This window comes from Enoplosus armatus, chromosome 15 (genome assembly GCF_043641665.1).
Source record: "Enoplosus armatus isolate fEnoArm2 chromosome 15, fEnoArm2.hap1, whole genome shotgun sequence".
Taxonomy (NCBI): Eukaryota; Metazoa; Chordata; class Actinopteri; order Centrarchiformes; family Enoplosidae; genus Enoplosus; species Enoplosus armatus.
The window spans coordinates 10910563-11051953 of NC_092194.1; the positions used below are offsets into that span (position 1 = coordinate 10910563).

Here is a 141391-nt window from a genome sequence, read left to right on the forward strand (position 1 = left end):
TGAGAAAGGGCCGGTAAGTAAGCTAATTTACATGTATTAATTAAGGCTCATAATGAGCCCAGCATGACGGGGCATTTGAATGCATTCCTCTGGTATTGTGCAAACTCTGCGGAGCTCCGTAGGTTTGCAGTCTCACCCATTCAGATGGGCTACAGGTTGTAGATGTGGGGGCACGAGCAGATAAAGGATTTAAAACACACACAAAACCAGGTCAGTATACACATGCAAGTTTCACTTCCCCCACTGACACACACACACACACACGAAGGTGCTAATGAGAAATAAACAGGCTGTTAGTTTTAGTCAGACTTAATTCAATAAAAACATGCAAATGATCACAACAGCAAACTGTAGAAACAATGCATTTATATAATTACAAAATTGTAAAACTGTACAATTGCAATAAGTGAAGTAAAAAAACCACTGAAGTGAATCATTTTTCATTGAAAATAAAAGTTTCACCCACAAGGTGCACGTAAGCTATAATGCACAATCATGTAAGAACAATTACATTTCATTCGATCATATAAATATTTACGAACTAAGCACTATAAACTAAGTTTACAAAAGTATGTAAAAACAGACTGCTCTGGAATGGTTTTAATCATCTTTGCTCATTGTTGATGTGTAAATGCTTACATGGTCGTTGCCATCTCATACCACAGCGCAGCTAAGCCAGGGAACCATGAAAAAACAGCCGCAACCTCAGCGCATTAACATCAAAGTGTATTTGTATAAGAGCTTGTTTTCTTTACTCGTCCTCAGGCTTCAAATGCTGAGCTGCAACGGCTGTTCTTATTACCTCTTTGGCTTAAAAATCCTACTATGGGGACCCGGCCTCACAGCAAAAGCCAACACACATGGCAAATAAAGACTAGGTAGAAAAAAAACATGTCGAGGGCACACGGCTCCCCCCTCCTTAATTGTACCTGAAGGGAAATCCCTTTAAATAGTAGTTGGCAGAGGCAGTGAGCTGGCAGGCAGATCAAACAGTCACTGAGCAGAAGCCCTATAAATACATCACATTCACTTGCCTCACTTCAAACGCCTCCTCCTCAGCCCAGCCTCTACGCTCCCTCCTGCAAATCCACAGAGCCGAGCTGCGTTCAACATGTTTCACGAGCAGGACGCAGTTCTCATCTTAAGCACAACATTTTACTTTGCTTCCCGTCGCAGACTGCGCGTTATCCCTCATCCCGACAACGGATTGTTCTGTTCCCTGCGTCACACGGTGGAAGTTTCAGGAGCTTTGGTTTTCTTCACATACACCTCTGACGTCCCATCAGGCACCAGATGACTGAAGCTGCTCCTGAAAGAGGCCAGGAGGCGACCTGCAAAGCATAAAAAACAGATAGAAAAAAGAATTACAGCCCCGTGGTTGTATGCCTCCGCCAACCAGCCAAGTTGCAAGTTGCAGTTTACATCCATGTATGTCTTGGAAGGAATTGAATAAAAAGGTATAGTGTATTTTTTGGCTAAATGGAAGTCATCACTATATTGATACATATGTATAATTCCAGTGAATATACTTGACTGTGTAAAGATGGATTCTTATAGAGTAAAGCTATACAAAATGTGGGTGAAAACTAACTCACACAATACGTTGTTTGCAGTCACGTGATTTTGATGACGCTCGAAATTCAGAATGAGGCAGGAAGTGAAAGGCAGAATGGACGAGATGGAGGAAAGCCCGTACTGTGCTAGTTATTGTTTACTCATTGCGTCATCCCAGTCAACATGTGTGGGAAATCTGGAATTGCCCAAATCATTCTTAAATTATGGCTAAAAACCTAGTTCACGGTGAAGTTGACCTTTGACCTTTTGGGTATAAAATGTCATCACTTCATCATTGTATCCAATTAAACGTCTGTGTGAAATTTTTTTATGTAATTACTGCATCTATTCTTGAGTTATGGCCAAAAATTTGTTTTGCAACGTCACAGTGACCTTTGACCTTTGACAACCAAATTCTAATCCTCGAGTCCGAGTGGACGTTTGTGCCAAATATGAAGAAATTTGCTCAAGGTGTTCCTGAGATATCGCGAAAATGGGACAGACGGACGGAGAGCCATCTTAAACACATCAGTAACATCAATCAAGTAACATGTTTTGACTCGATATCCTTAATAACTGCATACATGTCAACATTCAAAAGCTTCATGAAAAGATTAAAGGCTGCAGTATGTTTACTTAGCAGTCTCAGTCATGGGACAGACATGATGTACTGGGTAATTATAGATGCTTATTATAGAGATATTTTCAGTAATTGTGCATAAGGCGGATTTAATTTATGTAATGAGTTTGCAGACTTAAGTGAGCTGGAAAAACATATATAAAGAACAGCAATGTGATAAAAAAAAAACATTTTAACACACTTCCAGACAGAGGAAAAGAAAGGAGGAGTGTCTTTACTAACCCGTCCACGTCTTCTGTCCGGTCAAAGTGAAGCTGCTGCACTGAGAATGAGAGTTACAGATGAACGCTGCCTCTCTGGCGCTGTGGACCGACAGCACGCAGCCCTGCTGGCTGTAGGAGGGCCAGCAGCGGTACTCCACGTTCCCGGAGGTCCCCATGCCTCGCATCACGGTGTAATCTAACCACAGAAGAAGAGATGCCACTTCAGTACATGAGGCTACTGAAAGATTTTGAAGCGCTCTCTGAGGGTTGGATGAAAGTTTAACAATCCCTGCGGGGAAACTGATACTATGCAGCATCGAATAAAGAGAACAGATAAGAACATGAAGAGGAGCGACAAAGAACAAACAGGTTGAAGGTGAAGATACAGCGTCTTCATGCATCTACAGAGCTCTTACTGACTCAATTCCTGATCTGGTTATGATTGACAGGTTTAAAAAGTAAAGCATTTGCTGGGCAGTAGTAGCAACACAAGGATCCAGTTGGTGTGAACATGTGAAAGGTGATCAATGATAAAGTAGTAATTTACATACTTGTGAGTCCAGTGAGAATGTATAGTAAGTATGTAAGTATATATAATAAAATATGCCCTGAAATGTACCTAACATTTTTCTATATCTGATGCATGTACATGTTCACAAGATAAACTTTAAAAAGATAAACACTTTACAAGAACCTTTAGATTTATCTTTTAAGTTTTGCTGCCAGTTTCTTTTTGCGACTAACAATTATTTCATCTATTAATCTGCCAATTATTTTCTTCATCGTTTGTGTTACTAACAGTCCAAAACCAAAAGATATTTAATTTTACTTTCACAAGCGCACAAGAAAAGCAGAAAACTGGAAAAACAAACAAAACGTTTTTGTAATTTTTCAAGCAAAAGTGACTTAAACATTTAATAGATTATCAAAGGAGTTGATTATTTTTCCGGTGCTCTACTAATCAATGAATCGGCACACACACACTTTTTTTTTCTTTGTTAAACATGTTAATGCCAACTCAGAACCTTCTACGTCCATTACGTTCTTTGTAAAAAAGAAAATAATCTCCATTTTGACAAACTGCTGCTCCGCACTGAAAAATCACTTCACTTCAGCGCCTTCCTGCCCAACATTTGCGTTACATTCATCATTATAACTCTTTCAGTCAGACGTCTTGTGGGTCTGGCCTTAAATCATCTGCTACACATTAGCAGGAGCCATGAGAAAGAAGCATGCACACATATGCCTGCACACACACACACACACACACACCAGAACAGGACAAAAGCCTCGTCTGTGAGTCCGTACAGAGGAGGCACACTGTTACAAATTGTTAACCTTCCTAAATGGCAGAAGCCGGTGTGTGTGTGGGGGTATTGTTAAGAGGAAAAAGACACGAGGATCTGCCTTCTGGCCCTGAGAAAAGGGAACAAGGAGAAGGAGTGTTTCGAGGATCCTTCTCAGGGGAGAGAAAAAATGAGGCCTGTTGGGGAGCTAAAGCCTCAGCTGTTGAGGAGACAGAGACATATGAATATAGGCTCTTTGTCTTTAACATGAAGGACGGGAAATCAGTCTTCCTTTCATATCATACAAGGAATATCAGACATATTTATGACAGCACTCACGATCTAAATGAATTCACTCTTTGCCTTTTAACACGCAACTAAATTCATATGTGCAGAAACAGCCGTTTTGAGTAACTTCGTCTTTCCATATTCTGGCCTCCTCCATCAAATCACAGATGATCTCAGCTGTGGAAAAGTTACATCCACATTACCAATGAATCTCCATCTGTCAGCAATTTCAAATTAAGACTCGGGACCTGATGATGTCTTTCTCACACACACACACACACACTCAGGTTATTACACTGTGTTTGTCTTTGAGCCATTTGGCTTCAAGCTTAATTGTGTCTTTGGCTGCAATTCTCTTTTTTTCTCTTTTGAGAGGAGGCATATTAATGAGTCCATGTGTTTTTTAAAACACAATTGCACAAGCTTTGATTTTTTGTTTATCCATTACTGGTTGTTAAATCATTTAAAGCAACAGTTTGACACTTTGGGAAATGTGCTTATTTGCTTTCTTGGTGAAAGTTAGATGAGAAGATCGATACCACCTCATTATATTAATATGATGCTAACGCTAGCAGCTGGTTAGCTTAGCTTCACACAAAGACTGGAAACAGGTAGCCTGGCTCTGTCTAACAGTTAAAAAGTCCACCCGTACACCTCTAAAGCTCTCCGATAAACACATTAAATTTTGTTTGTTTAATCTGTTCAAAATGTGAAGTGTAAAAACGTCACTTTGCAGTTTTACAGGGGGTTATATGCTGCATTATATCGTGGCTAGTAGCATAACTTCCTAAAGACTTGTTGTCAACCAGCAGATACTTCATTAGTTCGTTTAAATATATAAGGTGATAATTATGTCTTTAGAGGTGCTGGCAGGCAGATTTTTTAACCTTTGGACAGCACCAAGCTAGCTGTTCCCCCCTGTTTCCGTCTGTATGATAAAATTAAGCTAACCAGCTGCTAGCTGTAGCTGCACGTAACGGACAGACCGTGTTAATGTGTGAGTGGTAATCTTCTCATCTGACTCTCCGCAAGAACGTGAATGCATGAACATATTTCCCAATATGTCAAACCATAAGCTAAGCCAAACCAAGTCAAACTAAACTAAAAATGTTGCCAGGTTTGTCTTCTACCTAAAAATGGCGCCTACAATATGGCGAAAAAATATACACACATTTTCGGCCTTATCACACACACTTAGCAGCAACAGCAGGCTTGACTCATGGCACCTCCTTGTTAAGCTAAAACATTCCCCCCTGGTGTCAGCCTCAGCGCCCAGGCCTCCTCACCCTGAATCTGTGATTAAATTCACAAAGCGCTGCTATATAAACAGTCCAGCATCTGGGGGGACGGAAAATCTCACCACAGGAACGCAGCCAGTCATTCTGTTATTAATATTTCATAGAGCTGAGAGGAGCGGCGGGAAGGGTGGGGGGCAGCAGTGGAGGGAGCGAGGGCGAGTTGAAGAGAAGAAAAGTGAAGGACTTTCAGTGCTTATACTGAAAGAATACAAAAGTGGGGTGAAACGTTTGCATAAAAACCTCTATATGACTATTCTGAAATGGAAAAGCATGTAAGGTAGCGTTTTTTTAATATAAAGAATTCAAAAGTTAGAAAACAAGCTTGCAAGAAAATCCCTACATGACTCCCCTGAAAGACAAAAGAGCTAAACAGAAAATTTCTTATGTAAAGAATAACTCAGTAATCCCAGCACTGTTTTTTTAAATGAACGCTGCTGTGCTTTCTGAGCCAGAGACATGCAGGATTAATCCCACTTTGTTGGTCTTGTCCTCTCATTCCAGCTGCCTAATAAACCTGTCAAAACAGCCTGAATGGGAGAAACACCCCCCTCCTCCCCTCAACACACACACACACACACACACACACATTTTTTTAAAGATACAAAATGAAAACAGAAGTGTAGACTCTCTGGAGTTTTCTCTAAAAGGGGGATCAAAAAAGCCAGGCATTCTCTCCGAGTAAAAAGGGTCTACAAGAGGGCCCACTGTACTGCACACTGCACGAGCTCTTACCTCTGATTATTGATGGAGGCAGGTTGTCCAGGTGCAGGCCAGACTTATAGAGGAGGAGGATGTGTTCAAAGGCCTCCAGCGTTTGATTGATGTCAGCCTTCAGCTCCCCTGGACACACACACACACACACACACACACACACACACACACACACACACACACACACACACACACACACACACACACACACACACACACACACACACACACACACACACACACACACACACACACACAAGGCATTAAATCTGGTAAAAGATCTAACTGACTACAGGCATAAAGTCACACTCATCCAATATGGATGCTTTGCTTTTTCCTCACTGTGCTCTCCTGTCTAATCCCAGTCGTGTGATCTCAACAGATAACAAATTGTTTTCATTACCATGTTACATGTCATGAAGCATCTTGTCAAGCTCATTAAAAGAAGCACTTAGACCGAGGCATGTCATCACACGACTGCAGTGATGGAGCGATTTGCTTTTTCATCTTCAATAGTTAACGTCGTGTCATGTCAAGACGTCTCTCGTCCTCACCTGTGGAGTTCATGATGTGGTCTACCAGGTGTGTGAGGCCGGGCGGGGCCTGGTGAGGCAGCAGGTAGGTGAAAAAATACCTGGGGCCGGGCAGAGACAACTCATTCAGACAGACAGAAAGACAGACAAGCCCCGTCACATAGTTCCCACAGAACATGACTTGTCTCACAGTGGTGTTAAAACAAACACAGTCCATAAAGCTGTCAGAAATCTGAAGGCAGAAACAGAAAAGACTTTTTTTTCCACTGAAACTACCAATTTATTCATCACACCTCCTCCATCAAACCGCAGATTTCCAGCTGTATTTCTTTACCATCAACAACATTTTAGGTGTCAGCCGAGTCTATATTTAAGCAATCATCCATGTAGCTGCCGCTCCATCCATCCATCACACATCTATCACGCAATAAAACTGTCGCTTTTCTTACCTATAGGCGTTATAGATGTTCCTCTTCTCGCTCAGGCCCTCACACACTCCCCGGGCCGAGCACGACAGACTGAAGTTTCTGTGTGGAAACTGGAGGGTGCAGTCTGCGTCTGTCTGGCAGGCGGTCTCGTCTGCGCTGGCGTCATCCAGGTCTGTGAGCTTCAGCTTGCCGGACACGGTGACGAACTGCCGGGGCTGGAAGTCCAGCAGAGCCACGGAGCCCAGAGGAGACTGGGAGAGGAAGTGGAGGAGCCGGACCAGGTCCAGGCACACCTGGGAGGAGATCAGACATGCCAAAACCAGATTAGCTGGATTAATGACAATTTGTTTAAGTGCACAGAAATGCAGTCAAAGAGTAACATGATGTCCTTGTAATCAACAACAATTCTGATTATTGATTTATTTGATTTACAAAGTATGCCAAATATTCACTGCTTCCAGCTCTCCAGTGAGAGGATTTGCACATTTTTTGCTGTTTTATATGATTTCAAACTTAACATTTTGAGTTTTGTAATGTTGGTTAAAGATGTCATCTTGGGATCCGGAAGCTTCCAATTGGACATTTCAATCAGGGCTGCAACCAACGATCATTTAATCTGACGACTATTTTCATAGTCACAATTTCCTAAAGCACAAGTTGACATATTCAGACAGCCTGTTTTGTCCGAGTACTGTCATAGAAGACAAACCAAACTAGCAAAACTTTTAATTGGAAAACCTGGAATCAGTGATGTTTTTTCTGCATTTTTGCTTAAAAAATTACATAAATGATTAAATGATCATCAAAATTGGCGCTGATTTTCTGTTGACTGAACAACTGATTAATCGATGAATCATTTCAGCTCAAGATTAAATGACTGATTATATAATAATAATAATTGATTTATGCAAAAAAAGAAAAAGTCAGATTAGTCAATAATGAAAATAGTCGTTAGTTGCAGCCCTACTTGTAGCTACAAAGTTGGGTTTAGTTTTTGTGTTTTAACAGAAGTCAAATTAAAATTTGCTCCTTCCAACATCTGCCACTTCTCGACAAATAGAAATCTTATAAAAAATGTTGGAATAACCCAAAAAATTCTTGGTGGTCAAAGTAAGAAGTGACTGAAAAGGTGACACGCTGGACGATGTAATTAAGTTTCATTATATAGCTAAAAATGGTCAAATATAAAAACCTGCAGTCTCGCAAAAACAGTGTTATTTGCTTTTTAAGACGCTTTCACCAACCACATTTGCAAGCCATTTCCTGAGACTGTTTTTATAGTACTCTTTAAATCCTACAATAAAACACAAAGAAGAAAATAAGTAGGCTACTAACGGCAAAATAAAGGCATTAGCCACGCACTGACAGAGCATGAAATGATCCTGTCACACTACAAACATAGCTGCAGTGTTAGGTAATGCTCCGAGTCTCCTGGACGTCACTTGGTGGGATCGAAGCACTGTAATAACAGGGCTGGGTGAAACCGAACACCCCCTGGATTACTGTAGCCTGCGCAGATGCAACGTAGCTGAAAGGGGCTCGAGCAGCTCGAGGGGGGTATTATGAACGGCTATTTGGGTGATGCAGTGAAATGAGGCCCCACAGTTGAGATGATACTCGCAGGCTGTCATGTTACTTTTGCTAATCCAAAAAACAAAGCATGCATGCTCTGACTTTTTTTCTCTCCTGCTCTTCCACTCATTCTTTCTTTCTCTTTCAAACACATCCATGCGTGAAGACACACACACACACACACACACACACACACATACTTGGATCCCTGGAGTGTAAATTCAGCCTCTGTTGACTCCCACTGTGAGCATACCTGTGATGGGGGTTGACCAAAGCTCTGTGTGTGTGTGTGTGTGTGTGTGTGTGTGTGTGCGTGTGTGTGTGTGTGTGTGTGAGGGATGAGATGACATTCCTAGCCTGCAGTGGATTAACTCCAGGACCCATCTCCATTCCTACCACGGCCTGATCAAATACACTAAGGGACAGATGTCAGACCTCCAGGAGTTTCAAATGTCCGCCTCCCTCATCTTTCACCCTTCATCCCTCGATGTGTGTGTGCGAGAGACTTCCAGCCTCATAGTGTGTGGCGTAGTATAAGGAATAAATGATAGCGTGCTTACCCTGAATCTGTCCTCCCAGGGACTCTGGAGCAGTTGGATCATCTGGAGAGGATTCCCCTGCTCCAGAATGACTGTGACTCTTCCCCCCTCTCCTCCTCTTCCTCCTGCACAGTGACCTTTGAGCTGTAGAGTGGAGAACACACAAATAAATAAATCATGCTACGGTTTGTTTTTGCATTTCTGAGAGAAACCAACAGTGTCTAAACGTGGTACATTGAGAGGACATGATGTTCTGGCGGCCTCGCTCTCTGCAGCTTGTGACAGTAAGATCACATTAACCTCCAGGGGAACGTTGCTCTGTACGCTCTCTGACAAATTAACTGATTGAGCTGCTGGACACACCGCTGTCACACGCCTGCTATATGTGAGAGACAAACCCATCCGCTTAGTTCAAACTAGTTCTAAATTGGGCTGTAATGGTTTGAGTGAATAACCCCAGTGGAGGGGTCGGATGCAACCAGGGATAGTGGAGAGGACAGAGGCACATTGTCTGCTCTTGCAAAACTGGACTGAAAGGTCAGAAGAGGGTCAGTGAATTTAATTTAATTACATGGGAAGGTCCTGCAGAGCCAAGGAGGCCTTTCATCCAGCTCACTGTGAGCAAGACAAAGGAAAATGTGAGCAGTGGTACATGGATTATGGAAAATCTTAATATTCCAGCAGGGTTTGAGCAGTAGCTTCTAATGCCCTACTTTCCAACAACTTTGCAATAAATATATTGCATTTGGACATTTTTTAGTGTAACCTATAAAAAGTTTTAAGAGTCTTTAAATGCTTGACACAAGGCAAGACAGAGGCAGCACTTTACCTTTATGACGTTTGGATGCTGCAGCCTCTGCAACAGGACTATTTCTTTCTTCAGTTTATAAGAAACGAGCTCACGGCAGCCTTGAGGGTCTTTGAAGTCCTCCACGCACTTCCCCATGTCTATTCCCTGCTCATTGACGAGTTTTAACGCCACGGGCTGACCTCCGGCTAGATTCACTTTGACAACCAGTTTGGTGTATCCAGACCCGAGGATCTCCACCGCCTGCATGTCCACCAGAGAATCGCAATCCATTTCATCCATGTGCGCTTTCCTGGAGCCCTGTGAGATCTCATTCCACAGGGTGTAATCCAAAATCGAGTCTAACTCTTGATGCGGTTGGAAAGACTGTCGACTCTCCCCGGATAGTCCGTTTTCATCATCATCATCATCATCATCATCAGGTAAAAGCAGCGGAATAATTTCTTTGCGCCTCTCGTTCAGTTGGTAGATCAACGCCCCGCGGAGCGACGCAAACTCCCCCTCATCACCACCAACAGTTGCGTTGGAAAAGTGAGATATTCTGGCTCCAAACTGCTGCACGCTGCTAATCAAGAGTGACACCAGAATAGAGAGAACCACGAAAGCCAGGAGGGCAGCCGCGCGTAAAGAGTTGCCCATCCCGGGCATTTTCCTCTCGTGGCACGGCTCCTGCTGCTGGAAAGACGCACGGCCGCAGGCTCGGACGACCGCTCGCTCCAAGTGAAAGGAGCTCCTCGCTTCTGGCTTTTTTTTCCTGCAGGAGAAGTGATCAGCTCCTTGTTTCCAACCTCCCCGGGAACTCCCTCTAGAGGTGTGTCCTGTCCGCTCGTAACTTTACACCCGCCGAACAACTTCGCAGGAGAGCTCGACCTCATGTTGTCACTCAGTCCGCATGTCAAAGCGCGTCCCGCAGCTGATTTTGCAGCAGCAATCAGAGGCTGCGCCTGAAGTATATGAAGAAATGCAGCCGCCGGTTAATAAACTGCACGTTTTATTTCACACAGACACGCAAAAACGGAAAAAAACTAAAAGTGTTACAATTTTAACTTAAATTTTGATTTTTCATCCAAAATATAAACTAATGATTGTGTTATAATGTAAAAAACACAACACACAAGCTGTGTGTTCATATGTTTTCTACATTAATACAGAGGGAGGTATAGGACTGCTGTCACCTTCACAATCTGTCCAACAGGTGGCAGCAAAACACCTCTTTGTCTTCGTTCATAAACAATCACTTATAGAATTTGGTTTATTGCTGTTCAGGAACATTATAGTAAAATATCAGAGAGACACACGAGTCTGCTCTTTGTTTCTTTTCTGGTGTATTCCCTGTTGTGTCTTTATGCATCCAACTGTTTTTGTTTCACAGCTCTCGAGGCAGCACTGAAGCTGTAATGAAGTGTTTCCCTTCGCATCGCCACTCACTACGCAGAGATCTGCCACAGGAAATTACCATGGCTGTCACCTCCTGCACCAGCCAGAAGCCAAACCCCCCTCTCTCCTCAGCCTCTCATTATGTGTGTGTCTGGTATCCAGTACGTGCTTTGGATACGTGTGTGTTTTTCTTCTACTGTGTGTGTGTGTGTGTGTGTGTGTGTGTGTGTGTGTGGCAGGTTGAGCAACTAACACAGTGTAAGTTAATCAGTGTCTGAAGTCAACATGGCATTAACCATGTCAGCTGCAACACAGGCTGTTCAGAGAACTCCATGCCAGCCACCAACACAGCAGGCCTTTGTTCCATCTGAGGACAATACTGCACAAACACACTCCCAACTTGAGCGTCGTTAAGCTAAGCTCAAAGGTACACTTACTAGCTTTTGGAGCTTTCACCCGCATTCTTTGAACATAGAGGATAAAACACTGAAATCCCTCTCCAACACAGACTGACTGTGAGTCTGTCTGTCAGGGGAGACACTTAACCAGCTGAAGCACTAATAGATATAAATTAAGCTACATTACTGAGATGAAATAATCTTCCTCCTCATTTAAAGCCACGAAATAGGACTTTGATCTCTCCTACAAAACTTTCTCACACCCTCCTTTTGCTGATCTTCACCTTTCTTCTAATAAATCATTTCCTTTCCTTTTCTTTTTACCCCATGGTGGCCCCTCAGACACAAGGGCCCAGCACCGTGATTCATATTTATAACCAGAGCCAGACCAGCGGCCGCCTCATTAGCAGCGAGTCACACAGGTCTGCTGTGTCACAGTTTCTTCTTTCTCTTGAGCCGCTCGGCTTTGGCTGGCTCTCACTTCTCTTAATAAGTAGCACAAAGTCATGTTCTGTTTTCTTTTCTTCCTTTCATCTTCTCTTCTCTCCCCCTCTTTTCTCTTCATTATATAAAAGCTAGATCAATTTTATAAAGACACCAAAACTTAATTTACCCCAGTTTTTTCTTGGGAAACAGTGACCACTACAAATCAGTATCAGACTGATTCAAGAGATACTTTGTGCATAGTTCACTAAGTAATGACTGTAGGCTTAAAACACAAGGTAAGATAATAATAACATGATGAATTACTACTATGCAGCACTACTCTCTAATAAGGCACCCTTTATTGTAATTGATGCATTATTAATGATTAATTGCTAATTTACTAATTATGCTTTATAGATCCGCTATAAGCTTTTGTAAGAACAACATTTGACTTTTTGAAATATCCCCTTTCCATTTGGTAATAATGCAGTAATAATGTTAGTCCATTAATTTATTAATCTGTTAAGAAATGCTAATAGTTTTCTCACTTTCTAATAAGCCATCTAGTCTGCTGCTTTGAGGAGTCATTAATTTAATCCATCAGGTCTGCAGTTGTACATGTTGTTAACAAATGTCCAGCCACTCCAAGGGATTTTTCACAACCTGGCAACCTAAACGTTGTTCCTATTGATGGCTTATAACTGATCTATAAAGCATTAGTAAATGCTTTATTAATCATTAACAAAGCCTCTATTTACAACTGACAAACTCTTTATAAAATGGTGTCTTATAGAAAAACACAATATGTAAATAGTTAGAATTAGCAGCAAATACTACTTTTTTATTACTATAATGCAACGACAACGTAAAGGGACCAGACTACTTTAAGGCCATCATTTTGATACGTAGGTGTTCTACTTAAATACAAACTTAAATAAAAACATTTTGTTCAATTGAATGATTACAACACTGATGATCTCACTCTCCTCCTTACTGATTGGTGTAGATTTAAATAAAGGAAAGCGAGGATAATAGCGTTTACCTGACTTCCCATCATCACAGGAGTAACACGCAGCCATCACAGTATTCAGTGGCTTGGTGATCAGCAGCTGGACGTCCCAATTAAGTGATTGTTTTAATTGAACACAGCATCGATGTCTGTGCACCTTCATAACGTGCATTGAACAGCAGATGTAGCTCCTGTCCGAGCCAATTAAGCAGGCACCGATGCACACAACCCGTCACTTTGTGCTCCAGCACCGCGGCCGGTTGGACAGCGACCAGGCAGCGTCCTCAGCATCACCGCGGCTCCGCCAATCAGAGCGCAGCTCGGGGGCAGATTAACCCAAACAGCCCCGGTGCTGCTGTGTAGTAGCAGCCTCGGAAACAAGCCCGTACCTCTGATCCTCGTGGACTCAGTCTGGGCAGATGGAGGCTGTTTGGTCAACTCAATTCAAAAACAACAGGACATTCATAATTGCCTTTTTTCAGATTGAGCGTTAAAGCCGAGTCAGGAGGGAGATGGAGGCTTGCTCGATAATAGGAGAAAGCACGGATGCGATAGTGATGGATGATTCTCCTACAGATGAAAGGGAAATTCAGCAGGCTTGCCAGAGGTGGGTTGTTTTTTTTTCTTGTCTGTGGATTTCTCTGGTGTAACTTGATTACTGTAGAACGATAAATGAGGTTTAGACGTGAATGTGCTTTTACCCTCCTGTGGCAGATGTGAGTATTGTTCAATCCAGCTGTGTATATGCTGTAGCCCATAGGATTATGTACAGGATATGCTCTCTGCTGTTGTTATTATAATTGTTATTTCAACATTATTACAGCATTAATTCCAGATTATGTTGCATTGTTTGTACAGCTGGTGAAACCAAGAGATGGTCATGTGCTGTGGTCAACTTACTTTTAAGGATTTATGTTGGGTAATCACAGTTTAAGGTCAAATATCATTACTTATTCCATGAAATCACACTGTATATCAGTATTTTAGCAAGATGATACACAAGAACAAGTGCCCTCTTTAATTCAGCATCATACAAACAAGCTTCTCTGCTCTGATTCTTTGCCTATGATAGATATACTGTATGTAGTAACACAAATCAGCACACTCTCTCACACCGTTTCACTCTAGTTGACTTGAGAACTGAACGATCTGCTCAGTGGCATCAACCTCCTGCTTTAACCGCCTCTCTGGGTCACTGGTGTCACCCTGTCACTCCGTCTGCTGCATGTAAAATGACCAAGGGGCTTCAAACATGAAAGTCGGGCTGGGAACAGCTGAGGCCTGTCACCCTTTAGATTAGCAACAAGCCACATTTTTGTCTTTCCAAGAAGGATCCTCTCTTGGTTTCTTTACACCTTGAAGGCAGACCCTGAAGCCGTTTTCCTTTTAATGATACCCCTCAGAAACCAGCTCTCTTTTAAGGAAGGTTAACAGTTTGCCTCCTGCATACCGCATGAGCTTTTGTCCTGTTTTTGTGCGTGTGTGTGCGTGTGTGATTGGCGGTTAAGGAGATGTTTGAGGACATGACACTGACTGGCATCCAGAGAGTTGATGAAAGAGATGTGCTGTAGAAAGGGAGAGAGGCAGAGACTTGAAAGCAGACGGAGGAGAGAGTAGTAAGAGCTGACAGTCTTTAGCCTGATAGATACTTTGTGATTCTCCTCGTCTTTTGAGGGCCTTAAAGCTGTCCTTAAACACTGTTCTCACAGCTTAGATTAGTGCTCACAGGATTAATTCCAACAGTCAAACTTAGATTTGACCACAGAAAGAAAGAAATAACATTATTCAAATGAACTTAAATCACACACTAAAGGAGGAGGTTATAAAATGTGACACACTGTTATAGATTAAACTAGCCTACAGTAAAATTGTTCAAATGAGCTCCACCTCGACCAACTAGTAAAATGCCACTTACACAATAATGCATCAGTAATCAGTAATATTAATATAATGTATAATGTGTAACATCCATGGGGGCCATTTTGTCTGCATTGATAGTTTTTACATTTGATACTTTAAGTACATTTTATTGATAATGCTGATTTACTGACTTTACTTAAGTAACATTTTCAGAGTATTTTTGCAGTCTGGTAGTGCTACTTTCATGTAAGTAAAGGATCTGAATATGTTATCCACCACTGCATACATTCAGTTGTTATTAGGTACACCTAACCAGAGTCTAATACAATAGACATACATTTACCTTTATGGAAGGCTACAATTAAACTGTTGATTTTGAATTACTTTCTGGTTATTTTGGATGCTGTAGTTTGTGCTGCTGTTGATTTCTAATGCTTTATACTGCGAGGTGTTTCTAATATTTTGTCTACCCTCATTGATATTTCATGCCTAATAAACTGGCAACTGACTGCATGTAAAATGAAACGAGAGCAACTTTTGTTTTACCTCACACACTCACGGTCATTCTGACATCAGTGCACAAGCAGCTCGGTGACACCTTCCTGGATTTATTTTTGTATTCATCCACTGAAATATTGATGAGCTCCACAAATTGCTCTCCTTGTGTGTGTGTGTGTGTGTGTGTGTGTGAAAAACCATCAAAGGGGGAGTAACAGCCTTAAATACTCTTCATCCTCAATCCCGTAGTGAGGAGGCTACCAGACAAAGGTTACACAGTACAGACTATTAATTCAGCATATTATTTAACCTGCATGGAGCTCAGGATGGATGGAGTTTATCAAACTACAGTAATAGAAAAAAGTGTTAAATTACTTGACAGCGTTGATTTCCAAGATATGTTTTATGAGCGTGTTTACTCACTCACTCCAGCTCCTAAATAGGCTAAACTAGATGACAAACATTTGCTGTGTTTCTAAGAGCTGCTTAGTACACTGCAGGCTATTTATTATTTAGATCATATTACAGTTTTTATTGTAATACAAAGACAAAATACTGAGGTTCAGTTCCCTCCATTAATCAGCCCCATAATCCCTCTGCTACTGTATACCAGACTGCTCATCATCTGTGCGCCTTATTATAGGATGCAAATAAAACTGTGTGAGGTCATTTAGGCTCTGTTGACTTACTCCGTCGCCATGGTGACAGGACAGGAAGTGTGGTTGCATCCAGTCTACTGTGGAAAAACAAACATGTGGTAGACTACACAGACCTCATGGCCCCTTTACTGAGATACAACTAGAGCATTGCTCAGTAGTTCAGTTTGGTTTATTTATTTATACTAGCTTGAACATCGTGAGGCTTAAATGATAAATGAACTCACCTGACTGAAAAGCAAGATCAGATTTAACCCCGCTATATACAGTCTCCCCCTTTAGGTTTAAAGTTGGAAAAAATTATCTTTTTCTGTTTCGCATTGGACTACAAGATTTAGAGTCTATAGCCACGCTAGCAGCTCTGTGAGGCTTTAAGTACAGCAGTGGTTTGAGCTAAATGCTAAAACCAGCATGCTAACATTCTCACAGTGACAATGCTAACGTGCTGATGTTTATCAGTTATAATGTTTAACATGTTCACAATCTTAGTGTAGTGTGTTAGCATGCTAACATTTGCTAATTAGCACTAAACACAAATCACAGCTGAGGCTATTGGTAATGTCAATAGTTTTGCAGGTGTTTAAACCAAAGTATTAGAAATTTAAATTGTGACCTGGTGACGATACAAGGTCAGAGGGTCACCACAATCATTGCACTTCATCCTGAGGGGGGCATGAATGTCTGTACCAAATTTTATAGCAATCCACCCAATAGTTGTTGAGATAATTCACTCAAATGCCAACCTTATGGTGGTGCTAGTGGAAAAGTCAGGGAATCACAAAAGTCATTCAGGATTCATCCACTGGGAACCATGAATATCTGTACAAAATTTCATGTAAATGTATCCAGTAGTTATATTTGAATCAGGACCAAAGTGGTGGACCAACCAACATTGCCATCCCTGGAGACATGCTGCCAGTGTGGCTAAAAATAGATCATTTTCTAACCAGGTTTCATAAAGTGAGCTTATACTGAAGGAATGAAAAAGGAATACTTTACAAATGTAGATGGGAGAATCAAATCATTACAAGCGCCACTCCAGGATTCTCCTGACTGCTGCCGTTACCCATCACTCAGTCTCGTTATCTACCCTAGACAGCCACCTACCTCTCTCTCTCTTAATGGGGTCTGTGACATGATGTGAAAACTCTCACCACCCTCCCCCCTTTCTTTTTTAATTGGGCCTCTTTACTTCCAGTAGCCACAGTGTGTTACCCAGAAATCCATTCCTTACCTCATTAGTTCTGCTGGCCCGCTCAATTCTCCGTTGAATATGATGAAGCTGAGCAAAGAATGCAGTCAAGAAACTGAGATGTCAGTCAATGTGTGGCAGGGGAGATAGATTGTTATGCCAAAGTTTTATAAACATTACCTTCTGCATTTTCACTGTTTCACTCAACTTTTGCACCCTCAATTTAAAAGAGCTTTGTTGCTACTTTCTCTCTTGCCTATCTGTCAATCATTTTTCCTCCCCTGGAACAACATTTTTCTTCTCTTCTTTACTGTTTTTTCTTTTCACACCCTCTCACCCATCTATCTCTCCTCCTGTCTGTTTTTTCCTCTCCTCAGTGAGATCCCGGCGGTATCTCTGTGCCCTCCTGATAGCGACTGTGCCGCCGAGGCCCAGTTGACAGTCATCCAGTCTGAAGGGGAGCTATGTGACAGCTGCAGCAGCCTTGGCAGACCCTCTTCCTCCTGCCAGCTTTATCACCAAGTATGTCTGAGCACTGACTGCACTGTGTGCTGTTTAGTATAGATATATTAAAACCGAAGCAGAACGTCTAAAAAAAGAAATAGATCCAGGATTTGGGAGCCAGTGTCAAAATAGTCATTGTGTCTCTCAAAAGACTTGAAGGATACCAGAATCCTCTATGCCCGTGTTTGTATTTTCCATCCTCTTTTTCTTCCCTAGGTCCCCCAGGGTCCTCAAGCCGGGACCTACGATTCGCCAAAGCCCCGAAAATGTCCCCACTGCACCCATTATGGGCCAATCAAACCAAACACCTGCCACGACTGTCATTCAAACATGGCAGGTCCTCATCCTGAAGGAGGTGTAGTGGTGAAAGTGGCACACAGTTGTAGTTCTGCCAATCAGACGTCTCGTCATGGCGCGGTGAGGTGTCATTGGCTGCATGGGTCGAATGAAAGTGGGACACAGAAACAGCGACATGTGGTGACAGTAAGGTGTGTTTTAAAGGAATAGTTTCACATTTTGGGTTTCTGGCGGAGAGTTAGATGAGAAGATTGATGCCACTCATGTTTGTCCATTCAATATAAAGCTGGAGTCAGCTGCTGGGTTAGCTTAGCTTAGCATAAAGACTGGAAACAGGGGGAAACAGCTAGCCTGGCAGGTAACAAAATACACCTACTAGCATCTCTAAAGCTCACTAATTGACACGTTATATCTTGTTTGTTGAATCTGTACAAAAAACGAAATGTAAATGACGATTTGTTGTTTTATGTTGAACTATTTCTTTAGTGTAGTATCCTTGTTATATTTGTGTGTTGAGTCATTATTATAATCATATTTTCAATAATTTACAGGGATGGAGGACTCTACTGCATCCTTAGGAAGTAAGTACTGACACTAATTTTCACTTTAAAACCCAGTGGGATTTCATGTTGCACTCATTATCATATAAATAATATTTTTTTACTCAGTGTCAGTGACAGCTTCTTCTTCTGTGGTTTTCTATTTGGCAGTTATTCCCAGGTGATGGTGGACTACCCGTTAGCAGTGTTGGTGGGTTGTGCTGTGCTGCTACTGGGATGCTCGCTGGCTGGACTCTTCATTGGTCCACTGCCAGACTTCTCTGACCCGCTGCTGGTGAGTCTCAAAAAACACACACACACACACACACACACACACCCACACACACTATCCTGAGGTCTCCCTCTGTGCAACACACTCTGTTTACTGTCACCCTTCTGTCAAGTCTACAATACAAACCTCCCTCACCACCTCCGGCTGAGTGTTAATTACTGTTTCCCTAAAGACTCATGATGTCAGCCGTATCCATTTACTTCAATCTCATCTCAGATTCAATGAACCGCAGTGAATTAGAGCACACTCGCTGTCATCTTAATTAAATACATCTTCTCCCTTTTGAGATGAATGCTTTCAGGATAAACACTGATAAAGACATTATTCTGAAAACGTAACATGTGACTCACAACAATGATGTGGGCTACACAAGAGTTTATGCTTTTTAAGTGTTGGGCTCTTTCTAACATCGAACACTCATCTACCAAACAAGCTAATTCAGGATGTTTTTTTATGGGTAGTTCAGACAACATTATAGAGTGCTTGTGATGATAATTCATTCAGTAAGCTGCTGCAGTGCATTGGGCACCAGCATCCACACTGTGTCTTTAGCTTTGATGTCTGTTTGTGTGTGTGTGTGTGTGTGTGTGTATGTGTGTGTGTGTGTGTGTGTGCTCTTTCTTCAGGGCTTTGAGCCACGGGGAACATACATCGGAGTTCGCCAGTCCAGCTTGTCTGAGCTTCAGGAGAACACTGGCCCGGGGAAAACTCTGTCTCCTTTACCACAGCAGCTCAGTAAAAGGTCGGCAGAGACTTTCAGTAGAGTGCAGTCTCGCTGTGCAGAGAGCCTGCACCACTGACTGATGCACACAGATGCTTTACAAATAGATATAAATGGCACATATATACAGAAATGGTGGTCATGTAATACACATATGTATAGGGGTGTGTGGCTGTAAAGTGTTGTTGTTTGAACTAATGCCTTTAACTTTAATCATTTGACAGTAGAAAACACATTCAAAAAATAGAAATAGAAAATAAAAGCATATTAAATATAATATATATATTATAAATATATGAATAATGACATAAGAATATGTGATTAAAAGTGTCGATAACATAATAGAATAAATGATTAAAGTTGCTTTTTTATATTAACAATTAATTAAATGACTGTTTAATGTGAAAGGTCCTGCTCGTAGTGCCCACAGAATATGATCACCTGACTCTGTAGTTCCTCTCAGCTCTACAGAGCATCTTAGCATATTTCAGCTCATTGTTTTTGCTTTTATGGCCCGCAATGTAACTATTTTGGGTCATTCTCACCTTTCCCATCAACCAGCTTCCAGTTACAGCTCACACAGACAAAGTTAGTGGGTAGCTGACACAGTTGAGTATTTAGCAGCTAAAAAGCACAATACTTTTCTCAGGAGTTGGTGGAAAACAAAACAGAGATAGAAGGAGAGTGAATGTTGCACTTACATTCACTAGGTAGCCTGTGCGTGTCTGCTGGATGTGTAAATAAGCAACTGTTTGCTAACATGTTTGATATGTCAAGCTAATAATCTGTCAGTGTTGTGTTTACAGCTTGTTGCACTGCCCCCATGTGGCCAAAAAAAGAATGAACGCTGGTTTAAACTGATTGAATTGTGGGACTTCTCAATGTTATACTTGTTTGGAGCAAAATGTACAGTATGTGTTTAATGAGACTGAAAATGTGCACGTGTGTGCTACTATCTGTGCTAGTTTTGGGGGTGGTGCCAGCGGAGATGGCAGCGGCGGCCAGGATCCCTCCAGGCTTCGCATCAAGAGGATGCTGGCGAGAGACTCTTCTCCAGACACCTTCCTCTGTGATGCTCCAGGTGGGTCAGTCCTGATCAGCTCGTCCCTGTCAATAAAATTCATTGAAGATGACTAGATCTTTAAAATGTCTGCAACACTGATTATAGTAACAGAGTAGTAATACAAATACCAATCGCATCAAAATATCCCCATTATAGATTTGTATTGCACATTTATGAAAGTTAAGAGGGATATGTAACACTGCTGGCTCCAGCGTACTCAGCAGAGCAGACGATGAAATGGAAATATTATTAAAACAATGTAAATGTAAATGTGTGCCTATTCAGCAGTTGAGCAGCTTCCATATATGTAAATATTGTGAGCTCAAGGCAAAGCCCTCCAGCCTGTTGAGGGACAATCAGCACTCCCAGCAAACTTAATGACAACAGTACAACATAAAAACACACAGCGAGAGCTTATTGGTTAAATGCAAATTTAAAAAAAGTAGTCAGATAGTAAGAAGATGTGAATAATAGCTTCTAGTGTGGCTTCAAAGAGAACAGTTTGCTGAGTGCTTTTCCTTGAGAAGGTTATCCCAGATTTCCTTCTTTAATCTCTACTTTGAAATAATGTGCTGGTAGATCAAAGACTATACTTCTGTTTGCCTTATAAATACACAGAAAGCACCCTCAACGGGTTTATTACTAATTCAAAGCCTCAAGGTTTTCATTTTATGAAGCCTAATTTTTATTCAACACAGACAGCAGAAACACACAAGGAATTCGTTGTTAGCCTGGTTTTACCTTTATGAATTTATACCCCAGTTTAACCATTCTGAACATGTCTAACCATCCCAACAAAGTGATGATTCACTGCTGGTCATCTTCTTCCTGTATGCTGAATCCATCTGTCTCTCTCCATGCAGGCGAGCGTTTGGCTCAGTTGGTGTTTCGCTCAGAAAACTCAGCCAGTCTCTGGAGTCTGAAGGCCATCCACGCCATGTGTGAGATGGAGCAATCCAGGGTTCGCTCTCAAGTACTCAGCCCTCCATCTCACCTTTGCTCTCCTGCCTTTTGCTTCTTTCTTCATCTCTTTAGTCATCATCTTCTGTCTTCTCTTTCTCTTTAATGCCCTGACCATATCCCACATTTCATTGCCCTGCTGAAATTAAAAACACTACTTTATGTGCATGACCTCATCTGAAATTCATTCTTTTTTTTTTCTGAATTTGTTTCAAAACTGGGCATGTGTTCAAAAAATCTTTCCCTCGCCTGATGCAGATTCGTTCCCAGGCTCAGTTCCAGGACCTGTGCCAGCAGCATGTGAGGGGGGAGGCTGAAGCAACGTCCAGAAGCGGCTGTTGTCCGAGCTGGTCTCTGGGGAATTACTTGGCTGTCCTCACTAATGCCTCCTGCTGCCTCAGCCTCACCTCGCACCAGGTAGTGTAGCTCTCATTGTAAAAATTACCCTACAAACAAATTACTACATAAGTCGCAATTATAAACACAAGGTTTTTGTAAAAAGTGCATTGCAATTCCAATTTGGTGTTTGTAGATATGTCGTTGTAATTCTTGTTAATAACTGAATAAATGTAGACTAGGTGAAGTAGAATATTGAGATTTTTGTAGTGCAGCTACAGCTTAATGTTCACAAAAGCACAAAGGCCAGCCCCCCTGTGAAGTCGCTGGGACTTTTCACTCTCTTTTTTACGAAATTTAAAGCAATAGTTTGTATAGCCACAAAAACTTGAGCACAAAAATCAACATTGCATTAGTTAAAAGAATAGTTTAAGAAATACACTTTGATTTCTTGCCAAGAATTAGATGAGAAGATTGATACCACTCTCATATTTGTATGGCAAATATGAAGCTACAGCCAACAGATGGTTAGCTTATCTTAGCATAAAGACTGTACAGCTAGCCTGTGCCCTGTCCAAAGGTAACAAAATCTCCCTACCAGCACTGTGTTATATCTCATTTGTTTAATCTGTAGAAAAATTTAGTGTTTTACAGGCGGTTATGTCCCGGACTATTTCATGGCTGGGAGCAGTGACTTACTGGACTCGCCCCAACCAATAGTCAGGCATATAACCCCTTGTAAAATGGCAAATTGTCATACAGATATGGGAGTGGTATCAATCTTCTCATCTAACTTTCTGCCAGAAAGTAAGTAAGCGTATTTCCCAAAATTTCAAACTTTTCCTTTAAGTTGAAGTTGATGATGCAGGTGAAGGAAAAGTGGGTACGAAACTAGGTGATGTCATTTACAACTGAAGGTTTATTTAGTTCTTCCATTTTCTCTTTCCCCCCAGGTGTCTGAGTCTCTGAACCTTCTCCGGAAATGTGCTCCGTACTATCACGAAGGACATCTAGTGGAAACCTGCATCGAGAGACCCAAACATGGCAGCTGTTCCTCGGTCCCGTCCCGCTGTAAACAATCCCGCGTGGTGTTCCAAATCCTACACTTCCTGGTTGATAAAGACTTCCTTGGCCCACAGACTGTTGAATACCAGATCCCTACACTGAAGTACAGCCTTCTGTTCTTGCCCGTCGACAAAGGAAGACACATGATGGAGATCTACATGAACAGTCTTGAAGGAAGGGATCTGACGTACAACAATACGACTATCACTGGCATGGACTTTGGCATCAAGCAGACGCTGTTCAAGTATTACCTGGCAAGAGATTCAGTCTACCCTGTCCTAGCTGTTGTGTCTCTTCTTTTCACTATGGCTCTTTATCTACACTCTGTCTTCATAGTAGCATTATCTGTAGTAGCAATCACAGGCTCCCTCCTGACCTCCTATTTCTTCTACAAAGTCGCATTTCGCCTGACATTCTTTCCCCTGGTCAACTTCTCAGCAGCTCTTATTCTCTTGGGAAGCTGCTCCAATCAGGTTTTCATCTTCGCCGATTTCTGGAATCTGCAGCTATCCCAAAATCCCTTGGCCTCCCTGGAGAAGAGAGTAAACAGAGCTTTGCAGGAAGTCGGCTATTTGATTTTAGCGTCAGGGTTGACCTCCAGCGCAGCATTTTTCTCTGGTTACCTCAGCAGCATCACAGCAATCAGATGTTTCTCTGTTTATCTAGGAACTGCCTCATTTATCAGCTCAATCTTGGCGTTAGTGTGGCTGCCGTGCTCTTTCATCCTGCGTGAGCGCTACACAGAAACGTCCTCTGCATCTGTAGCAGTGCAGGGATGGAAACCATGCTGCTCCAAAAACACCGGCGGCTTCTGGGACACAAGCTCACGTAAGAGATGCCTTTTCACTCTTGGGCAGAAGCTGAGAGAATTAAAAAGAGGCCTCACTGACACTTCCAACTTATTATTCATGAAAATCCTGCCATGTGGAGTTGTAAAGTTTAGGTACATCTGGGTGTGCTGGTTTGCAGTGCTTGCTGCTGGGGGCATGTACATGTCCTGCATTGACCCAGGCATGAAGCTGCCTACCTTAGACAGCAGGGTCACCCAGCTTTTCCGCTCCAGTCACCCGTTTGAAAGATACGACGCAGAGTATCGCCACATGTTCATGTTTGAGAGACAGAGGAATGGAGAGGATAAACCTGTTACATTAATGCTTGTTTGGGGTGTCAAAGCAACTGATAACGGGGATCACTTTAACCCCAAGAGCAATGGCTCTTTGGTTCTTGACCCAGACTTTAACATGAGCCGGCCAGATGCTCAGGTTTGGTTGAGGGACTTGTGTGGACGGGTTCAGAACCAAAGCTTTTATTCCCCTCCGTCACCTGAGGATAAAGATGTTATGACAGACAATATCTGTCTTGTGGAGCAGCTAATACACTGGGTATCTGTCAGACGGTGCTCAGAGAGTGATGATTCCCTCCATTTTTGCTGTAATGACATCCCTTTCCCCTACCCTCCCAGCGTTTTTGAGAACTGCCTCAGTATGATGCTGGCGGAGAGGTATGCCGAGGGCCATCTGGCCCACAGCGGAGGCCTGTACTTCCAGCCAGATGGCAGGGTTGCTGCCCTCGTGCTGGCATTCAAAACCACATACCTCTACAGCTTCAACTTCAGCAGAACCAGTCTTTTCTACAGAGAAATCCTGACTTGGTTTAACAAAGAAATATCAGGAGCACCACAAGGGTTGGAGAATGGCTGGTTCATCAGTCATCTGTCTCTTTTTGACCTACAACAGGCTTTAAGCTCTGAGACTCTGGTAGTAGCTGGCTTCTCAGTAGCTCTCACATTTGCTTTGCTTCTCTTGACCACCTGGAACCTTCCACTGAGCATATATGGGACTGCAGCTGTAGGAGGCAGTGTGTTTGTCACTGTTGGCCTCCTCGTTCTTCTTGAATGGCAGCTGAGTGGCATCGAGGCTCTGTTTATATCATCAGCAGCAGGGCTGTCTGTTGACTTTATTGCTAACTACTGCATATCCTACAGCTTGGCTCCTCATTCGGACAAAATCGGGAAAGTAGCGCACTCCACTAAAAGGATGGGATGTCCTGTAGCAATAGTTTCTGGTGCATTTTTCTCCATGGGGATCATCATGTTGCCTGCCACGGCCTTGCTGTTCAGAAAACTGGGGATTTTCCTGTTTTTGGTGAAATGTGTAGCATGTGGATTCGCAACCTTCTTTTTCCAGTCCCTATGCTGCTTTTTTGGACCCCAGAAAAACTGTGGGAAGATCACGCTGCCGTGTTTTTCAGATCACACTGATGGCGCACTATCCTCGTGCTCAGCAGCAGACCCCGGTTCCTCGGCTGCAAACGGGGCCTTTGGCAGATCAAGAGGGAGAAGGAGTTATGAGAAGGAGGCAGGTGGCTATCTCTACCCTAACCACCAACGTCAGCAGAGACCGAAACAGACTGGAGGAGGAGGAGACGGGGGCAGAGGGCCGGAGCAGTATGAGCTGCAGCCATTGGCCTATCGACTGAGCGACAGTTTTGAAAACAGCACCTGCACCAGTAAGCTGTCCAACCGGCCCTCTGTGCTCTCCGATGAGATTGAGTACTGTGGGAAAGATGTGGGCAGGGACAGCATGGACAGGGAGAGTGAGGAGATGTGCAGTCGTCAACATAAGATCTGCCAAGCACCTCCAGCCCTCCAGACTTCCTCTCCTTACAAAGAAAACACCTTGCGGCCTGTAGGCCTGGCACAAGAAGACGCAGCTAAGGACAAGCTGCTGTGTAAAACATGCAGAGATCAGTCTGGTGGGGTGAAGCACTGGAGCAATACATCTTTCTCCTCATCTTCCAGCATAGAGGAGACCATCATCAGCCACACCCTGGAGACCATTGACCAGCCGTCCCTCTGCAAAGACGAGCAAACCACAGAGGAGAGCCCCCATCACCATCATCACTTCAATAAAGGACACCTCTCTTCCCAGTCTCAGAGCTCCTGTGAGGGCCTGGAGGACTCTAACGAAACATGTCTGAGTGACATCGAACCAGGGCCCTCCAACATGCAGCCAAACGAAGGAGAAGAAGAAGTTCACTTACAGCCAGGACACCTAAACGGCAAGAGAGATACACTTCGCCTCTCACTGAAAGAAACAGTTTATGAGACTTGTAATAAGGGCCGCACCAGTCAGAGTGAAGAAGTTGTCATCTTACCCAACAGTAAGCCAGACCTGCCAGACGTCTGGATAAAGAGAGATGGACAACGGGAGGATACATGTTGAATGAAGTTGGGTTGGGTTGATCTTTGCAAACACTGTGCATTAACTCCTCTGAAATTATAAAAAAAGGACTGAACGTACATGAGCATATAGAAACTACAAAAAGAGCATACACTGTTACTTTTGTATAATACTCAAAGGAAATACAAGCCAACTGCAAATGTAACATGTGACAGCATGTTTGTCTAATGTTGCTGCTAAGGTGTGTTACAGTGTATGTTACAAACCAATAAGGTCAGAGCATGAGTGTTTCTTTCAGCCAGAGGTCAAATCAAAGCATGACTTATTCAACCCGGCATTTTCACACAGAAGAAAATGAAAAAATAAGCTTTCTTTTCAGCCACAACTTTTGCACCAATGTCACACTTGAAGAAACTGAAGTTTGTTATCAACACAAAAAATCATCAAGTGCTGCAGAATTTACTTTGTGCCTGGAACTTTTTAAAACATCTGCACAGACTGGGTTAAAACAAATACAGCGCCTTTCTCCATGCTGGAATTAATTGACCTTAATGAGCCATATTCATTCATGGACTTCTGAATATTAAAAAGAGAAATGTGGAGATATTCAGAGAAAGAGCTGCATTGAGTAGCAAACAACTGTCACTTAACTACAATCAGTTGGTTCCGCACTTTGTGGCGATATCATGTACAGTATGTCCTTTGTGATCATGGCATAGAAAACCAGAAACTTAGTTAGTAATGTGTCATTTGTAGTGTCATGGCTTGTTTGCATTTAGTGTTTCACTGTCAAATTAAAATCATGCTGTTTATTCCAGTGTCAGTGCCAAAAAAATGTAATGTTTACTTACTGTACTAAAAGACAAAAAGGGTTTGTAATGCAGATATAACACTATATGTGGGTTTATACACCGTTAATTAAGGTCTTTGAAAAGAAAGGAGGAAGCTCTAATTTCTATTTCTAAAGCATTAGTTGTACCATCACATGCCACTGCCTCAACAGCTAACTATCTGTATATAGACCTTGCTGCAGCACTGTTAACAGAAACTTCTAAAAGGTACTGGAAGCCTTTATTTACACCCCATCCCACAGCTGAGATTTCACGACCCATGATTTTATCTTTAACATTCAAAAAATTCAAAAACAGTATTTATGTCATGAACAGCATGTGCCAAATGTCTTTCAACAGGTTTCATATGCTGAAACAACTGAAACTGTGTGTTTTATGCAAAGGATGTGTCCTTAAAAAAAAAGTAAAATAAGAGATGTGTCTATGGTCCTTAATATGATATTAAGTATAAAAGTAAGTGATGGTGGTTCAGACCTCTAATGTGCCTCTGAGCAGTGTTATTTTCAAGCTTTCTCTTTGTAAGAAGTGTTTGCTTTTGACATCTTGACTGTATAATCACAATCGTCAATGAGCCTCCACTTTACATCACTCAGCAGAATAACCTGCCTTAGAGACGAATGAAATTCATCACAGGCTTTCTATGAACAGGAGACATCAAAAGGTCACCACCACTATTATTTACAGGTGTCAATGTTGTTAATTTTTCACAAAACTGAAATAAAACATTTATTTTCCTGAAGCCTGGCTTTCAATTTATTTCAAATCTTGGTGTGAGCACCAGACAGAATACAGGTTTAAAGGGTGAAATTAAATTAAAATTACATTCTTGACATTAAAACCGTCCTCAAAGTAAAACGAGAATGAATACAATTGTATTTAAGCATACGCTAAAAGAAGTGCTGAGGCATTTTATACCACCTTCAGAGAAGTTACTGAAGAATTATCAATAGATATGCATCACAGCAAAATCAAAACTGCCTCAGAGCCAAACCTCTTACAGATTTTCTTCTTTTAACTGTCGTGAAAAACATACATGAAGGAAGCAACTTAAAAGTCATCAGCAGTGTTCATCAGGTCAGCTCTAATCATCTTCGACCCAGTCCTCTTTGGCCCAATCAGGTAAACGTGTTGAATATTCAAAATCGGGTCCCTTGTAACGTAAAGCGTGGAGGTACATGATGAGCTCCTTCTCTGTAGGATCTGGTCGTACTAGCTTACACTCGCTGCACAGGTGGTCTGTGGTCCCTGGAGGAGCTTTGTGAGTCGAGTCAGTTGCTTCAGTTTGATTTCCATTTGTTGGTCGAGATTTGAGAGGGGTATCGTTAGTGTTTAAGTCTGTGCAGCCCTGACTCGCCTCATTCACTGTCTCACTGCTTGAGCTACAACTTGTCAGCAACTGTGTTTCAATCCGTGTCTGATGGCTTTCTCCACTTTTGTTGGCTTCAGAGGTGCCGTCTAATTCATCAACTTTCTCAGATGTCTTGTTTTTCTCTGCCTCTTGTTCAGTAATAATCCCATCATCCGGAATATCCAACAGGTGAAGACTTTGCTGAGAGCGATGTTCCTCTACCAGAGCCTTCAGCAGCTCCTCATTGCTCTTTCCCAACAGCCCCCCCTTCCCCCTGTGAGGACCCCAGGCGGAGGACCCATAGATGGGATCATTGAGGATGGGGAAGCCCAGGTACTGGAGGTGGACCCTGATCTGGTGTGTGCGGCCAGTCAGGGGTAAACAGCGGACCACACTGGTTTTTCCATTAAAGGTAAGCCTCTGGAAGACAGTGCGGCACTCCTTTCCCTTCGGATCAACTCTGCAGAGGCCAATTTTAAAGGAAACGACCAGGATGGGCTCCTCGCAGACCAGCTCACCCTCTGGAAACTCCCCCTCAACTCGGCACACATACTCCTTTTCCAGCTGTTGGAAAGCACAAATGTAAAGGACATGTTTGAGAATGATATATGACAAATACACTTGTGCTGCGTTATGGAAAATGCAAGCTAAAGAATAACACCAGATAAATCTTAGTTACAGCTTAAATCCAGCACATCCTGAACGTACCTGTCTGTCTCTCACCAGCTGGTCCAGTTTCTTTGAGGTCTCCAGCGTCCTGGCAAACAGCAGCACTCCGGAGGTGAGCCGGTCCAATCTGTGGACAGTGTGGAGCTCAGAGATGCCCCGCTCTTTCCCCAGGATGAAAATCACAGTGTTGTGACGGAAACGGCCGCACGGGTGGACCGGGATGGAGGCAGGCTTGTCGACCACAAGCACCTCACCATCATCCACCAGAACCTCCAGAGGTCTGCCGACTACGGGGGGCTCATGGCGGTGCACCGTGTTCTTCATGTGGTCATTATTCTGTGGATAGTCAGGGAAGAGTAAAACTTAGATAATAAATAGTGTTTCGACTAACATGTTTTGCATGTAGTATTAGGATTTGGTGCCTCTTTAATGAGAGGACTGGTTGTTAAACTTCTGGCTCAAAGTCAAACAAGAAAAGCTAGAGACACATTTACAGTAAGGCTAGACAAATCCGAATTTGAATTTGCTCTTGAAGCCATGTTTGCATAATGATCAAAATCCCACATATGTACAGGTGACACTGACCCTGAGCACCACAGACAGGTCCTCCACAGGTGTCTCGTTCAGCCGGATGCGACCCTCTTTGGAAGCCCTCTGGTAATACTCAATGGACTCCGCTCTGAACTCACTCTTGAACACCTCCAGAAGGCTCTTCCCGATCCACCGGCCTTTGCAGTACGTTTTGAAGTCAAAGTAGTACGGATACACTTTGCGCAGGCCACCTTCAAAGTAGTAGGAGGTCTCGTCGAAATGCTCCTGGTTGAAGCTGACCCCCGGGTTCCTCTTCTGCGGAGGGGGGATGTATCTCTCGCCCGGGCGGAGCTTCTTCCCTCCCGCACCTCTCCGTCTTTTCCCTCGGCCACCTGTCTCGAGTTGGTCCGGCTCGTCACTTTTCCGTTTTCCACTTTCTGTTGCCTCTTTCGTTGTGGTTTTCTCCTCTGGCACCGGGTTGTTTTCCTCCGCCGGCGCTGCAGCGGCGGCAGCTGCCTGCTCCATCGTCGAGCTGCTCTGGTGATACCGTGTAGAAAGAAAATTACTTTTCAGATTAAAAATAATTTCAACGTCATAAAACGAACTAACGTAACGTTGTACTTTATTAATTACACAACTATTAATTTGACCCGAAAAGAAGGACAGCAAACTACATCCTCTCAAACCTCTGACTGACACACTCACGTGCATTGCTATCAAGCTAGAGGTCCTTCTTCCTAAAGGCGCACAGTGATGACGTTAATGTGTAGTCCAACCAGTCCGGTATGTAGTTCAAACTACTTAAATCTGGCTGTTTCTTCTTTTTTTCCCTTTGTCCTGAAGTGCAAATCACCTCCTCACCGGAGCATTACCGCCACCAACTGTTCATAATGTGTAATTAGTTAGATTTGATGACGCTACATTCAGTGGATGACGGCATTTTGTACTAGGTATTAGAAGACATGCCTTAATGATGTTCCCAGAGTAATAACCTAATATGAGGCTGAAGTCATTAGGCTAATTTGTTCCAGGTTTTGAATAGTTTGTCTTTTATGTGAGAAATTAGGGTTTATGTTGTGTCGGTGGAATTCTCTGGAATAAAATGTCGATCAACAATTATTCAATTTAAGAAAATTATGTGCGATATGTCTTCAAAAGGAAGGCTATTTGTTTTGTATTTATTGTGAGAAGGGGCCAAGTAATATAAGATTTTTCTAAATAATGGGGATGTTTCCTTCTGCAGACGATGATATTATTTTCATTTCATTTCATGTGTCCTGCTCTCACTCAGAATATTAAACATCCCTTCCTTGTCCGTCCTGTAGCTCTCCCTGGCCCTGATGCATTAATTAACACAAAAATGAAAACAATAAAGTATCCATATAGTCGGTTTTATTAATAAATCTTAAAAGTGTACACATAATTCAATATTTGTATAGTTTCAAAATATTAAGTACCTCAATTAATCACTTTTTGGCACAGTGCCTCCTCTGCTATACAGTGACAATGTCAACAGGACAAGTAAGTAGAAGTTCTTACCACAAAATATATATTACTTTGTTAAATAATTTGCTGAATGTTCATTCAAATTCCTTGGCTTGTACTTGGATTTGTCTTTATGGGTTACTGGATTCAGCATTCCCATGAGATTATACACAAATACACACATTTCCCACAAGCATCCAGAACACATACTGTAGCTCCTCAAGCTAACCGACTTACCCATAAATAATACTGTGAATCACTCAAATCTCAGACAACCTTTCTTTGTCATCACTCTCTAACTGACTCCAAGGATTCTGGGAGTAAGGTCATCAGTCCAGCGGTGGTCGCTCATTCAGTGACTCACTGTTTTAGCACTGTTGGAAGACAATCTGGTCAGGCAAACAGCGAGATCCTCCTTGTACGTTGCTAGGTGACAACCCAGCAGGGCAGGTGGCCTTTAAGACTGGAGCTTAGTGAAACCATGAAGAGTGCTACGGGGCCCCGGAGACGCAGCACCAACGCCACCTCCTGCAGGGGCAACCACACTGCAGTCAGAGCTCACCTCTGGGGAGAGAAGTAAGGATGGCATGGACATCATCAGGATGTAGGTGGATGTGACTCATGACTGCATAAAACAGATTACAGAGGCACCTGATAGAGGTTATGTTCATGATTAATGTGCAGGTTTTTGCCAGTACATAAAGTGGTTTTCCGTCATTGATTTTGGTTTTAAAAATGATCGGTTATAAGTTTTTTATTACCCAGGCCACTGGCGCCTCTTGTCAGTCAGGGGGACGTAAACCACTCCCATCAAAGCTTTCTTGAGAAAGGTCCCATCCCTCTGCCGGTCGTACTGTTCTAGCACCTGACTGCCACCGTCGGGGCCCACTGGGAGAACCAACCGACCACCGGGCTTCAGCTGCTCCAAGAGCTTTAACAAAGAAAGGGCAGAAAATTCAGTTCAGTCAGTCAGCGTGGAGCATTGGGGAAAATTTGTTTTAAAGACCAGTGACTGTTCACTACTGTAGATATACTGCAGTGTGTTTTAACCTTAACCCGCTGTGCTTTGTTTGTGATTTTGCTTATTCTGTTCTGTTCCATTTTCACAAGAGTAAAAGCATCCTTACAGCCTTAGGAACAGTAGCTGCAGCAGCACCAACATGAATGGCATCATACGGTGCTCCGTCTGTGCAGCCGAGCCTTCCATCTCCCACTGTGGACATATGTAGGTATGACTGTTATAGTCTCTTGTAGCTGTGCAGTTTCAACATTTGAAAGAGGTATGACTTTGACACATCGTGACTCACCTATAAGTTTAATGCGTCCAGAGGTGAGCAGTTCTGGGTCGTCAGCCTGCACATTTTTTATGGCCATTTGAACCAGTTCATCAATGTGTTCAATGCCAACCACTCTGCCACTGGGTCCTGTCTACAAACAAGAGAAAAATGCAACTATTGCACTCTGTCATATACTGTATTTTATGCAAACTTAGGCGAATAGAATAGATCTATAGAACTTACCATCCTTGCAAAGCAGGCGGTTAGATATCCACTTCCTGAACCCACATCCAGTGCTGATGCCCCTTCAGTCAGTTTGTCACTTAACAGCTCCAAAGCATGAGCATGCTGTCAGACCAGGCCCACAGGAAAACATTAATCATGTGTATGTGCATAAGTGAATTATAATTCAACTTAAGATATCTGCTCAGAGCAGTTCAGTGTCTGTTACTCACCATGTGTGGTGCACTGATGGTTGCCCTGTACCCTGTGATGAGAAAATATTACAACACAGAGTCACAGCACACATCTTTTCCCATGAAAAAGTGTTCACTCAAATACCCGTTACCATATTGGCAGGCAAGTGTCTGCATGTGTCTATTAAGAGTTACTGGAATGAATACCTATGGACTGAGGAGAGTCTGCATAAGGATAGTCTCTAGAGTAGAGCCCTCTGTCCGTAGCCAGCATGGCATCAAACACTCGGTCGCTGCGGATCACCCCATGATCTGGAGGACAAAAGAGTAAAATGTGTGCAGGATGAACGCTGTGATGCTGAAGAAAACCGAATGAATACAGGCTTTTTAGAAGAGAAAAATGAGAATGAAAGCATAGCATTGGGTCAATCTTTAAAGTTAGGTGGTATATCAATCAGATTTGTACAATTGTGTGGCCTTTTGGTCATCGTGACATCATGATATAGCTTACATGTTGTCTTTTCCTCATCTTAAAGGCTGCATTACAGTTCTGTGATACATTTTTCTAAACTTTGTAAATGCAATGCAAAAGATAAAATTAGAAAGGGAAAATAATAAAAAGGGATTTGCACATTACTGATACTCTATATTTCATATTTGCACTCTTTCTACTTTTGTACTGCAACTGCCCTTCTTCCAATCCTTCTACCTTATCTTATAATAATCGTATATTTGACATTTTTTCTTTTCTGGGTAAAATTATCCTCCATATTTTTCTGAGTGAAGTTAATAATGGATGCCTCTATCTGCTTAGCCAATATCCACATTACTAGAGAGAGTACCACCCTAGTTTATATTGAATACAGTATAAAAGCATGAGCTGTCATACTTTACACTGTGGACGTTGAGGTTTTGAGTCAAAGACCCTGTAATATCAAAGCTCGAGTCCCTGACATCAGCCCATTACCCCTCAGCCTGCTGATGAGCTCTGGATGCGTTTTGCCACTGGACATCCACGCCATGGTCCGGGACAGCAGCACACCCATCGGGACTGCCACTATTGCCAAGCGCAACGCCGCTCGCATCTCCTACACTGGATCTCCCTGCAGTGACATGATGATCAGCGCTTGCAAACCTGAGTACACGACACACACATAACTGTAACATACATTTAATAGGCTGGTTGTATCCTCCGTGTGGCAATGAAGGTGACAGTTTTGGCAACTTGTAATAGGTTTATCAATGAATCCAAGCAGACTGGACTCAATGAGGCAGAGCAAAGGATTCACATATTAAACTGAACTTGACATTTAGCCAGCGAGCTGTTCCAGCGTCATAGTTTACAGCTATAATAACGAGTTAACGTTACATTATAAACAGATACTTTCATTGAACAGTTGAAAATGCTAATATTAGTTCCTCAAATAGTGCTACTCACGAATTAAATTATTCAACAGAGGTCAGCAGAGGTTGGTTACCTTGGTACTTCGCCACCGTTTCTTCCAGCTGAGACAAACTTCCTGGCTCCCTCCTCAGCGAACCACAGCGCCTGGCCAATAAGATGCGGACTCGCCAACGTGAAGCCATAACGGTCCAATCACATCTCGAAACTGTTTGATGGGCGGTTACAACGTCCAATCATATGACCCTAAATAAGGAAGTAGGATGTCGCTCATTAAAGGTTGTGGATCATGGCTACAGTTAGCTAGCCAGGCTAATCTTCAATCTTCAAATTCATACATTAGGGGAAATAACAGTTACGGTATTGAGATTTTCACACAGGTAAGACATATTTGTAATTTATTATGATGACAATCCGTTTGAAGAACATTTGAAATGCATAAAAATAGTAAATACAGTAGGCTAGACACCAACTGAGCTTAAGTATGTTGATGTGAATTAAGCTTTGATTGATCCTCGTATTTGGAAATCTGCGTAGTTCCCTTTCTGTCTTTTATTTAAATGTCTCACGGGCACGCCTGTTTAAATGTTGCTGCAAAAACCAGGCCAAAAACCAAATGGGGCTAACGCTAACTGATGTTGACATCTGTCCTAACTCAGTTGGTCAGCTAGATCAGAATGGTCGACGACTTCGAGAGCCAGGAGGTCCGGTCCAGCGGGGAGCTGTGGTCCGAAATCTGCTCCAGCCTACCGGACGCGCGAGCTGAAGCAACTCCAGAGAACAACACGGAGTTCAAAGACTCATTTCAGCCAGCAGCACAAGTCGGAGTGCAGGTCAATGGACAATCAAATGGGACAAATACCAGTTCTTCCAGCGCCAAATGGGAACCCATGGAGGATTCTGAGATCTACATAGCCAGTTTAGGTACAGGCCTGCCTCCTGTCTCTTTCTGCCCCTCTCACGATCATAACCCTAGCTCACCTTGTCCTCCATCCACCTGATGACACCATCCATCACACATCCTGCTCAATCAAGTTGTATGGGAGATTGTTGGGATGACAGTGTTTCCATCAAACTGAAACATGTGGCACAACTCCTCTCCCAAATGCCTCCTCTCCTTTTTCCCCGAAATGCTTTCTGCTATTTTGCCTTCATCTGAGGTTGTTTCAGGTTTCCCCACATGTAGTCCACCAATTTGTCATGTGACTTATTTATAAATCACCCAAAAGACTATGTAAACATCACAGAATATCACATTCACTCTTAATAGATAAAAAGTTAGATAATGATCTAAACAGTAGCCACACTCATTACATTTAAGGCATCTGGTACATGAAATAGCCCCTATGGACTGTATATGAAGAGAGAGGAAACAATCCCACATACCACCTTGATTATGGCAAAATAGCTCAAAATGTTTGAGCAATAAAGCATGATATATTGAGAGAATTTTATGGACTCACACTGGTCTGCGCCCTGCTGTGTGTTAGAAATTGCTGCCCCTGTACCCCCATGTGAAAAAGTAAGAATGTAGATTTATGATGTAAAATACAGTATTTCTTTGTCTACATTTTGATGCAGAGAACCGCCTGAAGAAACTAAAGGGCCAGTCCAGTGACGTGACCTCCAGGGACATGTTGCGCTCCTTGTCTCAAGCTAAGAAAGAATGCTGGGATAGATTTCTGCACGACGCCCAGACCTCAGAGCTCTTCCAAGGCGGTGACATGGATGAGAGGTAGGATGGGAGGGATGGGTTTTGCTGCCACACACACGTACTGCATCCTACTGACATTTTATTAGCCTATATATTCTATCTTCAGATGTTGCTGTAATAACTCCATCTGCTGTTCTCTTTTCCTGTGTGTACGTCCCTTCCCCAGTGCTATTGAACACTTCAAGAGGTGGTTGATTCCTGAGAAGGTGGCCATCAGCGCTGAAGAGCTGGAATATCTCCTGAGGCCGTCTCAAAATAAGGAAGCAGCTGAACCAAACCAAACACAGAACGACGAGGAGGCTGAGGGAGACAGACACAACCCTGAGGAGGATGAAGCTCACAGCCCGGAGAAATGAGTGTGTTAAAATAGTAACACTGAAAAAAGAACTCATTTGGCGTGCATTCAGTAGGGGTGACTTTTTAACCCCCCCCCCCCCCCCCCCCCCCCCCCCCCCCCCCGGCCCCACCCCACCATTCAGCTCATTTTGAGCTGCGTTATGTCATGGCAGTGTTTTGGCCAAAGCTCTTTGTTAACAGCGGTCAAAGAAGCAATTACAGCCCGTCATTATCCTCTGTATCCCCAGCAACTGAGTGTTAAGTACTTATTCAGTCACGTATTTTGTCCTTGCTATTCATCCCTTCAACCAAATCTCACCGTGAAAATTTATAATAAAAAAGTTGAAGTTAGACCTGTTTGTCCTGTAGCAGCAGAATTTGCATCTAGCCTGTGTGGTGACCCCCCACTGTATCTGTGACAAGAGTGGCTCTCTACTTTGAATACATATGCAAAGGCTAGTGAAGGATCACATGCAGTATCATGTTGTAAATTAGACTTGTCTGACGTGCAAGCAATGCATTATCTTTCAGAGACATTATTTTTCTGTTTTTTTTTTAAAAATTGTGACATCTAGAGTAGGAATATATTTCTGAAACATAACATGTAACATCTTGATTTTTGCCATGTTGATTTTACATAAGATCTTTTACCTGTGTTTCAATAAAAAGGTGTAGAATGGATTCTGTACATTTGTCTGCTTGTTAGCTGAAACAAGGGCACTGTTATATTTAGCTGAGGTGCAGCTGAAATGCAGTTAAAACTTAGAATATTCTCAGACACTGAATTTTGCGTGTGTGGGCTCTTGTACCTCTATCTTTGTGAGGACCAATTTGAGATTTAGACTTTGGGACTGGAGACATATTTGTGAAGTGTTTTAGGGTTAAGGTTAGAAGTATGTATAGTTGTGTTCATGGTACTAGTCACTGGGAATACCACACGGTAAATTGTAAAACTGTTTAATAATGCCATGTGCTATTATATTCTTCTTTATGAATAATTAATGTCAGATACAAAAATGTGCTATTACTGAGTAAAACATCTCAAAATCACATCTAGTGTAGTAAGTGAAGTAACAATAAGCAAAACACATTTTTGGGTGAAGGGGGGCTTTAATCTCTGCTTGGACGTGAAGGCTGCACATTTTTAACACAACTGCACCACAAATAACATCCTACAAAATGAGCACAAAGTTGAATTAACACCTCTCTGAAACAGTTTTGGCAAAAACGGATCATTATAACCTTCACAAAGTTAGGATTTATTAAATGGCTGTTGTATTAGACTATTAGTTTCAGCTAGATTTCCCAGCTAGACTCAGTGTTATACTGAGTTAAACAAATTCAGCGTGAGAAAATCTTCGATAGCGGTCATTTGAATTACAGCTACCATGTCTCTGTGAATCCATTTCAGTTGGGGTGCTTGACATGAAAACCTTTGGGAAGCCTTTGATTAGTGTGCTGTCTATCTTCGAGGACCCAGAGGACTGACAGTGTGAAATCAATTGAATGCATGCAAGTAAAGCAGTGTTTGTTCTCATTTTTGAGTGGACAACAAATTTTGCCACTTATCTTTATATAATAAAGTGGACTTTATTTTACTATTTCAGTGAGTAAAGTTAGAGACTTGCCAACTCTCCAGGTCTCACAGAGCCGTGCTTTGTGGTAATAGGTTGAATTGGGATGATAGTGTGAAGCCGCGAATGGCAGGAAATTAAAATTTGATTGACACCCATCCTTGATTAAAATGTAATTTCCATCTCTGGAAGGTGTTAATAAAGAAATCCACCTGTGATGTCTCCTGAGGAATAAAGCTTCAGCAGCCATTTAACCCTAAATGTCATCCCTGGGAAAAAAAAGAACAATTATTTAACTTTGAATTATAATATTATAATATGGTATCAACCCAAAATAACTTCCAATAATTCATTTTTCATCTCTATATCTATTCATTTATATTCATAGAGGTTTCAGAGATGGATGCTACAGCAAGAACTACAGCACACCTGTTCAAGCTGTTTTTCACTGAAGCCACGGTCGAAACCTTGTGCAACAACACCAACAAATAGGCAAGGGAAAACATCTCGAAAGGACGAAAAGGTACTGAGGACAGAAAACAATCGTCTCTGTGGGGTTTCCTGCCAGGACAAAACATCAGCGTCGAGGAGTGGATGGTTGTAAGCAAGGCCCAGACAAGATACAGGCAGTACATGAAAGGGAAACCAACCTTCAGGGCTTATTGTGTTGGCAGACAGCAGCAGTGGTTACACAGCTGACGTCAATGTTTAGAGTCGGCTTTTCCTTCAGCAGTTGGACTGCCTTAGGACTCAGTAATGTCCCTGGTAAAGCCTGGATATCTGGGAACTGGATATCATGTATTTGTTGACAACTTCTACTCAAGCCCAAGACTTTTCAAATACCTTATTGCCATTAACATTGAGGCTTCTGAAACTTACAGGAAGAACAAGAAGGAAGAATAGAAACTTTTTTTTGTTTTATTTGTTTTTTATCTGAGGCCTTTGGCTACAAGTGTGAAGCTAGTACACATTTGCACAGTTGTTTGTGGCAGAAAATGATTAGAATATCATTTTGGTCTTATAACTATTTATAATGCATATCAATCTTTATATATAAAGAGACCAGGCAACAGTAATAGCAAAAAATACTCCCCAGAGGGTTAAACTGACATGACTGCTGAAACATTCAGTTGGCACTTGGCTGTTGGCACAAACAAGGTGAGGTGATTGCCATGTAAATAACCATTGTGATAAATAACATCCTTGTTCCAGGTTATACCTACATGCCTTTAAGAACTTTGAGCTCTATTAAAGCTCAGCTCAAATACTAGATGATTACTTCACCTATAAGTCATCACTCTTTGTGCTGAAAAGCTCATCATAATTAGTAAATACTAGCAAACACTGCGCTGAAAAAAAACAGAGCGCTACACTTTATTGCATTGACGGTGACCATTACTTGTTACAAACTTGAATTTAATAACAAAACTTCTTCTTACTGAAATTCCAATTTTGTGTAAAATAAATGATAAATATGTCCTCCAGTTCATGGACATTTCATTATCTTCACAATCAGTTGTCTGTTCCCCTCAAGGAGTCCTATGCTGGTGAATTCTGTCCTGGATTACCACAGATACCGCAGATACTCACACCATGAATCACACAGTCTCACTGCACCAAGACTCCCAATTTTTTAATTAGTTTGAGTTTTATGAATATTAAAGATGTGTACTGCTGCGGAAAGAGCATGGTTTGTGCCTTAATTGTTCAATTTGTGTTGTGTTCCCTAATGTTGGCTTCTGGGTGTGTTTGGGAAGAATTAAATATCCAGCATTAGAAATTATTCTCCTTATATATTTGGTCAAAGTCAGCTCTTACAGGATACATTTAGGATGACATGAGTGGCAATATAGAAGAATTTATATCATCAACTGACTATATAAAACCACAGACACATTATGAGTCCCATAAGAAAAATTATAATGATTCGATGGCATGAAACAAGACAAGGTCATTATAAATGTGCTATTTATTACCAGAGAGGCTCTATACTTCCCAAGAGGACAATCATAGATTATATTATATATTATATTATTATGATGTTCATTGGGGGGGGGGGGGTGATACTGAGTGAGATTGAAATGATAGACAAGCTGTCTTTTTTTTTTTTTTTTACCGTACTGGAGGTGACTCACTCAAATGAACACGTACTGTATGCTGTGTGAGAGAGAGAAAGAAAGTGCTCACCTCTCTATTCTGAAGCAGAGCGGGTTGCAGCGAGGAGGTACAGCTGCACAACAGTGGGACTCCCTGCAGGCGTAGGACACAAACAGGTGCTGGACTGTCCAAGTCATTTAAAAGAAAAATGTCTGACTGACGTCTCTCAGAGGTACTCTTTCTTTTCATTTCTTTATTTGCATTTGGTTATTTCTTAGAGGAGAAGTGGTTGTTTGATAACAAAGATTGAGATGTATTTTGTGGATTAAGGGCTCAAATGCTGCTTAAGATTTATAAAAACGCAAACTGTGAATTATGTGCAAATTAATTTATCACTGATCAGTTCAGGTCAATGAGGCCTTAAGTATTTATTCCTTTTTTCTGGTCATCTTCATTGAACACAATTCAACCAGTCTTCCTTGGAAAATTTAGATAATTTAGTAAGAGAAATACAACAACATTATGATAAATGCTGTGGTCAGGACGACTTGCTCTGCTTAAGTAGGTCATTAATAAGCACTAATTCACGTTCTACAGGAGGCCAGCGAAGGTCATTCATTTACAGATGTGATGATGAAACTTTCCTATTTCTTTTAGGACTATTTGGAATTTGGCTAATCTGATAATGGCTAATCTCTTTTTTTTGCAGATTGTTTGTTACTTGTGTAGATACAGTGTGATTTGTTGCCTTTTTGTGAATGAAACTGACAAAAGTGAAGATGTACTGCAGCCAGTGATGATGCCAAAAATGCCAAAATTCTGCCATTCAGCCCAAAACATATTCATTTAGAAGACAGATGTTATTCATATCATCCCCGTCTTATCTTTCAAATTTTTACGTCAGTGTAGGTTACATGTACAGATGTTTCAGCAGATGTCCAGGATGACAACCTTTGAGAATCAGACTCTAAAGATGTTATCATCTGCTGTAAATGGAAAGAGCTAAGAGAGAAAGGAAGCTCAGATGGATTGGACGGTTGATTGAGCGGATGAGAGGCAGAGTGAAATAAAGGGTGAGGAGTGTAGAGTGAAGAGGAGGAGACGATGTTGTGAAGATGAGGCAGATGAAAGTAAACAGATGTATTATTGTTGGGCTTACAGCTTTTTAATGAGATTGAATGAATGAGAGTTTTGAAGGTGGTCACTGCCCAAATGTGACTCATCTCTTCAATCTCGATATCTTATCATGCTGTTAACATCCCTTTGGGTAAATATGATCATATTTGCAAAATATGCCGCAGGTTATATTGAATACTCTCCTGATTCATTATTTGTTATTCATTCCTGCAGCTATGGACTGGGAGAAGTCATTGAACCGATCTGGGCTGAACTCTTCCTCTCCAGCCTCTTCTTCATCTCCATCCATGTCTGACTCTTCATCCACCTTCTCCTCCTCCTGCTGCAACTCCTCTCACCCCCTCTTCTCGACCTCTCCGTTCTCAGCCCCTTCCTTTTCTGGCCTGGACCTCCTGTCCGACCTGAAGCTCGTCTTCATCCCTCTCTACTCTGCCGTGGTCCTGGTCGCCTGTACCGGCAACCTCCTCTTGCTCTGCCTCATCTGGCACAACAAGAAAAGACACAACACCACAAACTTCCTCATCAGTAACCTGGCGCTTGTCGACCTGGTCATGTCCATCTTCTGCATCCCTTTGACTGCATCCTATGCTTTTGACCAGCGTGGATGGGTGTTTGGTGCCCACATGTGTCATTTTGTGACTGTCATGCAGTCCGCAGCTGTCTACGCAGCTGTCCTGTCCCTCATGGCCATCGCAGTGGATCGTTACGTGGTTGTGGCTTATCCCATCCGCAAAAGAGCAGGGTGTCATTTCTGCTGGGGTCTGGTGGCCCTGATCTGGCTGTCCTCTCTGGCTTTATCCACACCTACAGCAGTGCACACCGTCTACCTGGACCTGCGGGCTGCGGGGCTGCAGATGGCCGTGTGTGAGGAGTTCTGGGATGGCCAGGAGCGAGGCCGCCTCATCTACTCCTGTTTCATTCTCTTCTTCTCCTACTTTGTACCGCTGGCTACTGTCTCCATTTCCTACTGTGCTATATCCTATCAGCTGAAGCAGAGGACCACATCGGGCTTGACGGCGTGTCCAGAGTTAAGATCTGCAAGGGCTGCATGGAGCAGACGGAGGAGGAAGACCTTCTACCTGCTGCTCGTGTCCGTCCTCTGCTTCGCCTTCTCATGGCTCCCCTTACAGGTACAGACGGATGGGAAAGAGAGACTGATGATTTGATGGATATATGAAAATATGAATAAAAACACACTTAATTGCTTTCTTGCTGAGAGTTAGAGAGTTGAAAAGATCAACACTGGAACCAGCAGCCGGTGAGCCTAGCTTAGCATAAACACTGGAAACAGAGGGAAACAGCTAGCCTGGCTCTGTCCATTGGACAAACAATATCCGCCTACTAGCATCTCTAAAGCTCACCAATTAACACATTATATCTAGCTTGTTTAATCTCTGGTCAAGCGCACTTTGACTTCAAGGAGTCTTGTAGTCAGAGTGAGGTTGCCAGGCAACCAACTCTGCACCCTGTAAAACTGAAAGGTGTAATTTTTACACTTAGATTTTTGTACAAATGAAACAAACAATATAATGTGTTAATTAGTGAGCTTTAGAGGTGCTGTTAGGTGGATTTTGTTACCTTTGGACAGAGCCAGGCTAGCTGTTCCCCCCTGTTTACTGCCTTCGTGCTAAGCTAACTGCTACTGACCATAGGTTTAATATTTAAAGTACAGATATGGGGTAGTGTCAATATTTTCATCTTTCTCTCTGCAAGAAAGCAAATAATCTTCAGACTGAAAAAGATAAAAGATTATTAAAAGACCACAAAAGCCAAATCTTTGACCTTAACTGAACCAACATTTTTAAATTGGCAAAGTGATCCATAATTTAAATAATTTTTCAAATAATGTCGAACTATTCCTTTAAAATTTGTAAAGGAATAAGAATGAATAATGACATTACTTTTTCCTTGGATGAATGCTTGGGCTAACAAAGTTTAACTTTCCAGGTGGTGAATCTGATCCGTGACCTGGACACAGATTTCTCCATCTTAGGGAAGAATTACGTGAACGTCATCCAGGTGTCGAGTCACCTGTTCGCCATGAGCTCCGCCTGCTACAACCCTTTTATTTATGCCTCATTGCACGACAAGTTCCTTTCCTACCTGTGTCACCACTTCCTGTCCCGGAGGAGAGGAAAAGGAAAGGACAGGGGTCAAGGGTCAAGCATCTTGACAATGTCACACCGAGTGCAGCGCCTTCACACCTCCACCATTATGGCAGATTTACCAGGTGCTGTTGTGAATAACATTGGTCCTCAAGACAACTACGCTTAAAGTGTTGTGTCTGTTAAATTGGCACACAAATGTTTTCCACCTGTGTTTTCTTCAGCTCTGTTTGATAAAAACATTTGCTTCAGAAATGACACAGGGTACCTCCTTCACTCCACATTGAATATGAGTCTTGTCAGCCTTCTTACCGACAGACACTGACTGAAAAAAAGTTCATTTAAAGCACACTGAAATTCAAAAGGGGCTGGAAGGCTTTCATACAACAGCCACAATGTGCACAGCTGCTCACGGTCACAAACAAAAATCCACAGCAGCTCTGTCTTTTTCACTGAATTTGTACAGATGTAAAAACATTAGCCTGCTTTGATTGAAGGGATTTCTGCGTGTAATGTTTTATATTCTAACAAATGTATGGATGCTTATGTACTGAAAGTCTATTTAGCACTGAAAAATATGCTATTGTGAGCTAGAAATATACTTAAGGCAGTGATTTTGCTCATCTTTGCAAAAAATACACAATAAATTGTATAGTTTTCCATCTAATTGTTATACATATTCATATTATTGTGCATTTATGGCATGTTTATGTAAATAACAACCTAATCTAAAAGTGTATTTGCCACTTTAACTGATAGTGTATTAGGGTAATTGTGTATTACATGTGTAATATTAGATCTATTTTGTTGAATGTCACTCAATAAAAGGTTTATTTCAATAATTTTCCCCTCTCCATTATTTTAATGTTATGATAAACTAGGAACATTAAGAGTTTCTGTGATAAAATTAATGAATAATGTATTTCTGTCATTCAGTTTGGCCTTGAGCCACTGAATGCTTTTCACACTTTCTGCTGCAAATGTGACATTTGACGAAACACAACGTGGGATGCAAAATTTGCGGCCTGTTTAAATGTCAACTTTCAGATGGTGAGAGAGAAAAAAAGCATAATCTGTGCAGTTCATTAGGATATGTAAAACAGTAAAGAGTGAATGAACCTGAGAGAAATTTGAATGAATGCAGAAATCAAAAACACAAAGTTTACGACCTGCTATGCGCCAAGTAAATTCAGGTGATTACAGTTAACTTCAATTTGAATGTCAAAGCACAGTGAAATAGGCAGACTTTTGAACATAAAAATACTTCACCAGTTTAGTGGACAGCTATAGGTGTATTTTCCAAATTGTGCTACTGTAAGCTGTCACACTAATAAAACTTTTACAATGTACAGTATGCTGGCTAATGAGCACCAACAACTCAGAGCAGCTCCACTGAAAGATGAGTCACTTTCACATGAAAACAAGCAGTGAAAACGAGCAGTCTGGAGAGTAATGCACCAGTATTTTCTGACCTGTCACCTCATTTGTAAGTCCTGAAGTTGTCGTGACCCCCAGCCGTTGGAGAGTTGTCAAGTTGTAAGAAGTTGTAATGCGTGTGAGTGTATGTCATTCTTCTGTACGTTCCTCTTTCAAGAGCATTATTCAGTGGATAATATGCTTTATGAAAACCTAAATCAAACAAATAAAGAGCCCCAGACATTTCCCACATATTGAGCAAACCCACATGGAGTTATAACGCCAAGGTTGATCTAAGTTGATTTTGTGATAATTATCTCTAATGAGAGCTAACAATCATTAAAAATAAGTCTTATTTTGAAAGATCTTTTGAAATGTTACTTTTATATAATCACTGAAAACCATTAGTAATGTTTATAAGTGTGACTGTGTGCTAAAGACATTAATGTGCAATTATCCATTACTTTTACCATTTATCTATTTCTTTTGCAGTTATATCAGAATATAGCACAGCCAATGATCTATTATCAACAAAAGGAACACACTTACACAATACCAAGTTAAAGAGCTGAGTGGTGTCTTTTTAAATAAGATTTTCTAAAGCAAAAGCCACCTAATGGGTCTAATTGTAGACTTTCTAAATGGCTCATGTTCTCGAACTCATTTTCTCAGATTTTATCTCACAAAAAAGGCATCTGACAGGATGGTGGTGTAGAGACTGCTTATATTTCAGACACCCAAAACTCCTTTTTAGACCAATTTACAGAGTAAAAGTTTTAGCAGCTGATGGTTGGGGGATGATTGTCAAGTGCAGGCAGTGGTAGTGAGGATGAGCTGCAGTCTGAATATATCAGTTTCCAAGAGAAGATGAGGGGAGATTTGCTATGAGGGAAGTGCAACTGTTGTCACCTCTGCTAATGGGAGCATGAAATAGTGCACATGCAATTTATTGTAAGCAAATCACACTTATGCATCCCGCTATCCTCATGTCTCATTGTGTTGTGACCATCCTTTATGAAAATGCAAATTCATGCAGGCTCAACAAAGTCTTCACATGCAAATGTCCAGTCATGGTTTTGATTAAGTAGCCTAAGTACGGGTTGTGTGTATAAATTCAAGAGAGATGACGGTTCTCTTTTATTCTGAGGCTGTTCGGATTGTTCCCCACGAACTCATTGCATTTGTAATGTTCAGAAGAAAAACTCAACTATATCATGAGAACAATGAAACAACATGAGCAGAAAAACAATAAAAAACAGTTCTTAAAAGACTATAGTGTTCTGATGTCTACTATTTTGTCTGACGGTATAAACAAAACAGCAACCATCAAACGAGACAATTCTAGAATAACCTTTCAGAGCATTTTGAGATGAAGAAAACAATTTACAAGCATTCACTTGCGACTGTATGTATCTTTTTTTCTCCATCGACTGACAAGGCTCTTAGAAAAAACACCTCCCGCGGAGTCACAGCTTTACCTGGAGGGTGCACTGTAGGCAGAGGTTTCTAATAAAAACCCAGAATAATTAGTGAGAGTTTTGATGGAGCATGAAAATCCTCAATGTCAGATAAGTAACAGCTTTCAGAAAGCATTCAGTCATCAGTCATGTTCATGTCTTATATGCATAATGTGTGATTATAAATAGTGCAGAAAAAAACGACCAAATTGCCACGATAATCAGAAACGTCCTGAGATAGAGATAAGATAGATAAAGCCTCTGTGATTCAGTACATTGCCTGTGTACAGAGGGCAGGAAAGCTTCAAATGACAGGAGAGTGGTGCAAAATTGGAATGAGTCAGTCCTAGGGAAGCCTTGCAGGTGTGTAATTTAAACGCCTCACGACCTCTACTGAAATACACTTGCTCTCAGCACAACTCGTGTAGCTAGCTGACATGACAGAAGAAAATCCCATTTGAAGCCATTTCTTCAGCTCTTCTGACAGTTCTGACACATGAGAAAATCTTTAGGAGAGGCTTTGGGGAAAAAGGGCGTTTTTCCTCTTAAATATATTGTATGTTTGAACAACGGTAAATGGCTACTGATGTTAATTGCCGTTATCAATGAAAATATAATTAAAAGCAGTGGTTCCCAATCTTTTTTGTAGCCTACCCCTCACCATCATGTTCCAAATGTGTTCATTTCAATTTACATTTTTGCATTGGTCATACATTTAGTCAACTTTTCATTCATTCTACTATCAGTGGCAGAAGCTGTGCATTTCTACTATTTAATGAATTACCTTAAGATAATTAAACTGCTAATTACATTGAGCTAACATATTCAGCTGCTTATTCATTAATTTTAACTAACAATTTTAACTGTTTATCCATTACTTTCATCAAACGATTTCAACTTTTTACCCATTATATTTAGCTAACGATTTCAACTGTTTGTCCATTCAAAAATGTCAAAATCTAACTTTTATTCATTTCTTTCATTTAACAATTTTAACTGTATATCCATAAATTCAGCCAACAATTTCAACTGTTTTTAAATTTTTAATCAAAGAGGACAGATCCTGTACTGGCTGTCACTGCGGAAAACAGGACCAGGACATTCAGAAGAGATGGCGGCAAAGTCATAAACACACACTGACCCACAAACACACCACTGCTAAATAATCTGTGAATTGAAGCAGCTGAATTTTCAGACTCTTATCTCACACATGCTGGCTGTTACAGATGCAAATGATTTACCTGCTCCTGCTATTTAAAACCTCATAACCTGATTGAGTAGTGCCAGAGGCCTCATACATATTCATACACATCAGAGGCCTGATTATTGAAGTTAGATGATTTGTCTCTCCTCGTGTCTGCTTTCAAGATACTCACACACTTTTCCTGTCACAATCAACGCAGCGTAACAGATAAATGGGGCCGTAATCATTTCAGGAAAGAGATGAGTGAATTAAAAAAATTAGAAACAAATGAGGAAGACTTGAGGCACTGAAAAGAAAACAGTGACATTGATTTATATAGATAAAACATTTGTTTTCTTTGAGTGCAAATAGAGATTTGAGAGAGAGAGATTGTTTTCATGCAGCAGAAAGATAAGTTTGAGTTTGCTTTCATCGCTGACATTGTTAAACTTTCCAAAACAGAGGCAACAAATTTAGTCAGTACAGGATTTCTAATTATTCCAAATTAAATTGTCCATAAAGTAAACAAACAGCCAATAAACATGTGTCTGACTGATGGAGAGTCAAGAGCTAAATGTTGTGAGAATTGATTGATTCAATTGATTCAATCCACATTACACAGGAGCTTGACAAACCTTATTAAGTTTGTAATGTGGATACAGCCTGCTGCAAAGCTGGGGTAAATTAATATTGACACTCTTTCCGGTCCAGCATGAACTTTAGGCAGAGCATTAATTAATTTCTTACCATATTTGACACATCAATATTAACATTATTCTTCGAAACACTTTAAAATCTCAGTGCTCTTATCAATGTGATGACTGTATTTGATAAAACCAATCAGATATAAAAATATTGGCTGAGTGAGCCACCATGTGGGCAATAACTATTACTACAGCTCTGAATCTGGCAAGAGTACTTGCCAACTATACGAGACATAAACCCTAAAGAAATCTCTCAAACACATGTTCAAACTCATATATTATTTATTACAATTAAATATTTTTCTTATATTACAGAGATCCATTTGAAACCATACAAATAATCTGTGCTGTGATTAATATTTCCAAGATATTTCCAAAACGCCATGCAAAGAATATGAACATAAATTCGCATCAGAAGAACCAAAGTTTAGGTTTTTGTACACCTGGGGATAAAATTAAATTCATGTGTCAATACCTTCCCCCCTCTCTCTTTTTGGTGCAAACATTTCTTTGCGGTGATTCAAAAATCAGACCAGCGTCATCTGACAAAAATGAAAGGCATTTGGAAGGTGGGTAAAGACAACAGTAACTGCTTGTCCTTCTCTCTTGGAATATATACGGGTTAATGGGAACAGGCACAGAGGACCAATTAAGACATAAGTATCACACATCTTGATTAAACATAATTAGTTTGCTGAGTGATTCCTAAGGCAAAATATATACGGTGTGTGGTTTCTAACTGATCCAGGACACCCGGCGGGAATTTAAATTGTAGAACCAAATGTAGTTTACCCAATTCTGCTTTGTTGTATTGTGTTTCGTGGGCTTTACCACTGTACATAAACCATCTATCAATGTTCAATAAAATGTTTCAGTCAGTGGAGAACATTTTTGAGACTGATAACCTTTGATTGACTGAGGAAGGCAGATGGAAATGGCAGGGTCTGAAAATATTCATCCGAGGAGGCTTGTTTGAAAGTCAAATAATAATCCAATCATTAATTATAGTGAATTCTATTTTTTTTTTATAAATAAACACACAAAATTAACCCCGCCCTTGTACAGGGAGTAAAGCAGAAGTAGGCAGGATGTGGGCATTTTCAAGTGATACTCCACCCAAAATCTGTTTGGCGTTTGTGAGGTTGTGAGGTAGTTTGTAGTTTCCTACTATTTCATGTAGAACAGCACTTGTGGTCATCTTAAAAAATGTTGGATACGCAGGATTCAAATGGGGACAAAACACAATAAGTACACCACCTCCGCTGAGCTATCAACCTCCTTGAAGCTCTGTCAGGAAGCCGTGTCTTTAGCTGTATTTTGGCAAAATGTGATTGTTGTGTCTGTGGTCATTTTGATTGACTTTTTGTCCACCATGAAAACCTGCAACGATAGAATTAAAGCTGACTGCAGTCGCTGTTCATCGAGAAGCACAAAACTACAAACTTCAAGCAATGGTTCAATATTTTGAGAAATATGCTTATCGCTTTCTTGTTGAGAGTTGACATGATCAATACCACAGCCTACAGACGATTAGCTTAGCTTAGCATAAAGACTGGAAACAGGGAGAAACAGCCATCAGCAAACTGTTGTTTTTACATGAATTTTACAGACATGTTAATTAGTGAGCTGGTAGGTGTTGCCTTTTCCAACAGAGCCAGGCTAGCTGTTTCCCCCTGCAGTCTTTATGCTAAGCTAGGCTAATCGGTGCTAGCTGTAGCTTCATATTCAGCGTACAGGTATGAGAGTGGTATTGATCTTGTTTAACTCTCGACAAGAAAGTGAACAAGCACATTTCCCAAAATGTTGAGTGTTGGGTGTTAGATGCTAAAGATCACTTTGAATTGGAATCAAACTTGGGCAGACCTTTGTCGAAATAAAAGTGTTGATCAAGGATCAGTTTTGCCTCTCAGATCACATAGGACCACATGAGTGCGATGGACCTGAGATGCATCTCAAGCATCTAGGAATCAAGATCAGCACACTAAAAAGCTTCAATACCCCAGGCTGATATCGGTACACAATTCTAAATGAAAGGCTGGGAATGTTCTCTAAGGCAGCAAGATCAAGGGCACAGGCTAATGGCAAGGTACGTTTAAATCATTGTAGCATTCGGCATTTAAAGGTGAAGAGGCAAAGCTTTATCATCAGAGGAAAGGTGATAGGAGGATGACAGGAAGCTGGGAGAGGCCAAGGTACGTTTTGGTCCTTGCAGGTTAAGCATCTGTGGTCACATGTTAGCAGGTGTCCTTCAAACTGTATCTGAGATCCATCCAAATACTCAGAATGTGTCCTCAAGTCTGTCCGAAGGACTTCAACATCTCAACACAACATTTAATAGGTTTGTATTGGGCAAGCAAGCTCAATCAGTCACAGAAATACTATTGCAAATGTCTCACACACTTTTCATCTTGGACAGTGTAGCTAAGGAGGAGAGACGACTTCGGCCTCCTTTCTAATCAGGAATGAAAGCCACTCATCTAAAACTCTATTCTTTAAAATTATCTTTTGAAAATAAATTATATTTTCTCAGTACAGAAATAAATACATATCTTCTCTCAAACATAGGAATGAATCATCATCACAGATCTAAATGCTACACTGAATACATTACTCACCGTCTCATCGGTGAACAAACAAGAATATAGGTGACTAACTGACGCCATCTGCCATGAACAGACACTCATCCAGATATATAAATGCAAATATACAGTTAGCTGACACCGGAGTCAAATCACACCTCTGGCTAACAGCTTTGAGAAAGTAAAATAGTCTTCTGCATTGGCATAACATAAATCCCCTCAATGCTCGGCTCGTTGGACATCTTCACACTGCGAAACCAAACAAACTGAACTGTGCTTTCTTTGTAGAGTGCAGTTCTGTACTACAATGTGAAAATCACCACTGAGGTGAATTTCAGAGTTACAGATATGACATAAAACCTACAATTCTGTCAGAAACTCAAGAGAGATGCAGCCAAAAAACTGCCACATTTCATTGTTTGCTGTGCATGTATTTGATCAGTGGTAATAAAGTTGAGTTGGATTTAGTGAACCCTCTGATCAAGAACGTTCCTCACAGCTGTGTTCAGTTCACCACACAGACCTACTGGTCAATCACAATTACATGAAAATGGAAATGTTACATAATAGAATCGTTTACAACTTGGGAAAAATCCGCTAATTTGCTTTCTTGTCAAGACACATAAGAGTGGTATCGATCACCTAACTTTTGTCAAGAAAGCGAAAAAAACACATTTCCCAAAACATCTAACTATTCTATGAAACCATCTTGATCTTGATCACAGATGTTGAACCTCTGTATGCAGTGCCTCACAGAGAAATCTAATGGCAGATGTGATTAAATCTTCAGCCACTCCGATGCGGTACGATATGCCTCAGATTTTCTTTAGCTATGGTGCATCATTGAGACACACTGTGTGTCTGATATCTGCCAGGCAGTAACATCAACCTCTCTTCATATCTATCAAATGTCACATTTCTAAGAGCTACAGTAGCGTTTTCTACAGCAGAGTACGTTCCAGGTTCTTCACGCAGCTGCTACGACACCAGAGAGCCATGTATGATAGCAAGACCATTTACACTGCCATATTAACTCCTATACAATATGTCAGACAATTACTTTTACTAAATAAATGTGTGGCATGTAAGTATGCACAAGAGATTTCAAAACAAAAAAAACTCATGTCTCAATCCTTCATCCAAACCTTCCAGTTCCTCTCACACAGGCAGCAGGTAGGTATGTAGCTAATTAAAGTTGTGGAGGATGAGTAACATTATCTCACATCCAATAGCATTGTGTGTCATGCCCCGTCAGATGCTACTGCAGGTTCTTCAGGAGGCGTCCGTAGCGGAAGTCGTAGACGTGTCGACAGAAATACACCAGCTCTGGGTCGACGTCATCGGGCACACAGTGGTGGGTGGGCATGGCGTTGCCAACAACGGGTGGCACCACGAGGGAGGCGGCACGGTCGCGTATGCCGTCCCTACGGCGTTTTACCAAGGCACAAAATCTGGAAAAAGCACAAACACAGGACATCAAAATCAATCGCCTTCAAATTGTCTGAGAACTGAGAAAACCTGCCTGCTTTTTATGTTAAACATCATGCATTTGTTTGAGTTAAGACTTTTGAAAAATCTTCAAAGACAAGCACTGTAGAATTTTCTCAGCAGGACCATGTAATCTTTCAAAAGCAATGTGTTTCATGCAAGAAATATACTTCAAAGACATATGCTAAAGCCACCACAAAATGTAAAAAAAAAAAGCTTTCTTTCTTACCGGCAATACTGTGCCAATGTTAGGACATAGCATTTGTCTTCAATACAGGCCACACTGTTCACATCCTGGTGACGAGACGCGAAGATCTCATTCTGGAGAGAAAGTTGTGTTTTAGTCTTGTGAGAGCTCTAAATAAAAAAGCCCATCATCCACCAAGACTGAAAATCAAACATTTGATCCCTTTAAGCCTTCAGAGTCTGCACTTGTACACAGGGACTTCAAAAGACAACATCTGTCTACTTCATTGTACACAAGCACTTCGGCCTCACCTTCACTTCCAGATGTAAAGACAGATTCACAGGAGAAAGATGTTTCCCTTCTTCCTCTGAGCCAAAGGCTCTGTTACTGTTCTCACACTGCTGCCATGATGTGTTTGTTGTTTGTTAGCGCAGCCGACAAATGACAGGCTTCATGTGGTTTATTGTTTCTGGAGATTTAATAAAGTGCAACTTGTTCCTCTGGGAGATTACTGACAACAGGAAGCAAGCACAACAGAAGCTGTTCCTCAACATGTGTATGTGTCTGTTTGTTCATACACTCTCTCGTCTCTTTGAAACGCATTTTCAGTTAAGCCAAAATCTCAGAAGTCCTCACTTGAACTGCAACGTTTTCATTTTCATGCAAACTTGTGGTGTACAAATAGGAACAAGAGGAAGGCAAAAATAAATGGGAAGAGGTTCAAGAGTAATTGCTAAAAACATTAGTTTGTTTATTAGTAAGTGTGTTGCAAACTATTCCTCATATCTTACAGAAAATTAAAAAATGTATTAGAGGAGAGGAATTAAGCAAGCGAAAATACACATCAATGTCCCAATATGTGGAAAAAATGATCAAGATCAAGGTGAGGAACACCCCCACATTATTTCCATTATTTCCTTATATGGGTGCACCTTGGTCTGCGTGACAGGGCTTATACCATGGACACGTAACAACAGGAAAGGGACACTGTGTTTAAAGTTGCTTTCTTGTTGTCTCATAAAAACCACAAAGCCAACAATGCCTTAAGTCTCAGTACTCAGTACCCACTTCCCTACCCGTCTTCAGCCACACACCCATTTGTTCCTACTGAAGGAATTTCAATTTAGGAAGATGGGAACTCATGTGTAAATAGAGCATTTGTTGGGAGCTACTTTCAGCTGTGGAATAATACGTATTTGGTTTTCTAGTAGAGAGCGCTAAGGCAGCAGGACGGTGTGAGTGGGATTGAGTCAACATTAACTACAGGGGCCATGTTTATGATAATGACGGGACGTGTCACCCTGTGCAGCCATGTGGCTCTTAATGACACAGAAAGAGCCATATCAGACTTTGTATACACAGACAGAACTTGTGAGTGGGATCAGTTGATTTGCTGACAAAAAGGGAAATATAGAATATTATCAGCCTCATCATGGAAATTGCCCGCCAGTTTTAAAAGTCAGTTTAATGGTGATGGTTATATCATTTTCACCAGAGAGACTTAAAAGCTAACATGGCATGAAGCACACATGCTTACATAAAGTCTAATATACCTTTAACACTGATTTATAAACTATTTGCACATGGTTAACTGGAGCTATGTTATAAAAGGATTTGCTTCTCACCTCACAATGTATACTGGGGTTGCGTCCCCCCTGTGTGTGTTCTGGACGGTAGTACCAAAACAAACTCATCATCAGCTCTCCTGAAGAAGAAAAAAAAAACCCCACACAGTTCACGTGAGTTCTCGAGCCAGTTATTACTGCCTTAATTCAGCTTCTTAATGTGTCCTACCTGACTCTGGCTCTTCCCACAGAGATGAGATCTTGGCCACGTAAGGCAGAGACTTCTTCCTCGGTCCAGATTTCAGCAGAACAGTGTCTCTGACCCGAATCAGCTCCCCGTCCCTCTGGACTCCCTCAAAACACTTCCTCAGCACTAGAGCCTCCTCTCCCTGGGAACACAGGCAGCAGGAAACACTGACTCCTCAAGCAGCTAGAAACTGATAAGCTGTGAGAGGCTGTGGAGTAAAAAGCTCCAGGATGTGATTTGTATTGAATGACTTATGTGTCTCAGCAGAAATGTGGACGGTCAGGTGATGAAACAGTGAATAATGTGACAATGATACGCGTGTGATAAATCATCCCAATCTCTCTTAGGACAGTCAAGTTAAATTACACCAAATTTAATTACAAGTGGCACCATCATGGCTGCGTCACAAAGCACCAGCATGACTTTCTCTACGTACCACTGAGAAAACCTCCTTCTGAAAGGGCAGGCCAACTGGCTGCCAGCCGTTGGTGGTTTTTTGGCGGCCATTCTTCGGCTGCTTGGCAACAGTTCGCCCTCCGACGCTGGCAGAGCCGAGCTTCTGTTTCTTGTCCCTGTTGAGAGGGCAGACAGCCGAGCTGATGCTGCCGGTGCCACGCGCGCCAGACCTCGACCCGCTGGGCGACTTGGCAGTCTGCGGACACTCCTTCGCCACCTGCAGCGGAGGCTGTGGTTGGCTGGGGTCGGACAGCGGAGTCTGAATGTGGGGCACTGATTGGCCGGCTGGAGGCACAGTGGGAATGGGGCAGCCAGTGAGGATTCTGGGGCTGGGACAGATGGGGACGGAGGAGGGACTGTGATGGTCATTGGGGGTTGATGGGTAGTCGTCTGAGGGAGGAACAGAAAAGGTAAGATAATGAAGTAGAGTGGCAGAGTGAAACACGCACACCACACAGTCCTTTAAGGAGCAGCTACAGTGATCAACAACCTTTAACAAGGTTGCATAATAAAGACATGAACAACACTCAGCTGTTATTAGTTCCGCTGAAGCAGCAGAAAAAACAAACAGAGCCTCAATTAAGGTCAATTATAGCCCTTAACAGAGCAGCCCCTGACACACACACACACACACACACACACACACACACACACACACAGACACAGACACAATAGACATCCCCATAAAGCTGACAGTTGAAAACACCAACGCTAACTGTGTGAAATAATATGAACAGGGTGCACACCTGCCCATGACACAGTTGTGATGATATTAAGGTGAATTAATGATCAATTTATTTCAGTTTGATCTCTGAGGTCCCTGCATCCAAACTTCATCAGCAGCCTTCATTTCCTCCATGGAGAATATATTAATGTTAGGCGTTAGGCTACTTGGTTTAGCCAACTGAACCATCAGACATTTTGACTTGTCATAGCAGGAAAAGCACAGGTGTTACTAAGAACATTAACGAAGGCTCTGTTGTATTTGAGTGTCCTGGTAAGTCATGACAGTGTGACAGTGAGTCAGCATGCACAATACCAGGATAAGCAGCTAAATGGGATTCAGCCATCATTAATTGTATTATTTACACCTGTGCTTTTCCTACAGTGACATGTCAAAATGTCTTCCATGAAAAAGGCATATTTGTAAAAACCTCTTGCAGTCTCAACCCTCACAGTCTGACCTGGTTTTGGCTGCTGGAGACCACAGAAAGAGGGAGAGAGTGCAGCTGAGGCGCAGCAGTACACTGGTGTGTGTGTTCATGTGTAATTAGTGTTGTTGTGAGGTCACGTTCAGGTGTTTTTAACCATGCACCCACACGTTCAGGCAGACACACACACACACTCACGTACACACACACACACACACTGTTTGTGTGTTGTGCCGCAGACGTCACAAAGAGTTTTCCTGTTCTGGTTCACATCTCTGACTTGAACACAGTAACTAACCGCTGACACTCGATCTCATACAATCAGCTTTCAGCTGCACAGGCCTTGTATTCACTGTCCGGCTGCTTGTATTGAAACTTACAAAAAAAAAAGAGGTCTTGCCCTTTATCTGATATTTTTTTGTTACTTCCCACTCAAGTGTCATTCCAAAATGAGAGATTAAAAATGCCTGACATAATAGTTGTACTGCTTTGGCAGCTGGATTAGGGGGAGGGAGTACAAAATAATTATTGTGTGCTCATGAATGTTTTAAACTTAAACTTATGAGGAAATCCTACTGTCTAAAGAGGCAAATTATTTCACACATGAAGTTCAGTTTCCTTGTCATGGGGAGTACGACTCAACCTGTGAAAATAGTTGTTTAACTTTAATTCTGCAGGGAGCTCTCTCAAGTCAGGGGATAATAATTATGATACTGTCAAGAGGGTTATCTCAGCTTGCACTTTAAACAACACACTTATAACAGAAAGCCTCACTGGGGGCAAAGAGTTTGACAGACGTGGGCATTTACCAGGCAGAGGAAGTCTAACAAAGGTGCATTATGGGAAATGTAGTGTTTTTGGAACTTGACCTATAACAGGGACTAAAAATCAGGATGTCTACCAGAATATCTGCACACGGCTGTACTTTTCAGGAGCTGACACACAAAGCTAACGCCTACCACGCATTACTTTTTTCCCTTTTGCATTTGACAATAGAGATACATTAGGAAAGAGCCAAAAGGATGACATGCAACAAAGGTCCTCAGCCAGAATTAAACCAGAAAAACAACGTTACACATTTGTGTGAAATGTTGTCATAATTACCGCATCAATTCTTGAGTTATAGCCAAAACCGTGTTTGACAAGGTCATTTTGAGGTCACAGTCACCTTTGAGTCAAAAGTGTCACCTATTTAGTGTCTGACAAACTGTGAAAATGTGGTCATCAATTCTGACCTTTGACCACCAAATTATAATCAGTTCATCCTTGAGTCAAAGTGGACGTTTGCGCCAAATTTGAAGAAATTCCCTCAAGGCGTTCCCGAGATATTGCGGTGACGAGCATGGGACGGACAGACGGACGAACGGATGGACTACCTGAATACATAATGCCTCCTGCCATGGATATCACCAGCGCAGACACATAAAACTACTTGTGACACACTGCAGGAGGTTGGCAAAAGGTAAAGCTACTAATTGGTGGTTTAAGTAATCAATTTCCTGTCTGCTCACCTCTTTTGATGCCGTGGTTACATTTGGTGCAGTCTGTGGAGGAGAGGGAGCACCCTCCTCTGGCGATGGCTGGAATCATACTGGTATAGGCAGAGTAGCCGTTGAGCCTGCAGGGCTCTCCGTAGCACGCCTCAACGGAGGTGCAGCAGTACACTGGATGGGTAATCCCTGAGGGCTGCGGATCGGTGCTGGGGAGCAGCTTGGGTCTCTTGCCGCGCCTTGGGCATGAAGCGAGGGGTGATATGGGAGAGGAGGAGGTGTCCGGGTGGCTGAAGTGGACGTAGTAGCCAGGGAAACAGGTGTACGTGTGCGGGCTGATGGTTATGGCTGCTGGGTGGCCCGTCTGAAGGTGGTGGTGATGATGATGATGGTGGTGATGGTGGTGGTGGAACACCTCGGACAGCGAGCTGTCCTCTGGTTCCTTGAAGGTCTTGTCCTCCAGGAAGAGGGCCAGTCTGTGACAGTACTCGACACACCTCTCCTGGGAGCAGCAGTAGCAGGAAGACACCTCGGTCTCCACCTGCTCCTCTTTGATTGTTTTCAAGGAGAACCCCAGCGAGGAGCCACAATGGAGCGCGTGTTTGAGGCACTCCTGTCCTCCTGTGGTGCCCTTCCACTCTGGATCCGAAGCCTCGCTTTTACACAAACTACAGCAACCCTGGATGGTAGAGCCCTGCTGGGAATGAACCGGATCCTCTATACCCTGTTTTCTGTGCTTTAGTTGGTCCTCGTGTTTGGGATGTGGTGTTCTTTTGGTCAGCGTTGTTCCCCCACACACTGGCTTACCGCTAATATCATCCTGAGTCGTAGCTGCTGCTTCACCTCCACCCCCCGGCTTGGGTTCTGTCTTCTTTTGCCGTTTGGTTCCATACGTGGCACTGGTGAGTTTGAGCAGCGTTGCAGCGGTGAGGCCTGCCTGACGCCGAGGCGTTGGTGCCAACAAAGCCAACCAGTCAATGTTCTGAGCCTCCACTGCTGACCGCCTCTGCTTTTTAGGTCTTTCTTTTGGGTCTGCTTTCCCTCCCGGAGGAACCTTTTTGGTTTTACGACCTCTATGTTCAGTTTTAGTGAGACTATCTTTAGCTGCATCTTCATTAGAAGGCTGCCGTTTCTTTGTGAGATTTGACGCGAGAGAATCATCTCTGTAGAGCAGCAAGCTGTTGACCGCCTCAGCATTTAGAGATGCCATTCTCCGCCTGCGGGGCTCAAGAACAGATGCGTGCAACTTGAGTAAGGCGTCAGATTGGTTGATTTTTGGTTCCAGTGCTTTCTGATTGGCTGTGGAAGTTTTCTTAATTCCAGATTTGGTCCGTTTTTGAATGGAGCTGGAGTGCAGCTTCTTTTTGACTTTAACACTCTTTTGTTTCCCAGTTTTTGATGCATCCTTTCCTTTGCCCACAACTCCTTTCTCCTCCAGACGGGTGAGCAGAACGCAACAGTCCAGTGCATCTCCATCACCCACTGCCAGTGTCTTCTTTCTATGTCGATGTGACTCTTTCTTATCCTTCTTCTTCTTTCCTCTTAACTCAATCTTTCTCGCTTTCCCTTTTTTCACGCCCTTTTCCTTGCTTCCCTTCTCCTTCCGGGGCCTTCCGCTTTTCGCAGGCTGGCTCCGCTGAGCTTTCACCATGGTCTCAGCGTCTGGGAGCAGATCCACCACCTCCTCTTCATCCACAGGGTCCTACGATGGCGTGTTTCAGCTCAGAGAGACCCGTCAGTGAGCATCGTCATGGATCATCACCTGGGGTCCATACACTCTGTGGAGACACACAGATCAGACATTTAACTTTTAAGCTTAAGCCACACAGACTTTTTACTCTGAGTGACTTCATGTAACAGACGGGATCTTTTGATGCATTATTTAACAACCGGTTTTACTTAGTTTGCTGTCAATTTCCAGTTCCCCAGAGAATATGACCACTCAGATAACCTTTCTCCCTAACATGCAATAACAGAGGACACGCATGCACACACAGGACGGAGGAGAAACTGAGATAAAGAGCACATTATGTTATGCATTACGCATTTGTTGGTTATGATTTAATTTAATATTTGCTCTTTTTACACTTAGATCTTAATATATTAATCAATTGTGCTGCATGTTTTGATTAAGGATTACAGCCAAATACAACAAAACTATTTAGTCCTTTGCATCAATAACGACCATTTTCAGCTCCTTGAACCCATGTTGAAGCACATTAATGACTCACACAATCCACCAGGAGCACAACATTACAAGCATCACCCACTCACTGCAAAAACACAGAAGTACCGAGCAGAAGCAGATGAGGCGTTTAGGTGATGTATTCAATGCTTGATATGATGGATGCTTTCAGAAGTGATTTGGATCTGTTATTCACAATTCCACATGGATTTAATTTTAGCCGTAGCTGCAGCCTGTAGCTGATCTCTGTAAGTGGTACTATGGCTTTACCAAAGAGTAGGTAATTAGACTAAACAAGACCGTTTCACCTCGAAGGACTACATATGTCAATTTCTGAGTCAAAGGGTCACGAATTCTTTGAATCCCTCTGAGGTATGAAATTAAGGAACAAATTCTCCAGCAATTGGACAAACACAAAAACAAATGGCACAATCAAATGACTCATGAGTTTATCCATATTTCAACAAAAATGGTGGCAGAAACGCTCGTCACACAACAGACTCTTCAGTTTCCATGTCAACAGGCTGTAACATCAAAGCATCTCGACCAGCTTTACAGTAGAAGACGCATAATACGCTTTTACGGTCCTCTGCAATTGACACAAGTCTTCCTACTCTCTCAACACAAAAAAACACCTCACTTAGGAAAAACCTCTAAACTTCCTGATGATTCAACTGCCAGTGACCTTTACGCAACGACACTCCTGTGCGCAGCATAAAGAGATGGATCATCCTTCTTGCTGCAGCCCTGAAACACAATTATGCCACTTGACCTCCAAGAACTGAGTCAACACAGGTCTTTTTTTATATTAAAAGACTCTTCAGCCAGTATACCATTGAGCTTTCACAAACACACTCTCTCAGAAATTATTAAGTCTGAACCTCTGTCTCCATTAATACCTGACACATATATAATCAATGAGTAGACTCGTATTTTAACAAGCTGCTTCTTATGATGGCACTGTCGTACATGCTTAGGTTGGTATATGTACCTTTCTACACCTGAAATTTTGCCTTCTTGGCAGGACATGTTTTGTCAAACTAATGGTGCACAACCCAAAGATATTCAGTTCACAGTGATATTAAACAGAGAACAGCTGCAAATACTCACATAGGAGAAGCTGGAACAAGAGATCTTTTGGCATTTTAACTAAAAAAAATACTTAATTGATTCTAAAAATAGATTTTTAAAAATCCATGTCATTAAATGTTCTGTCGGTCAGCTAATCCAATAATCTACTAACTGTTTGAGCACTACACGAATGATGTATACAGTATACAGGAGAAACAAAGTTGGTATTTTTATCTGATCCACAGGTGCAGAGATGTGACCTTCACTGGAAGAGACCTCATCAACAAGTGATGGAATAATAATATATTTTATTTTATTTTGAATGACAATGCGTCACCTCACAAATAAAATCCCAACCTATCTGCCATCATACTCTGATCAAAATGCGTCCATATCAGAGAGGGAAAAAATGACTCCCTGCAATATCTCAGATTCTCCAGTATTGACAACAACTGACTGGAGCTGACTGCAATGTGAGACACTCTTATCGGCCCACGGTAGATGATGTTTATGCCCCTACTGATTTTTTCTGTTTATGAATCAAAGTGCATCTCATCATGTCTAAATGCACATTGTCTTGTTTTTAAAGTGAGCCAATTAGAGTTGCAACTAGGCTTCAAATTACTCTGGATGGGCAGTGTGTGTGTGTGTGTGTGTGTGTGTGTGTGTGTGTGTGTATTTGTGTGCATGCCTAAAATCTTTTTACAACGTACACTGGTAGTCTTTGCTTAGAGTACATGCAATACAGCTGATTTCTGCTGTTGCTTTTCCACACACCTGATTTCCAATACGCCATTTCCTGTTCTGTCCCTACAGTGTGATATTGGTAACAGTCATAAAAACTCGACATTCGTCGAAAAGAGAATTATGACGGCATATAACTCAAACATGCATGCAAATTCTGCTGAAACTGTTTCTGCACTGCATAATAATAACAGATTAATTTAATCAACAGCTTATTTAATGCACACTTGAGTATTTAAACGACCTCATCTCATCACCAAGAGTGCGACAACTTGCTATCGTGTAACACCTAATAAAGGGTTGGAAAACCAAAACCTAGTGTGCTTTCATTACAGAGAGCAGAGGAGTTTTATTCTGTTCTGTCTGTCACTAATATTCAAATCTGCCTAAGATCTTCTACACTAAAATCTGAACACACCATGCGACTCTTGTAACCTGTGATCTGTTGCAGCATTTCATGTCATCTTAAAGTGACTGAGGACATTCCCAGAGTCGAGTCACACCACAAAATGCAAACCCACTTCGACTGCTTGGAGTGGACACAACTATCTGGCTGGACATTTTCAAACCATCTCATAGCTCAGTCTGCCCTTATTGCCAAATGACTCGGTGAACCGTGAAATGCAATCCATGAGAGAGAAATTTAATTTCCAGATAACAAGAGGACAGAAGGAGCCTCGCATTGAGTTTCTGTCTGCGGATATCAAATCAAGTTGCTTCATTTGAATAAGACAAGCATGCACAGTGGAAGGACAGGAGCTCATTGAAGAGCATCATTATTTTTCCCGGCTAGACTGTCACTACGCTGACCACGGCAAAGAAAACTATAGATTTTTTAGGTTAAAATGAACACTGTGGTCTTATGTTTACGTGCTTCTTCATGCTGTTAAGAAACTTAAAACAGGTTGCCATTTTAGAGGCACTTTGCACACTCAGCAATACCAATAGCTGCACGCACCCACACACAGTTTCCTGAAAACCTCAACATTAGTTTCAGGACATTTTGTTTTTGACTGAATATAAACTTTGAAAATCCTGATTTGCAGTTCCTCCATTTTCTAACCATTTCTTGCTTATAAAATAAAATGTGAGCATTGTGGATGATTAAAAATGTATCAATGAACCACAGATTATTGGTTGAATACATCCTTTTTCTCATTACGTCTGGAAGCACATGTTAAAACTAGAACACTTACAGGTGTGTTAAAGAAACGGTAAACGTGAAGCTAAATTGTGTCATTTAGAGGCATCAAGGGTTTGAGAGATGAATCTGAGGGGTCACGAGATGATTGACGAGATGAGACAGAATCAGAAACAGATTTCTTCAGACTTTTCTCCCCTTTTGTTGTTAAATACTGCACAGTTTCGCCTTTTCAGGCAGTATTCAAATAAAATAATGTGAGAGAGGAAAAACACTTAACTGGTCACCACTCATAGAAAAATTAACCCTGTGATGAGGGGTCAAAAGAAAGCACTGCTTTGTTTTTAAGGGGACACAAACCAAAAAAGGTCATTTAGATCAGTTTGCCGACCTCTTTGGCTTGTGATGTCCACTTGTGATCCCCTCACAGGTTATGACCTCTGTGTGCACATGAGTTGTGAGCAGGTTAACTAAAGAGTGATTTTCCCATCAAGGACTTGTTCATTTGAGGGATTTTTAAAAACCTGGAAAGGTGAAAGTGTCCGGCATTTCACAAGAAAAAGAAACAAGTCCGAAAAACTAACATGACTGTGTTTTTGATTGTCTCACATTCGTCTCCTCCAGTATTTTACAAGAATAACAAGCCAAAATTAGAAAAATTACTATAATTTTGTCTTAACATATGAGTGTTTTTCCTTCTAATCCCCTTTAATTATCTTGTGACCCCCAGGTTGGGAACCACTGACTCAGAAGATCAAATGGAAAGCCATATTTCCACCTCTTGTTTTCTTAAACAGAATTAAAGAGCCCTTCCTTAAACGCAATGTAAAGTAAATGGAGCATAATTGACCCATAAAACCCACTTAATAATGATTTTTGAGTCATGGATTTCACCCTCTCTCCTCCTGATGGCATATTAAGTGACTGTAGTTTCATCTGCACATATAGAGGAGGAGGTGGCTGTGCTCGCTGGCTGTCACACACACTCGTCCAGAAAAGAAGGACATGGTGTAGAGCTTGTCATCATGAGAGGAAAAAGCCCAGAGGCGAGGAGCTCTCGGGAATCTGAGCTGGTGTGCGGCTTCAGATATCACCAAGTCCACTTTCCTGGAGGAAAAGCAGCAGCTCTACACCAACACCACTAACACCAACACTAACCATCCTCCACCACCACCACCAACACCTCCCTTCACCTTCCATGCAGGTTCAGGCACCAGCAGGAACAAACACACCCACGTCCACTCTCAGATCTGGATTATATTAAGCAGAAAAAAGGCAACGAAGGGGGCAACGTTATGCATGTATTGTAACCAGGCTGTGCAAAGGCAGATTCGCCTACTTGGCCATGTTGGTGGACGGTGTTAATCTGACAGCATGCCGTAGCAGGAGTGCAAGGATATGAGAAGTAAAAAAAAAAAAAGACGCTCCTCAGCGAGTCTAAAACATCCGAACATCCTCCATCAATCGGGGCTTTGGAGCCGGAGCCGCTAGTTAATATCAATATCATTAGGAGCTCGTGTTACCGCCGAGTTGTTAGAAGCAGGGCTGCCCACCGACCCGATCATCTACAACTGTGACGGGAATTAACAGCCGCGATTCATCATCATCACCATCATCATTACCTTGCGCGTCCCCTCCGGAAATAAAAACAAAAAAAAAATCCCCGTCCGTCTTCTTTCTGGTGGTCAGTTTCTCCTCCGTCGGGCTGTCGACCTGGGGAGCGATCCGCGGACCAAACAGCCCACAGTAGCTGGAGACATGGTGAACAAATCGGTGAGCGGTGACCTACTTCCGAAGTGGCATGCTGGAGATAATATTCATGCGCTGCCTGCATTCACATTCGCCGTTGCACCGGGACATCCCTCTGTAACGCGAAATCACGGTGCTGTGATATTCCTGCAGGGACTAAACTGTGTCCGCAAATCATCACTTAGCCCACTTCTGTATTTTTTCCTTATCACTAGTGTACATGTAAGAAACATGCACGTGCAATATGTCCCTTTCGTGTGATTATAGGAATGCACAGCTCTATTTTAAGGCAGTCCAGAGCAAAAGCATCCCACTGGAAATCACCAAACTTCCACCAAATCTGAGATCACTTCTAAAAAATAAGGTCAGCAAGAAGTGATCATTTGAGGGAAATTCCTGTTCCCCGATGTGCCACTAAAATTAGCCTAAAAACACAAGGCAAACAAGTAACAGTAGTAACACACAGACATCTGACTGCTAACTATAGGAGAAAATAGGTCCTGTAGTGCCAAACATGACTGTGAACTCACCACTGAATGTTTAAAAAGTCGCCATTGAAATCGGCTACCACAGACTATAAAATATGATTATATCAAAAAGAACTATAATAAACTATTGCATAACATGCTATGTTCCAGCAACATAAACATCATTAAGATCACTGTCAACTCACTAATGAGTATTACATCCAGTGTTCCTGTCAGATTAATGACAGCAGAACATAGAAGCATACATCCCTCTTAATTAATCTTATTTACTGTATCCTCTTCTCTTCATAAGGAAAATAATCAGAAGATATACTAATACTAATGTATACTAATAATACACACCTGACTACAAGTGTCACATGTAAGAAAACTATAGGTCCAGTGGAAATATTACAGAAAGGTACAACTTTAAACTCACTATTGAATGTATATTTAAATATTATAGAAATCATATAAAACACTATAAGACTCTATAAACTCACAGTGTATAAAACACACTGCGTCCCCATAAGTGTAGTAACATAAACTCTCTGTATTCAACTCACTAATGAGTATGACATCCATAATATAGATCCTGAAAGGAGTGTTGATGCTTTAATGACCAATATAATGCATGTGTTCCTCTTAACTAGACCCAATTACTGTATTCTCCTCTAAATCAAGGAAAATAATCAATACACACACAGATAGCTGACTACAAACGTCACATGCAAGAAAACTTTCTGTCCAATAAGAATATTATAGTAAGGCACAACTATAAGGTTGCTTTAAACTCACTATACTGAAGTCCATATTGAAATACTGTAATATAAAACACTGTAAGATCACAATAACGTCCCTATATGTGCAGTTAACAGTCACATAAACATTATTAAGCATATAGCTGAAATGACAGAAATGTATCAGCAACAATATTGATAATCAATTAAAGTACTCAATTAAAGTATTCTTTAAAGCACAAAAGTGTGAGGACATATTACACCGAATATCTTTGGATTTTGGTCTGTTAATTTGACAAAATTGAGAAAATAATGAGAAATAATTGTTAGTTGGAGCCCTTTAAACACCACAAAATATGATAATTGTATAACAAACTGACTGCGTAGAGAGTATAAAGTCCCTATACAGCAACATAAACATTATCAAGTATAAGATCAACCCTCGAATGAGTATTAGAGTATTACATCCATAATATGAATCCCTAAAGGAGTACTCCACTGATTTTTATTGTCAGATTAATGTCAGCAGGGAACAGAAGCATGTATCCCTCTTAATTAGGCTCATTAGCTGTATCCTCTTCTCTTAATGATACGTGGAATCTAATAATGATGATGAGTGATCAGTCCCCGCTCATCATTTATTGCCCTGCTTCTTGATGAAACGCAGATAACAATTGGCCTATTGCAGTACGACGCACTCACTCAGCGGACGTTCATTTACAGGAAAACTTCAATATCTGCACCCAACAGCAGGTTCAGTCTCTGACTGGAAAGCCACTATGTTATCAAATTAGCATGTGGTCAGAATCGAGCTTAACCGGGATAAATGCTGATTGTCCTCATCAATATCAGCTTTGCAGTGTGTAATTAACAGCTGTAAACAAGCTGAGTGTGTTGAGTTAATGAGGCGTGAGCACCGGGGGAAGCTGAGGGAGTATAGACTGCTGAGAGCTGACCTGCACTGTAATAAACACACTGCAGAGAGACGCACGACACCGACCAGGACGACTAAATGCTTCCTTCATGCAGGAGGCACTCGCTCACTCGCTCACTGCTGGGGGTGATAACACAGACATAAAGCGGGCATCTAAATCACATACTAATTAAAATCTCAAAAAAACTAAATGAGATCTGAAATAAATAAAGAATATTAATTTGAAAATCATGTGTTTCGTTTGACTAGTAACTCGAAATCATTGTCATTTAAAATCACAATGCAGTCCAAACTATGAAAACAACTACAAGTGCATAACTGAAATAGGATTTTGGAAATGCTGGCAGACACTATCGAGGATGGACATCAAAACACCTTCATACAGCTAAATAGGACATTTATTTTGTGTATATCACAAAATATATAACAAGATATTTGACACTTCCTTCATCCAACATTAAACTTCAGTCATGTTTCTGGTCACCAGGTGAATGTAAGTCCAATATCCAGTCTCTTTTAGCTCTAAGGAAATATCTGGCTCTTTAGCTGCTAAATTCTCCACTATATTCACCAGCTAGCTGAAGGCTAACTTTGTCTGTGTGCCCTTTGGTGCTGGGCAGGAAGTGTACGGCCAAAACAGTAACGTTGCAGGAAACCAAAACAAGGAGGTGAAAGATGCTATAAAGCGCCATAGAGCTGAAAATTAACTGTGGGGTCATCGCTACGAGAGACTCCTGTTACATTACGCACGATAAAAATATGGATTATTGATGGCAGACAAGCAAAGAGGGGCTCTTAAACTAAGGTCAGGGAACCCACAGGTTCCTCGACAGGGATCTGGTAGTTCAGGATGATGAAAAGTGTTTGAATCCAGTTTGACTTGACTGCTCTGATCAGAGGTCATGAAGTGAGCAAGACATGTAATATGATTTTAAACTCAACAGTATTTGTAAGTAGAGTTGTAGCAGCCTTTGTGTCGTCTCGGTGTTCTCCAGATCATTCTCACCTCAGATATCTCCAATCTGATCTACATTTGGCCTTGTACCTCCATCTGACAAGATCTTGCCCCAGAAACTCTCATCTCAGGAGATATTTACTGAAGACGAGGAATTTTTCATTCTGAAGGTGGAGAGATAGCATCAGGGTGAGTGAAATAACACTGTAATACTTTATTGATCTCTTTCTCTGCTTGCCTGAAAAGTCGGAGCTCAGATTGTGCTACAGACCAGCCACCCTCGGAGCTGCCAGAGCGCCAGTGCACTGTAAACAAAAAGTTTACAAAAATATCCAGAGTGCTCCGTGACTTAAAGATTTTTTTTAAATAAATATATTTCCTTAATTGAAAACAGTTTACAAACTCTTCCTTACACATGTAAAATGAATATCAATAGCTACAATGTGAAGTCAGCGCTGTGAGATGTATGGAGCACAGTCCTGTTTAATGAAAATAACACATTCTTCTTTTAATAATAGAAAAGTTGAATTTATAAGAAATAAAAGTATTTGCTTACCTGGTCTGGTATGACCAGTAGCACATACTGGCTAACAACAACAAAGATAAGACAGATAGAAGCTGTGTAAGTCAATTCATTGACTTTAAGGCTCTTCTATTCATGTGCGACTGTTACACTACGTTTTAGTATTTATGATAATCTTGTAACTGCCAGTAGTGGCCACAGTTGTCTCTGTTCGGTTACATATAGCATCTTTAACATACATTAACTTCCCCTTAAAGAGCAACTATACATTGCATGTTTGTTTTTTTGCACTGTAGACAAAATCCTGTCAGCAGGTTAATACAGGTGATTCTTCCAACAACACTATAATCTATACTTTTATAATGTATGAAAGGATAATGTGACAATTTAAAAGGGGTTGCTCGTAGTGATGAACCTGTGAGGCTCTGCAGCTCCCCTCTGCTTTATGGAGCTATAGTAAGTTTCAGCTCGTTGTTTACCTGCTCGGCCCGCGACTATATTGTTCTGGTTCACCCTCGTCGCTCTCATAGTGTCATTTTCAGCAGCTGTTAGAGACTAGCTGGTTATAAAGTAAAGGTGTAACGAACATCCAGTCCCTGAACCGCCTGTGAATGTGGTGTATTTAGTCATACAAAGAAAAGCAGCAGGTAGCTGGGCAGCAGTGTTTACTGTCAATGCAGCCACGCAGTAGGAGAAGAAGTGAGGTGTACAGAAACACATGTAGATGCTTCCAATGCGATGATTCATACAGTACACATAATCAGGTCATTCAGGGGGCCTTATCCCTTCTAACCACTTCAGCGACCTGTCATTGGCAACTGGCTGAATACCGTGTATGTAATCCAAGGGTTTCTAAAGAGGGTGAGTGTGTAAAAGAGAAGTATTTGCGTCATGCATGGCTGGTAACAATAATGTGATACATGACTGGTTTGTTTGTGTGATAACAACGTATTTAAGGTATTGTTTGTGTGGGTTAAGACACTTTTTGGAGGGAGAATTATGAAAAAATAAAGACAGAAAAAATATAATTTCTGTTGGAAAAACGACAATACAGGAAAATCAAATCTGTGGGAACATAATGAAGAGGCATAGGTTATACTAGACAAGGATTTCTGTCTGAATCTTGTGTAAATCTGATAGCAGGGAACCAGCTTAACTGCGCATGTAGAATCAAAACTTCAGTACATAATATGTCAGGAACACAAAAAAGCACATCCTGTTGGAAACTATATTTTGCTTCACAACAGAACAGGTAGTAAGCTGTTATTTCTCAGCTTCAGCCTGCAGCCTACAGATGTAGAGATGACAGTTCAGCACTACAGAGCAGATACAGGACAGGAAGTGTAATTATCTGCTTCTACTGTTCCTCTTCAAAGAGGCAGGGCAAGATGCCAGACAGCCTGACTGGCAAAGGGGAGGGCAGATAGAGAGAGAGATAGCGATGAAGACTGAATTCAAAAAGATCGAAGCAAAGCGCCAGAGAGGAGTGGGAAAAGTGAAGAGGGACTCTCACACCTCACATCTCATCGAGCAGGAGGAAAGTCAAACTTAGCAGAAATCAGCGGGGCAATTTTTCACATTCACCCTCCTGCTTTTCTTTGCTTGACAGCTCCTCAGAGATACAGACGTTTGACACAGACTGTCTGAGAGAGCAGGCAAGAACAAGGGAGAAGAGAAATTAGGAGAATGTGTGAGAGACAGCGACGTGGGGGGGGGGGGTCAAAAGACAAGAGAGTGATGGATTGAGATAGCACAGAGAATGGAGACAGAGAGAGATTGTCATCATCATCATGAACAATGACTCTCTGATAGAGGAGGCCTGTCGCTGCATTTTCAACCCAGCTGAGGGGGGGGGGGGGGGGGGGGTCCACCCGCCTGCCCACCTGCCAGGGCCTCAGTCATGCTTTTAGCATCTGCCAAACTGAAGGACGCTTGGTGCCATGTGCTTTTCACTGAAGGAGCCTGACGTTTGTCACTCACAGTGAGGGCTTCTGTTCTGTTCAGCCTCAGCCAAACAGGGTTTAACGTCCTCGCACACACACACTCACTCCCACCCCATGTAAACAATCCCAGTGTGTGTGAGAAGAGAGCGAGACCCCGGCTCTGAAAGCTCCACATCCACTGCAGCTGTGGGCCGGCCAACAGCTGAAGCCGGGCTGTGGGTCTCTGCTCTCTTTCTGCTTCCTTCTCCACCGACCCCGCCTCCTCCTCCTTCTATGTTTCCATGAAACAGACCTGTAATTTTCACAGCTGTGTCTCGGGCACTGTGCCAGGGTGAGTCAGGGAAAGAGAGACTGAGGGAGAGAGAGGGAGAGAGAGGGGCCGGCTAATGGCTTTTAGAGGAGTACGGGCTACAGCACGGCTTTGCTAATCTTGAGACACTCAAGATTCAAACCAGAGAAATATTCAAACAGCTGCAAAACCCATCTGCATTATTAAACACACAAGTACAAAGTTCTGTAAATTATATGTTAGCCACAAAAGCATTATTCAGGTGTTCGACCTGGGTCTTATTTTCAGAGTTTTGGCCATCATATTTACTGGTTCGGACAGCAGGGTACTCAGCAAAGTAACTTCTGAAATCAAAGTCAGATAATCAGACACGTGGTAATGAGGTCGAGGTTTAGTTAGATTATCTAAACCGCATTATTTGCAGGTAAAAGTGAAAGTGAGTGCACCTGAAAGGACGATAATGACCCCAAATTGCAGGAAATCTGTTTTCACACACAATTTAGTAAATACAACAGATCAATGTTGAACCCAGACGCCTGAGAGGCACAACCCGGGGCAAAAGAAGCACCGTCCATTAAGCGTATTGCCCTCAGCGCAAAGTAATAAATGAAGGCTACTCAGATGAGCGAATGAATATTTCCTCGTCAACTCTTTTCTTCTCTCATTATGGAAGCTGGACAGTAAGAGGACGACGTTCAGAGAGTTTTCAGTAAGAAAACTGCAGAAGTGAGGGAATTACACCCTTGTCTTCATAATTCCAGTTTTGTTCTTGTATGTTGCATATTCCTAAATAAATGTGGGAGGAATAGGTTTGATAGGGACCCAGTAGTTTGCCTCTGGGCCCCCTGGCAGGTTAATCCAGCCTCGATCTCTGCAAGTATCTTGGTGAGTACAATGTTATTATCACCAACAGGAATGATAATAATTACAAAAGTAAGACTCAAGATGTAATAAACCCAAATTATCCTTTAAAATCTGATTAGTAGTGAGACCTGAACAATTAGGCACACATCTACAACTACAACTTGTCATTATGCTTTAACTTATTTCTACTAATAGTGTACTATGCATTTAAAAACACACAGGTTTCCCAGTGACTTACAGTCCAACAGCCACGTGGCCATGCAAATCTTGCCCAAATGAAGTCATTCACTTTGGCTGACAGCAGACAAAAGTAAATTTGTTTAAAAAAAAAAAAAAAAGACCCACGGTGGATTGTACTGAATTCAATCCGGGGGAAAAAACAAGCCAAATGAGCTGTGTGAGCTCCTGTAGATGATATTTAACATCACTCTGTGGGGCGTTTTGTAAAAGTGGGATATGTCAGTGTACTTTTCCAATGCAACTTCATGAACAATAAAGTCATTCATACTGGGTGGGATGTTGTTTTCACTTTCAGAAAATCATTTCCTATATTACAATATCTTTTTATGCATGTAATTTTGCAAGATGAACCACACAATAATATGAACAATAAACCACAATTCTTCTATTCTATTCAATTCTCTGCTGAGCACATGCAGGCTTGTATCTGAGCAGGAAGTACTTGTCTCCTTTGGGAGGAGCAGGGAGGACAGTGTGTTTGGGTGACAGGAGGCACGTTCCCCTCCTCCTCCTCCTCCTCCTCTCTATGGCCACAACAGGACACTTCTCCAGAAATAATGGGATTATGTCCAGGATTGATGTCCAGCTTTATGGCTCACGTGTGTGGGCACTGCACCTCTATTCAACATGCTGCTATGACAGGCCTGTCAAAGTAGGCTGTGGAGAACTGACTGGACACAAATCTACCACGACCTCCAGAACTGAAGCTCTATTGTCGGGCTTTTCTGTCCACAAGAGGCTTTTACAAACACCATTATACTGAAGAACTCACTAGGCAACTTGTATGTAATGCATTATAACCCTGCTGTCATGTCAAAGCCTGTACGCCTCACTGGCCTTCTACAGCAGGAGGTGATCAGCTTCTCACAAATTAGATCAGGGCTGCAACTCACTATTATTTTCATTAGCGATTAATCTGATGATCATTTCTCTGATTTAACAATTCATCATGTAATCTATAAAATGTCAGAAAAAGTGAAAAATGTCCATCACAAGAGGCCAAGCTGAAGTCTTCAATTTGCTTGTTTTATCCAGCCAACAGTGGAGGAAGAAGTATTCAGATCATTGACTTAATTAAAGTACCACAACCACTGTGTGAAAATAATCTAAAGTTAAAATACACAAGTTTTGTTGTAACAAAACTGAAACGCCTGAATCAGGTGCTTCCCAGTTTTAAATTTCCAAAGGGAAAAAGGGGACTGGAGCACACTGATAACGTGTTGAAATGAAATGAAATGAAATGAGTGTTTCCAGCATAGGGGTTACCCCTCAGCATATATCTCCTCTATCAGAGGGCCCTACATAGAGGGGGACTCCCTGTTAATTTAGAAAAACATCACTTCCTCACAGATCACTTTCTCCACAGAGTCTCTCCTCTGACAGGCCGGATCCTTAAAACACTGCAATGTCCTCAAAAGTGATCCAGCTCTAAATAATCTGTTCTGTGCCTTCCTTGATCACGTTCAAACGTTCCCACAATCTGAGACACAGACTGGTTCGTTCTGATGCTAGAAACCCACCGAACACTGTCTCCTGGCCAGCTGAAGTACAGAAGTATCTGCAAAATGTACTTAGAGCATCAAAAGTACACGTTATGCAAGCAGAATGGCCCATGGCAGCTTCAAATCATCATACATTATAATATTGGATTATTACTACTGAAGCATTAACATATAAGGAGCATTTTAATGTTATATCTGGTTGACGAGGAGCTAATTTAAGCTACTTTATATACTTTTGGGTAGTTAAGTGTACAGTTTGTAATTTGTAATTATATGCTTTTCACATCTTAAATCAGCAAAGCAACAACAACTGGCAAATAAACATAGTGCACAATATTTCCCTCTGAGAGGTGATGGAGTAGAAGCATAGTAGCATAAAATGGAAACACTGGAGTAAAGTACAAGTACCTCAAAATGGTACTTGAGTAAAGTAGCTACTTGGGTAAATGTACTTAAAGTGCAAAAGCCAAAGATATTTAAGATATTTATCATCAGAAAGAAACAGCAAATATCCACATTTAAGAACCTGGAAGCAGTGATCTTTTTTGGTATTTTTGCTTTTTATAAAATGACACACGATTAATCGATCATCCCAAATTACGTTAACTAATAGTTTAATCACTCTAGATCCAAAAGAAATAACCAGTAAATACCAGCAGGACCTTTCAGTCTTTCTGTATGTTTTCCTGGTGTTACTGGCCGGCTACCTTACTGTAGTTACTCTGTATCAAACAGCTCTCAGCTCCTCGGTTAGTGTCACTAAACATACAAACAATAACCCGCTGCAGAGTCGAGCCTCGAGCTGGACTCCAACAGAAGCTGCTTGTGTGACATTTTCTGCGATCACGAGCTGGACTCTCAGCTCGAGGCTCCACTCACCGTGTACGCCACGAACAGACAAGAGTGTGCCACCTGCACGAGAGGAGGAAGAAGCCACAGAGATCCCCGAAAAAAGTTTCACCACCAAAAGCGAGGATCCGTCTCTCTGTGTGTCTCTACAGCTGACACACTGGCCCGACCCGGGGCTGCCTCATCGCTCGGTCTCGTCCTGCCTGACACTTTCAGTTTAGCCCGAGAGGCGATAAGAGTTGAGGGCGGCGGAGTCTTACCTCTTTGTAAGCAGGAAAATAACTCCGCAGAGACGGATTTAAAAAAGGAAGATCACTTCCACAGGGCGAGAGGGAGATGCGTCAGGTGTACGCTTCCCGCAAGTGAAGGAGGAAAACAGAGAGGACGACTCATGTTGAGTTGATCGGCTGAAACCTTTTTTTTTTTTCCTGTAACTCCAAACTGCGCTGCTCCGCGCGCGACGCGTAAAAAAGAAACCCCCCCCCAGTCGGTCCACTTTCAACCACGATGCTGGTTTTAAAGGACGAAGCGAGGCGTGCTAAGCGTTCAGCAAGCTCCTGCAAACTACGGCTCACTTCAGCGTGTTTTTACATAACAGCATCATCCGCTTTTTTATGTTGACGCATCATGTAGCGAAAACATGGAGTTTCTTAAAGGGCCACGGACGCGCCGTCCACATGTCACCGTCCCCCAGCAGCCCCGCTGCGGCTGACAGATGGCTTTCACCTAGTTAATGTCTTTAAGCCCTGTTCTTTTGACACTTGTATTAACCCCGGCAGCAGCGGCTGAAAGAGCCGCTCGGGACTCTAAGAAGGACCGGTGGCCCATCGGGCCAGAAACCTGCTCTGACATGTGACTGCATGGAGCCTCCTGGAGCTCTGATGAAGAGGAGTTTGTTTCTCTTTCATGTGACTTTCTTCTTGTGGAACCTGGAGTTTTCACTTAATGGGCTTGTTTTGCACAACATGTGCAGAAACTGTTCGTCAGATTTTGGGTTGTCATGTTTAAACGTTCTTGTCCTTGATTCACTTGATTGTATTTGTTTAGTTCACCAAAGTAAAATAAAGTACACAAATACATGCATTTCATACATGATTGAGGGGAACCACATTATTAATTTTCTGTGTGTATGAACTGGAGACCTCTGCAACATGAACAGTCATCTTGATTGAACATTAATCTCAGACAGGTGCTGGTACAACACATGTTTGCATACATTAACATTTAGTCTGAGCAACTACTGCAACTTCCAAGTAGCCTTCTCTTGGCTGTACTATGCATACATTAAATAGATATCAACCATCCTTTCTAATAAGTCGCCCTTTAATAAAACGTATATTTGTTATAGTTGTTTCATTGATGTCCTTTAATAATGATTTATTGATCAGTTATGAGCTGCTAACACAGGAACAACTTTGCCAGGTTGTGGGAAATCCTTGTGTCCAGTGTTTATCTTTTCTATTTGGTAATAATACATTAATAAATTCATCTGGGTTTCTCATCACGTCTGCATTTACAAGTTGTAAAATGTTAAATTACTTGTTATTAAATGGATATTGAGCCAAGTAAGTGGGCCGATCACCCAAAGGGTTTTTTACAATTGAGCAACCCAAACGTTTTGCTTAATAATGGCTTATAACTGATGTATAAAGCTTTAGTAAACCATTTGTTAACCATTAATAAAGACATTGTAGTTCAAATGTATAAGCCCTTTATGAACACATGAATTCATTAATGGTCAATATTTCCATAATTTTGCATCCTGCTGGTTTAATTTCCAGCTGGCTCTGCATGTCCCCCCTCTCATGGCATTGTTTGACTCCCTGTATTTATTAAAAGAGGTGACATCACTTCCAACCCACATTTATTTACATTAAGTTCAGACTCGACACTGACTGTAAGGAGGGAAACCTTCAGTTGACAATAAGGCATTCAGTTTTAACCTCTCCCTTAAAGGGAGGAGTCCTTCCTGCTTAATAAAGAGCCGCACAGCTGAAAGGACAAAGCACTCTCCACTGACAGAAGTTACACAGCAGCTTCCTTCACAAAGACGTGGACGTTTGAATCATAATCACTTATTACTGATCTGCAAAGCATTAAATGATTGATTAACCCTTTAGAAAGCAGCTAGTGACAAGTTATAAACCCTTTATTGGTAAGCGTTTAGACCTAATCTGATAGTATGTCAGGCCTATTGTATATTTTAAGAATTAATGTTAAACAATAATGGTTTATATACTATAGTAGTATATTCTGATAAGACATTTTAAAAAACAAACATGATTATTTCTCTGTGAAGTGACTTCTGTGTGTCGCAGATGCACAATCATCTCTGAAGTAAACTCCCATCCTTCATCTTGTCATCGTGTGTTTTGATGGGAGAATAAGCCGCCTGTCATTTCAGAAAACTGGCATATTGATTGATTGATTGTCTTTGAGAACATCGGAGGAACACTTGTGGTATTTCGTTTGAGGTCAGTTTCAAAAAGAGAGGAGATGAAGACAAGGAAAAGTCAGTGTGTTTAATGATAAAGAACATTTCCTCTTCACACACACATCAATTACTGTTTATAGCTTTGCTGCTTTTGCTTGAACAGCTCCCTCATCATAACTATGTCGCTCGAATTTAATCACCAGCGGTACATTTCACAGGGAAATATTGTACTTTTGTTTCATTACATCTCCTGACGGCTAAAGTTACTTGTTGCTTTGCAGATTAAGACGTTAACATGCGATCAGATTAAAACATATGATGGATTGTTATAGATTAAACTACCTGAGAGTGGTTACAGCTATCTACATTTTGACAAACTAAAACATTAAAGCACTTCCTAAATGTTAATGCAGCAATAATAATGATCCAATGATACAACACTAAAACCCTCACAGCAGCCATTCTGCATACTCCTGCACCTAAATAACATTTTGAATGCATTGAATATTTTTATAGTGTGGTATACTTTTACTTAAGTAAACCATCAACTAAATATAAACATAAAGTCACTTTCTCAATCAAATCCAGAAAGTGTCTCTGATCACATCACATATTATTTATTTTTAATGTATGATGAATTTTTAAGAGCATACATTCTTACAAGATAAAGTTTTCATTCCAGTCCAGTTCGTCCAGTGTGTTTGTGAGATACTAACGTTTAAATCCGACTTGTTTCCTGGAAAATTCACCCTGAAACCAAACTCCCATGTATTATTCAAATGCTGTGGGATAGTTCAATCTTCCCTTCAGCTTTTCTAGAAACAAGGAGCTCTATGTTCAGTGGGCACAGAGGGACTACAGAAGCATGTAAGTTTTCTTTACAGAGTTTCTCTTTATCACAGGATGCATGTGAAACACAAAGATCAGTCATCTCCTGTCTTTCATCTCCACTGGAGGGTCGAGAAATAAAACAACCAGCTCTGAATACTGTTAAAGCTTCAGCTCAGCGCTGAGAGGTTTTATCACAGAGCGACGTGAACGACACACAGCGGAGCAATACTGAGCAGAATCAAAGTCCAACCAGACAGTCCTCTGCACATCAATCAGCCGGAGCCCTGGGAGCTGATGGAGGGGAAATGGCAGTAGATGGATTGGAGGCAATAAGCTGATGATCCATCATCTCAACAGCTGATGGACAGAGAGAGAGAGAGAGAGAGGGAGAGAGAGAGAGAGAGAGAGAGAGAGAGAGAGAGAGAGAGAGAGGGAGAGGGAGAGGGAAGGATGACCAGAGGAGAAGTCCTTCAAGTTTGAGAAAGAAGAGTATGTCATAGTTTCAAAAGAACAGGGGAGCAGTCATGGTAATAGCAAGACTTCATAAAAGTAATACTTATTTGAATGTTATTTTATAGTAAGTGGTTGAAAGTAATATTTACTCAAGCATTATACTGAAGTACAGTTTTGAGGTGTTTACTCTACTTGATTACTTCCATTTCATGTTACTTTATACTTCTACTCCTCTACATTTCAGAGGCCAATACATTTTGCAATTTTTTCTTTTTTGAATGCAGTAATTCTACTTGTAATTGAGTATATTTATATTTCAGGATTTGATAAAAGGTCTGAATCTTTCTTCCGCCACTCTACATATTTATGTCAATTATTCTGTACACACAAAATTAATGAATATTAAAAAAACCTAGTGTTTAACTATTTTATGTAACTCTGCATAGAAACAATGATTTTCTTGAAAAAGTGCTTGAACCTTGAGAAGCATAGATGCTTAACTTGTCATAAATTAAAAGAAACAGTTGATCTTTTTACTGTATATTTGGCATCTCACAACACATCAGTGTTATCTTATAGTTTCAGAGCAATGAGACACTTTTCTGCAGACGATGTAGTCAGTTATAGTAAAAATACAATACATTGTAAGGCAGTGTGGGAAGTAGAAGATGTAGACGTAGACATCGACTGTATCCAGTTTGTCAAGTCTGCCCTTTGTTGGTCTTTTTTCTCTCTTTTTTTTATTTAGCATAAACACCAACATTAAAAATCAGTGTTATTTTGTAGTTTTGCACGTTGGCAGCACCTGATGAAGGAGCTACTGTATAACAAGTGATGACAGCTGTTAAGGGCTACAGTGGTTTAGTGTATTGCACTTGCATTAAGTTGGTCAAAACTCCAAAAATGCAGGATCCTACATTTCCCATAATGCAACTGGTGGCATCTTTTTATCAAACACTCCCTGCCTCCTAAAATCTTTTAAACTCAAGTCCCCAGACTTTCAGTCATACATTTGTAGTCTGACTTCAGAGTTTTCTTTTTACATTTCTGGAAATTAAGCTTTAGCTCTTAATTATTAAGAAATGACCAAGCATGTAAAAGAAAGTGTGCTTGTGGGACATAAATGTGATCCTTAAGGAAGTACAGAGACACAAAATCAAAAAAAAAATGTTTATTTTTATTTACTGGAAACAGAACTACTATATTTCATACATTTTCACACTGTACATCTACAATCTGACACCAATAGTCCTTTGGAGAGAAGACTAACAGATCTTTAGGAGGGTCTCTCCAGCGGACTGTACAGACAGTTTTCTAATGCTAATTCTCTACAGCAGATCACTCAAACATCAGCTGTTTTTCTTACTGATCAGAAACAGTTAGAGGAAGTCTTCACCTGATGTTCTCAGGTTTTATTGCAGCAACAGTGGCCTGTCTGAGTGTCAAAGTGTCCCGGAGCACAACCTGCTTAGTCATTAGCTTCACATCCATCAGCTCATCTTATGTAGTGATGGTTCAGTATTCACAATTCATTCGTTCTTATAACCCTTGAAACAACAACGTGGTTTGTTGAAGGAGAAACTAAACAGCAGCCATCACAATTATTGATGCCAAAACTGTAGACGGAGTGTTTAAGACGATACAAGTGGCCTAAATAAACCATAACACAATGATGAAATTTTAAAAATGACAGACTGTTACACCACTGCATTATACATTCCCAAAAGATGATTTCATTTCATCACGTAAGAAGAAAATCTGCGATACTGTCCCCTTTATAACAGTTAAATAATTATAATTGGATTGCTTCATTGGCATTTCAGTGGTTATTCAGTCAACCTAACTCCAACTAGTGCACCTAATATGAAAAACTTAATGACATCAAGGCCACTCAACATACTAAATCAACATTTAATTTGTTCTACTGGTTGCAAGTCAGCTTGTAACATCCCAGTCAACTCTGAGTGATTTCATGTTTGTTATATATATGAATTAAAATGGCAGGTGACAATGATTCATGACGACATGTGTGACAATCTAACGGTAGCAACAGTTCATACAGTATAAGGCCCTGGGTGTGAGTAACTGTGTTCATCCACGGCAAACCACTCATACAGTCTTTAGTCGATTGCCTTTTTTTCCACTTCTGATTATTTGAACATGGAGTTGAAGGCTCGTCCAATAATGAGCCGGCGGATTTCACTCGTGCCCGCGCCGATTTCATACAGCTTTGCATCGCGCAAGTATCGTCCCATGGGGTAGTCGTTGATGTAGCCGTTCCCACCTGTTGACAAGTGACACATAAATTAAAGTTAGTGAGCGGGATGCTGTAGAGTACACATGCTATCAAATTCATATACAGACGCTGAGCTCTTAACATCTTTGTCAGTTGCTACCGATCAAACTTGTGTTGCATGGCTGGAATAACTCAACCAATGTGTATTTCACACAGCATAGTTTCATTAATAAATCATACTCAAAAACCTAATTAATCTACATATATATTACTGAGTGATTTTACACTACATTAATGTAATAAAGTCAGCCAATTACAACGTTAATATGTTTAAAACTTGAAAAATGTCGAGATTATAAAGATTATAAAAAGGAAATGAATTAACTTGACATGGTAATTTCTTTGCATAAACTATTACATTCTGTGTACAAAATACTGTAAAATTAAGGCATTTACTGGCAAAACAAGGCAATAATGTGTCATGTGCACTCTCAGCTTGACATGAGGTAAGAATGGCAATAAAACAGGCGATAAAACATGAACACAAAGAGGCAAATTCTTGATAAGGTAACTACAAAAACACTGCATGTAACGTGTCTAGAGAGAAATTCATGTCTGTCAAACATTCTCATTAAAATGAAGTTACATTTCTTCTCTACACCTTATTTCATTACTTCCACTAAGCCACACCTCTTGGCTTCTACCCATCCATACTATATACAGTATAGTCCCACTTCTCTCTATTATATATTGTTAATATCTATACAATAATTAATATAATTCATATTTAAGGTTCAGCTTTCATTTGAACCACTCAGTTTCTTGGCACTTACCCAAACACTGAATGCCATCCAACGCAACCTGAGTGGCGTTCTCCGCACAATACAGGATCACTCCAGCACAGTCCTGCAACGACAGCACAAGTCAACAAAATCACTGTGTGCAGCGGAGAGGAAAACATAAATAAAATAAGATGCTGACATAGGGAATGACTAGAATAAAATAAAACACCTTTTATTCAAGTTAAGTCTTTGGGAGGCATAGAAACTTTTTCTGCACAATAGAATAAATTAAACAATATTTTACCACAATATGAAAGGTCAAACACATACACAACCACCTTCTGACACTATGACATAACATGAAATAAATGTTAAAGATTTTACAGGTCACTAATAAGAGTTTTTTCCCCAAAACTCAAAACTTCAAATCATTATCTGAGATTATAATAATTAGCTGAATTTTGACTTGAATTTCATAGGTCAAAATATTCCAAATGATATGCATTATGTTGGCATTAAACCTGTTAAATGCGTCATTTCAAGCCTTTAAAATACCTTTAAAGATCAAAAGGTATGGAATTAACTGCACAGAACAGCGTTCAAAGAGATACATTTAGATAATTTCAAAATATTAGTTATACAAAATAACCTAACGTAAATAATCTTTTTCTAAACAGGGTGCTGCAGGAGTGGACATATTCTCACCATTGCACTGAAGTGTCCTCTGTCACAAGCCCGGGCAACATTGTACAAATACTGCCGACAGGAGCTCAGCCTGGTGTACATGTCGGCCATCTTGCCTTGCATCAGCTGCAATCAGATGACCATAAAACATCATGTTAATTTCACCTTTAACTTCTACAGCTTCACAGACGCATTACATTACACTTTACGGAGTATATTTCCTGTGACTTCAAACACTACTTTCTTGTATAAAGTGAAAACTGAAGGTCAAACCTGAAATTGTCCGATCTTCTGTCCAAAAGCTTCTCTGACATGAAGGTAGGGGACGGAAAAGTCCACAACTGCCTGCATGATGCTGAAAAGTAATGATAATGTTAAAGACTGCCGAACAAACGAGTCTCATTCAAAGGATACTTAACTACTAGCTTTTTTTAGCTGCAGGCGTGTGTTTACATACAAATGATTTCCTGAGAAAACCCCAGGCAGAGTTTTGAGGTACATCAGTAAAAAGAAATGGACATGAGTATTTGGACTTGATTCAGGCAACTAACAGACAGCACTATGCAAAACTAAATGTGTTATAAATATGTTAGAGAGCACAAAAATTACCCTTTTCATATTGCAATATGTAATTACAATAGAAGTAATGTCCCCATTTTAATTTAAGCCATATTTCTTGTGTGGACTCACCCAATAGGTCCTGATGCAAGCACCAGCCTCTCCAGATCTAAGCCGCTCATCATCACGTAAACACCTTTGTTTAACGGACCAAGAATGTTCTCCTCTACAACAAACAGACGGACACAAAGATTTTAAACTAAACTGGCCTACTTGATAAGAGATCACACGACACACGTGCAAAGAAAATGAGCCAAAACAAAACATGATGTATGGATCCTGCCATTTTACACGAGTGAACATATGGCAGAGCGTGCACTTACACACACACCTGGGATTTTGCAGTCTTCAAAGAGCAGCTCGCAGGTGTTGGATCCCCTCATGCCCAGTTTGTCGAGCTTCTGTGCTGTGGAGAATCCTGGCATTCCCTACAAAATATGCATACGAGTACAAACAAAGTCTTTTAATTGCTGCGATTCTTGTTCCTTTCACATAATTTCGTATCATATTCATTCAACAGAATGCAGAGCTGAAACAGACCAAAACATGTACACCCACCACGTCCCCTGAGCCACAAGTAAATCCCGAGGCAGAGAAGAATACGTCTTCACTTGACTGGATTTACCTTTTCAACGATGAAAGCTGTAATGCCTCTTTGATTCGCCTCAGGATCTGTCTTTGCATAAACAATAAGGACGTCGGCATCTGGCCCATTCGTGATCCAGAACTTGTTGCCATTCAGAATATAGTAGTCACCTGTAGAGAAAAATACAAAGTCAAAATAGAAATGAACTAATACAGAAAAACATTTGTCTGGGTCCATGGTAAACCATCTGTTAATAAAATGTTATTCATGGGTTAAAAGAGTGAAGGTGTGAGTGCAGACCTGTGATTGTGGTTATTTAATAGTTACCTCCTCATAAAACTTTTTAGGTCATCATATTTTCTCTCTGGTTCAACCAGTATAAACCAAACAGGCACCACTACTCTATCATTAACTCAACAAATTCAAAATCAGCTTTTACAAGGTATGAGGTAAGGTGCAGCCACCACGCCAGCCACATCCTTGAGCAAATAGCACTCACTCACTTAGTGGAGCATCATAACGGCTATATTTGCATTTCTGTGACCATGTTCACCTTCTACAGGTGGCTTTAAATGTTCTGCTTTGATATTATCCATTAATTTAAGAAACATAAAGGGCACTGATAATGTCTTTGTCTTCTGTAACAATCCTGTGCGTTAACCTGTATAAACTGAGTTCTTTTTAGGCCACTTGGGGGCAGTGGAAACAAGTTGTGAACACACCATTTGACATATCATCACCTTTTAAGTTAATACAGTGAACCTGTTGGCAACATAATTCTTTTGGAGTCACATTCATCAGGTGGCCAAAACACAAGTCTAATATTCACTCTCTTTTAGCTGGTTTTATTGGCTCATGCTCAGCCCACTCTCTCCACTCAGAGCAGCAGTATGTGGGAAGTTTTTGGAGAAAATACAAATTGACTCAGCCAAACATAGTACTTGTAAAATGTCTAAAACCACCTCAGAAATACAAATGTATCAAAGGGAGAGATCTTAGTTTTGCTGCATACAGAGACTACACTTCATGATAGTTCATTAGCCGAGGAAATGAGGCTCCAAAAATAGACTACAAGCAGGTTTGCAAAAAATATTACAGCAAAATTAAGGAGATCTGAACATAGTTAGCTCTATTCATGCTGTGCCAGAGATGAAACGTTTTCCTCCGTCTCTGAACCCTCTACGAGGCTGCAAAATGAACAGCCTACATACTTCTCTTATCAGGCTGCATAGCTGCTTGTCAGTGAAGTGGTGTGACGATGAGATGGTGTAAAATCAAATACATACATACACAACACAGGATACGCCATCTGTCAGAGGATCAGTCTGTGGCCACGCAGGAATAAAATATCAACAGGTGGGAACTTTTCGCTTTGCTGCTGTCTCTTTACAGCAGAGCAACCAGAGCATATTCAGCAATATTTGACGGTAAAACATATTTATGAAAGTATAAATATATGAACTACAAAAACAAGCCTTTATTGATCACCAGAGGGGAAAGTCAGTGTTGCAGTAGCACAAGGATGGAAATATATACAGATAAAGAGAATGTACTAGAAACTATATGAGAGCAATAAAGAAAAGGGTTATAATATAAAATATAGAGGAATAAATCACACTCTTTGGTGTCCTACCTTGCTTCTTGGCTTTGAGTTTCATGGCTACGACATCAGAGCCGGCATTGGGCTCACTCATGGCCAGAGCTCCTACATGCTCTCCTGTCATTAGCTGGCAACAGGAAAGACCATGATGAGAATGATAAACTGAATCCATCTTAGCTTGTGGTTTTATACATTTTTCAACCGCTTTAAAATGTAAATCATGAGATGTTTTGGTTCTGACCTTTGGCATGTACTTCTCCTTCTGTTTCTCATTGCAGTGGCGCACCATCTGGTTGACACAGAGGTTGGAGTGGGCGCCGTAACTGAGAGCAATGGCTGCCGACACTCGTGACATCTCCTCCATCACAATGACATGATCGAGGTAGCCCAATCCTGTGCCCCCATATTCCACTGAAAAAGATATAGAGAGTTAGCAATGCAACTACTTCTACATGTAGAATGTTTTTTTTCTCCAGACTTACCTGGGGCAGTGATCCCAAGGAGTCCCATCTCCCCCATGTCTTTCCAAAAGTCCTGGTGGAAAGACAATGCAAAAAGTTACCAAGACAGAAATCCTGCTCTTGGTTTGGTGGTAAATGTACATGTGGAAATACACAACTCTCATATGACAGCCAGTACAGCTTCATGTTCATGACAATGCCAACACTTCCTGAACTATTCAACTCAATCAGGGAACCACAGGTATGCGTTTCAACTCACCCGCATTCGTGTAAATTCATTGTTCTTGTCGATCTCGTCGGCATAAGGTGCAAGCTTTTCTGCACAGAATTTACGAACCGTCTGCCTGAGCTGTGCAAAAGACACGACACAAACAACAGACTTTCAAATAACTGATTCATATAGGTCATTATTTGAGACACTGGTCAGTTTCACCTAAAACAAGGGGAGCCAAATGTTCTGTGTGAGTTACAGGTGAATGTGCCTAGATGTTTCACAATCATGCAGGTACATTCAACATCATAATGCCTTGGTCTGGAGGAAAGCCACTTTCAACCAATCAAATCCTTTATATGAACCCCACCCCCTGCCCTCCTCCCAGCCAGACCCTCTCACTTTGTACTAAATACCACTGGCCTGCTGTCACCTTGCATTAAACTGATAAAGCAAGACTGGAAAGCAAGTTTGGATGAGCATTTTCCCTCTCACTAACTTATCTTTCCATTTCGATAGCTTAGCTGATAACGTTATAGCTATCAGGGCTAATAGTGGTAGCTAAATCAAGCTGGTTAAGCTTGTAACTCTGCCCCTAGATAAATTATTAGTGCCACTTGCTTTCATACTTACATGCGAGCAAATACAACTAATTTAGACTGACATTAAGTACCTGTGCAGTGCGAAGAATCTGTTTGCTAGGTGGTTAGCTAGGTCGGCTAACATCAAGGTCTTACTGCGACTGTTAACGTTAGCTAACGTTATGTCATCACGTCATGTGCACAGCGTCCTTTAACAGTCCATGAAACTTATTGAACCACACTGTACTTACGCTTTGTTTAACGTGAATTTAAGGGCTCTTTCTTTTCACTGCTAGCTGTTTATCTGCACGGACAAGTGCATTTTGTGTTGCTTGTTAGCTAACCAGTGTGGCTAACCTGTATCTGCTCGTCGGTGAGTCCGTTCACCACATCGTCCACCGGGATGGAAGCCCCGGCGCATCCTCTCCTCGCCACCGCGGGGATGGATAACCTGGAGCCGAGGCGGAGAGCGTTTCTGACGGCAAACATAGTGTTGTTTTCTGACCTGAAGGTAAAAGGTGAGAAACACGCCTATAGTTGACGCGCTGGATGGTTATCAGACCCCGGGTTAGCTGCCCTTTAGCAGAGACAAAGTAAGAGGTCTCACTCCGGTACTATATCCCACAAACAAAAACACAGTCGTTGTCTTCTTCTTCTTTTTCCTTCTTGTTTCTTCGCACCAACGCCACCTACTGGACTGGAGTTTACATAAGTAGATCAGTTAACTGGCAGTTGAAAACTCAGAATCAGGTTTATTGCCAAGTAAATTTACACATACACAAATTACACAAAATATAATAAAGATAAAGTAAGTACTGCAAGTCAAGGAGCATACATACAAAATAGAAGATTGACAATAAGACATGAAAAAAAGATTATAAAAATTCAATAAGAAATATGTAAATGCCCACTGTTATATGCTAAATATTTACCAGAGAATGTGCTGAAGTGCACAGTATGAATTATAAGACTATTTACAATGTGCAAGATAGTAGTCCAGAAGATGTGCGTTAATGTAACGCATTGAGTCAGCCACAGTCAACCACATCAGTTTCTCTAAGAAACTGAATTAAATGTAGACAAACAGTATTTTTTGCGTCTCTTAGTGTGTGACATGAATAACCTACTCAGGGGCCAATGACCTCCAGGGCCTCCTGTTCTTCCCCCTGTCATGTGTACTGTGTTTCCATGCTGTGATACTACCTGGTCCCAGATTTAATGTGTGGCAATTTGATGAAATATAATCATTTAGGAATATGCAACATATGAGTACAAAACTGAAACAACGAAGGCTTTAAAATCTTGATGTTTTGAAGCTTCTGGCTGCATTTCCTGGTTGGCAATCCAGCGTCAGTGCTGTAAAAAAAAAAAAAGCTTTAACTCTTGTTAGTGTTTGTTCTGCCTTTCATCTGGCTGACATTGTGAATAGAAATCTAATTTATTTGTTCATATTTAAGTAATGAACAAACACACAGAACTAACTCTCAGACCTACCCTACTATGTTTTTTTCAGTGGTTGTAAGTAACTAGTATTTACTTTACTAAGTACAATATTGTGGTAGACCGCAGGGTCAAAGCTCTGGTAGCAAGCTGCCATGGCCGCCACCCCATCCTCTTTTTCCTTCTCACCCATCATCACTCTTTGACTGTGGATCTCACACCTCAGCCCGCCTTCAGTATCCACCCTTAATAAACCCAAAACAATGAACCCTCACAGACTTTAACTGATGTCACCTGCTTTGATCACACCTGAAGTCCATCCATCCTGCACTCAGGACTGAAAAATACCATGATACAGGATGCTGCAGTGTGTAAAACTAAAATAACTTTACTTGCTCACAATGACTAGTTAATCATCCAGTTTCACACCTCACATTTTTTCCTCTCAGCTCTGATTGTTTCTTGTCAAGACATCGAGAGCTGTCAGCAGTGAAACCGCACAGGAGCGTCGCCTCCTGGATAAAAATGACATGATAATAAAGACTTTTTGAACTTTGAATACTCTAAACTTCCTCTTAATAGCACCATATTTCAATAACTGAACGCTTTTAAAATGTCCACATAAGTTATTCGATTATATTTTGAAATTCCACACACTGTCAGTACTAAGATATAAATGTTTTTAATCCCTTAAATCAAACTGTTTTACAACTTTTATCTACCGGGTGTGCATTAGACTGCGCCTAGTTTATTTTCTATTTGAAATGAATGACACTAGTTTGTGTGACAGCTTTAAAGGGAGGTTCATGTAAGTGTGCGTGTCTTTCGATAGAAGCAACTAAAACGACGTGTTATCTTTGTGCAGCTGATAAATTAAACACATCATGATTTAAATCTTCAGGCTCGTGTTAGTGTCGTAGATAAGTGCGAGACAAAAACTTAAGCCGTCAGCTGGTTTAAATTCGCAGTCAGGAAGCGAGAGAGGCAATGCGGAAGATAATAAACATTGTACAGTTGTGTAAGTGAGTGCGCCGGCGCGCGCGTGTGTGTAAAAGCGCGGAGAAGCGCGAGCCACACCACCACCAGAGAGGGGTTCCCCTTTCCAACAGTGAGCAAAGAGCAGAGGGGCTGTCAGAGGCGTTTTCACGCGTGAAAACTCGGACAACTACCAACGAGGAAGTACCGCAGAGGACCGCCCGAGCACCTGAACCCAAACTGCCTTTCTGGAAGTGAAATGACCAGATTTGACGGGTGAAGTCATTCTGCTTTGCGCCTCTCGTCGTGCGCTCTCACGACGGATTTTAGGTCTCCAATGCCCAAAGAGTGCAGGAGAAAGACCTCCAAGGACTTCGGGCTCTCTGGGACTGGAATAAACGAGGGCTCGCGTTCAGAGCGGAGAACAGCCGGGAAGTCGTCCCAGATCTGCGATGATCTCATTCAGAAAGCCGCTCAGGTCGCCCCGTCGTCCGCAGCCGGAGCGCCGACTGTGATGGAAGCGCGCCGGGTGCCGCAGGTCACCATCACCCCGGAGGGAGGCGGCTGCTCCCGGGAGATGCAGCAGGAGGACTGGGATGATGTGGTGGACGGCCCCCTGCGCAGGAAGCTGTCCAACTCGTCCATCTCCTCCACAGGGTCCTCCGCCGTGGAGTCCGAGGATGACCTACTCAGTGACAACGAGAGCAGGAGCAAAGGCATCATCACTCTGGAGCACCTAGTGGACACCGGAGAGGTGAGACAATGTAGTAAAGACTTTCAGACTGTTTACCAGCGAATCATTTCACTGTATTTCATTGTTTGTATAAATCACCTACTGTTATATAATGCCTTCGGAGCATCATGGGACAAAACCAGTTCAAGTTGCCATCCTTGCCCCCCTGTTTTCAAGTCTGCACTCCCTGTAATTACCCAGTTACAGTAAAGAGCTGATGTTTTGAAAACAAGAAACAGTGAAGCACATAAACATAAGCAGTCAGCAAACTACTTCCTCTCAGAAGACCTCTGGGATCTATCTGACTGCAGAGAAGAGGCAATCACAGCGTCAACATTTTTTCAAAGATTGTTTGGTTGATTTTTTAAGTCCCATAAACAGTCTTATAAGTGAGTTCTCTCACGGGAAATAAGTCACCTTTTGTGTCTGTTCTGCGCTCATGTAGGTTGTTTTGAGTTGTCAAATGAAGTCGGAGTCACACTACTGTTCTCTTTTTGTTAAAGATCATGTAATATAAAAGAAAGATTAAACAACCTTTAGATTCCTGCCAGAGAGCGCACGATAATCTCCAGTAAATTTGATTTGTCCCCACTGTAATCACATTATCTCTCCTTATGTTGAATGGCTCATCAAAACCTTTCACATCACCTTAATGATCTGAATAACTGCATGAACTGAAACCAACATGAAGAAGCGGCTGAAAGACAGATAACCTTTGTTGTGTGGCAGAGTTGTGCTTTTGTTGCACATCATTTTGTTTGCTGCTTATTATCTTAAAACTCCTCGCGGTGAAAATTAATTACGAGTTAATATTTCAAAAACACAAACCTTATCAGTGTGAAAGTGGCATTTATTGTGCAACTCATGTACATTAATACGAATAATAAAAAAAAAATGCATCTGTTGCATGTTAAATGTCAGATCAACAAGTCCTGACTTTTAACACTGCGTCCCTCCTTCAGCACACAGGCTCGTGTTGAAGGATCAGCCTTTAGTTCAATAGACGCTGAGGGTGGACCTTTGTTTGCTTTGACATTCTCGCCTGATAAAGCTTCACATGAGGCTGACAAAGTGTCAGTGTTGTTAAACACGTGCAGTCAAACAGTGCTGTTCAGATGCACAAATTCTCGTTTTCTGCATTTGAACAGATCGACATATATTTCAGTCGAGCTTTTAGTGGACCATGTTCATGTGATTTGCGGGGAAATTGAGTGCGATCATCATGAGTCACCTCCTGGTTTCTCCAGTCTACAACATAGTCTGCTTTTTGTCCACACTGTCACCACATTACACTCTCATTGGGTGTGTTGTCTTTACGGTGCGGTTCTCTCTGCCTTCTCCTTACAAGGTCTGCAGCTGTCACTTTTCTTTTAAACAGCCTGAATACACATTGCCTGTTAAGTCCGTGTGTGTGTGTGAGGTAGAGAAAGAGAGAGCGTTGTTGAGTGTCATGTGATGCTCAGTATGAAGGCTTCTCCAAAATAAAAGTCCATTCAAGCTCTTTATTGGCTCTTTAACGTAACTTAAAATGGAAATATGTTTGTGTCACCTCTGAAAATAGCCGCTTCTTTTTGCTTCTGCCCCTTCAGCCCACACACACCCACCCATACACACACACACACACAGTGCAGTGCAGGCTAACGTATCATTGTGTAATCATGTTTTTTTGTGGTCAGTAGTCGATTTAGACCTTTGACATTTAACAAAGAACCACTTCAGGAAGTCAAAAACACTTGTGTGTCAGTATGGGTGTCAATGTTTTAATGCACTTATAATACAGATTAATAATTCCTAGTACAGCACAGAAAAGTGCTTTTTAGTGGAAATACAACAGAGTAGAGAGCAGACAGCAGGTGTCATTTCAAATCTTGCAGTGGTTTACCATTAGCACTTAACAGCTTCACATGGAAGACACGAGCTGTGATGGTTGGGCAACAGAACCTGTACGAGTGAGTCACATATTTTCCCTGGAAACTGGTTCGCTTCCAGTGGTCTTTGATTGCAGCATTGCTATCAACTACTCTGACTGTTAAGATCAACGTGGTGTTTGTGTGTGTGTGTGTGTGTGTGTGTGTGTGTGTGTGTGTGTGTGTGTGTGTGTCATGCACACAACAGGCCCGGTGTTACAAAGAAAAGGTGAGTCTGTCGAACAAAACCAAACAGAGAGCAAACATTAGCCTAACCCTAGAAATATGTTCCTTTTCATTTGTGAGAGTAAACAAAACGTTATTACCCTCGCATGGTTTGTGTATCTTTGTATTAAGCAGTGGTGGAACTTAAGTGTGTACATTTACTCAAGTTCTGTACAATTACTATCTGCTGCCACTTTTATACCTCTGCTTCACTACGTTTCAGAGGGAAATGTAGTACTTTTGACTCTACTATATTTATCTGACCACAATATTTTACAGTTACTTTTAAGATTAAGATTTTACATTTAAAAAACACGATAAGTGTACACAATACATTGTTAAGGATTAAACCAGTGTGTTTCCCTTTTTGGCTTGTGATGCCCTGTAAAAAGGCAGTGTGTAGTTTCAGCTGTCTATGAGTTGTTAGCAGTTCAAGGCCCAAAGAGGTACAATTATTCAATAGTTCACAAAAAGCAGAATGAAAGATTAGGGAAAGTTTCCAAAAAATGACTACAAATTGTCTTCTTTCCTGCCCCATTAATCATCTCAGTACCCCTCAGATTCATAATGTGACTCTGTAGAGGCCAGACCCCCGTAGGCTGGACTAAACTGTGTGCATAGCACAGTAGCTAAAAGTACAGCAGCTCCACACAGACCAGTAGAACCTACAGCAGTAAAATATATTCATCAGTACCAACAACAATGTCATATGTAATAATATATATCCGTCACAGGGGCCATTTTTCTGCATTCTTCTGAGTACCTTTACTTAGATACATTTTACTTTTACTTAAGTAGAAATTTGAATACAGAACTTTTGCTTGTAATAGAGTATTTTTATATTGTTGTTTTGGTACTTTTACCAAGTAAAGGATCGGAATACTTCTTCTTCTACCACTGGTATTAAGGCAGCTTTTGATGCACTGTGCTTTCTTGAACACAAGTCTACAGTAAGCAGACCTGTTATTTCAAGAGTGAAAGCTGTGTTATCAGTACAAACACTTGTGGTTTCTGTCATCAAGGCTAGCCTGGGACAGCGTGGTGTGAAACATGAAGTTTCAAAGTCAGACTGTGTGTAGAATATAAATATTGGCCGTGGAGCTGCAGGGTCATTATGTTTACATGAAAACTCAAAGAGTTCCGATCTAAGTTTCCATTCCCCCTCGGGCTGCGGATAAAACACCACATGACTCCAGATCACACTTTCAAATATTCACCAAGTGTTGCATTGATTGACAGTAAAGTTAAAAGTCTCGCAGCAATAAAACAAATGCTCGTTTGTGAGAGTCTGAACACCTTCGCAACGCAATATTATCAGTAAACAAGTAGTGGCACAGTGAAGCGAAGCATATCACCTGACATTTAAGAGAGACTTGGCTGGCTGCGGCACAGTTCTGCTATTAGTGAGGATGGTGAACCGTCAGTCCCTGTTTCATATCCTGTTTCAATCAGAACACACAGAATAAAATGACCTCTCCAATGTACTGCTGCTGATTCTCCCAATAGTTATATTTTAGCTGATTGTATAGAAATATATATCATCCTCTCAGTGCTGAAGTGTGTGTTATGTGAGACATGGTCAGTTTTCTTGGAGGGAATAAAACAGGCAGCTCCCCATAAGTGTGAAGCACTACTGTGTCTCTGTGAAATATGCAAGCTGTTCCTGTGTTGTTGTTTTTTTTACTGTGTGTGTGTGTGTGCGTGTGTATAGTGAGAGACAGAGAAGGAGAAAGTGAGGGTGGTGGGAGTAGACAACTAAACAAACAACCATGAAAAAAAGTAAACATCTCTGCCAAGAAAAGAAAATTCACTCATCAGCCATCTTTTTGTTTTTTTGTTTTGTCTTTGTTCAGGATTCAGTACTTTTAATTTGTTACAAACAGTCATACGACACCAAAAAATATCAGACATCTCTAACAAGTGAGTGGGAGTTGAGAGGCCAGCAGCAAGGGCAGTGTCACACTTGAGTATTTGGTGTTAACCCTTTTACATTTGATCAAAGATGACAAATGCTGCATGTTTTATGCAGTGTGAATCTCTAAATGCCTCTTGAATATAAAAGCAATACAACCAGAAAAATGTCTTGAGCTGTACGTTCAAGATGTTAAATAGTAGATTCAGACTTTCTCTCTGTGTGAATCAAAGGTGCAAGCCCAATCCTCACACCAAGCTGAAGGTGCTGAGTAGAGATGTTGGGTGCTGATATGAGTTTCCACAGAAATGGCATTTAACTGACCTAGATTGGAGGCTTCACGCAGTGGAAAACCAGAAAGCCTGGCATCAGATTTACTGGGTAGAACTGCTTATGTGATCAGATTTCTATTTAGACAGTACGGGGTGGACCGAGGTTCTGTGACCTTACAGTACCGCACTTCTTCTTGTTATCAGATCGTTTATGTGAACAAGGATGCACAAAAAGACCCCAAAACTTGCATTCACTTCTGTTTGTTTCTTGCTTTCCAGAGCAAGCCGTGGTGGAAGTTAAAGACGATCGTCCACTGGCCCTTCAGTGCTACTCAGAGGAGAAAGCTGAACTGGGTTCAGCTAGCCGGCCATAAAGGTACGACGTGTTCAGACCATCACTGTGCTGTTTGTGATACTACTAGTCTTTGACAATAGATGGGGTTTTTTTGGTATTTATTTTGCGTGTTGTTCAAATTGCCTGACAGATTTATGGAATAAGAAAAATGGAGGTTAAGAGGTCAGACACAGTCACGGCAGGCAGATGCTTGCTGTTGGATCTGTTCTTTTCCTTTCACACTGTTTCTGTGTAACAGACACAAACATTTTCCAGCTTAAAGACACGCTCCCGAATTTCACAGTAACGCCCCAAATGTTCCCTTGGATTCCGAATCAGGGCAATGTGTCTTCTGAAGCGCTTGAAATTCAAAAGCGCCGGTCTCTTTCTCTCATCTCAGGTAACTTCAAAGCGGCAGGTGAGGGCACCATCCTGAAGAAGTTCTCTGAAAACGAGATGCAGTGTTTCGAGAAGCTGAGGGAGGACGCGCTGCTCCCGTTTGTGCCCAGTTATCACGGCACTGTGGAAAAAGATGGAGAGTCTTTCCTTCACATGACCGACCTGCTGGCGAACTTTGACCTTCCCAATGTCATGGACTGCAAGATGGGAGTGAGGTAAGGAAGTAAGGTATTCATTTAATTACTTATGATAGGTATTAGTGCATTTAGTTATTCTATTTATGTACCAAACGTGTAACTGTGTCAAACGAGAGACATTTCTTTGCAGTTTCTTTTTGCTCCACTAAGTGCCAGTTTAAATGATAAAGTTGGATGATCTCCTTGTTTCTTTATGGATTAATGAGACATGCAGACTGGTGACAGTACGAGCTGCCTGAAGCGTTTTCGCCTTACAAGGGAACACCTGTTGTAACTGCAGGCTACATGCTTGGCTTCCTGCCACAGCGGGCAGGGTGCCTCACTATATCATGCACACACACACACATGCATGAATGCACACATGAATGTATACATGCACATGTTGATGCAAGCTCAGGCGTGCAGGCACGGACACTCACTCCCCCCCGACAGCTTTATTTCCGGTTCAACATACACACACAACAATCAGACACACATACACACATGTGTACTAAACACACATGACAACCCACACTTGGACAAATCTTTTTATTGTCTAAGCGTCTGCGTATGTGTCTGTATTTCTGAGGCTACACACACACACACACACACACATATGCATGCACACACTCAGGGTGTCCCTGGAGACTCCCCTTTGTCAAAAACACTCTCAACCACGAAGTTGCAAAACCGCTAACTTGCACAAACACACACTCAGACTCTCACACAGTTGAGCACTGTGTGCTGGAGTCTCCTCGCAGCTTCCCTCTTCAGCACAGAGGAAGTGTAGCTCACAAACTGAAACTGAAATTCACATCTGTGGGTGAGTATGAATGTGCTGCTCTCCTGTCTGCCAGCAGAGTCTCTCTTTTAGTGCAGCAGAAGACAAATGAGAAGGGAAAAGTCCTCTGTAAGTTATTTTAGATTGTTAACAAAGCCCTGTGGATATTTTTATTCAGTGGAAATATATTAAAGTCACATTGGCTTCATTTAAAGAACAGTGTGCTTTTGTTAACTATGTATCTTGCATCTTAATAACTAAGGGAGTGGATGCAGGACAAACCCTAAAAGTAAACAACATTGCTATTTATTTACATGCCGAGGACACAGCAGTGTGTAAACATACAGCTCCTGCACCTGAAGGGTTTATTCCTCCTGCTGTTTCAGGACGTACTTGGAGGAGGAGCTCGTCAGGGCGCGGGAGAGGCCCAAGCCGAGGGAGGACCTGTACAAGAAAATGGTGGAGGTGGACGGCAAAGGGCCGACTCCCTTGGAGCACTCCCAACAAGCTGTCACCAAGCCTCGCTACATGCAGTGGAGGGAGACCATGAGCTCCACCAACACCCTGGGCTTCAGGATAGAAGGGATCAAGGTGACACTATTAACACGTCATTAACAGGATGTTCGTAGTTTGACGCTGAAGAGAGCTGGCTTATGGCTGGAAGAATGTCTTGGGTGAATCTCTAGACAAGTTGGAGGTTAGATATGAATGAAAATACACTTACAGAGAAACACCATGCGTATGGTTGCGTGAATGGGAAGAAAATGCATATACTGAGAAGCAGAAGCATTTAGCGAACCCTTACATGGATGAATTAAAGCTGCTCTACTTAATATTTTCATATAGAGTGCTTCAGGGAGGACGTGTTTTTGTAGGCCGCCCTGGAAGTTAGCATTGCCCTGGTTCCTCTTAGTGTGACCTGAATTAGCTATTGGTCAATTGCAAAGTTTGAGTTAGAATAGTTTGCAAGAGCGCAAGTATAAACACAACGAGACTGTTAAGGCGGATTAGTGAGTAGATGAGTTTACGTGTTCGGCATGAAGACGTTTAATGTCCCGACAACCTCTGTAGTCTCATTTAGCCACTTGTGAGCAACCGCCTCTTTTAAGACGCTTAAAAGCTTCAAAATTCACAAGTGAGGTATTTACTGACCTATTTTATATTGTAGAACAAAACGTGAAAATGTCTTTAGCTTGTGTTAACCACAGACCTTATTTCAGGAGTCTAACCAAAAACCCATTCAGAAACCCCATTGACTTCGAGATGGAAGGAAGGGGAGGAAGTGCAAAAATGGAAGCGCGTTTAGCAGCTAAAGAGCCAGATTATTTTCCTCTGGTCTTGTTAAGGACCTAAAGGTGGCCAGAAACACGACTCCAAATAAACTGTTGCTTTGTGTCTGCTGGACGTGTGAATAGACAGCTGTTTTCTAACACAATCACTATATCATCTTTATCAGGTGATGTTTTGTAAAAATGTAAATTAGATTATGGCAGGTTTAAAGAATGCGCATAAATTCAGTCCAATCACAGGCACACAGTCTGTCTGTCTCTCGACAAAATATGCTGCATTCTGTGAGTAAATGATTTTGGTTTGAAGTCATTTCATTGTGTAACATCTTATTCTTTCTTCTGTTTTAGAAGAGTGACGGTACGTGTCGAACTGACTTCAAGAAAACCAGGTCGAAGCAGGACGTCATCCAGGTGTTCAAGGACTTTGTTGGAGGGAACGTCAGCATCATAGTACGTGGCACTCAGTTAGCTCCTGCACCAACACATGCGGTGTACTCGTGCATGTGATGACACACACAAATCATACTTCACTGTGCATATACACAGAGCAGTCTTGCAGGCATAAACACACCACTCGAGTAGACTCTCACATCCGCGTTCAGTGTTTGGACAAATATAAATGATTTTGTAAATGCAGTCCTTATATTTGAAGAAGGTTGGGGCCAGTCTGATGATAAATGAAAACAGCCTCAAAGTGTTTTATCTGAAAGTCATTCCAACTACATTGCACAAAGCAAATATTCACACTGTAGTGCTGTTCGAGTTTTCCCAAATATACACTGTGTCTACACCCCGTTTACAACTGTAGCTTCTAATGTCTGGAATCAGATTCAAATATATTTGTATTTTATTTGAGTATTTCACATCGCACCTGTTATTGTCTTTTCTTGAAACGCAGAAGTCTTACCTGAGCAGACTGACGGAGATCCAGCAGGCCATGAAGATGTCAGAGTTCTTCAAGCGACACGAGGTGATGACTGATCTCAACATGAGTGACAAATTAAAGGAAAAACAAACATAAAGCGCCCAAGAAAGTGTGGTAAACGTCATCTGAAGCTCTACTTGAGTGATTGAACATCATCTACCATCTACCGCCATCAAGTATTTTGATGATGTGGTGGAGAACGCCGTCTGACACGCTGGTCAAAAATCTCTCAAAGGTGTTTAACCGGGTTGAGATCTGATGACTGTGATGTCTTTTTTAATATTCATCAAAACATCCAGTGACCTCTCGTGACCCCCACGGACCCGTCAGATAAAGTCCTTCATTGATACCACCCGTCGTTCCAAATACATTAGAATTGATTTTAAACTGGATGTTTATGATTAATAGTATAAAACTGATATTGTTAGCCTACAATCATGTTTTCATACAATTTGACTGTCAATGCTTAGGTGGATGGTCAAATTTGCGTTTGTACTGCTACTTTAAGTGGCTGAAGGTAGACATTTCGGCCATTTATCCATTATTTTCAAGCACTTACCCCCTTGCTACTGCAGAAGTACCCCCCTGGAGTACAAGTATCCCTGATTGGGAATCACTGCTTATTCTGTTTTTTCCTTTAATTTGTCACCCATCTGTATTTATGGATTGATGGATGAACAGAAGCAGAAGAAAGAAACGAAACCCTTCTTGTTTTTCGCAGGTCATTGGCAGCTCCCTCCTCTTTATCCATGACCACACGGGCAATGCCCAGGTCTGGATTATTGACTTTGGCAAGACCACGGCGCTACCAGCAGGCCAGACGTTAAACCATGACATTCCCTGGCAGGAGGGCAACCGGGAGGATGGCTACCTGTGGGGGCTGGAAAACCTCATCCACACACTGGAGTCTGTAAGCAGTGAAGGGACTAGTGAAGAAACCTTTTGCTCAGATACCAAAGAAAATAGCCAAACTACAGAAACAGATGGTCAGTGACCTTTGACTTATAGATGATTGAAAGGAGCTATTGTAATGGACACCACAGAGAGATCCTTTGGCAGGTTTCATATATATTGATTTGCTTTGGATGCTCTATGTTAAGCAGAGTACCGAAATGCTGCAACAATGTCTAGTGTAGCCCAAGAAGAGCTTCATAATGAAGCCACTGACAGAAAAGACACTGAACAGAGAGGAGCAGAGAGTTTGTCACTAGTTTCTGAACGATTGAGCAAATTAACTGACACTAATTTAACTTCCTACAAAACGAACAGAAGTGAAAGTGCAGGGATTCTGCATTTCAGTTTCAGGGATGGGATGTTACATGTGGAGGAAATGCTCATTGAAACATGAATTAAAACAAGGAGAAAGTGAGCAATCACATGCCACAAACTCTTTATTACCACCGAACCCTCAGCCCTGATGTTACATCTGGAAGCGTAATATTTAAAGCGTAAATTCTGAGCAGCATGAAACTCTGACTGGGTCCCAGACAGTCATATGACTACAACCCATAACACATGGTCCATATAGTACTGCATACTGTATAATTATTATAGTGTATGATCTGTGTCACTGCTCTGACAAACTGTCTTTTATCTTTTATATTTCTTTCACCGATTTTATTCCTGTAATCAAACTTTAATTTAAACTTAAAAATGTAACTTTTCATTATTTTCATTTCTTGTGCTGTTGCAGAACTTGTTGGATTTCGATGCTGCGCTGTTTGTTGTAGCACATTGTTTGGTCAGAGATGTTCTGCAAATGAAATGAATGAAAGTGTATATAAAAATTAAAAAAGGGAAAATATTGTTATTTTTTATTTTCAATAGTAAAACACTATTGTGGTATCTTTAATATGTTAGCCAGGACTCATGTTGCACCATTGGGGCAAAACTCTGTGTAACTGATCAAACTCACACAAATAAGAGCAATATATGTTGATTTATTTTGGGCACAGTTGAAAGTGTGAAAGACAGTATATTGCATAGAATGCATTTTTGGTTGAGGCATAACACCCTCAGCGACAAAGAATTCAGAAAAAAAAACTTTTCAGTGGGTGTGGAATAAAACGCACCAGGCCGTAAAAAATATGCACTGTGAGCAAGACGAGTTTTTTACTCTGTAAAAGAAATTCCACAGTAATCAACATTTGTAAATTTGCTAAAAAGGCATCTTTTGTTAGCCTTTTCTAAAATATGTTATTTCTCAAGTGGACTGTTGAGCAACCGAAATAAACACTCACTGACATCAGCAGGCCTGAGCTTAAAAACATACGGAAAGCCTATAAAACCCTTACATAAATGTAACCATACAACATATAAAAAAATAAACTATCGACATGTTTAGGCTCAAAATAAAGACACATATCGGATACAACTACCAATTCGATTAAATAAGAATAACCTGAAAACATAAATACTGAATAGAGATTTTCACAATTGAATTCTTTGATTAATTATATGAACTGAGATACCTGCAGCAGCATGTTTGGTATATCAAAGCTGAATACCTCCCCCTGCTGAGTAAACATAGGTACTACCAGCACTACATCAGTAGATGCAGTGCAGAGGTATCCAATGGCAGTGATCAACTACATATACAGATCCATCATTAACATGAATACAAATGAATACAAATAAAACAGCTACAAATGCAATGGGTTAGTCCAGTGTACGGATGTGAGTACAAAAATAGCAAATATTTTCACAGCTGCGTGGTCATCATCAATTTCTATATGCTTTTACATTTATGAGACCTCCTGCAGTCCAAGTAAATATTGGGGCATATAGTGGGAGTAGTCAAACATATGCAAAGCCAAATCAAGATCTATGTAGTTTGGCAAAAACTATTCTCAGCACACGCTCCACCTACTGACAGAACATCCATCTAGTCACAAGGAGTCTCCACTTACCACAAACCATTTAACACCTGAAGGGAATAGTTTGACATTTTGGGAAATACGTTTATTTGCTTTCTTGTAGAGAGAGAAGAAAATCGATTCCACTCATGTCTGTAAGGTACATTTGAAGCTGCAGCCAGTAGCCGATTAGCTTAGCACAAAGACTGGAAACGGGGAAACGGTTAATGTGAGGTTTCCAGGAAACCAGCAGTGACTCTGACCAGACCAACACCAGCAGAATCAAGTGGGAAGAGGTCAAAGTCATTGACCAGGAGTCAGTGGGCCAGACCAGAGAAAGACTCACATTTGACACCTAAGACCATCCTTGAACAAAAAACAGGGTTTATGATATATACAACCACAAGTTATCATGTGACCAAAATCCCATATTAACAAGAAAACTATCTCCATGACAACTGAGCAAACTCTATCTGCTGAGGAAGTTGAGAATTGTGTTGAGTTTTTTTTTTTTCCAAACTGCTGTTTCCAAGGTCAAGAATGAACCTACAAGCTCAAGACATTTTCAGAAAACAGGTTATTGCAGTATGTTAGGCGTATGTCTTTTCACATTATTTAGGGTGAAAGCAAATCAGAATCACGGAAGTGTACCACATTGTACCGTAAGTACGCAAAAAATGAAATCATTTTGGTAACTCTATAACCTTTTCCAAATTTGAAACCTTTGAAATTTAAATTCTAAAAAAAATAATAACAAATACTCTGAGATTCTCTTCCCAATGGCTCAATATTTTTGGCTTGTTATAGTCGTACTGTACACTGAATACTACAAATTCCAATAAATTGTCTACTATAATGCAACGTATACTACTGGTAAAGCTTTCATGAAAAAACAAGAACAAATAGGTAGAAAAGGAGTCCATCTACAGCAGTTATTTATGGCCACCAGTCACCAGCAATGTGGACATTGAGAAAGCACAGGGCTGCGTGCCGTGCGGTGTTTCAGCTTTAGTGTGCCAGAAGCTCAGGAAAGAGCTCTGAGTCCTGCGCTGGCTCTGTGCATCACAGTGCAGAGGAGTGTTTGTGTGCGTGTGAGTGTCTAAGAGTGTTTTCCAGCATTCCAGGAGCCCTAATATTTTGATGTTGTGGCTCTCAGACTGTGGCGGGGCCCTTGTGGTCATGCTTTTTGTTCCAGAAACCCAGAGCTCTAGCCTCAGGTTGTGAGAAAAGGGGCTCCAGGTGACATTTAATTTTAACCGCTTCCTAGATAGGGGTAACACTGAGGTCTTCAGACAGAGAAAAGCCAGAGTCTCGGTCACGTGTGGGTTTCTCAGCTTTGGTGTGTCTCCTGACGTCCTCGTGTCCGTAGCTGGCGTGGCGCTTCAGCAGCAGCTTGGGCATACAAGATGAGGCGGTATGGAGGCCTAACGCTAGTCCCAGGCTAGTCCCTGAGGAGACACTGGGGGCAGAGCTGGTATTTGTGATGGCTTCTGGGGCTTTGGGCATGACCAAGGGCAGGCTCTCTGCCTCGTAGCTTTGCTCATCGTAGGCATAGTTGACGTTGCCGCAGGGGAAACTCTGGAGCTTAGCCAGGTCCATACCAGCTTTTGTGGCGCCGCCTGTTGGGGTCTTATGGGAGGACGTGCTCAGGGCAGCTTGAGCCTGGCAGGAAGGGGATGGAGTCGAGGAAGTGCAGAGGCTGGAAGGGCTGAGGTGGGTGCTGTTGGTGCTGTCGCACCTGGCCTCGTTGTTCTCTAAGGTTGGGTTGCAGGTCTGAGGAGCCTGTGTGTTGGAGGTGGAGGAAGAGGAGCTTGAGAGTGGCATGGACTGAGTGTGAGCAAGTGTTTTCTTGCCCCTGAAGTTTTCCAAAACCCAGGACCCGTATGTGGGGTTCCACAGGTTCTTTGTCTTGTTCTTCAGCTTCTGGCTCCCTGAGGAGGAGCTGTTTCTGGAGCAAGGGCGGTGATGAGGAGGCTCCGGGTGGAGCCAGTGGCCTCCTGCGCACACACCTGCTGCTGACAAACCAGGGGCAGGAACAGTCTCGGCCCAGGATGGCTCCAGAGCCTCACGGCATGACGCCACTTCGTGGTGGACAGGTTGGGTCCTCTGGAGGAGCAGAGGTTTGGTAGGCTGTGGAGGAAGAGGGGTTGGACCCAGGCCCAGAGAGGAGAGACCCAGCTGGGAGGAGGAATTCTGGGAAACAGGATGGGACACCAGGAGAGGAGTGAGGCTGGTGGAGGTGTGGTCAGGGGGACGGATTACTAAGCCACCATCATCCTCTGCAGTGGGGCCATATTCTACGGGAAGGGGCGTGTTGATCACATCTGGGTCCTGTTAAAGAGTCATGAACCGTAAAAAGGGAAAATTAGCAAAGAATGAAGGAAGCATGAGTAAATAAATATTACATGTAATAATGGCAAGTTTATGTATCTACAGACAGGTGTGATGTATAGTATACCTGAGAGCAGTAGTTAATTCTCTCCAGGATAGTAGAGAAGTTGGGCCGGTGCTCGGGGCAGTGCTGCCAACACTGGGTCATGATCCGATAGCTACAAAGTAACAGACACAGATTTCAGATATATTGTTTAAGCTATATGTTACATAAACTATTGTGTAGCACTATTAGACAAATGGTACATATTAATACATGTTCTTGTCCTCACTTTTAAGAGTGGAAAGAACAAAGTTCAATCAATTCCACATCAAAAGGTGGCAGACAAAGCAGATTCTGTGCTGTTATCGCAAAAGGTTTTTATGAAAAATAAGTCTTATATGTCGCACAAGCTATTATCTTTCGATCCCCACTTAAGAATAGTATGGCACAAAGAAAAACAAACTTTTATAAATGTAGTTATAATGTTTGCAAAGTGAACTTTTGACTCCACAAGCATCCTGACTCTGCGAAGAAAGGCCAAGCAAGGCGACTCAAGTCTGACTGAGTCGTGTCCCAGTTGTATCCTGCTTGAGCTTTACATCCAGGCTCATCTCTTTAGCTGTGTTTCCTGTCAGTACTCACACAGGCCCTGGGCAGCTCTTGGGAGGATCCATCCTGCCTCCGCTGGTGACAAACTCCAGCACCTCTTGGTTGGTTTTACAGGGATACGGCATGTAACCCAGAGAGAAGATCTCCCACAGCAGCACTCCAAATGACCTGCAGGGGGAGAGACAGATCAACAGTCTGCTGGATCGCGTGTATCACATTTTGAACCTTGCCTGCTCTCATGCTCATCAGCCTGAGGATACCAGAATCGATACTATATATTTCACTAAAGAATACTTCAGCCAGCTGCAGATGTAATCACGCACTGGCCAAAGGCTGAAATTCACCTCCTCTGCATCGAACTACAACCCTCCCCAGAAGTCTTTAGGGTGGTTTTCTCTTTGACTGAACGAGTGTTCATTACCTACAGTATTATTGCAGCTGAGTCCAGAGTTCTTACCCATCTGCAATTACAGTCTGGTATTTTAATCAAGTACAGTGGGTCCAAAATGAACACATTGCCAGGATGTTTGTTTAACATTTATAGAAAGCAAATAATATTTCGTAAAATGATATCGCTTGGATTAGATTATAATTTTTTTTGTACTTTGTCTGATATCAATTCTACAAGTCGTTGCTAAATTTGAGAGTCTGTTAAAAACTCCCAGAGGGTTAAGTTCCTGTAACTGGATGGGAGGAGCCAGCGCTCTTGTTTTTTCTTTTGTTCAGGGTCACTATCCTGCTGGAAAACGACTTGTCTTCCAAACAATTTTAAGAGAGAAGGAAGAATGTGCCTCTTCGTAGTTCAGCTAGACTTCTCTGTGGTCAAATTGTAGCTGATCCTGTGCACGTTCCCACCACCAAGTTTGACTGAGTTGAGTTTTATGGACTGCTGTATAAATCTGTAGTGCCGCGGTCTCCACAAGAACATTATAATTTCAAGTTCAGACATTTGATAGACTTGATCTCTAAACAAACGTTTCCTCCAATCTTCCAAAGTGAAATTTCGACGTTGTTTGGCCCACGCTTAATATTTGACTTCTTTTGTCATCGGAGGAGTGGTTTGGACTGCATTCTTTTGTTCAGCTGACTCTGGGTCTTGACTGCAGATGTCTTGTTTATGTTGTTTACCACTTGTTTAATGATGTTAAGTTGATATACGGCCCTTTACATGTTGACTTCTCTTTAGGTCTGCCTGGTTTCGTTTAGGCATAAAATTACTCGGTTTGTGAAAATCTCTCTAGCTTGCATTGTACTGACCGCATGGAAGCTTTTAAATTAGCTACAATTAGGTGCTGGGAGGTTTGTCACCACTCAAGAGAACAAGTTGGCTCTTTCATGTTGTTAGAAATGAAAAATTACTTTCAGAGCAAATCCTTTACAAATTTTATGTACAACATCTGGTATGAGTTGTTTATTGTCTGGAAATGTCTGTTAGGATTAAATGTTGAATAATGTGCTGTATGTGGTGTGACAACAATTAGTAAAAACACATGACATGTGTGTCAGTTCAAAGTCAGACACTCTTTAATAAGAGGCCTCAAACTGAGTTAAAAGGAAACTGTATCTGCTTTTTAAATTGAACCACATCCTCTGTGGATTCATACCTTTGGAGCCTTACTGTATATATTACATATTTAGGGTTTATACCATGTATCAGTCTTGCAGGTGAAGATTCCCTCCATGAAGGCCTCCGGGGGCATCCATTTCACTGGCAGCATGGCACGACCGCCTTTCCTGTAATAGCTGGCTCTGGGAAAAGAAAAACAATCTGTTTGTCAGAAAGTTGGTTCACAGACAGTCATTTTGTACCCCACCGATTCATCATTGGTTTACAAGAGATTCAACACACAGACCTGTATATGTCTCGTGCCATGCCAAAGTCTCCAATTTTGGCCACTCTGTCTGGTCCTGGGCAGGTAAGCAGGCAATTTCTTGCAGCGATGTCTCTGAAAAACAGATTTTGTTGTAAAGTAAAGTCAGTAAAGCTCATAACATTTTATCAAAAATAACCATATTTTTTAAAAAGCAGACTGACATAAAAGATTTTTGATACCATATTTTATTCCGTAATAACAGCAGTAATACGCGGGTGTGGATCTGAACCTGTGTATGAAGTGGTTCTCCTCCAGGTAGCAACAGCCAAAGGCGATGTCTCTGGCCATCCGCAGCAGCTCCCGCATGGTGAGACAAGAGGTCTGGCCCTGGATACAGCACAGCTCAATTTACCACACAAGCACGCACACCTCAGACACACACAGAGAAAAGTGTAGTACAAAGTGACGTACAGCTCGTGGCCTGTTCTGTCTCAGGAAGCTCTTCATGTCTCCTCCGGTCATCAGCTCCAGCAGAATGAAACGTGGCAGGATGTTCAGACTGACGCCGATGCAGCGCACAATGTTCTCATGGCTGAACTTGCTGCGTGGACAGACAGAGGACAACAGTTGGGTTAGCCGGCCTGCACTCGTGTGTGTTAATCATATAAAATGTGCTGCGTGACAGGAGAAAGACAAAAGACATGACAGAGAGCTGGTATACATTATGTTTGAAAGTTTTATCCTGCATTAACCATATAACAAAGTTGACTTTGCGATCCTAAAATACAACACACACGTGCACGCACAGCCATCTGTTATAACCATTTAAAGACTTCGCTGAGAACTGAGATGTATCAACATTTTTTAAAAACTCTTATTTACAACAACAAATCTTTCCACCTCTCAATCTGATGGTCACTATTTCTGGCTGCTGCACACCTGGAAACCTCAGCTGTCATGTCATTAGTTGGGGCATAACTGCATGTTTAACAATGTTTTTAATAAAGTGATTTTGATATGTTGATAATGTAGGTTAAATGTTGTCTAATTTTTTCTTTATGTAGTAAAAGGTTAATAAAAAACACTAAATATATAAACAATAAAATGAGAAAATCTTGGCACCAACTTGGCAACCAAGAGATCCTTCAAATAATGTCAAATACGTCCCTGATCTGTTTAAAATGTGAGGAATTTTATTAATGAGAAAACTCTTAAGCAACCACAAAATTAATTCAAGCATTAACCAGTCTGCAAGGGAAGATTTGAAAGTGCACAGGGACACAATTGTCAGCAGTTTTGAGTTAAAAACTCCTGAATTATTCTCTCCAATTGCTTCAGCAGATTCTAAGCAGTGTGATAATTACAATGTAAAAACTGACTTATCGACATTTTTTTGCTGACAGGCTTCATCAGTATCTTGGCTGTCAGCGTTGTATCTTTATTAAAATTGAAACTTTTGGGCCAATGAGAAACCCGTTGGACCACACAGGGATGATGTTTCACTTCCTGGTTAAATAAAAAAAGGGGTTTTACTCTGCTCTTACTTGGACTTTCATGTGAGGGAGAAACACTATTCAAACAATAACACACAGCGAGAAGATAGCGCGAAAAGGATTTTAGCTCACTCTCAAAACTAGCGAACAATTCTGTTGTGTGCACTCAGCACAGCAAACAGCAAAAATGGTTTTATGCTGGCTTTATATTTGTGTCGCTCATTACCTTCCAAACGTATATGACCTGAGTGACTATATCTCAGTGTGTGATCTCAGCCCCTTGGGCTGTTCTCTAATCTAAATTAGGAAATCTTCTTCTGATCTTGTCTTTCTAAAAATATATCTAATAATGCAAAAACGCCCAACAGATGTTTGAGACTAATTACTGGTACTTACCAATTAACATCACACAGGTCATAAACTTGACTCAACTATCTGTGTTATAGTTACTTTCCTGAGATCAAAACATATCCCTGCAGATATGATTATCCTCGACTAAATGGCCTCTCACATAATTAGCTGAAACAACCAGCTAATGATAAGAGAGGCTGATATGTGTGCTACATTATAGATTTCTAGTGAGTAAAGTTTCACATCTGGCTCCAGCTGTTATCTCAGAACAACAGGTTTAGTTATAAAACAAAGCCAGTTGCTGTCTGATGATGTGAGCACACTGCTGAAGGTTGCATTGGGTGAATCAATGTGTGAACTAAATCATATGGCGGCCAGTCAGTGTGTGTGTGATGTACACAGGAAGTGTAAAGCTGCAGTATGGTGCACCTCATAATCAGCGCCTCCATCAGGAAATCCATTTCGTCCTGTTCGGAGCAGATTTCTGGAAGAGTCTGTGGAGCAGAAGGAATCAGAGAAGCAGTTTGAGGTGTGTGTGTGCCATTATCAAGAGGAAAGATATAGTTAGACCTAATCAGCTGACTATTGAAAGGCAGACCCATGTGGAGCTCACTCAGCTCATTCTTTTCTACCTTGTGCAGTTTTTAAGTCAAGTGATCTGAGGGCATCGACGGAACACATTTGCATTTTTCTTTTTCAGTCAGTCATTTTGTGCAGTCACCTCATTACATTTTTATATTATGTAGTAAGTGATGCAAATGACCTTTCTCTAAATAAATAAATAATAAAAACCTGTCTTTTCAAATCCTACTTGCGTGTGTGACCTTCAGATCCAAGACGTAGGAGCACCCCTGTGGGAGGTTGTTGAGTAGATTATATGTAATCAACATAGCTCCTGGTGAGGTGCTATCATCTAACATTTAGGTGCAACTTGTTCTCATGTGCCTCACAGAGTGCGAGCTGACCTTTATGGCCACCTGCATGGGATTGTTATCACCGCTCATCCCCAGAACCTGTCCTTCATAGACTTCACCAAAAGCACCATGGCCGAGAGCCCTGAAAAAACAAAGTGAGAAATACAACAATTGAGGCGAAAACATCGGTACAAAGGCCATCAGAAGCTCAAATTGTCTTTTTGATATTTTGTCCAGGTGTGCTGTACCTGAGAAGTGTTATGTTCTTGCGAGGCACTTCCTTCAGTTCATTGAGTGAGGCGGCCTTCCCTGCAAAGCAGTAGTTGGGGTTGTAGTCCGTCATGATGGTGGAGGAGCGGATCTTGCTCAGCTTGTACTCTGGACTCTGCAGACGCCCCCTCACCGCATGTAAGTCGTTCTTCCTACGGTACCACACTAAAGACAAAGACAGGACAGAGACCAGCTTGTTTTACTTCCAAGACTAAGAAGGTTTTTTAAAAATCATAACCCTAACTGGACCCCACACTTGCATGTAAGTTGTAGAAGCAGCTTCCTGACTGCTATCTGCTGACTGTAGGAGCGGTAACACAAGGAGGGGTCAAGCCGCATCTCAGGAGTCGATGCTTTTCAATGTAAAAACACTAAAACATTTTTAGGGGCCAGTGGGAAAACGGCTGTAAAAATGTGAGACTGTTTGTCAAAAAGTTGGCTCTCAGCCAGTCATTTTGTTCTTAAAGGAGAACTCCACTGATTCAGCAGTCCTAGTCGGACTCAAAATGGACAGTTTAAAAAAATGGGATAAAAATTGATGCAGCAGTCTTCTTTGTCTTACTAAAACCTGGCGCTTACATTACCCACCCATCAGGTGTGTTGTGCTAGAAGCATAGCCGCTAGCCTCGTGCTACAGAGGTCAGGTAAGCTCACTTCTTTCTACTCCACAGGTTTTTTTCATTTTCAAACTTGTCTTCAGCTAGCCGACACTGACTCAAGTGACATCACTTGAGGCAATTTATCAGACTTTGCACCGCTCCATACAACTTTTTCCACATATGGAGTAGTACTCCCAAGACCTGTATACGCATTTTGATGTGGAAAACCGGTGGAGTTCCCCTTTAAGAAGACAAATCCCTCCACACACAAACACAATGTTTTGCGGCATGCAGGTGGGATGTCCTCTCCTTGGTTACTGCTCCTAGACTGTCTATGCCAGTGAGTTTGGACTCACCCTCCGTGGAGGCAGACCACGTCCCCGATGCAGGTTGGTAGTCTGCCAGGGAAGGGGCGTTGCGTGCAGGTAAGAGGTGCCGTCGAGCCATCGCCCGGTGCAGATGCTAGGGTCTCAGGGGGGTTGGGATGAGGGGTGGGTTGAGGAGGAGGAGGAGGAGGAGGAGGAGGAGGAGGAAGAGGAGGAGATGGGGCGCCCAGGGAACAGACTACCTCCCTGCATGGGGGAGAGCTCAGGTGAAGAGACACCATTAACCTGAAGGGTGTGTGTAGGTGCGTTTTTTTGCAACGGAAAGCAACATGTATGTAATTGCACAAATGTCATGTTGTTGTTTTAGTATCTGATTTATTCACTTGCAAAGTCACACATTATACACAATGCAGTTAGGGAAGAAGCTCATCCATTTCTCATAAAAAAGAAATTGGTCTGATTATGTTGTGCATAGAAGTCAGCTTAGTTTGCACTTTGGTAATTACATGAGTACGATGTCATACAGTTACACTCCACAGCTGTTTGTTCATGACTGGTTATAATAAACAAACATCTTATCTGCAATTAATATCTGTCTGATCACACAGAGTGCATATATGTTTAGCTTCACCTAACAACACTCAAACTTTTTGCATTATTGCACCACATACTAACATTTTTGTTTTGTCTTTTCTGTTTTCTGTCTTTTCTGCTCAGAACTTTGTATCTTTTATCTGAAAAGACCATTTATCTGATGACTAATATTTGCCAGCCTGGCTGACTGTAACCCAAGCTAACCTGTCCTTTCCACTTTAATGCATTTCCCATTTTTCTAAAATATGAATGCTGTATCAACAATGTTAGCCATTTCCCAGAATCTCTCATCTCCTGAAAGGACAGTTTAGTCCTGATGATTTTCTGCATCAGCAGGAAGAACCAATTTATTACATTGTACATACACTGTTGTAAAGAAACCAATAGTTTTCTTCCAATGTGCATTTCACACATTCACATTAGCAACCACATCCAATACCAGTCCATATCATATGAGGGTCTACTACCAGAAACTATTATTATCAAGTGATGTAGAGCTAATTTACTATTGCTCCTTTAATCTATCAGATTTACTTTTTATCTATGATTTTCCTTACAGGAGGTTAATTGTGTGTATTAGTTCAATCGAAAACCCAAACAGCTTTTGTTATGCCTGGTTTTCTTGTCAGAAAGCACAAAAGCCCAGATATATTTGACATTATACAGGAAGTCAGTGCTGCGCAGATTTCTCCAGAGGCCCTTACATAAAGTTTAGATTCACTGAAAAATTATTGTGGGAAAGAGAGTGTCTTCCACTGTTGAGCTTCACTTAATATTCAGCACCACTCGGCGAGGTTACGGAGAGGACGCGCGCGCAAGAGAGAATCTAAATTCAAACACCTTAAACAGCACTGGGTGGAGGATTAGTGGGTCGACCAAAACGTCAGGATTCCCTTCCTAATTACCTGCAGCAGACAGCTGTCAAAAACATGACAGAGGTGCGGAAAAAAAAGTTATTAGCTGTATAATCCCTCACTGTCCTATATTATTGTAGAACGACTGCATATGTTGTTAACTGGATTTATATAAAGTGTCTGTGATTAATAAAATGAGTTTTATTATATAAGTCAACATTAAAACAGTATATATTGCATAGCAGCTTTTGAGACCAAGTTAAATACTAATGCAACATTAATCATTCATATTAAATATTCGATCGTGATTGTCTCTTTATCCCTCACTCTGTCTCTTTCCTAGTGTTTTATTGCCACTGAATTGTAAAACTACAAACACTGGTTAATTGTTAATTCCCTAATTATTCCTATCTGAAGCAGTTTATTTGTGCAAGAATCATCAGTAAAGCATTTTACAAGCGTGTCTGACCATCAGATTGTCTCAGATTAAATCGAACAAATCAAGTCTTTTCATTCAAAAACAGATGCCCACCAAATACTCCTATATCACAGTGCTTTGCGTGGATAGCATTGTGCTGTATCACAAGTCTTCCTGCTATGTCCTAACACTCCTGTCATAGAGAGTCAATGCCCGTGGGTTAAGATAAACATGTCACTGTGCGTTTCCCAAAGTGACTGAAAGGCTAGTCTTTTATCACAGTTCTCTATCATCCCATATTGCTCTAATCTTCGTGTCTATATAATCATGACTGCTTTGTTTTTTTCAGCCACTGAATCATAACACCTGACATTTACTGCTATCTAATCTAATCTAGTCTCACTCATCAGTACACATCTCCAACTGAGAGGAACTTCCTTCTTAAATGTCAAACCTTTCTTCTTGTCCTTTTTAGGGCCAATGATGTGTTTTTATATTAAGTTCATACAGAGAGATGCTTACAGTGCATCTCTACTGCTTCCAAGAGAGCAATGTGTAGGCAATAAATACGACATGTAAAGAATATATATTCACCTCCATTATCTCACTTCTCACCTGCAGCATAATTTTGTTTCACACTCTTTGGCACAAAGAAAATTCAGGATCGTATTTACACACAGCCAGCAAAAGGAGAGCGTCACCTGAAATAAGTGCTTGTAATAAAAGTGTCCATGTGCGCTCACTTCATATTGTGTCTGCGACGTATAATTCACAACCATATCCTTCCCACAGCTCTATTAATCACCCAGCGCAGAGACAGAGGAGGGCATTTAAACCAACACTTATCAAAGGTGTTCCTGTTTCTGTTGTCAGCAACATCTGGAAGCATCTGCATGTCCAGCTGTGCTCACAGCCGGTGGAAGGTGGAGGGCACAGACTGCACACAGAACTGGAAGAGTCTCTTACTGAGGATGACGCCGGCACAGATCAGCGCAATGCCGCTTGCAATGGTGGAGACCACAACCGCCAGGATCAAAGACGTTGCCATCTGGCCCTGCGGAGCCGGACCTTGAGGAGTTGCTGGGGAGAAGAGGGTCGATTAATAGAAGTCTAAAAGTAATTTAGTCTAGATGCTTTATCTGATTGGATTGGAAAGAATATCATTTGACACTGAAATTACCTGCTCACACATAATGGCTGTCATCCAAAAGAAGAAGCAATGTTTGTTACGTACCTACGGCGCCGACACATGTGACGTTGTCGCTGGCCAGGACTTCGTCATCGTCACAGAGACAGAGGATGAGGTGAGTATCTTCATCCCGTTTGCAGCTCTGCGTTTGACAGTGGCTGCAGTTCAGTTGCACCTTGATCTCACACTCGCCGTGACTCTCCATGGCTAGAGGAAATAACACATAAACACAGTGATACAAAGAAGCACAAACTATTTGTTAGAGAGGGAGATGATTACGTTTGCAGGATACTCCAACGAGGTCTGGTCATATGGTGTTTGTTTCTTTTTGTCAGCAAATCCCAGGAAAAGAAAACCAACAACCACATCAAACCCAACAATTAATTGATCCCTCTCACAAGCATACAAACTAAAGCTTTATAGCTCATTGCTCCTTGCCATAGATTTAATAGTGGTCCCAAAACTATTAAAAACACATCAGTGAGCCACACTGTTGCACTGGGTGATATGTTCCTTCATTACCAAGAACATGGGCACTGTAGTTTATTTTGAGTCAATTACACATACATTTTACCCCATTATTAAATTATTCTTAATTTGTGACCTAAACAGAGCTCCATTGTTTCTTGATACAAATTATGAATATCAGCACTAGTTGGCTTGTGCCACGTGTCATTAAAGAGACAAGAAGATGATTTAACTACATTACACAAAAACATATTTGCCTTAAATTCAATTGTAAGCATTTAAGTTATGCTCTTTGTTTAGATCTTGCTTCGAATGTGTTTCATGCAGTCATTGTGTTTGAAAGTGATGACTGGCAGCACACGCAGCAACTACAACAGCGTCTTTCACATGAGAATGGAGGTCTGTCTGCTGGCGCCGAAGGCAACAGGCTACATGAGGCTGTGAATTAGTCAACTGCCTTCCTCTTCCTCCCACTAAATAATGAGAATCAGATGGTTGGTAGTCTCACACAAAACAGGTACATACAAACACACACACACACACACACACACACACACACACAGACTGGTACACGCTAAGGCATTGACTGGATCAATTGCTTGGACAACTGAGTGCACAGAAAATCCAAGAGCCCAGGACTTAATCTTCACAGCGACAGTGTCTCTTTGCTTTGGAATCAACCATGTTTAACGCTATCTGTTCCTGGAGTGACTCTAAGCAGTGATGAACTATTTGTTATATAACTCCAAAGGTGTCCTTGAGTTTTCATATTACTACTGCAAAAATAAAACATGTAATCTCCAGGTACTAACTTTTTCAAGGGCTTTCATCTCATGGTCTCCCTATTTGACTTGACTCTATTCAATCATTTTTTTATTCCTATCTACTCTAGTTTGAAAAAAATTCTTAACTCAAGGTCCACTGACTTCAACTGCATCTCATGGTCTTCATTAGCGGATGGAGTTTGCTCTCCTCCATTCCTCCTTTATTTTCTCTACTCCACTCTGGTGGTCATTATCATCATCAGCATCACTGTCTTTGTATCAGTATGTTGTGATGTGGTGAGTCAGTCTCACCTGCCAGAGGCTGAAGGAAAATCTCTCCCATTGGGTGGATGAATGAGACTCCATTCTGACCGTCGGCTGTGATTTCGTCCGTCAGCGCAGCGTCACCTCCTGTCACAAAATGTATGCTGTGAATGCTCCGAATCAGTCAGTTCTACAAATAATATAATTACTATGTACAATTACCATGGCAACAAACTAAGAATCTATCCAATGGCACTGCTGGTCAGTCCTTGACAAAACTGTACATGAACATGACAATTATACATTGTAGTTGAAATAGTGTAGTCAACTGTCAACTGTCAAGAGCAACCAGATAAGCATAAATTATGCTTTAGACTGAAACCCAAATCAAATTAAATCGTGTCAAGACAGTTATGCCACACAAATGATGAATGTTCTTCTTTGAGGAGTTTAGCAGAGTAAAATGACGAGAAGAAAAGAACAGACATGAGAGGGATTTGGTTTTTAGTGCGAGGTTAGAAATGCTAAAGCACTGTAGTTTAAGGGTAACTGACAGAACACTGTTACCTCTGTAACCTCCTCCGCCACCTCCGGCTGTACAGGCCCCACCTCCACCTCCAAAACCCCCAAAGGTGAACCAGCTGAGCTTGGACAGGGCCAGGGAACACGAGGACCCCCCTTCAGCACCCTCCACCAGAGACTTCCCCGCCGTCAGGTGAGGACTGGGACTGTCTTTCCAGCCTCCGCCTCCACCTTCAGGGAAACAAACACAAAACAAGCACACTATTATAACATACATAATTTGTAGGAAAATGATTGGCGCTAAGGGGACAGGAACAAAATGTTGCAAAGTTAGACAGCAGTTGGGATGAAAAATCATTCCCTGATTAGAGCTGAACGTCAAGAAATTCCTGATCAAATTATTTTTTATGTTGAGGAGTATGCGGCTGTCCACCTGCACTAAACTTCAATCCACCTTTTGTAATGGATGGAGAGAGTTCACTGACTGGCAGTATGAATGCTGTGGATTCTTTCACAGGATGAATTCAAGCAGGAAGCTGGTAAAGGTAGCTTAAGAGTTAAGATTCGTGGATGGACTTATGGCGGTTGGAGATGTGGCTGGCTGCATGTTTTTATCGAGAAGGGGCAACTGAAAAACTGGTGAAGAAGTGACAGCACATTCCTCCTATAAATTTGTACCTGGGTGATACAACCCCCGAGCCACAGAAGACTTTATACAACTGTTTGCACGGGCTCGTTCATAGTATTGTGATTGGACCACAAAAACAGTCAGCTGTTGGGCTGTTTTGTTGAGCATCTGTGGCTGACCATCGCCAGCCATTTCTGCCAGATGTCAGGCTGCACTGGCTCTAGTCAGCTGTTACTGGAGCTGTTGATCTGCCTGAGAATGTTGAATTAGCGGCAGAGGCTTTCAGTGAGAGGGAGCTGTCTGACTGGGTGTTCAGCCAGCAAACTGGGCTCTGCTAGGCATGACAGGGCCTCAGGATTCGAGTGAAGCAAACAGAGACACACAGCATGGAAATGTAAGGAGACAGTCAGCACAGAGCTCTTGTTCTGTCCACCGGTGTTTGTCGTGTTGTTGTGTTTCTTTGTTTCTGTTCACAGGCAGCCGGTGGGCGGACATGAGAGGGTCAACAGGAGCCAGGCTTCAGTCATTCAGTCTCCCAAACAAATATACACAAGAACGCAGGTCTTTGTTTTTGCCTTTAGTTTATCACTTTACACCTGTCCACAGCCACACACTACTGTAGTTACATTGTCACTTTTTTATATTTATATATAAAATTAGAATTAAACTTTTGCCGTTTTCAAATAAATCACACATGTCCAGCTGAGTTCTTCAGCCTTCGCAAATTTTGCAAAATCTACGCTATAGTCCACGCTGTGATCTATGATAATGACATATATACTGCAGCTCTAGTCTCATGTGGCAAGGTGACCACACAGTTCAACATGCAGCTCACACACACACCTCTTCAACACTCTACTAAGAGCTACATATTTCCCCTGACACTCTGATCTTTATCTAAACAATCCCACAGAGGTTTCAATAAGATGAGCTGATAGATGGTCTGTGTTGAGACTCTGTTGGTCAGAAGGGATTTAGTGTGAACGTTCCCACAGGCTTTTCCAGGAGCAAAGAGAGACCTCTCTGCCATATATGTCTCGCTTCAAAGGTCAGGACCTGCCAGGATACTAAAAATACGATCCAGATAGATCCCATTATCCACAGGCCAAACACATCCCGCTGTGTGAGAGCATGCATGCATGCCAACGTGTGCTGCTTCGTGTGTGTGTGTGTATACAGAACAAACAAATCCTCTCATGGCCTTCGAACAACACATCTATATGGGCAGGTTTTAACGCTACCTTTTAGAGGAATGAAAAACTTGCTGTTGATATCCCACAAAAGTTCCCTCAGTGTCAAAGAATCTGTCATTCTACTCTCTTCTCCAGCTTTTATAGACAGCGGTTGCTCTCAACCTGGAATCTTTCATCAAGTCACAATGATTTTTGTGTTTTCTTCTTCTTGCTGATGTCAAGGCCACTAAAATGTCATGAAAGGGTAAACTAAATACCAGCATTTAGTGTCTAAATTGGCAATTTCTAAGGGTCATGAAAAGAAAAAACATGAACAGCAACATCACCGGTTCAAGTCTGGCGGGGACCTATATAGGGAGCTATATTCCATGTTCATGATCTCTACTGCCTTCACTTCAAATGATCTAATAAAGGCATAAAATGCCCCAAAAACACAAAATGTCTGCACGGCTAGATACCACTATAATATATTTCTTTGTAGTTTAGTTGAGTAAATCCTTAAAACAAACAGTACATCCGCAATAGTAATATGACATATATTATAGTACCTGCAGGTCCAGTTCGACCGTTGGTACTGGGAGCTATGGTGCTGTTTTCATACTGCTCCAATGGTATCTGGTCCAGACTGGACTCTGGGTCCTCCAGGTAGGCATTTCCTCCTCCGCCAGCTGCAATCAGCAAGGGAACCAGCTCACCTCCCTCCATCTGACAAGACAGCATCACAGTGAATCTCACTCATTTGAGGCATGTACATGCTCAGTGGTGCACATGTGTACGTTTGCATCTCAACATTTCAATGAAATTGAAAAAGGAGTTTGACAAAGCACCAATCTCAGCAGTGAAGCAAATTGAACAAGACTCAGGAAACCCCCACTTTATTACAGATGGGAGATCATAATAAAAGTGAATATTTTCTTTGTGCCAATTCTATGATACAACTGCTTTCCAATCTGTAGTGTATGTCTAATCTATATCTAAACCCGTGGATTAAAGTGTGAGACCCTGCTGAATCGATTCAATATGCCTACAGACATTTCTGATGCCTATCAGTTTGCACACTTAATCTGCTCAAGTCATCAAACAAACCCACAGAAAGGACACACGACATGGAAACACAAAGTTTCTTCTGTCACCTTAAAGATGTAGGTGGCTCCCCCTCCTCCGCCTCCTCCACCAGCCCACTCTGCACTGGCCTCTCCCCTGAGGTTGTCTTCAATCACTGACGACTCTCCCAGGCAGATCTTCTGGGTGTGGGGATTTCTCTGCACCACATGGGAGAGAGAGATTTGAGTTTCAGAGAAAGAATGAGCTTTTTTTGGGGGGGGGGGGTTCCTCAATCGAATCAAGGGTCTAAGGACAGAGGGTGTTGTATGCTGTACAGATTGTAAAGCCACTTGGGGCAAATGGTGATTTGTGATTTTGGGCTATATGAATAAAATTGACTTGACTTGATTTGACTTCAAAGAAGTTGTCGGCTCAAAAGTATGAATCCAGCAGGCAAGAATTTTTTTTTATCTAGGTCACTCTCTTGTCTCCTCTCTCAAAAAAGATATCCCAGTGGGACATCACACACATCAACGAATCCTTCCAGCCTACTCACCCCTGGGCACGCGTCCTCTCCCTGGTGGCCCACCAAGATGTAAAGTATATCTCCTTTCTCCAGAGGAAATATGGCAGATATGAAGACCCCGTGGTTGCGTTTGTTGTGGTTTTTGGCTCCTTTCCCTCCTGCAGCCCCATAGGCAGAGATCCTGAGGGAGATCACGGTGCCACAAGGGGATTAAATACTGAAAGAAATTGCTTCCTGGCTCAGGCTCCACAGTATATATCATAGAAAAGATAGACTGCAATACACTTGAGCAAACAGCTATAGATGTCTGTCATAACACACAAATCTGGAGACACCTGTGGTTCTATAAAGATTTCCTCTTGCAAACAGGCACTCTGCGTTGATATTGGCATGAAGTACAGCTGTGTTTAATTTAGCCGAAGTAATTCAACACCCTGTAAATCCTATGATTAACCCTACCAATTTTCTGTTGCTTCATTTCCTGTCGTGAGTGTGATAATGAGGTCCCATGACTGGCTATGCAAAAACAATCAAAAGGCTTGATGTCTTGATCTGGCAGGACAACAATCAGTTACGCTGAGCCATGGCTAGAATAATTAATCCCCCAGCATGCAGTCACACCTCTAAATTGTCACCGAGCCCAGCTCTCTGAGTCACACAACGATATTAACACATGTTGATGACGGCTGTCTCTTCGATGACTAAGCTCCTAGAAATAAACTATGGACAACGTTGTAAATGTAAAAAAAAGTGTTAACAACAGTGGAACTCTTTCTGTCCAGATAAAGCCTGTGACATTGTGCATAATGAGAATCACTGCTCTTACAAGAAAACGCAGGCTGTATTTTATATTGTTGTCAACAAATCCTTTGAAAAGACCAAAACCGACTTTCTGATTTTCCTACTCTGTCTCTCGAAACCTCAAGCCCATTAGTTCCTACTGGATACAAACATTTTTAATAACTAGTTACAAACATGTATTTTCATTTCTGTGCATTTTAGTGGTTGTAAATAGTGCGTTTATTGGGGACTCCATTTGTGCGCTAGTGAGTATTTACTGCAGTAGGATGGTGTACTTGGATTGACTCAAAATAAACTACAGTGCCTTGGTTCACCATAATGAAGGAACATGTCATCCAGCAGTGTGGCTCATTGATGTGTTTTTAATAGTTTTGGGACATTCAAAACTTTAATAACAATAAATAACAAATAGCAGCCTATTGACTTCCAGCTTAAAGCTCATCCCCTCTATCACTTACAGGTATCTGTTAGTAGCAGGTACCCTCCACGTTTGGACTCCTTTCAAGGGGCCTTCCTTCCCCACAGTAACACTAACATTTTTGTTCCTGTAGGTACTGTCACACTGTGCCTGGGTCGGGCCGTGGGGACCGCTGGCACCGCATGAGTTAAACCACCATGTCATCAAAGAAACCTCTAGAAAAACGAAGAGAATGAAAAGAAAAACACTGACGTGAGCTGGTGGGAGATTTTAGAACTGTTGAGTGAGTTGGTAAATGTAGGTACTGCATATTCACTGAGAAAAAAATAACAAAAACAAGAAAAAAGAGCAAAGAAATTGTGAGATTAAGATAAACAGTTGAACATTGGAGTACAGAAACACACATATGGCATCTAGGATATTCACTGGAAATTGCATGAACTACCTGGTATGTGAGCGCTGAATGCAGAATGGATTAAAAGCTTCTGGTCAGCTGATATGGTAGATAAAGCGTCAAGCATCAAAAGAAATTGCGAGCGTACAATCCACCACCTAGTATGTAAATTCTGCATGCACAATGGATTAAAAATGACTTGGTAGACGAGGGACGCTTTGGAAATTCACAAGGTATGCAAGGTGATGTCTGAAGCTGCACGCTACCTGAGGCCGAAGGCTCTGGAAGGGGGCTTAAGAAATCCTCCAAGTCTGCCATGGGCAGGAGAGAGTTGAGATCTGAGGAGAGGCACGGAGCCAAGGTAGGAAGAAAAAGAGGAAAAGAGTCACAGTCACCCATCTGCATATCACTGAGGCATAAATTATATCCAGACAGAAAGCAACATGGATCAAAGGAAATGAGAGCAATTCAAGGACGGGTATTATGGATGAACATAGAAACATCTCCTCAGACTAATTCCTGAGCAGGAAAACATCATGAATATATTTCTCACTTTATCCACTATGTTGCATACAGACACAGTGAATTTTGTCCATTTTACAGGAGGTCCACTGTGCTGTGCTTCGCCAGGCCCTTCCCCGAAACCAATGCGATATCGTTGAACATGCTTAAGCAGTGAGAGCTTCCACGGTCTAGTTTACACCATAAAAGCATGCAAGCCTCTCTAGCATGACCAGATCCCAGCACAGGGAGAGGTCATAAATGTGATAGGGAGACACAATAAAGGTAAGTTATGGCTTACTCAAGTTATGCTGGGATCCTGAATTGACCCTGATATCAGTTAGAGAATGTTCCAGCCTTACCCAACTGGAGCTGAGCAACAACCATACAACACCGTTATCACTGTGCCTCCCTGGAGGTTTTAAAACCATCCTTCCCTTAAATCACACACAAACAAAAACAGACTTATCCCTTTAATCCAATGCACCGAACTCAAATTTCACATCTGTGTATCAACTCTGAAACCACGCTAAATATTAAAATTCATCCTGGACCATTTCAATAGAGCAAAAAGAGGTTTTTAAAAAGTCTTTTCACATGATGAAATGAAAAAAACAAAGACTGATACAGGAATGCTGGCACACATGTTGTGGTACTGCATTTGCAGCAAAGCATTAAACGCTGGTTACCCTCATGTCATGATCAATCATTGAAACGATGCATCATACGAATGACTGAGGAACGCTGCAGCTTAGAGCGAAAGACAGCAGTCATTAGTTAGTCAGTTGGAAGGACTCTCTGTACTCCTCTGCTCTCCATTTCATTCAGCAAGAGTTTGATTTCATAAAGTGCACAGATAATCTATAGTAGTAATGAGGAGAGACATAAGCACACTCTTATAAGACAGACGTTAGCATTCCAATTTAATAAGCCATATATAGACAGCCTGTATATATGAGTATATACATACATATATAATGTCACAGTGCTTCCTATGTGTGTTCATTTATGTTTCATGTTTCCTGTTTTATTCTGTTAATTTACTCTCCTCTCGTTTCGGTCTACTTCACTTCCTGCCTTTGTGTGTTTTCCCGCCTATGTGATTGTCTGCACCTGCCCTGATTAGTTTCACCTGCCCCTCATTATCCCTACCTGGCATCTGTATTTAGTCTGTGTTTCCCTCTCTTCAGTGCCAGTTTGGTCTATGTTACTTATCTTGGCACCCTGTTTCCCCTGTGTTTCCAGTGTTTTTGGACTTTTGGATTGTTTATTGGACTCTGATTCTTTCCAGCTCCTTGTCTGTTCTGTTTGCCTGTTTTGACCACTGCCTGCCTCATCATCCTGTAAGTCTTTGTCCCCTTGGTTTTTCTATTAAACCTTTTACCTGCATTCAGCTCTGCCTCAGTGTCTGCATTTGGGTCCAACTCCCTGTATGCCTTTGCTACCATGTGTTCAGTCATGACAAATAACAGTAAGCACTGGCCATACTAAACCAAGTATGACTGTAGCAGTCAAACTTGCATTTTATTTTTCATAAATTCAGCCATTTCTGAAGCATGTGAATTAGTGATATTTCTTCATTCAAATGTGTGAAAAAGAAACTAGAGTGACTAGTAACTTACATGGGATGTGTGGATCAAAAGTATTTCTGATTCTGTTTACTCCCCCTGGTGAAGGCGACTCCTTGACTTCAACTAAACATAACTTATTTGTATTGGTTTTACATAATCATTGCCACAAATATGTTGAACCATAATTAAATGGTGGCACTTCTGTTATGGTCTCCAGCATTTTATGATGGCATGTTAACAACAGCTTACCTGTATGGAAGCAGGCTGCTCCAATTGCGATATCGTCAAGAGCGACCTCAGCATTGGAGCCTTGTCCCCACACAGCTGTCACTTTAATGTGGAACCTGGAGTAAAGCACAGACCATTTGTGTATTCGGAGAATTACAGTTTTTGTCTTTATGTGAAAGACAACAGGAATTCAAAGCCTATCTGTACTAAAACAGCTTGTAGTATAGGAAAAAGTCAAATATTGAAAATGATAAATTCTTTAGATAAAAGCAGCAATTTTCTTCATCAATCCAAAATATGTAGTTATGCTCGACCTCCTCACCATGACTGTGAAATTGTAATGGCACTGCAGCTGCTTGAGAACAGCTTGACATGGAATAGGAAATGTTACAGGTGTGGAAAAATTCAGATTTTGAATGACAAAGGGAAAAAAGACATGAATGATAGAGGTAACCTTTATATACAAGACGATGCCTGATTCTTTTGCTGTTGCACTTCAGTACTACATAATCATCTGCTCCTCTGCCATTGTTTTCACTTTCCGTACCCATGATGAAGGCCAGTAAGCTGCAGGGCAACATCTTCCCAGTCATCTGTCCACTGACCATTTCTCTCCCAGACCAGTGGTGCTGTGGTGGTCCCATTCTCCTCTATAGCCACCAGCAATGAACCATTAAAGTCCCCATACAGGTACAGAGAGAAACGCATCTGTACAGAAAAACAGACACGATTTCAGTAAGCAGTTAGCATATTGACATCTTTTGTTGCCAAAGAGCAGCCTCATAAGGAGACGGGAACAATAACTGACCTGGCAGGCAGTGGTAGAGACTGGGGGAGGGAAAGAGGAGCTCTGAATGGACGCCTCTTGAAGGGCATTACTCTCTCTTACCTGCAGAAACAGAAAGTGCCCTGGGGGCGCGCGACCAGATCATAAAACAAACTTATTGAAATAATGGACATAAGATACAGTAATAGTTTGAAAGTTTTTGTTGTATTCCATACATTCTGAAGTCCTTTGTTGCTAGACAAAAAAACAGTAGCCTATAAAGTAAAAACTGTACGGAAGAATGAAAGCAATTAGCAACATTGGGTTAAATATAAAGCCATTTTGAGCTCTGTTACCACAAATATGTTCTGCAGCTGGATTTAAACGGTCCATATGAACTCTTTGTGGTCTAACTTCATATGGTAGTAATCTAACAAGGCATTCCTATCATTAGCTGGGTCTAGAAAGAACAATAAATGAAAAACCTGTTTGACAGAAAGAACTAATGACTTTGGACACTAGGCTTCTTTCATCTCTCCACACCACAATAATTCATCAGAATGGGATGAGGTTCACCAGATGGATAGTAATAAAATTGCGGTATGAGGTGTCAATATGCCCATTTCACACGTACTGCACACACACACACTACCAACCTGGTGTACTCTGCAGAGTGACCCCCTGCATGTCTTCTCTCCCCAGAAGCTCGTCTCCAGCGACCCTTCTCCAGGCCGAGTGCTGGTTGGGCACGGACCAACCACATGCATCCCGTTCAAATGAACAGTGTGAGCCAAACGGAAGAGCACCTGGGTAGGAGGAAGATTGTTACTATATTTCACTAAAACAGAGATCACAGAGCTACTGAAAGTCCATATTTTCCCCTTGATTACTCTTCTCCCAAAGCAAGAAATACATTTTGGATCAGCTAAAAGCTGATATTGCAAATATCTAAAAATTGCAACTTTAAAGTGAAAAGATGCCTTCCAGCAACTCCAAAACTGTCTTATTTACATGTCGAATCATATTAGCTGGCAGACTAGTTGCCAATACATCCAACAGTCACTGGGTTAACATATTTTAAGCTGCACCATAATATCACCAATATGCTCAATGTCTGCACATGTCAAATAGTTCAACTTTTGGGGAAATATGCTGATTTACTTACTTTCCAAGAACAAGATGAGAAGATTGGCACAAATCTAGTCTTTGCCATAATTGCCGATAGTCAGGATGTAGTTAGCCTAGCTGGGAAACAGCAAGCCTGGCTCTCTCCTGGGTGAAAAACAAACCTACATCTCTAAAGCTCCCTGATTAATATGTTGTATCTAGTTTAATCTGAAAACAAACAAATGTAAAAATGACAATTTATGGTTTTAGGGGGATGCAATGTAACCAGTCGCTAGTAGTTACTACACCTGGCTGTTGCTAACAAGCAGTTACAGCAGGTAAACTCCCTTTGAGAACTGCAAGCTGTATTATTTAGGTTTCTCTTTGTGTACACATTAAACAAAGACAATATAACAACAGAAATAGTGAGCTTTAGAAGTGATGGTAGGCATATATTTTAATCTAGTTCCTAGAGTGCCTAGTTCTTTTCCGCTGCTAGCTGTTTTTATGCTAAGCTAACTTACTCAACTGTAGCTCTGTTCTTAACACACAGACACTTGGTGGTTGATTGGTATCAATCTTCTTAGCTCACTCTCATAAATATAGCAAATAAGCATATTTCCCACAATTCCTCTTAATCACACAATGCACATGTGTATGAGACACATGTTGGAAGGCACCTTTCACAGGGCTACAGGGGTTCCTCCTGTTTCCTGTTGCTAAGCTAAACTAAACAAATCACTATCTTTATCCTAGACACAGAGATAAAACTTTATATCAATATTCAATCTGATCTTGAGTAAGATGACAAAAAGCCATTCATAAAATGTCACAGTGTGAGTATTTTATGAGCACTCATGCAGGATAGATTTTACTGGCGGGCCATTGACAAAATTACACCATCGCTGTGACCCGGCTCCTTTCCCCCGGGAATCCACAACTCAAGGACTCTAAATAGCCCTGGCTTCCCTGATTTCATTACTGACTAAAGTGAGGCCTTTTGATTCTCAGTGTGGTGAAGTGTTTTTCTTTGTGCTGAATGATTGATGTTTTCAAAGGGAAGGAGGAAGCTTGTTATATTTCAGAAGTGGGAGGAAATGAAAGGTATTGACTGTCTGAAAACACACTTTTCTCTGTGTATTGTTCAGATTTGAGATTTCAAATCCACAAGGGGTGTTTCAGATATAATAAATTGTTGAATATCTTATGTTTGGACATCTTAAAGGCAGGTTTCAAAATTAAAACATTAAAATCATATCAAATCATATCCAATGCCTAACAATACAATAAAAGAATTTCAAACTAATGAAGAAAAGAAAAACACCAGCTGATGAGAACATTTTGATCAAATTATCCGAGCACAGAAGCTGCACTCAGGCTTCACACTTTAAATGTCCATATAATAGTTTCACCCTGCACTTTAAATATATTGTGTAGAGGCCCTTGGCGTGGAATAATCTGGTACCTCCGGTCAAAGGATTAACAATTTATCATGGATTTAAACTTTAATACAGCTAATGGGAATGGATTACAGCCTGCCAGCAGCCTCACATTCTGCTTTAGGACTCCTGTACAGTATGCTGGCCTCACTTAACACTCTACCCACAGTCACACAAACTGAGGCACTCCCACATACACATCTTTTGCTTTTTATGTTGTTTTCACACTCCCACTCTGCAAATCAAATCAAATTAAAAATGATTCATCATCATACAAGGGGAAACCTCTAAAGCCAAACCGCAAGTATTGCTTATATAAATTGAAGGCCGCTATTTCCCTCAAAACGGCATCCTATTCTGCATTCTTAAGAAAAAAAAAAAAAACCTCACCACAGATGAAGCCCTCATCCTCTCCGAAAGGACAGTCAGTGTGGAAGTTGCACACTTGGCTCTGGTCGATGCAGCCTCCTGAGTTCTCACAGTGGTAAGATTCCCCACATGCTGCATCCAGCTCGATGACCTGGTGTTCTGCATCCAAGCAACCACACAACAATTACACAATACTGTCACCACACACTCTATATCATGGAGAACTAAGCCGAACCCATTGCATTCATAATTTAAAATGACATGTACAGTATGTTTCTTTAAAGGAATAGTTACACTTTACACGCTTATTCCCTTTTTTGTCAAGTTTTTTTTTCTCATATCTGTCTGTTAAATACGAGCTACAGCCAGCAAGGGGAAACAGCTAGCCTTGCTCTGTCCAAAAATCACAATTCTGGCAACACTGATGTGTTTGGGCTTGTGGCCTTCATCAGGGTCCACCTGAGTTGCCAAAACGCATCTGATGATAGTTTTTTTTTTTTATACTACTACTACCTTGCCAGTAGGGGAGCATAACAACAAAAACTTAAGCCCTACTGCAACAAGCCACAATAAGCAACTTGATCTGCAGAGATAAACCTATTCAGTGTCTCTCTTTTCAGCTGCTGTGGAAAAGGGTGTTACCAAACATGTGCCACTGTGAACAACAGATGTGAAGGTTTCCAGTTCAAACAAACTGTTTTGATCAAAGGTGCTTATCAGCTGCTGTTGCGTTTGGTTTGTACAGTCAGCGCATCACAGCTCTATAGAACATGATGAACTTACCTGATTCACAGTCTCTGAGCTCCAGAGAGTCCAGAGCCACAGTGCCGCCATCTTCCCCCAAATAGGAAGTGTAGAGCAGGGTCACCTGAAAGGGCTCATCCACCTGACCAATCACAGTCTCCAGAACCTCCCATTCAGCCCTGCGTCGGCCAATCACAGAGAAATGTCTTTTAAAGTCAACTGTAGGAACTCACTCCTTCATTTATTATCGGCCTGTGTGGATACATTTCAAGATACTGCATTAAGTAACAACAACAACAACAACAATCCTTGCAATCAGCAATTAGAAAGGCTTGAAAATATAAATCACACCAGTAACTAATTCATTTTTGTAAAAGCCTGCTGTCGTACTGGCAGCATCCCTTTGCTGTCACTAAGCAACCACAGTCACCTGCAGTCAATCACTGAGCTCACATGATTAAAAACATTAGCTAATGTCATTAGCAAACTGAAAAAGAAAAAGGTTACAATGGTTAGTTGCAGCTTTCCAAACCAGATGTTGTTCATCACGATATTTATGTCATATCATGATATTCTTGGTGAAAGAGGCTTTGGCTGAAACAACCAATATTGAAAACATTTTATACATTTTCCATGTTAATAATAGATCTTAAAGAAGAAAATTGTACCTCTGCTTTTAGCTGTTAGGGAAAACTAAGAAAAGCCACAGTGATTTAGGGCAGTTTCCTTCGATTTTTAGGTTTAGAAAATAAGGGAACTGGTATTGTCTTCCTGTGAGGACTTAAGTCTTGAAATTTATCACATAAATATATTTGAACATAAATAACATTTGTTTACAAAACATAATGTAGAACAGTGTTTTTGCATAATGGTCTAAAAATGTGTAAAAGCATTTTTATCCCACTTAAACCATCTGCTGTCTTCAAGATAAAGACTTTTACTTATATAAATTAAAACAAACACTGTGGTAGCTCGGGAATCATAGTTAACTTTATACTAACTAACTAACTAACTAACTAGCATTTTATTGTAAACAAACACTTTGCTTAGACAATCCTATTTCACCAACATGCACTATGAAGGCCTTGCAAACATGTTGAATATATTACGTTTCTCATAAAACATTTGCAAATGCCATGTCACATCAACCTCAACATACAAACAATACAGCTCATCAAAACATTTCCTCATTTTCTGCATTACTATTGGTCAAAAGCTCCATGGGATAGCTTTAATACACAGTATAATCCATGTGTCACCTTGTTATTGTTTTGGCTTTTTCATTTCCCACCTGACTTTCAACAACTTGCAAAGCTGGGCCACATACAGCAGCTCTGCTCTTGCAATAGTGGGATTACAGCAACATCACAGAGGACAGTTCCCCTGAAGATGAGCCACATTTGACATTATTTATTTTTATCTCAGAATGCCACCCTGAATTCCCCATGTGATGGGACCTTCACTAAGCTTTACTCACACATTGCAAATCCACCTCTCAGAGTCCATTTTAAAAATACCCCCATGCTTTCACAGCTTAAAAAATACTGCACATTTAGAAGAGTGGCTGAGTAATGTTTCACTATTGGGAACATACAGTGAAATGAAGATAACTCATACAATCTAGGGGCCATCTCCAGGAACATTACGCCTCTGTTTTGCAGGAAAGAAATTTTAATTAGGACAGTTGCTGACTTCTGAGAATAGTCAGTACAGGTGAAACGTCACAACACACACAGCACTACAGTAAAAGATGCGGATGGGAATTGTGCTTTAAATGGAGAATGCGTCCAGAAGTTACATCTACAGGTTAATATGGGATAAATATTAGGTGTGTCTCATAATGGACTTGCTCAGTCCATTACTGCAGAGACACACACAAAGCCAATGTACAAACTTATGACATATGCTCATCCATCCCTTTTCTGTCCAAACCAATTATATATAAATTCATTTCCAGAGTCAGCATCTAGAGACATGAATGCTTTTAGCTGCTCTAAAGATGGCTGTACTTGGGCATTAGATCAATAGGAAATACCTGTCCCCATTTCCCAAGCAATACACAAGGGACCACCGTCACAATTCTATACTTTGTTCCACATGAAAGCTAAGAAACATTTCCTTTATCTGACTTTAGTACCACAGAAGTAAAAGGTATTTGTTTCTGTGCCCTTGCTCCGTCTGAAGGCTTCTGTCACCTTTCATTGCAGTGAATCTAAGCTTTCTTTTATCTCTTTTGTAGGCTGGACCTCAACTTGACAAGCACTTCAATCAGTAAAGATGTAGGGTTTTGCTTTTTGACACTAATTAAATGGACATGTGCTGCATAAATAAGTACACCAATAAATAAATAACTATTCTGCACAAACAGCATTGCAGAGGCATGGAGAGCCTGTTCACAGAGTGTTTGCTGACCTGCGGCCGTCACGACTCCTGTGGTTGAGAACCACTGAGTGAACAGCTGAATTTGAGAGAACTGGCTTGATCAGGAGCGTGAGGTTCCCCACCACTGGACCGGCGTCATACAGAGCTACATGCAAGACGCAGTACCTGTCGCTCTCTGGCAAGACTGGGCTGGTTAAGTGGTACTCGCATCTCCCAGAGGCCTTGGCGGCAGGGGAGGAGCTTAAGAGAAGGAAGTGCCCTAGGGTAATAAAACAAAGTAGAAATTTCATGTTGGACAGTTTCATAGCAGCCTCATAATACAGTCACTCCTGTAAACCATTTGACGAATGCTTTAACATTAGGACAAATCTCAAACTAGGCATTAGGGTATAAACACAAAATCAAAATAAATGTCAAGGGAGATGCACTTCAATTCAAAAGAGCTTTGAGTAAGCCCAGAGATCCATTACTGGGTTTTCTAACTTCTAAATATGTTTCATTGAAGAAAAAGGCAAGATCAGTATCCTGAAGCACTCATTTCGTACTACTGCACTCTTACCATCAGAGCTTCCCACTGAGTGGTCGGTCACAGGCATCATCCCAGTCTGTGCGCCTTCTGGTTGCTGTGGCGACACCACCGACCAGTCACTTTGGTCGCTGTGATTAGATAAAGTCCAGAGGCACAGTGACTCAAAATCACAGGAGGTAACTGAAAGACAGAAAGACGAGAGTGTAGCCCACAGCTTAGTGTTTGTTTGAGTAATCATTCAAAGATGTGGGGAATTTACTAAATACTAGAAACAAATCACAGTGGTTAATGACAGAGTAGTATTTTTGTCTTCTATCCAATGTTTTACATGATTAAGTGTTTGACGAGGGAAAAAAGGAGGGTACACGTAATTTACAGCTGCCAAAACAAGGCTTATATACTAGTATACACTTTATTTTCACATTTTGTCAAATTCAACATACTATTTTGACTAAATATGCTTGTTGTAAGATGTTTTGATGTACAAAAACATGATATTTAAAAGACTAAATATTGCTTTTTCAAAACCAACTTGTCAACAAAATTTTGCAGAGAACAAAAAGCCTCCTTGATTCCCCCCAAAATGAGCCACAACAGTTGAATGTCAGAGTACAGATAGGCAAAGAACATGTTTTTAGAAGATGTTAGTTTTTCTTTGGATCACAAGAAATGTATTTCTTAACAGTTTTTCTGAGATCTTCTGAAATCTAAAAAAAAACACCCAACCCCCCCAAAACGCCAAAGTTCTTCAAAACTACATTTCAAATGATGACATTTCAGGTTTTCAGGTGCTGTATGTGCACTAATCAAAGTTGCCTCTCTCAGCTTCCAGTCATGCAAATTGTCATTCAGATCAATGACTACTTAAATTGATGCAGGTAATCATTACAAGTCATGGTTATAATGACACAGACTATGACAGGAATACTTATTTTTTTGTTTGTGTGTGTGTAAATGTGTGTGACGGCACATCTGCAAGTACATATCTCTTACTTTGGCTGTCATCTTCTGAGCCCAAATGATGAGGAGATGGCTGATCTGAGAAGTTCTCCTCCAGAAATCTGTCCAAAAGAGCGTGGCAGGTACTGCTGACTGAGGAGACAGACAGACAGACAGAGTGGTTATAGTTTTTGTTTTGCTTATGACGGCAAGTCATACATATATACAGTACTTCAAGCTGCTATATAATGCATTTTCACTGCCCCCCATCCCCCTGTTTGAGTTGTAATTGCAGTTCCCTTGGTTGAGACTAAATTTGAAAATGTGTTTATTAAATAAATACTGTAGGTGCCTGTGTGGCGACTTGGCTCCAATGTGCATCGGGGGAAATACATGTCAGCCCAAGATGACAGAGGGACATGACAACAACACAGCCTGCAGTTGATGGACAAAGACATGCACGCTAGATGAATTGGCTCTAAATTACCCCTAGGTGTGATTGTGAGTGTGGATGATTGTCTGTCTATATGTGTCAGCCCTGTAATAGACTGGAGAACCTGTCCATAGGGTACTCTGCCTCTTCCCTAATGTGAGCTGGGTTTAGCTTCAGTATGGAGGATTTTAAATGCCTAGATGAAAACAAATCAAAGAAAGAAAGTGAAATACAATGTTATTTGTATTTCCTTCTTATGTATGCATTTACTACTAAATGAAAAACATATGTTCAATGACAGTTATTTACGTATTTAAAATCTTCCGTACTCCAGGCCCCCACCACCCTTTTTTTATCTAAATTATCATTTTCAAATGTAAAATCATTTAAATGTGCCTTTTCAAGTGATTTAAAGGGTTGGCTTTTCTCATATGGCATCAAGACCTAAATATAGCTAAGTGGAAGTTCTAGCACCACTCCAGCTGCTGGTACATGAAAAGGGACGTAATTGCAGCAAGTGAAGAACTTTTGATATAAAACAACATGTTTATTTACAGTCCACCTTTAATACATGGAACTTGATGTATTAGGCTTGATGGTCAACACACAGAATCCTTTGAAAACCACCTATTATTTCTGTTATGCAAGGTACTAAACATGATTGAGATTCCTTCAATGGTTTTTGTCCGATGGCACTTTAGGCAGCACATTTGTGTGACCAACCTCTTAGCTGTAGATAAGGCCATATGGAGGCAATTTACCAGTTCTGTATTGTGGATCATTTGATGCCATTCCTCATAAGAGCCTTTATCTAGCCTTACTTTGTGGCTTATTAAACACAAATGCCCTGATCAAATATTCTGTGGGATTTAGGATCATTTTGCTGCTTTTGCAGAATAGTCCCTTCTCAAGAGATACATAACACTGGGGAACAATTTGAAAAAAAAATTCTGTTGAGTTAGATTTTTATGCTGATTGAAACTAAAATTGGTATGCTGATTCCAAAATTGCAGTCAGTTTTTTTCTAGCACGTCAAGTTTTTTCTCCATAGCTTACCCTCCAGATAAGCAAAATTCCACTTCTTACTGCTGTAGTAAGACTTGCCAGCTGATTACGATTGGACTCATCTACAGCTACGTGGCAACTTGTTTGTGCAGTCACAATTGAGACAGTGCGGTGAGAGGTGTGTGCAGCTCCCAATAGGTCAGTACTATCACACACACATCTGTTAAGTACAGTATTTTTCATATTTTTTGAGAAAACGAGGATCCTATAGTTCAAAAACTTGACGTGATAGAGAAAAACTGAGATCAGTTTTGGATTCCGCACCCAAAAATTAGTTAAAAACAGCTGTCAGACCTAATTCAACAAAAATTGTGTTCCCCAGTGTAATATATAATAATAATGGTATGCAATAAGTATCCTGTTATCTTGGGATAATAAAGCTGTTTTCTTGAAATACGTTTTTCAAGAAAACAAAAGGCTGCCATTAAAGATAATAAACTTATGATTTCCAGATAAAGGAATAACAAAAAAGTATTGCAGAGTAGGTGGATGTGAATGTGGTTATCTACAAGGGCTCAATATCCACCGGGAATTGGGGGCGGACAAGTGATCCGGGTCACTTTTCAGTTCAGTTTCAGGTCTACTTAAACAATTTTATTTACACACTAAAATCTGTCTAAACTGTGTCATCCATCTGTCCAGATGTCATAATCCAGATGAGAGAAGCTCTGAGTTCATAGGTCACCTTCAGTTATTACCATATGCTCAGACATCAGTATGCTCTAACAGAAGTTAGTTTTCTGTCTATCTATCATTAAGTAAAATATATCTGTCTATGAATGAAAGTAAATGTGATTTAAACTTGGGTGAGTGCATTTATGATTCAGCAATTTACTGTACATTACGTTTGCAATTATTTTGTTAAGGCTACTAATATTATGGAAAGAGCAATTTAATCATACTGTATAATTTGCTAGATTGATTAAAACGTCAATGTGATATAAATTCAGGGAATGGCATTAACATATGTTTATTTATTTTAAAAAGCCCATTAAATGACTAAAACCAAACCTACACTCTTTATTGTCTGTTTTTATCCGCTAGGCCAGTGACAGACTTGTAACCTGTACGATGTGTATTGTGCCTCAGCCCAGTGCATGCTGGGAATGGCTTCCATCCCCATAATAAATAGATAGATGGATCTATGAAGCGCAGAGTTGATCCAGAAATAGGACCACTACACACTGACCAAACATTCACAACTAACGGCCGACAGACATAGTCTTGTTCTGGAGGATGACTGAGAGGGAGGACCCTTTACTCGTGATATGACATTCAACATACTAACGAGCATGACCAGTAGACAGAGAGGGAGATGATTATATCGCAGTGGGTCATCGTAACTTAACCTCTGTAATGGCCTCTGGACAGTGACATTACTGTTCTCTGGGGCCTGTAAGGCAAGGTCCCACAGGTCAAGCAAGACAAATCGAATTATTTAAAGGGCAGTTTATTAAAAGCAGTTAGCGATGATAATGATGGGGGGTGAGGGGGGTCATGTATTTGAATTGCAGCCTAGCTATTCATCAGTAATTATGGAATAAAAGCAGCTATGGATAGATTCCTGAATACCGGAAAAATTCAATAGTCCATAAAGAGGGGGATTCGGCCAAAACAAAAAAAAACACTATTATTAACATGAAATAGCAAATAGTTTTTTTGGGAATCCCCCTAGAATTCAAACTTCCTTATATTGCCTCTTACTTGTTCCCCCTTTTGCTGTGTCCAATTTAGATTTAAAATATAAAAAGAAAATGATGGCATTCTCTTTTATGAAAAAGAGGGAATGAAAAAAAGTGAATGATCTGCCTCATCATTCGCCAGCAGAGCAGCTAGTTACTTTGATGACAATCCAGGGTGCTGGCGGACGTTTGCGGCTTTGAACAGAGTTGGACTTTGAATGCTGTCAGTTCTTTAGAAAGCAAAGGCTGTCTCAGAGTTGTTTACAAAGGCTGTATCAAGGTAGGCAGTGTCCTAGAGGCTCCAAATAGTTTCCTGAGCTGAAAGCTGCTGCTGGTTGTAGTTTGGTTAATTTCAAGGTTGGGGCTTTGTAGTGGAAGCTGTAGATCCTGAGTAGCTCAGGAAAGTCATCTCATCTGATGTTGTTCTCTAGCAAAATAGCTGAGGCCACTTTGCTACTGATAGACCTAGCCACCAGTAATATGTCTCCTCTTCTCCCCCAGCTATCAGAATCAGAATCAGATCAGAATCACAGTCTCATTTTCCATTTACCCCTCACAGGATTTAGTTCACAATACAGTGAAATGTGTGACAACAAACACATCCAGGCCTGTTTACAAAGCTTTTTGGAAAATTGTTGTGTGAATACTGGCTGCTATGTCAGGTCAAATAACCGATGATGCTACACTGTATGTATTGAATGCATGCTATTTTTGCATCAGTTTCAGCACTTCAAAATAATTGTGGCCTTCTGTCAGTAGTATTTGACTGAAAACAAGATTAAGAGTCTACAGCTACGCTAGCAGCTCTGTGGCACAGTCATCAGCAATCTAACATTCTCACCATGACAATGGTAACATGCTGATGAGGTATAATGTTTACCAGTTTCACCATCTTAGTTTTGCGTGTTAGCATGCTAACTTTAGCTTCTTAGCACTAAATACAAAGTGCAGTTGAGGCTGATGGGAATGTCATTAGTTTTGCAGGTATTACAGTATTGGATAAATCATTTTTTTTACCTGACCTGTAAAGACTTTTATTTGTAAAATCATCCCTTAAAGGCCACAAATGTCAACCTCATTGTGGCACTAGCAAAAAGATCACCAAAGTCTTTAGGAATCATCATCTGGGGACTGTGAATGTTTGTACAGATTTCATGGTAATCAATCAAATAGTTGTTTACATATGTCAGTCTGGATCAAAGTGGAAAACAGACCAACATTGCTATGCATAAAGCCATGACTAAAAACAAGACTGAGACTATTGTATGGCTCTTGCACCTAGTGACAGTGGTACCAAAGGAAATAAGTGAAATATGGAATCCATCTTCATGTAGTTTATGCTGAGTCATCATCTGCTGAGAGTGAAGCTTCATCTCTCTCCACTTGCTTTACAAAGTCCTAATCCCCTCAGATCCCTCATTCACTCCCAGGTCCTAGCCCTTACTCCCACAGGGGACAGACACATGACAGCTGACTATGGAGAGAGCCTTGATCTGAAACATCCAATGACAACTTTGCTACATCAAGTGTGAAGACAGATGGAGGCTTAGAAGAGGATTCATTAACCAGGAAAAACAAAAGAAAAGTGCTCCTGAAAGGAACTTCAAAGGTAAGGTGAATTCAACTCACAAAATAAAAGTGCTCACTGGCTTATATAGTAAATGGTTTACCCATATCCTTGTTAACATTGTAATTGCTTGCAAGTGTGCAGTTATGATCACATTCAAGTATGTTTCAGAACTCTCCACTTCATTTATGAGGGTGTCTGAGAAAGAAAAAAAGAGCAAAACATGTTGGAATTAAACAAAACTATCACCCACAAACATTTGCTCTCCACTGAGAGGAGTCGACTTTTGCACTTTTGACTTTGAGTATACAGCGTGATCAAAGCACCGCCTCAGACATAAAAAGTGTGATGAATATGGAAACACTCTCTGGTCGGTCTCCATTGAACTTAAATTAATGTATTTATTTTTAAGTATTGGCGCTGAGAAACAGATGCCACACATCCGAGGCTGCACAGGGTCTGCCTGATAACCCCCCCTTTTCACTGACCTAGATATACCCCTCAGGCTGCCATGAGGACAAGGTCATAAAGCTAACTTGTCTTCTTCTCTAAAAACCAAAATCCAGTCGGAACCAGTTTCCAAAGCTTTCAGAGATATAAAGTCAATGAGATGTCTAAAAAATTGGCTGGGGAAGTTTCTAACAGAACATCAACTGGTTCATGAAGGATGAGGGCGGTGTTTTTTGGGAGACAGATGGTGCAACTGTGACACTGAGGTGACGTAAAACTGACTGTAAAATAACAGCATTAGCCAGTGCTCCCATCCTTCATTGCCATTTTAGCAGAGCTATTGAGGTAAGAGGAGTACGTACATGGGTAGATGCTGCACTTTTATATGCAGTATCATTCACAAAGTGTATTCAGTGGAGCACATTGTAAAAAGAGACAGAAACAGAGAAAGAACCAGGCTGCTGAACAGATAAACAGGGGTTCACTGACCCGTTTGCACATAACCAGAACACAAGTTTAATGCACAGCACATGACAATTTATAAACCGTTATTGTTATGTAAAGCTTTCACAATTCGTTATGACTCATGCTGCACTAATACAACTCTGATATCTGTGCGTTAATATTTTTAAGCTACAGCCAGCAGCAATTAGCTTATATAAGCTAATATAAAGACTGGAAAAAAAGTGAAACCGCTAGCGTGGCTCTGTCCAAAGGTAAAAAAAAGCCTAAAATATGTCACTTTGGCTTTGTCACTTAAATTATAAATATATGTTGTTTTGGGCCAGACTAGCTGTTTCCCCCTGTTTCCAGTCTTTATCCAAAGCTAAGCTAACTGGCTGCTGGCTCTAGCTTCATATTCTTCTCAAAGACAGTAAAAAAAGCATATTTCCCAAAATGTCAAACTATTTCTGCATTGCATTGCACTGCAGTGTATTAAAGCAGAGAACATGAATCTTGTTTAAAATGAAAGACTATGATTTCCAAGATGTCTTGTGGCAGAGTAAAGAAAATGATATAAAAATCACACCCAGACTCTTATCTGTGGTTTAGCCAACAAAAACACTTTGGTTAAGGTTAGGGACAGATAGTGGTATCGGTTAAATGTTGGCATGTGTCTAAAGTCACTGCAGGATATTTTTGTGGGAAACAAATGAAATACGTTGTCAGTGAACATCTTACTGATACGTTCAGTATCAACACTTGGCAGATACGTTAATTAAAAACATTTTTGTATTATATAACTAGCAAACATATTTGCTGTTGCAATAACAGTCTTTTCTAGGAGACAGAGTGAGTCAATATAGCACCAACGTAATAATGGGTTACATTTATACAGTACCCATGGGTAGAAGACCACCAGAGACAAGGGGTTGTTTTGTAACCCAACAGTAATAACATTAACACTGGGTCATAAACAATCCATTGGTACTGGGTAAAGTTAACACAATATAGCATCAACCCCCTGTTGATGCTATATTGACAATGGGTCAATTTTTTACCCAGTGATAGTGTCAACCATCTGTCCTTAAAACCAGGTTTCTCAATCTTGGTGTTGGGTAAACCTGATAAGCCGATGGGGTCCTGGAGATATACTGATGTTTGAAAAAATGGGGAACATATTTATGTATTTTCATATAATGCGTATCATGTGTGTAACCTCCTTTTATGTCAAAATAAAATAGTTATGTAAATCAATGATAGTCAGTTATACGTCACAACAATCAAATTGCTGGGGTCTCAATGACTGATGACCTAAAAATATGGTCGCAGTTCAGAAAAGGTTGAGAAACTATGCCTTAAACCCTCAATTCAGATAGTGAAAAACTCCACCCCCCAAAAAAAACCTTCAAGAAAAGTACAGAGCTTTGTCTAATCTGCTGGGAGTTTTAAATTTTGATGATGTCAAACACAATATGTGCAGCTCAAAGGATGTTAATCTTCCTTCCAGAAGGGAACAGCTTGTTTACACTGGTGTTAGACACATCAGTCAGAAACAATATGAGGGAGCTTTAACTGTAAACATTAGTGTAATCAATTCAGTTCAGGGTTTATTTTTTATTCAAATGCAGCGAGTAGCCGTTTGAAGGGAAACTTAACCTTAAACCTAAACTTTAAACACATTGTTTATATTCCATATTTTTATTCCATCTCTCATCTTCCCGTCACACATGGCACCCTGAGGCCCGTCCAAAAGAAGCTAACACTGCCATCACCTCCCAAAACCTCAGCACCAGACGCACACACATATCTGGAAACCATTTGTACATGCCAGCATGACTCTGAACCATAAATCTACTTTCTACTCTAATTTCATGTCTGTCATCTGCAAGGTCATTAGGAAATTGAGGTATTTGACATGTACAGGCAAACTCAAAACTCTCCAAAGTCATTCAAATTGTCCTTAATGTGTTCAGAGGTGTAATATGGGCAAACAAAAGAATAAATATTTAGGCAACTTGGGATCAACTGCTGGCAGTCTTCATTACTACTTCATTACTGGAAACGGAAGTTCACAGTTATTTAACTAGAGACCATTTTGTGATGGGATCACACCAGCCACGACGCCCGTCAACATCTTGACATTCCAAGTACTCAGTACTCCTGGGTCGGACCACACCCATATACTAGCATCGTGTTGACAAAATCTGTCCACAGACAGACAGACAGACAGACACATAAACACCACACACAGTCTCACTCGCGGCAAGTAATCATCAGGCTTTTATTGAGCCTTCAGACCACCAGGGTGTCTACTAAAACTTTATTTCTTACCTCACTGACTTATTAACCCTTTAACACCGAGTGTGACGTTGGAGACACGTTTGCGCAAGCGCACTTTGGATTATCGCTATCGGAAAAAGTTTGTTTTCTTTAGTCAAAACAGTACAACCCTGAATCAAATGCATCAATGCAAAAACTTACATCACACAAACTAAGAAACAAACTAATAAAAGACATAGCAAGCCATTATACCCTTCATTATACTCTGTTGGCTGCAGAAATATCAGATAATAACAGGGAGCAGCTCAGCGCCACTGCAGTAAAAAGACAACAAGACTTTTAATAATCAATTCCAAATGAAAAATGTTAATTGTAACATTTTCAATAAAAACTCACAAAACAACATTGTTAAACCCACAGCTAGTGTGTGGTCAGCTGTAAACATGCAAACAGATAGCTCCCCCTCCAAATTACACAGCAAAATATGTCATTGGTCATTTCAAAACAACATATATTAATGTTTTCTGATGTGACACACCTATTGTCCGTTACTGTTAGATATGGCCAAAAATAGGCGAAACGAACAGTGCTCTTCCATGCTTAAGTCAAATGCTTTGTCTCCCATCCATCCAAAACACACCAAGTTTCACAGCCGCTAGAGGTCCTTGTCCAGTAAACAATACTGTGGGCATTTTAGGCCTTTGAACAAAACGACAAATGTTGTTGTTTTCTTGTGAGGACAGTCTCAGATAGCCAGAATTACCAGAGAAAATGTAAACGCACAAAAAAAGCACCTCAATCCATCCATCCTCAATCATTTTAAAAGTGCTGTCAGTTTGCATGGTTTAAGTAGAATAAAAGCATAATATGACAAAACCGAGGACAAAAACATTTCATCGGGAACCATCAGAGATCCCACCCACACACACACACACAGACAAGCTGGTTAAGGAAAGTGCCGAATTTTACATGAAACATTAAGTCTGTAACAATTCTTCAAGTGAAGACATATGACAACATTAAAGCTTAAAGCACTTCAGTGCAACAGTTTTGAACAAACAAAAATGAAGTGGAAAAAATATGTTCACTGGATCCAATTCAGCTCCAAAATACAAAAACAAAAGGTTATAAAGTAAATTGGTGATAATTGGAGCAGCTCCCTGAAGAAACACAGTGGAAAATCAAGTTAGACTATTCACAGCTTGAAAATGAAATGTCTTCTTACTGGACGTTTCAGAACACTGTTTGTTCTCAAAACACTCCCTTGTGCTTACACAATGAAGACTTAAAATAGATTTTCAGATGGGAACCATCTTTGCACGGTTTTCAGTAAGGGGCTCTCTTAATTTAACAACTTCTATCTAAAATTTACATTTATGCAATTAAACAATGTGCTTCACATGTATCGTCCTCATCATCAGCTACTTGAGGTGAATAAGCAGCATGGAACTATCTTCTTTGTACTATAATTGGATACTACACCAGTCCATTAATTCACACTGACACACTCTGTCCATTGAGTGATCTCAAGCCGAGCCAATGAGCATACTTGGAGTCCAGTTGTGCTCGTGCAAAAGGAAACTAAAAATACTTCTTCATACCCATTTAGCTCTTCAGTGTGTCTTGGTAAATTGAGGCCAATGGGTTTATTTCCTTCAAGAGAAGAACCTCCATTCTACCAGACTTTTGATAAGAACTAAACTCCAACTGTGCATGTCCATGTGAAAATATGTGCATCTTTGCTAGGACCCTTGAGTGTCTGTCTGCATTCAGACACACTTCTGAAAGACCCATTCATGTGCAGTGAATCAGGCTTTCGGTATTTCCAGAATAATTAAGTCCCATAACTCAATCTATGATTTAATTGGTGGCATCTTGGCTTCAATTAACTTGAATATTGTACCAGCATGCAGTTTCTTCTGAGACAGTCAAAAACACACACTGACTTTCAGGGTGCCATGTCATTATTCCCAAACCCCAATAGTCCAATAAATGTCTAAATGAACTAACAACTGCAGGAGAGTGTGTATTTTCGGAGCAATAGCCGTTTGTTTTTGGAATAATAGGCAGTCCCTGACTCTCCGATACAGCATGTCTGTTTTCTCCTCTTCTCTGACAGCCAGCAGTTCAGATATGGATATGAGGATAAAAGTCACTGCATGTAATGTGTTTTTGCAATGTGTGGTCATGAAAGTGTATGTTTGTAAATGTCAAGCTCTGGAGGGTCAAACCTTTGCTGCTACAACTGTAATAGAATCATATGAAACTGTCACTGTTTAAACATGTATACATTTTCCTTTTGCTGTAGTTAAATGTACAATAAACTATCCAAATAAAATGAACAAATTCAACCTAAATCAGACTAGTACCTCTTATCACCCTCAAATTGACTGATTGATTGATACAAGGACTAGCGCAAAACAGCAACAAATTCTAAGTTAGCATTATTTTCTGATGCTAGCTAATGTTTGTTGACATAACATAATTTAATGCTAATATTAAAACCATGGTCTGTTGCAATTTGTGGGTTTAATGTGTTATCTGGAGAAACATAACACAAGAAACAAAGACAAAGACCTGTTCTGGGTTTGACACAGAACATTCATCCAGATAACTCAGGAAATGACCTTCTTGGAACAGCCACAGGGGGACTGTCCTTATTTGAAAAATGAGTTGAACCACTTAAAAGGTTTTCCTGACAGGAACTTTTTGTGGCTGAGCAAATAATGACTGCTGTCTGGCTGGAGCATTGAAGTAGCATGAAGTAGCATTACATAACGACAGCTCCAAAAGGCGTAGGAGAAACCAAAACCAAACCTCAAAGGAAATCTTTGACATTTTGGGAAATACCCCTTTTCACTTTCTTGCCGAGAGATACATGAAAAGAATAGCCCTCACATGTCTGTACGCTAAATATGAAGTTACAGCCAGCAGCCAGCTAACTTAGCTTAAAGTTAGCAACTAGCTTGTGAACTATGGATGTATAAAGAGAACTGAATACAGCATCAGAGATAGGGTCCTGTTCATTCCTAGGAATGTTGCTCAGTGTCCTGGATCTTCCACATAGCTTCCACACTGTGTGGCCCACAGAGCAAGCGCACTAGCGATTCCTTTGACCCTGAGTGACTATGCCGATGATAGCCTGGATTGGCTATCAGTGAATTTTACAAGTTTTAGGACATAATGATTTAAATAAGGGCTATTTAAGTGTTCGTACTGGGAAGTTGATGTTCCTCAGTGAATTTTACAAGTTTTAGGACATAATGATTTAAATAAGGGCTATTTAAGTGTTCGTACTGGGAAGTTGATGTTCCTCAAGAAAAATTACCACCACTTCAACTGATAATAGGTCAGTGTTGTGTTTACAGCTTGTTGTGCTGTCCCTTAGGGATCAAAAAATCAATTAACTACAGCAGTGGAAGATCAGAAAAGGGTCATATGAACAATTCTTATAACGTAATTTGTAATGGCTCTGGGCACCAGATCAAAACATGTTCATGTTTGTCGTTTTGGAAGGCAAAGAGAACCACTTAGGTTGGAGGACTTGTTCTCCAAGGCTTCAAATTCTCCAGATACTATGTGAATGTAGTCTCAAGTTTACAGTCGATATAGAAATGACAAATATATGTTACTCAAAGCATTTATAATGTACAAATTAGTAGTGTGCTCGGGACCAGTTAATAAATTCTACCAACTAACAGTGTCTGTACTGTGGTGACGTCTGTCTGGGTCATATCCTGAGGAGGTGGGGGCTGAAGGGACTGAAGCAACCCTTCTCATCTCTAACCACAAAGTCCAACTCCCACTCAGTCTAAATGGGCTGGCGAACTGGCCTTCCTTCACAGAGATCAAATGGCAGTTGTCTATGAAAAGTGTGCACACACATCACTCATAAACTACATCTTTCAGTTCAGCATTGAGGCATGAATTAGGCCAGAACATCACTGTGACCAATCAGAGCCAGTGCCGTCTCCTGTATGACTCATTGCTTTGCTTTACTGGACTTGAATGAATATCTGCTGCCCAGTGATTTAAAACCGATTCTTTTTGACAGTATGCAAAAGCAATGTTTCCCACAATATAGTGAAAATTGAAAACACAAGGTCAGATACCTTAAAATGCTTCCTGGTAACAAAACGTTGTTTGTCAGTTTGAGCAAACATTTGCTATATGAGCACCAGCCAAATAACCAAAAAGTCACTCTGTTTATGATTTCCTTAATACGAACACAGACAATAATAGCTGTCTGGGTTTGTTGCTGTCTCCGCCTGTTCATTCTCCACCACAGACTTAAAAATCTATTATGACATATTATTATTTTTATTAAATATCCACCTTCTCTACTTTAACCAGGAGCCGGCTGACAGTGGAAACCCGGTCACTGAACTGACCAGAAAGCAGCAAAACATGAAAGTCTTGTGATAAATTAACATGTGACTTTGACTTCGTGACATCGGACACTCTGTTATTCTGTTTTCTCCTTTTGCTTCCTTTGACAGCCGCCTGTTTTCATTTAACAATGACAGATCACAGCCAAGCTGTTCTTCACCACATGGGTGTCTGGGGCCCATGAAATGTAAAGTATTTTCATGTCCAAAACCGAACTTCAATCAACTCTGTGTGACATAAAGAAAGAAAAAAAAAATTGGAGGAAGTCGCACAGATGTTGGAAAATGAAGACAGAGACATTTAAGAAAGTTTCTGCCTTCTGTATTATATCTTCAATCATAAATGAGATACTTTAATAATAAATACATTCCTGTTACAGTAGGATCGTCAGCTGTTTCTGTAAATGTAAACTCTTCATCATTAATTATTCACACTTACAAACTATCTGTCTGTTTTCAACATACTTTAATGTAGTTGTTTACAATAATATATGACAAAGGAAAGCAGCAAATCTGCACATATGATAAACTGGAACCTGCAGATTTGTTTGTTTTTTTGCTCGAAAAATGACTAATCTATTAATCGACAATGTGACTCTACTTGAAATAGGTTTTCTTTTACAAATAGATATAGAGGTCCTATACCAAAACTTTTATATAACCTGTAAAGCTTCCTGCTGCTGA

At 41.2% G+C, this 141391-nt stretch overlaps 10 protein-coding genes across 15 annotated transcripts; 4 read left to right on the forward strand and 6 right to left on the reverse strand.

The window, feature by feature from the left end:
- Positions 1-363: 363 nt before the first annotated feature.
- pkdccb (protein kinase domain containing, cytoplasmic b) lies at positions 364-10565 on the reverse strand. Its single transcript, XM_070920451.1, has 7 exons — positions 9882-10565; positions 9074-9196; positions 6963-7234; positions 6535-6614; positions 6002-6109; positions 2417-2593; positions 364-1331 (listed from the first exon to the last, which is right to left on the reverse strand). Exons 1-7 carry the CDS (start codon positions 10506-10508, stop codon positions 1225-1227), a joined length of 1494 nt encoding a protein of 497 aa, XP_070776552.1. The 5' UTR covers positions 10509-10565; the 3' UTR covers positions 364-1224.
- Positions 10566-13582: 3017 nt separating this feature from the next.
- disp2 (dispatched RND transporter family member 2) lies at positions 13583-26277 on the forward strand. The gene is made up of 10 exons (XM_070920973.1): positions 13583-13677; positions 17654-17798; positions 17997-18268; positions 18629-18658; positions 18788-18911; positions 19535-19650; positions 20595-20710; positions 21556-21653; positions 21911-22069; positions 22942-26277. The coding sequence occupies exons 1-10, from the start codon at positions 13583-13585 to the stop codon at positions 26275-26277; spliced, it is 4491 nt and encodes a 1496-aa protein (XP_070777074.1).
- Positions 26278-27893: 1616 nt separating this feature from the next.
- On the reverse strand, positions 27894-30345 carry rpusd2 (RNA pseudouridine synthase domain containing 2). Its single transcript, XM_070920894.1, has 3 exons — positions 29689-30345; positions 29143-29439; positions 27894-28998 (listed from the first exon to the last, which is right to left on the reverse strand). The coding sequence occupies exons 1-3, from the start codon at positions 30343-30345 to the stop codon at positions 28168-28170; spliced, it is 1785 nt and encodes a 594-aa protein (XP_070776995.1). The 3' UTR covers positions 27894-28167.
- Positions 30346-31006: 661 nt separating this feature from the next.
- pcmtl (l-isoaspartyl protein carboxyl methyltransferase, like) lies at positions 31007-34344 on the reverse strand. Of its 4 annotated transcripts, none has more exons than XM_070920257.1 (9): positions 34291-34344; positions 33780-33915; positions 33020-33124; positions 32852-32883; positions 32640-32744; positions 32427-32547; positions 32247-32332; positions 31881-32050; positions 31007-31647 (listed from the first exon to the last, which is right to left on the reverse strand). In XM_070920257.1, the coding sequence occupies exons 2-9, from the start codon at positions 33895-33897 to the stop codon at positions 31611-31613; spliced, it is 774 nt and encodes a 257-aa protein (XP_070776358.1). In that variant the 5' UTR covers positions 33898-33915; positions 34291-34344; the 3' UTR covers positions 31007-31610. The 4 variants fall into 4 exon arrangements, with proteins under 4 accessions (XP_070776358.1, XP_070776361.1, XP_070776359.1 ...); XM_070920260.1 differs by having other exon boundaries at positions 31007-31683; XM_070920258.1 differs by having other exon boundaries at positions 33780-33947; positions 34291-34304.
- A 160-nt stretch (positions 34345-34504) lies between these two features.
- On the forward strand, positions 34505-36335 carry ccdc32 (coiled-coil domain containing 32). The gene is made up of 4 exons (XM_070920873.1): positions 34505-34594; positions 34874-35138; positions 35796-35949; positions 36095-36335. Exons 2-4 carry the CDS (start codon positions 34892-34894, stop codon positions 36282-36284), a joined length of 591 nt encoding a protein of 196 aa, XP_070776974.1. The 5' UTR covers positions 34505-34594; positions 34874-34891; the 3' UTR covers positions 36285-36335.
- A 4952-nt stretch (positions 36336-41287) lies between these two features.
- Positions 41288-43346, forward strand: prlh2r (prolactin releasing hormone 2 receptor). The gene is made up of 3 exons (XM_070920979.1): positions 41288-41351; positions 41442-42202; positions 43020-43346. Exons 1-3 carry the CDS (start codon positions 41288-41290, stop codon positions 43344-43346), a joined length of 1152 nt encoding a protein of 383 aa, XP_070777080.1.
- Positions 43347-51774: 8428 nt separating this feature from the next.
- Positions 51775-58807, reverse strand: bahd1 (bromo adjacent homology domain containing 1). The gene is made up of 6 exons (XM_070920792.1): positions 57122-58807; positions 54440-54849; positions 53986-54145; positions 53817-53896; positions 52234-52325; positions 51775-51967 (listed from the first exon to the last, which is right to left on the reverse strand). Exons 1-6 carry the CDS (start codon positions 58749-58751, stop codon positions 51775-51777), a joined length of 2565 nt encoding a protein of 854 aa, XP_070776893.1. The 5' UTR covers positions 58752-58807.
- A 19363-nt stretch (positions 58808-78170) lies between these two features.
- On the reverse strand, positions 78171-85429 carry ivd (isovaleryl-CoA dehydrogenase). 3 transcript variants are annotated; one of them, XM_070920106.1, is made up of 13 exons: positions 85131-85429; positions 84233-84330; positions 84135-84201; positions 84003-84054; positions 83762-83931; positions 83554-83647; positions 81960-82090; positions 81664-81762; positions 81407-81498; positions 80990-81071; positions 80738-80842; positions 80084-80156; positions 78171-79298 (listed from the first exon to the last, which is right to left on the reverse strand). In XM_070920106.1, the coding sequence occupies exons 1-13, from the start codon at positions 85260-85262 to the stop codon at positions 79165-79167; spliced, it is 1329 nt and encodes a 442-aa protein (XP_070776207.1). In that variant the 5' UTR covers positions 85263-85429; the 3' UTR covers positions 78171-79164. The 3 variants fall into 3 exon arrangements, with proteins under 3 accessions (XP_070776207.1, XP_070776208.1, XP_070776209.1); XM_070920107.1 differs by lacking the exon at positions 84135-84201 and having other exon boundaries at positions 84241-84330; XM_070920108.1 differs by lacking the exons at positions 84135-84201; positions 84233-84330.
- Positions 85430-87190: 1761 nt separating this feature from the next.
- On the forward strand, positions 87191-97945 carry itpka (inositol-trisphosphate 3-kinase A). The gene is made up of 7 exons (XM_070920170.1): positions 87191-87942; positions 92517-92613; positions 92972-93185; positions 94314-94518; positions 95565-95666; positions 96115-96186; positions 96863-97945. Exons 1-7 carry the CDS (start codon positions 87526-87528, stop codon positions 97133-97135), a joined length of 1380 nt encoding a protein of 459 aa, XP_070776271.1. The 5' UTR covers positions 87191-87525; the 3' UTR covers positions 97136-97945.
- A 2314-nt stretch (positions 97946-100259) lies between these two features.
- Positions 100260-128615, reverse strand: ltk (leukocyte receptor tyrosine kinase). The gene is made up of 28 exons (XM_070920712.1): positions 128453-128615; positions 127490-127639; positions 126961-127189; positions 124588-124727; positions 123826-123963; positions 121546-121695; positions 120932-121032; positions 120671-120831; positions 120145-120239; positions 118090-118161; positions 117470-117644; positions 116241-116391; positions 115774-115902; positions 115189-115345; positions 112865-113050; positions 112346-112444; positions 110847-111008; positions 110579-110692; positions 106800-106986; positions 106603-106693; positions 106067-106131; positions 104265-104394; positions 104083-104180; positions 103833-103925; positions 103627-103728; positions 102013-102147; positions 101455-101545; positions 100260-101327 (listed from the first exon to the last, which is right to left on the reverse strand). The coding sequence occupies exons 1-28, from the start codon at positions 128613-128615 to the stop codon at positions 100260-100262; spliced, it is 4632 nt and encodes a 1543-aa protein (XP_070776813.1).
- Between the last annotated feature and the right edge of the window lie 12776 nt (positions 128616-141391).

Excerpts from the sequence above, each read along its gene's own strand:
- pkdccb (XM_070920451.1), bottom strand. The coding sequence starts at position 10,508 with ATGCCCGGGATGGGCAACTCTTTACGCGCGGCTGCCCTCCTGGCTTTC. Across the intron at positions 7,235-9,073 it reads CCTGGGAGGACAGATTCAGG|GTGTGCCTGGACCTGGTCCG; the intron begins GTAAGCACGCTA and ends ATCTCCTCCCAG. Across the intron at positions 6,110-6,534 it reads CCACATCATGAACTCCACAG|GGGAGCTGAAGGCTGACATC; the intron begins GTGAGGACGAGA and ends GTGTGTGTCCAG.
- disp2 (XM_070920973.1), top strand. The coding sequence starts at position 13,583 with ATGGAGGCTTGCTCGATAATAGGAGAAAGCACGGATGCGATAGTGATG. Across the intron at positions 17,799-17,996 it reads CCTGCCAGCTTTATCACCAA|GTCCCCCAGGGTCCTCAAGC; the intron begins GTATGTCTGAGC and ends TTTCTTCCCTAG. Across the intron at positions 21,654-21,910 it reads GTGAGATGGAGCAATCCAGG|ATTCGTTCCCAGGCTCAGTT; the intron begins GTTCGCTCTCAA and ends CGCCTGATGCAG.
- rpusd2 (XM_070920894.1), bottom strand. The coding sequence starts at position 30,345 with ATGCACGTGAGTGTGTCAGTCAGAGGTTTGAGAGGATGTAGTTTGCTG. Across the intron at positions 29,440-29,688 it reads ACCTGTCTGTGGTGCTCAGG|AATAATGACCACATGAAGAA; the intron begins GTCAGTGTCACC and ends GACTATCCACAG. Across the intron at positions 28,999-29,142 it reads AGCTGGTGAGAGACAGACAG|CTGGAAAAGGAGTATGTGTG; the intron begins GTACGTTCAGGA and ends GCTTTCCAACAG.
- pcmtl (XM_070920257.1), bottom strand. The coding sequence starts at position 33,897 with ATGCGAGCGGCGTTGCGCTTGGCAATAGTGGCAGTCCCGATGGGTGTG. Across the intron at positions 33,125-33,779 it reads GCTCATCAGCAGGCTGAGGG|ATCATGGGGTGATCCGCAGC; the intron begins GTAATGGGCTGA and ends TTTGTCCTCCAG. Across the intron at positions 32,884-33,019 it reads AGACTCTCCTCAGTCCATAG|GGTACAGGGCAACCATCAGT; the intron begins GTATTCATTCCA and ends TTCTCATCACAG.
- ccdc32 (XM_070920873.1), top strand. The coding sequence starts at position 34,892 with ATGGTCGACGACTTCGAGAGCCAGGAGGTCCGGTCCAGCGGGGAGCTG. Across the intron at positions 35,139-35,795 it reads GATCTACATAGCCAGTTTAG|AGAACCGCCTGAAGAAACTA; the intron begins GTACAGGCCTGC and ends ATTTTGATGCAG. Across the intron at positions 35,950-36,094 it reads GGCGGTGACATGGATGAGAG|TGCTATTGAACACTTCAAGA; the intron begins GTAGGATGGGAG and ends TCCCTTCCCCAG.
- prlh2r (XM_070920979.1), top strand. The coding sequence starts at position 41,288 with ATGGACTGGGAGAAGTCATTGAACCGATCTGGGCTGAACTCTTCCTCT. Across the intron at positions 41,352-41,441 it reads CTCTCCAGCCTCTTCTTCAT|CTTCCTTTTCTGGCCTGGAC; the intron begins CTCCATCCATGT and ends CGTTCTCAGCCC. Across the intron at positions 42,203-43,019 it reads TCTCATGGCTCCCCTTACAG|GTGGTGAATCTGATCCGTGA; the intron begins GTACAGACGGAT and ends TTAACTTTCCAG.
- bahd1 (XM_070920792.1), bottom strand. The coding sequence starts at position 58,751 with ATGGTGAAAGCTCAGCGGAGCCAGCCTGCGAAAAGCGGAAGGCCCCGG. Across the intron at positions 54,146-54,439 it reads AGAAGGAGGTTTTCTCAGTG|GGAGAGGAGGCTCTAGTGCT; the intron begins GTACGTAGAGAA and ends CTGTGTTCCCAG. Across the intron at positions 51,968-52,233 it reads ACATTGGCACAGTATTGCCG|ATTTTGTGCCTTGGTAAAAC; the intron begins GTAAGAAAGAAA and ends TGCTTTTTCCAG.
- ivd (XM_070920106.1), bottom strand. The coding sequence starts at position 85,262 with ATGTTTGCCGTCAGAAACGCTCTCCGCCTCGGCTCCAGGTTATCCATC. Across the intron at positions 84,331-85,130 it reads TCACCGACGAGCAGATACAG|CTCAGGCAGACGGTTCGTAA; the intron begins GTTAGCCACACT and ends TCTTTTGCACAG. Across the intron at positions 81,763-81,959 it reads CAGCTTTCATCGTTGAAAAG|GGAATGCCAGGATTCTCCAC; the intron begins GTAAATCCAGTC and ends CATATTTTGTAG.
- itpka (XM_070920170.1), top strand. The coding sequence starts at position 87,526 with ATGCCCAAAGAGTGCAGGAGAAAGACCTCCAAGGACTTCGGGCTCTCT. Across the intron at positions 92,614-92,971 it reads TCAGCTAGCCGGCCATAAAG|GTAACTTCAAAGCGGCAGGT; the intron begins GTACGACGTGTT and ends CTCTCATCTCAG. Across the intron at positions 96,187-96,862 it reads AGTTCTTCAAGCGACACGAG|GTCATTGGCAGCTCCCTCCT; the intron begins GTGATGACTGAT and ends TGTTTTTCGCAG.
- ltk (XM_070920712.1), bottom strand. The coding sequence starts at position 128,615 with ATGACTTGCCGTCATAAGCAAAACAAAAACTATAACCACTCTGTCTGT. Across the intron at positions 124,728-126,960 it reads AGGAGTCGTGACGGCCGCAG|GGCTGAATGGGAGGTTCTGG; the intron begins GTCAGCAAACAC and ends TGGCCGACGCAG. Across the intron at positions 120,240-120,670 it reads CTTACTGGCCTTCATCATGG|GTTCCACATTAAAGTGACAG; the intron begins GTACGGAAAGTG and ends GCTTTACTCCAG.